The sequence below is a fragment of the Carex rostrata genome, chromosome 19 (assembly GCF_964058835.1).
Source record: "Carex rostrata chromosome 19, lpCarRost1.2, whole genome shotgun sequence".
Lineage (NCBI taxonomy): Eukaryota > Viridiplantae > Streptophyta > Magnoliopsida > Poales > Cyperaceae > Carex > Carex rostrata.
Genome location: NC_135936.1, coordinates 5,470,890 through 5,615,068, shown reverse-complemented (window position 1 = coordinate 5,615,068; position 144,179 = coordinate 5,470,890). Strand labels below are relative to the sequence as shown.

General features: G+C 33.3%; 11 protein-coding genes and 1 long non-coding RNA gene across 14 annotated transcripts; 5 read left to right on the top strand and 7 right to left on the bottom strand.

Annotated features, from left to right (window-relative positions):
- Nucleotides 1-11,690: 11,690 nt before the first annotated feature.
- On the bottom strand, nucleotides 11,691-14,707 carry LOC144571913 (cysteine-rich receptor-like protein kinase 6). The gene is made up of 7 exons (XM_078321308.1): nucleotides 14,187-14,707; nucleotides 13,836-13,973; nucleotides 13,434-13,585; nucleotides 13,151-13,361; nucleotides 12,581-12,824; nucleotides 12,278-12,425; nucleotides 11,691-12,086 (listed from the first exon to the last, which is right to left on the bottom strand). Exons 1-7 carry the CDS (start codon nucleotides 14,665-14,667, stop codon nucleotides 11,829-11,831), a joined length of 1,632 nt encoding a protein of 543 aa, XP_078177434.1. The 5' UTR covers nucleotides 14,668-14,707; the 3' UTR covers nucleotides 11,691-11,828.
- Nucleotides 14,708-23,481: 8,774 nt separating this feature from the next.
- LOC144571568 (Pentatricopeptide repeat (PPR) superfamily protein) lies at nucleotides 23,482-25,543 on the bottom strand. The gene has a single exon (XM_078320907.1). It carries the CDS (start codon nucleotides 25,442-25,444, stop codon nucleotides 23,573-23,575), a length of 1,872 nt encoding a protein of 623 aa, XP_078177033.1. The 5' UTR covers nucleotides 25,445-25,543; the 3' UTR covers nucleotides 23,482-23,572.
- A 7,685-nt stretch (nucleotides 25,544-33,228) lies between these two features.
- LOC144571624 (glucan endo-1,3-beta-glucosidase 11-like) lies at nucleotides 33,229-38,620 on the top strand. The gene is made up of 6 exons (XM_078320974.1): nucleotides 33,229-33,335; nucleotides 33,719-34,006; nucleotides 35,059-35,447; nucleotides 35,801-36,166; nucleotides 36,882-37,060; nucleotides 38,179-38,620. The coding sequence occupies exons 1-5, from the start codon at nucleotides 33,266-33,268 to the stop codon at nucleotides 36,957-36,959; spliced, it is 1,191 nt and encodes a 396-aa protein (XP_078177100.1). The 5' UTR covers nucleotides 33,229-33,265; the 3' UTR covers nucleotides 36,960-37,060; nucleotides 38,179-38,620.
- Nucleotides 38,621-40,288: 1,668 nt separating this feature from the next.
- LOC144571825 (dual specificity protein phosphatase-like protein) lies at nucleotides 40,289-43,149 on the bottom strand. The gene is made up of 3 exons (XM_078321206.1): nucleotides 43,054-43,149; nucleotides 42,598-42,802; nucleotides 40,289-40,658 (listed from the first exon to the last, which is right to left on the bottom strand). The coding sequence occupies exons 2-3, from the start codon at nucleotides 42,797-42,799 to the stop codon at nucleotides 40,504-40,506; spliced, it is 357 nt and encodes a 118-aa protein (XP_078177332.1). The 5' UTR covers nucleotides 42,800-42,802; nucleotides 43,054-43,149; the 3' UTR covers nucleotides 40,289-40,503.
- Nucleotides 43,150-44,603: 1,454 nt separating this feature from the next.
- LOC144571582 (protein transport protein SEC13 homolog A-like) lies at nucleotides 44,604-46,758 on the top strand. 3 transcript variants are annotated; one of them, XM_078320924.1, is made up of 3 exons: nucleotides 44,604-44,756; nucleotides 45,258-45,531; nucleotides 45,944-46,758. In XM_078320924.1, the coding sequence occupies exons 2-3, from the start codon at nucleotides 45,270-45,272 to the stop codon at nucleotides 46,597-46,599; spliced, it is 918 nt and encodes a 305-aa protein (XP_078177050.1). In that variant the 5' UTR covers nucleotides 44,604-44,756; nucleotides 45,258-45,269; the 3' UTR covers nucleotides 46,600-46,758. The 3 variants fall into 3 exon arrangements, with proteins under 3 accessions (XP_078177050.1, XP_078177052.1, XP_078177051.1); XM_078320926.1 differs by having other exon boundaries at nucleotides 44,605-44,756; nucleotides 45,266-45,531; XM_078320925.1 differs by lacking the exon at nucleotides 44,604-44,756 and adding an exon at nucleotides 44,786-44,927.
- An 8,077-nt stretch (nucleotides 46,759-54,835) lies between these two features.
- On the top strand, nucleotides 54,836-64,185 carry LOC144571521 (protein trichome birefringence-like 37). Its single transcript, XM_078320847.1, has 5 exons — nucleotides 54,836-55,133; nucleotides 55,559-55,736; nucleotides 61,978-62,153; nucleotides 62,714-62,869; nucleotides 63,733-64,185. The coding sequence occupies exons 1-5, from the start codon at nucleotides 54,871-54,873 to the stop codon at nucleotides 64,031-64,033; spliced, it is 1,074 nt and encodes a 357-aa protein (XP_078176973.1). The 5' UTR covers nucleotides 54,836-54,870; the 3' UTR covers nucleotides 64,034-64,185.
- A 1,611-nt stretch (nucleotides 64,186-65,796) lies between these two features.
- LOC144571519 (uncharacterized) lies at nucleotides 65,797-68,180 on the top strand. The gene is made up of 3 exons (XM_078320844.1): nucleotides 65,797-66,749; nucleotides 66,804-67,586; nucleotides 67,783-68,180. Exons 1-3 carry the CDS (start codon nucleotides 65,883-65,885, stop codon nucleotides 68,014-68,016), a joined length of 1,884 nt encoding a protein of 627 aa, XP_078176970.1. The 5' UTR covers nucleotides 65,797-65,882; the 3' UTR covers nucleotides 68,017-68,180.
- Nucleotides 68,181-68,485: 305 nt separating this feature from the next.
- LOC144571520 (GDSL esterase/lipase At5g45910-like) lies at nucleotides 68,486-72,655 on the bottom strand. The gene is made up of 5 exons (XM_078320845.1): nucleotides 72,196-72,655; nucleotides 71,430-71,645; nucleotides 71,201-71,349; nucleotides 70,807-71,092; nucleotides 68,486-69,067 (listed from the first exon to the last, which is right to left on the bottom strand). Exons 1-5 carry the CDS (start codon nucleotides 72,449-72,451, stop codon nucleotides 68,829-68,831), a joined length of 1,146 nt encoding a protein of 381 aa, XP_078176971.1. The 5' UTR covers nucleotides 72,452-72,655; the 3' UTR covers nucleotides 68,486-68,828.
- A 25,483-nt stretch (nucleotides 72,656-98,138) lies between these two features.
- Nucleotides 98,139-102,021, bottom strand: LOC144571454 (GDSL esterase/lipase At5g45910-like). The gene is made up of 5 exons (XM_078320738.1): nucleotides 101,631-102,021; nucleotides 101,029-101,244; nucleotides 100,598-100,746; nucleotides 99,833-100,109; nucleotides 98,139-98,705 (listed from the first exon to the last, which is right to left on the bottom strand). Exons 1-5 carry the CDS (start codon nucleotides 101,890-101,892, stop codon nucleotides 98,485-98,487), a joined length of 1,125 nt encoding a protein of 374 aa, XP_078176864.1. The 5' UTR covers nucleotides 101,893-102,021; the 3' UTR covers nucleotides 98,139-98,484.
- Nucleotides 102,022-105,916: 3,895 nt separating this feature from the next.
- Nucleotides 105,917-110,077, bottom strand: LOC144571518 (malate dehydrogenase, mitochondrial-like). The gene is made up of 7 exons (XM_078320843.1): nucleotides 109,605-110,077; nucleotides 108,985-109,158; nucleotides 107,923-108,091; nucleotides 107,444-107,505; nucleotides 107,066-107,190; nucleotides 106,853-106,973; nucleotides 105,917-106,241 (listed from the first exon to the last, which is right to left on the bottom strand). The coding sequence occupies exons 1-7, from the start codon at nucleotides 109,839-109,841 to the stop codon at nucleotides 106,104-106,106; spliced, it is 1,026 nt and encodes a 341-aa protein (XP_078176969.1). The 5' UTR covers nucleotides 109,842-110,077; the 3' UTR covers nucleotides 105,917-106,103.
- A 6,158-nt stretch (nucleotides 110,078-116,235) lies between these two features.
- LOC144571757 (uncharacterized) lies at nucleotides 116,236-118,943 on the top strand. The gene is made up of 3 exons (XR_013517573.1): nucleotides 116,236-116,346; nucleotides 117,330-117,419; nucleotides 118,341-118,943. It is a non-coding gene; the product is annotated as an uncharacterized LOC144571757 (long non-coding RNA).
- Nucleotides 118,944-125,887: 6,944 nt separating this feature from the next.
- Nucleotides 125,888-131,638, bottom strand: LOC144571516 (uncharacterized). Its single transcript, XM_078320842.1, has 5 exons — nucleotides 129,617-131,638; nucleotides 128,960-128,996; nucleotides 128,247-128,366; nucleotides 127,688-127,749; nucleotides 125,888-126,282 (listed from the first exon to the last, which is right to left on the bottom strand). Exons 1-4 carry the CDS (start codon nucleotides 131,381-131,383, stop codon nucleotides 127,697-127,699), a joined length of 1,977 nt encoding a protein of 658 aa, XP_078176968.1. The 5' UTR covers nucleotides 131,384-131,638; the 3' UTR covers nucleotides 125,888-126,282; nucleotides 127,688-127,696.
- Nucleotides 131,639-144,179: the final 12,541 nt, after the last annotated feature.

Genomic DNA, 144,179 nt, shown 5'->3' with positions numbered 1-144,179 from the left:
TCAGTTTAGAATTAACGAGTTCAAGTTGGGCCTAGCTTGCTCGTTAGCTCACGAACTAGCTCAGTTAGACATCAATTTGTGAATTTATATGAATTTGTGTACATTTTATACTGTCTAGCTCGGTTCAGCTTGGTTTAGCTCGATCTAAAAATTTTGTAGAATTTATTTTATTCTTAAAATAAGATCCACCCAAACTCAGCGAGCTAGCTCATCAGCTTGTGAGTTAGTTCGGACTGACTTGTTACGATTTCAAGCTAAAGTTTTAGCTCGGATACCCTAAGTCAAGCTCGCTTGGCTGTAGCTCGATCCAAAATTAACAAGCTGAGCTAGGATCTAACTTGGACCAAGCCAGCTGGTTGCCACCCTACCATCAACCATCCAAATCAGTGATGCATATTAGTGAATCCGGCAAAAGTGATATCTATCTAATTATTCAAGAGCTCTCGTGAAATTAATTTGTGTATATATATATATATGTTAACTGCACTAGCTGAAATTAATTTGTATATATATATATATGTTAACTGCACTAGCTGGATAAGCGCGCATAAACTAATAATGTTACAAACATGCATATAGTAACAGAAGGATTTTGGTTGCTTTAGATTAATATTGATACTTAATTGGTCGGCATATCTTTAATTAATTTCATCAATCATTTTCAAATATATCTGTAATTATGTTGACCATTCTGTTTGACAATGATTGACCATTAATATTTGAACACGATGTGATCAACCAATTCGATCATTGTGTTTTTGATCATAGCTGGATTTCAAAAAAAAAAGTGTTTAGAAGAATTTAATGATGGTGATGATTTATTTTAACGGCTTAGCGTTAAATGCCCGTAAAACTAGATTCTGACATTTTCTATACCATATATATTTATTTAGTTTTACAACTCCAAATAATAAATAATACATCGAGTCTACACTTAATAACATACCATATATAACACAATATAAATAAACTAACAATATAATACAACATATAAACTTGTACATAAATAAGGACTACATGCAGTTATGTTGTGATGTAAATTGTTGTCGTTGAATTCGGTGATCATTTTATTTTACATTTATTTATAGTTTGTAATATGTAAATCATTATTTAGTGATCATATTATTTGTTGTTGAATGATGATTTACATATAGTGAAATTAATGTGTAGTAATGATGATGATTGCAAATTATGGTTCAACAAAATATTCGAGTTCTCTCATGCAGTCATACATTAATAGTATTACTAAACCCCGCACAACAACAAAATAGACATTTTTCGTGAGAGAAAAAACAAATTTATAACAATACTCCGTCGCAAAAAGTACCGTTACGAATAGAAAAAACACGTTTATGACGGTATTCCGTCACGAAAAGTCACTTTTTATTTTCGTGAAAAGTGCCAGTCTTTTATAGTGGCGGTAATTAGAGGATGGAGATATATATGTCAAGGCTCTCTTTAAACAAAACTTAGTTTTTTTATTATTAATAATAGTAATATTGATACTAATACTGTTGTTATTTCTGCTAATATTTTATTATTATTATTGTCGCTACATTGTAGTAGCTGTAGTTAACTCATTATAATTTCATTATTGTTTAAAATTTCCATAGGAGAAAAATCCGTCTTCCTTGAAAAGCAAATAGGGCCATTTGAAGGGGAAAAACAACTAAAAAAGAGCCAAAGTAATAAACAGGTAAAGAAAGAACAACTTTATTATTATTTTTTTGATTAATAAGAAAGAACAATTGAGCACACGTGAAAGGAAAGCGACAGAGAAGAGAAGAGGCTCAGACAGACATAGAAGCAGGAAGTCCGTAAGAGGAACGACGCACGGGACTGGTTGCACGTGCAGAGGTGATGCAACTCTCTCACTGAGTCACTGTCCATTAGCTATTCTCTGCCTCGCTCTCAATTTCTCATTTCTCACTATCTATCTACAATTTAAAATTAGTAAGTTCATATCCTCTGCTCTCAGGTAACAGAATATTTCTGTTTAGATCCAGATCGTCCGATCAGAATTTGACCTAGGGCGCGGATCCATAATTTTAATCAGAGGAGACACAAAAATATCAAATCGGATTTAAATCCGTTAACTAATTAGATACTCGATAAAAAACAATGCTTTAACTTTTTACTTCAAGAAATTTATTTTAATTTTAACCTGAATTACAAATCAAACATTTAGAGAAAAACAATTTTTTTTTTTTCTGGAATGACAAAGTCGATCAAAACATCTAGATCTCCACTAAAACTCGAAATTCAGGGGAGCAGCTGCCCCCCTCTGGATGTACATGGGTCTGCCCCTGATCCGACCAATCCAATTCAAGATAGAATGCACAGGACCCCTTTAATATTCGTGCTGATTCTGATTGAACAGTTGAATCTAAACGGAAATATTCTGTTACCTTCGGTGATATGAATTCAAAATTAGCTCCGCTCCCTTGGTTCCTGGGTACTTGCCTCGGTCTTCTCCATGCTGGATTTAAATAATTGAACAAATTGGTATGGAGGGTTCATCCTGTTGCTATGCTATAAATTAAGTATGCTTAAGCCCACTACTCTTATGGAGTATTTTATGTCATGTATTATATTAAATAATTAAGCAATTCCCTTGTTGAAGGGATTCTCACGCTATCTTCCACCGCCCGGTCAAACACGCTGCACGCTTATTTTTAGTTTTTTTTTTTATGATTTATGATTTTTTTTTCTTGTTTTTATATAACAGGTGAAGGAATAGGGATCAGGTAGCTTTAAGTTTTTTTTTTTTTTTTTCCTCTGCATCTAGCTAGCTAGTAACTGTTACGGTTAATGTACTTCACAGGGTTTTTATCTCATCGAACGATTATGTTTGACTTGGGCATCTTACTTATAAAATTTAATTACTCTTTTCAGGATTAATTGTGTGAAGATAATTAAAAGGCTTCTATTTTTATTAATATACCAGTGATTTAATAGAAGATAATTTGCTTATCAGAGGGCGTGCGGTCTGTGCATGGTGCATGCAAGGAGTATATATGCAAATGAGGGTGTGGGTATGTGGGTGTGTGTATTCTAATGTTTGACTTAAATTGCTCAATAAAATTTTATCTTTATAATTTTTTTTAAATGACTCATTATATATGCAAATGAGGGTTATAATTAAAAAATAAAATGAGGAGGGTTTAAATGGCTCTATTTTTTTTTTATCTACATCATACACTTTTAATTTTCTAATAACAATAACAATAATTTTATATTTTAAAATAAAACTATTAGATGTAATAATCTATTACATATTCTCTACATGCACATAAACAATTATCATTGTTCTCTTTTGACTTTATAGGAATCAATAAGTTAAAAATTCAATGTCCATAATTTATCCACATCAGTGTATATTTTGCAAGCTATTAGTACTAATTGAAATAAAATTAGGGTAAATTTCGCTGTAGGTCACTAAACTTTGTTATTTGTCACGAATTGGTCACTCAAGTTTGATTTGTCCTTTTGAGTCACTTAACTTTGTTATTTGTCCCAATCCAGTCCCTCTATTTTTTCCATCCAAAATTTTTAACAGAATATGTTAATTCTGTTAGTATTTTGGATGAAATATGCTCATTCCGTTAATATTTTGGATGGAATGAGTATATTCAGTTACTTTTTTGGACAGCATAGGAATATTCCATTAAAATTTTGGATGGAAAAATATAGAGGGACTTGATTGGGACAAATAACAAAGTTAAGTGACTCAAAATGACAAATCAAACTTGAGTGACCAATTCGTGACAAATAACAAAGTTTAGTGACCTACAACGAAATTTATCCATAAAATTAAAATGTCGTGATCCTTTACACATACATAGAGAAAATGGCATTTTAATAGAATTATCACTGTTCTCTATCTAACGGTTTCATTTTGATATTTGAGTTTTAAATTTCAAATTATTGTAGTTCTAAAATTTGAGGCATGGTAGATGCAAAAAAACATGATAGGTACAAAATCACTAATTTTTCTGAAGATTCTGGACCAACCAAAATAATGATTTTGTATCTATCTAAAAAAATAGTAATTTTTTTTAATTATAAAATTTGATCTTCAAGCACATTAATACGGAGATCATGTTGAGTAGTTTGGATCGACTATTTGAACTATAAAAATAAAGATAAAGATATGATGTATTATTGGAGCATGAAAATAATCCATGAGGTATTATACAAGATTTTGATATTAATATTTTATTAAGCAGGATTGACTCACTACAATAGAAAACTCTTCCATACATGGTTGAAAAATGGGCTTATACACAGTTTTGCAACCATGTCTATGGAAGTCGTGTACAATAGGGTTGGTAAAATGTACATGGTTCTAGAACTATATATAAAAACACTAATCATACACGGTTTTTTTTTTATTATTAAAAAAACATGTATAATTCATCTTTTTTTTACCGATTATTTCGCCAAAACACATCGGTTTTTAAAGTAAAATCGTATATAAAAACATTAAACCAACATGGTTTTTTCTTATAAAAACCATGTATAATTCATATTTTTAAAAAGTTCCAATAAAACTCTAGATCTGAATTAGAGAGCCTGGGTAACATCAGTACTAGCTATTAGTCGCCAACCAGTTAATTTCCTGTATGTATATATCGTGCCTAAATAATTACCATTTTAAATATTTTAAAAGATAATAATAATTTTTGCGCGAAAAAAATATTCTTGCTAGCTAACTGCTCTTGCCTCTTGCATTGTGACCCGTTTCGCAATATTCAAATCGTCTTAATAAATAGTAAACAAATTAAAAATATATATAAAATTGGGAACGACTAACAGTACCCCCATATCAGTCCTCTAAATGTCCCCCGCACTAAAAGACAAACAACTTTCGACAGGGGACCATTAACTGACTCCAACATCTGATATGGGGGCATTTATACTCTGAGTTAATAGTCAAAACGTATAGTATTCATACCTACGAATGTATAGTATTCATACTTATTATCAGAACCATTCGTCGTATGTAAATACAAGCTGGAGGGGACCAGTAACGACCAGGGGGACCGTTGACGTCTTGTGACAGCCTGGATTGGGGACCGCAACCGTTTGAAAGCGACATTTGCCAAGATTGGGGACCACTACAGCGAATCTATATATTATTCATATCTAACTAAAGAAATATTCATATCTAAACAAATGAAGTATTCATACTGACGATTACAAAGTATTCATACATGTTTGAAATAATTTATACAATTCAAAATTCAAAATTAGACCATTCTTCTTGAACACCTCTTCTAAGAAATATTCATATCTAACTAATGAAGTATTCATATGTTGCACTCTTGACAACCTTCACTGGGCTTAGCATGGACCCCCTCCAATAGTGCACCACGCTCTCCTCGCCGGATTTGAGTTGTGTTGAATTTATTTTTATTTTTTTTCTTTCTAAGAGAAGATTGAAGAGGGTGAGTTTTGACTACGTGGGGGAACAAAAAAGAAATGTTGTTAGAGAGACAGATAGGGGATAGATTCAAGGGGGACAACATCTTTACTCTATAAAATTTGATTTCCGAGCACATTTTAATATAGAATGGAGATCTAACGGTTAATTTGGATCAAATATTTAGAATTTAAAAATCGTAAAACCGAGTTGTTTGTTCCGGAGACTAGAAAAAAAAAAAGTTTTGAACTTAGCCATTTTTACTCTCTCTCTAGATCTATATGTAGCCGCAGTTTATATGCAAATGCAACGTAGGATTTCTCCTTAATAAATAGCATAAAATAGTAAAAACTTGCTGATTTCTCTCCACGTAAACTAAGTGTGTAGTTTTTCTTGAAGCATATGCATAGAAAAACACAACGGTAGTTTTGGTTTTTCATGCATCGGAAAATTAATTTAATGTGAATCGCCAGTAAATCCAAAGACCCAGTTATGAGGATGACCTGATAATAATCTACGGACGACCGTGGGACCCGCCTTTAATAAATTAATTTAGTACCAATTAATGTAGTTTATACTGGACTTTTAGTACATGGTTAATCCGAAATTTTATTTGTACCATAATAATAATAAAAAAAAAAAACCAAAACACTAAATTTGGGGATTTCCATATTTACTCGGAGTCAAGCTGCGGCCTATTTATGGAGGTCGTAGATTGACTTAGAGGTCTCTCAAAAATACAAAAAATGCACTGCATGTAATATTGAATATATTTAAGTTTTGGGACTTCTAAACCAATCTGTGGCTTTCCATAAATGGGTCACAGATTGGTTGTACGGCTCGGGTAAATATGGAAATTCTCCAAATCTAGGATGTTTTGGGTTTTTTTTTATTATGGTATATAAAAAATTTCGGATGGTTAATTTGCTCTGATAAGCATATATTAATTTAAACCTTTTTAGTTAAATTCAATAAAAATGATTTATATAAAAGCACTTTGAACGACATAACACCAATTGTCCAACTAATATATTTTTTCAATAAAAATAAGGATCTAAGTCTTCTTTATAAAATATTTTATAAAGAAACTTTTGGTTAGATTATAAATCCGCTATGTGTTAATATTCTCTTAATCACAAAATCAAATCATGTTATATTATCATCATTTTTTAATATTTGTAGAACAAATTTGAAAACAGACAACAACACTTGTGCATGGATTTAAGATAAAAGAAAAATAAATAAATAAATAAAATTTGAAGTCTATAATGCCAACTCAAGTACCCCCATCATAATCAAGTACCTTCAACGAATTCAAACTAAAAATGTGCATTATTTTTCAACTTGTAATAAAATAGACTACTCTGACCAATCTATTGCGCTCCATTACTTGAACACCGACAGGGAACAATACTAAGCTGTCACAGAAGAACTCAATGTAAATTTGGGAGTGTGGCAAGCCTTCTTCTTCGCCTACATTTCTGTGCTGTGTCCCTTGTTAACCATTGCAAAAAATGCAATGTTATTCTGCTCAAATCAAGAAAAAAATAAAGGCATGCAATGGTAATTATTTCAGTTACCCCCTCTCCTTTCCCAATTTTGTGTATATATGTAAAAGACAAATGCAAGAAGAGGCCAAACTTTTCCTTTCCAATATTCTCTCCACCCACTGAGTATTTTTATCTGACCTTGATTGCTTGTTCAATTCTCAGTCTTGACCACCTACTACCATGTAGTGTTATGTCTGTGCTCTCCTATCTCATTTATATTGTTGTGAGCTGTGTAGACACCTTAATTTGTTACGAAGTGAAACGTACGGTATATATGCTGTAACTGTTGAAGACACAATATATTACATATTATGTGTTCTAACTTCTAAGAATACATATCAGCAAATAACTAAATTAGTTTTGATAGTGCCCTCACAGCCCCATGTATCAAATGGTAGCACCATTAATCAAACACCTTAATTTGTTACGAAGTGAAACGTACGGTATGCTGTAGTAACTGTAACTGCTGCAGACACAATATATGACATCCTAGAGGCTAGAGCACATCCTTTGCTTAGTTGAAAACCTTGAACTTGAAGCTTCTCTTTGTAATTACCTTTGATATTAATTAGTTCAAAAATGCATAAATTTAAGTATTTAACGTCGAATATAAAAAAGAAAAAAAAAGAAAGACAAATGCAGTAATCATATAGGATGAAGAATGAGGAAATTTTTCACTATGTAATACATTATTTAATTATAAAGGTTGTATTTTATTTTTAAGGAAATTCAGCAAATCCAACTGAAATATGGTACATTTTTCATAGACTAATCCTAGAGGAACGTGCGTATTATAAGAAATAAAAAGTTTCTCGCTTAATAGTTGTGTGCTTTTCTTTAACAGTTGTCAAAAATCTAACAACCAAATTTAGGGGCATTATGTTTCGCCTTGTACATATGTTATATGTACCTGTATTTACAATATAATTATATTATATATGGGACATTTTTTTTAAAAGGCAAGTAGCCTGTTTCATTTTGATAAAACAAAACATTTAAATTACATAGTCCAGAGTTTACTACTTTATACAGAAACTAAGAACCCCATATATATATATCATACCGAATACCCAGACAGGAGGAATTATGGGACATTTATATTTTGTATATTAAGAATATCTGATCCTCAATTTGTTTCCAAAAGTATAACATTTTTATACTAGATCACAAAGAGTACAATCAGGCTTCTGTATATATTTTGTTTCAGACATGATTGAAAGATACCACTAGACTGAAAAAATGAAATTTATTTGAAAACGAAGAAGCAGAAACATGAAGGGAAAAAACTTAAAAGCTTGAGTATTAGCCTCTAGATAATTATCCTTGACAAGAGGTTATTTCTTTTGTTCAATTAAAGATAATCCTTGACAATAGTTACATATATATAATTGTTGAATTTTCAAGCTGCAAGGCTGTCTAACTTCAGTCCTAATCAAGCACGGAACACGATGCATTCCGCATGTCAATGCGCATATATATTCAACAAGCTATAGCTAAATCCAATTCAATTCAAGAACGTGGCAAATAAATGGTCGCTAACTTCGCGTAAAAGCTTCAGAATGGTGGTGTCATGAGCTCCATCAATGATTGCACTGTTATTTATAAGATCTTATTGTTTAGAGAAATAGAAGTTTGTGACAATAATTAATTGTATTTTACCTTGACAACAAAGCAATGGGTAAGTATAGAATTTCTAACACATATCAAATGGAGTGTTCTTCACTCAATTTATCGATTCAAGTGAAAGCATTAAAAATGGATAATTACTCCATGATATGCATGAAAGAAACCTATATAATTTTTACTTTTTATCTGAGGTAAATGGAAGATTCAATTTTTGTAGGATCCACTCAAGATCTTTCCGCTAGATATCTAGGGTTTCATATTACAACCAGTCTTTATCAGTCTAGTCATACCAGAACTGGCTGCCTTGTACTGGTACCAGCAAGTTAGCCTCAATCTTGATACCAATATATCAAACACAAAAACACACATATCCATCCACGCCACTAATTAAGGCAATATTCATGTGCACATCAACTTCTGAAATAGCCATTCTCTGCTTCTTACAAGAACTATATATGCAGTATTGCAGAGTAGGTTTACGCAACTGATTCGAAAATTTACAATCATAATCACGGTCCATTAATTCGGCAAAAGAGATTAAAATTTGAATAGCCTTTCGTGCATTTTTAGTCTGGGCTTTTGCATGGGTTGAGGAAGAGACCATTCAAATTTGAATAGCCTTTCGTGGTCCATAACGTTTCAACAGTTTGTGAAACTGGTTTGATATATGCGATCTATCATATCCGCCCATTTTAATTAAAGCCCAAATTTAAAATATACGATATTTTCATTCAAGGCCTACACAGTTCTTACTTCTTAGTGCTACAGATGACGAATTCGTATGGATCGTATGAGTTCAGATCCAGTAAAGTAATTTAATATTTGAGTTTTAAATCGGAACCGTTCGATACGAATTCACGATAATCTATTCGAAGTGGAGCGCACACATCTAAAAACTTGATCGTATCTCCTTGAATTGAATCGGACGGTCTGCAAATGAAATTTTTAACTTGGCACGCATCTCAAAGCACAAATAATACTGCCCCTACTGCTATTCTGATCACCCACCGGCTGAAATTAAATCTTGACCGTTCATTTCAATTGTATTGAGTCAGGTACCTGGGAGGATACGGATCCACAGATGACTAGGGGAAATATATTTGTTAGCAAAATGCTGGAATAAACGGGTTATCGATTTTTTTTTTCTTTAATAATTTGATATGGTGAAATAGACATTCCATACAATTATCGGCTACTGGTGTTGTCTCTCATTTATTTACTATAATTAAAGTTGTCTCCTGGACTTATCAAAATATGATAATTTTATTAAAATTAATATTATATTACAATTTTTTTTGACAAAATAATATTTTTTTCGAACGCTAATTAAAAACGAGGAAACCCAGATTTCGAACATTTGAAAATTTATCTAACTTGTTAAAGTGCATATAATAATAATAATCTCAAAATTTCAAAAATATTTATAATCATTTATATTTTAAAATTTTGTAATTAATACCCTTCATATACATATGAATAACTAAATCAGAAAATAGTTAACTTTAACGTTCCCAACAAATGTAGATTGATAAAATTCGCAAAGTGATGAAATCAGAAATTTTGAAAATATCGTAACATATTCATATACTAGTCTTAAAGATTTTTGAATTAATCTGAATAATTATTTATAATTCATTTGCTTATGAAGTCATATAAATGGTTAGAAATATTTCATTTTACCCTGAAATATTTTAAAAATTGCAAGGGGTCAAATTTACTTTGAATACAAAAATACAAATAGGAAAGAACTTGAGGGTTAAAATATGAAATTCTACAATCAATCCAGACCGCCCCCAGAATTGGATAGAATTCATATCCTCTGCATTAACTCAAAAGGGAATTTTTTGAGTTTATGAATTTCAACTATCCGATCTGCTTTAGGATTCGTGTGGACTAGATACGCACTAATATTGAAAGACCCCCTAAGTTATAAGAAGGAGCCGGATTGGCTCCGTTTATAATCAAACGGTTTAGATTTAATAACTCAAAAGATTCTCTTTTGAGTTAATGCAGAGGAAAAGCATTCGCATTGGATATATTGGAAATAGAAAGGAGAAACCGAGGGAGAATAAAAGGAGGAAGAGAGAGGAGATACGAGGAGAGAAGAGAGGAGGTGCTGGTGGTGGTGCCGGAGGCCTTGCAACGGGGAACAACGGAGAAGTGGGAAGGTCGGCGTTGGCAGCCCTGTGCGGCCGTGAGAAGAGCGAGACGGAGGAGAAGGAAGATTCTGGTTCACTTGGTTGCTTACTGGTGCTCTTAATGGCTCGATTATGGTACTTCACCTTCTCTGTTTTTGCGGGTCTAATTAATATTTCTCTATTGCTTTATCTGTAGTGGAGCATTTCTAATTAACTGAGGTTCATAAAATGGTCACACCTATTCGAGCTAAGAAATTTTGAACTTATGATTTGAATTATTGTTAAGAAAATTGTGAAAATGGCCTTATATAATAAAAAAAATTATGAAAATTGTTCCTGTACGTTTATATTGAAGGGTTTATATATATTTTTAATTGGATGGTTATGTTATGTTTTCTATAGTTAAACGGCTAGAAAGAAACAAAAGTAATTTTGTTAAAATTCATTTTTATTAGTGAATATTTTCTTATTAATTAGAAAGTAGTCTTAAAGCAATGTGAACGTTCCATACTTGTCCTTGTTTGATTGGATGGGCAAAATTATGTACTAAATTATATCACATTTTTGTGATATATTAAAGAATAACTCAAAATTAAATATTCCATGCACGTGAAAGAAATTGAAAAAATAATTTACTGTGGATAAGATTGCGTGCGTGTAAGAATTTATATAGAGACAGGCTATATATAATGCTACTCATAGCATTAATCTTTTTGTGCTGTGATTTGAAATCTCGATTTCTGTTATCAAATGGCCAAATTGAGCTGTTCAATGTGATATTTTGTCAAGAAAATTAGAATGAACTGTAATATTGAGATTTAAATATCTGTAATGTGAATATCTGAATCTAAATAATCTTTTATTAGCTTTAAAAGAACTTCAATGACTGCATAATGTCAAAGTGGCAACCTGGGGATGAAAAATTAAGAAAAAGAAAGAAAGAAAACCATGTCCTTTAAAAACATGTAAAGCTTATAGACAATTCAACTACATGAAGACACTGATACTAAAAATCTAAATCTGATAACCCTGTTTGGAATTACAATAACTGATTGTAAAATAAATGAATATAATAAGTACATCTTTTTTCTAGCTGTTGCTTTCCTGGCTTCCAGAAATTATGGAAACCATGCTTAAGGGTAGTTGCAATGGTGGCAGAGCTGGAATAGTTGTGGAGTAACCGGAAAGCAGAACATTAACAGCTTCCATGTTTGGTCGTTTAATTGGATCCTCTTGCACACAGAGTAACCCGATTCGGATGCACTTTGTAACTTCTTCGGTGCATACATCTTCCAAGATTGGATCCTTCAATTGATCTATTTCTCCTCCTTCCACATGTTCCCATACCTAAATAGAGGTGTTAATGTTTATTTTTTGCAATATTAATAACTAAATTGATCTATTTCTCCTCCTTCCACATTGGAGTTGGAATGATTGAAAGGACAAGTCAAACTTTGAAAGTTTGATTAAAAACCTTTTGCAATATTAATAACTAAATTGACGACTTTGTATTGAAACTTGTGTCTTTTAGAACATACATAGCTAATTAGGCTGGAGGGATTGTCAGAGTTAGCAAATGAGCACATCCTTTTGCCTGTTACAATCTCTAGAAGTAGCACACCAAAGCTAAAAACATCTGACTTGGCCGAAAAACTGCAGTGTAGTAATTCAGGTGCCATGTATCCACTACATCAAACCAACTTATCATGAGTTCGGTCTTAAGTAATATATCTCCAGTTTAGAAAAAGAAGATACATTGAGATATCTGATGTTTTTCAGGCAACAATGTTCCGGACCTAATAATTGAATAAGATATAATTAAAATATAGTAATGAGCTTACATCGTTCCAGCAAGTTTAGATGTGTCTTTATGAGTCTGATCTTCTTCAAAGAGCCTCGCTAGACCAAAGTCTGATATTTTCGGAGTCATGTTTATATCAAGCAATATATTACTTGCTTTTAGATCCCGGTGAATAATTTTAACTTTAGATTCTTTATGAAGATACTGTAATCCAGAAGTAATTCCTTGTATTATCCTGTATCTTGTTTTCCAGTTAAGTTGATCACGTCTGATGGAATCATTTGCTGCAAAAAAAGAAGAAGAAGAGAAGTAATTCATACATAAGATATGAAATACTCGTACATGTATTTATTAAACCTTAGTGGCAAAGTTGCTTGATAGTAAGATATTTATATATATGTAAGCCTAACTAACTAATTTTCCGCAATAAATTAACATTTATGTTTGTTATTTAACTATTTTTGTTTTAGTTGATGTGAGTCTGGGTTTATGTGTTATTTGGATAATCATATCTAATAGAAATTTTTTTCTTTCACAAAAAAAAGTCGAAGATGTGACATTGGAAATGTTGAAAAAATATTGAACTTCAGTTCAATAGAAGTTGGTTTACCAAAAAGAAAATTATCAAGGCTTCCATTAGGCAGAAGTTCGTAGCATAACAGCTTTTCTTTCTCTTGTATGCAACATCCAACCAGTTGCATCAGGTTCCTGTGCTTAACTTTTTCAAGTAAGTTCACTTCATTCTTGAGTTCGGCAAGTCCCTGCCTCGAATATCCTGAAAGTCTTTTAACTGCCACATCTTGTCCATCTGCCAGTGTTCCCTGTCAATTTTTTTGTTAATCAGAATTTGCATCCTGGCATTTCTTTAGTGGGGAAAAAGATAAATTTGTTACCTTATAAACTGATCCGAATCCACCTTGACCGAGCTTGTTGTCATCCGAAAAATTGTTGGTGGCCAAGCTTAGTGTACCTAGCTTAAATACTTTAATCCCTGAGAAACATTTCACATCTTCCAGCGAGCAATTGGATGCTTTCTCATGGGTTGCTACGTACAGATAAAAACGGGTTTAGGATCTACTGTCTAAAGTTGCACAAAAAGAAAAGATCATGAGGCCACATCTAGCTACCTGTACTTATTCCAAATATTATAAAAATATATGGATATAAAGAGAAAGAGTAGCTAAATATATTTTCTTAATAATTAGCATATTTAATTTGGTGCATTTACTTTGCATCTTTAAGATAAAGAACAATATATCTAGTTAAATTATGAATTTGTGACAGCTGGCACTTACTTGAAGTACTTCCATTTGTTTTCCACCTCCATAGCAAAATACCAACCACAGCTAATATTGCCACTGCCATAATGCAAGCAGCAGATACTCCAGCCACTGTTGGCGACTGTCTGAAAACTACCTTCATCAGAAGCGTACCTGGTTGGATCAGATTCAAATAGAAGCAATTTACTAAATAGAGATATTCAGTCCATAATTCTATATATTAAAAAAAAAAGAGAATTACCAAATAGTTTAATAAGTGAACCTTCTTATTTTTTGAGTGAACAAGTTAAATGAGTAGATAATTATATATATGAATCTTAAATAGAACATGGGCATTTTTGTAATTTCGAAAATAGTGATACTTACCTTTACGACAGCCGTCGCCATCAGCGAACCCGTCTCCGATGAATCCCTCATCACATTTACACCAATATCCATCTTTCACTTTACTTTCAAGGCGTGTACAAGATGCATTGGCAGCGCAATGACAATTCCCTGTCATCCACCATCCAATCTCTACAATTCCTAAGGCAAGAACTGTTTGTCCGGTCACATCCGGTTCATACAACATTGATGTAAAAAGAGCTCCACACAAACTTTTATGGAACACACCATCTTCTGTCAAGTACATGCCCGTAGAATTGTAGAAGCACGTTAAGTTATCCTCTTTAGGACCGCAAGCTGTCTGATTTGACATTTGAGAAACTATCATTGACGGTACGAGACATGGCGATGTAGCAGATGGGGCACAACCTCGGAGGAACAAACTATTTCTATGTGTTAATGCGTAGTTGGTCGAGAAGAATGCGGAGACAGAAGTGACTGGACGGGTGCAATTGGCCGGCATGTTTAGCAAAAAAGTATTATAGGCAGTGATATTATGAATGGGAAAGCCGGAGAAGCTGATGCCTGAAGTGGAGTTGCAGGATAATTTGATACTGCAAGATGGGGAGAAGCCAAAGGGGTACGGGACAGTGGTTTTGCCACAGGTGCGGTTGCATGATGCCGCAGATGCAGCGATTAGAGATAGGAAAGGGATGAGTTGAAGCATTTTGAAAAATTGGTTAGCGGAAATTTCTCATGTTTTGATAAGAAACTTGAGATGGACTGAGGGAATTGGAATTAGGAATTGGGATGAGAATAGTCATACGAAAATTGAGGTCTTGTACTGATCACTTTATCTTCACTGGGAATCATAGCCCCCCATTCTCTTTCTTTATCTTACTTTTCTTCTTGAAAAGCTTGACAGTGGCTTACTTTTCTTTTTCTTGTTTTATTGAGTGCTGGTTCAAGAGTCTTCCATAAGAGAGGGAATTTCAGAGATTTGTTGAACATAATTATTGTGAAGGAGAATTATTACCGGGTTTATTTTTTATTTTTCTTATCTGTGGAGGACTGGAGGTCAAGCACTGGTGCGTGATGCATGTGATGAGTGTTGACAGGAGCCAAGCAAGAGTTCATAGTTAATGATAGTAGAGAGCGCCTTTTAAATTTGTAAATATTATGACAAAAGGACCTGCTTTTAAGTGAGGATTTTATTTATATTGTAAACACCTTTTTTCATCAATGAAAATTTGTAAGATGGCAAATTTGTAAACACCTTTATTCTGTGAATATGTTTGTATGAATTTAAAATTTTGATATATTTGTATGTATTAATTTAGCTATAAAGTTAATTTGCATAATTACAATTGAATTAAGAGTATTCCTCAGCAATTAGTCATATAAATATTATTTTGTTTTAGTCATAATTAATAAGATGTGTTATGAACATTTAAGATATAGCAGAAAAAAAAATATACAAATTTATAAATCTGCCAAGCTAGTAACAAGCTAGCTCGGCTCGCTCGGACAAGCCACAAGTCGGTCTTGAGCAATAATTTTAGCTCGAGACCTAAAATCCAAACTCGTTCGCTCAGCTTGATACACCAACAAGCCAAGTACAAGTGTGACCTAGCTTGCTCTTTAACAGCTCGTTGCCACCCCTATATGTAATAAGTTAATAATGCAATTTTTCTATTTTTTATGTAGTTTGAGGATCTCCAGTAGGAAATAATTTTTATTGTATCAGACATTTGTTTACTACCTATTAAATTTTTTTGTTTTAATAAATTAATTTTGTTGGCCACGTGACCTTCAAAACAAGATACTGATTGTTTTTTTTTTTTTATTTAATTAACCAATAACTTTAGCTGAATTTAATTACTTGTCAATTGTAATAAAATGGTTGAAGAAAGATAATAAAATTAAATAACAAGAAATATGTAAGGGGTATCTAGGTCTTTACATAATATACATATATTTTACTCATATTAAATCTTTATTCTTAGTATGAATTAAATTCAGCTAAACCTCTATCTCTTAAGGAAGACTGCCAAACACCCCCAAACCTTAAAGTGAAGGAAATCCTCTACCGTATCTGGGAGAATATGAATCCGTCATGGAGGAGCACTTGCCATCCAGCTAAAAAAAAAAAAAAAAATTCAAAAATGTACTTTAATTTATATGCTTTTCTTAACAAAAATTATCAAAATATATACTTAAAATTGAAAAATATATAAAATTATGCCTCACTGTGCATATTTTTCCCAAAAAAAAATGCTTCTTTCTATGCTTTTCTCAGAAAAAAAAAATAAACATCATATTCAAAACATGCCTAAGCCTAAAATTTTTAGTCCCACCTTACTGTTTAATTCTAGTAAAAAATGGCATATCATTATTATTTTTTATTTTTATGTTGTTCCTTACTGCTCATAAGCCTCGGTAGATAGAACTTACAATATTTCATGCCTATACATTGATTGAACTTTCAATTTGTCGCTCGTTTTTGCACTAAAACCAAAATCTGCATGATGTATATGAAGTGAGGACTTATATTTTTCAACTGATAAAAATTGCAGACAAGTTAAATAACAATTAACTTTTATTCACATTAAAGAGAAACAAAACAGAACAACTCCTCATTTTATTTCTACTTTGAGATAAAAAAAAAAAAAAAAAATTGATCGATGCTTTATCAATAAATCTACTCTTTTAATTATGAAACACTTTTTTCAAATATAGATGTGAAATAGGACGTAAATTTGGTAACAGCAAATCGCTTGCATAGAAGTTACTTTAGTTTTGTGATTCTGGTCAACCAAATAGACGGTATACCCTGATACCCTCTATGTATGTTGGTTGAGCTATTCTGAGTTCTTAACCTGGTACTAGAAAATACCAGTTCTTAGCTAGTTCTGTGTTTGACACGATTTTGACATTGGTCCCATTTGGTATCAGTGTTTTGTTATGTACTGGTATGCTGCTTACAATTTCTAAGGATATTTTGTCGATTTTTTTAAATCTAAATTGTGCTCACCGAATTTCAATAACATACCCTTGTCAGGGGGTCAAAAGTGAAAGGAGGAATTTCATATATCCCCCTCAAAAGCTCCAATATTATGTATTTCCCCCTCAAAAGTTTGAAATGTCATATTTATCCTTCAAAATTACAAAAACTCACAAATTTGTTGAAAATTAATCCAAATATATCAAAGGAATGAGTATCAGTATCGTTGCCAGTACACGTCCTGACAAACACTGACCTTCGATGACCGCTGACAATAGGTGAAATGAGCTCATGAGAGCAAGGCGATATCATTAATTAACCAACAAGTTATAAATGAACTGAGGTAGAGAGAACTAGGGAGAGATTGATAAAGAGAAGATATAAGGGTATAATGGTCCTTAGAGAATCAAATATAATATTTAATCACATTTATAAATATATAATATATTATAGAATTAATCAGTGTTGTAAATAACGGCATGCGGTCGTCGGATGGACAGGGTACCGCCTAGCAATTAATCTGGAATAATCGGGAATAATCAGCCATAATCGGTCAATTAGTCGGAAAAAATTATGACGATTTGGTCACCGCTAACAACTAATTAGCTAATTAATCGGCCTAAACGGACGTTTTTTACAACACTGGAATTAATAATGGGTAAATATGTGAGTTTTTGTAATTTTGAAGGACAAATACGATATTTCAAATTTTTGAGGAGGAAATATGTAATATTTTTGAAGGGGATACATGAAATTATTTATAGATCGTAAAATTTATCTCCTTGCTGAGCTTTGGCAGAAAAAATAAAAGAGATTGAAAGTAGGCCTTGTTGGGTTCTTAGGATTTTGAGTTCATCAAATGTAGGCAAAAAAAAAAAAAAAAATGAATTGGGCTGTGCTTTTAGGCCTATCTTGAGAAAAGGAAATTAAAAGCCTTGGTAGTTTTTAATAGAGTTCAACGCAGTTCATTGAAATCATGACCTAAATAAATACGGAGTCTGACTAGTATAGCATCAGTGTCATTTTATTTTATATAATATCAATTTCAAAACTTATCGAATTGATTTTAAATGGTGAATTCAAACCATTCAAACCGACCTACTTCATTAGTTGTGCGTTTACATGTAAAATTTATAACTTTTAGAATTTATTTGATATCAAGTCAAGCGGTCAAACGTGTGAGTTTTGAAGTTAATTTTAATACATTCATTTTTTCAATATTTTTACACCTTGATTTGATACTAAAATAACTCAAAAATATAAAAAAAAAATTTGCATGTAAACGCATCACTTATAAAGTAAATTGGTTTTAACGGTTTGAATTAGTCGTTTGAAATCTATTCAATCAATTTTAAAATTAGTGTCATGTGACACCAATGTCATACTAGCCGGACCCATGAATACGTGGCAATTACCAATATTGAGCAATTAATCCATAATCTCAGAAGAAAAAAGTAATTAGAAGACGCTCGAAACTACAAGGTCTTGTTTCCAAGAAAGCAATATATGATATATAACAGAAGAGGAGGGTTCAAATGCCTCCATGTTTTTGTGCCTCCATCATGCCTCCATCTCTCTCCATCGTTTTCAAAGTTCAAACAGTCGATTCGAACCGCTCAACCTAACCTCCATACTAAAATATGTTTGGAGACCAAATTTTATATTTTTAGGAATTTTTTTACTATTTTTTTAGATAGGTACAAAAATACTGTTTTTAGATGGTTCAGATTTACTAATTTTGTACCTATCTAAACAAATAATAAAAAAATTCCTAAAAATATAAAATTTGGTCTCCAAACATATTTTAGTATGGAGGTTAGATTGAGCGGTTCGGATCGACTGTTTGAACTTTGAAAATGATAGAAAGAGATGGAGGCACAAAAACATGGAGGCATTTGAACTCTCCTCATAACAGAATAAATGTTTGAAGAGCCTTAATTTCTCGCTTTTGTATAATGGATTCTTACACAGCAAGTCAGAAAGAAAGGACCAATTGTCTGGTGATTCATAATTTCATATCGAAGGTTTATCTTTGTTTTGAAAATGAAAGGAAAGGTAAAGAGAGGATATCTTATAGATTTTATCTGGTAAGAAAAAATCGTTCCAAGTTTTTTTTTATAGATTTTATCTAGTCAGAAAAACTCGTTCACTTTTCACCTGACAGAATATGCAATCCAATTATAACTTGTATGCTTTCCATTATGTATTGATCTCACAAAGGCATTGACCCGTCCCATTAATGTGCTTTTTTTTTACCTGAGAATTTTTATTTTTTATTTTTTATAAATTGCCCGTTGCAGAAACTGTATTGAAATTTGTGTGGTTTGCTAAAATTTGTTTATGCTGTGATGATACCAGTCGTTGGCGATGATTAAATTATTATGAATTTTTCTGATTAAGTGACCAATTATTTCCAATTATGACTGATTATTCTTGATTATTCCTGATTAATTGTTTGACGGTACCATGTCCGTCCGACAACCGCATACCGTTATTTACAACACTGGATGATACTAACAATATCCTCTAATAAAATCTTTATTATATATCTATTAAATTTTCAGCACATCTCTCAATTTTACGAATTGTACATGTAACACAATATATATTACATATTATTCATAAAATTTACAAAAGCATTTATTTATTTTGTTTGTACAAATACTAATATTTTGGTATATAATATATATTTTAAAAATAATGAACAATTTTTAAATTATATTCTTATTATATCCAAATTACAAATGAACATATGATATATGGGGTGGATTCATGAATACAAGAGAAAATATGCATGCCATTAATGTTCGACTTCAATTATTAACTTTTGTGCGTATTTCGTATTATTTTTTAAATAGTAAAAAATAACTCATAGTTATTCTTTTTAAATATTTTTTTTAAAAAATAGATATATTTTTGCTGATTTATTAGAAATTTTAAGAAAATAACATTTATTATTTTAGTAGATAACATCTACGTATGTTATGTTAAATATTATATACTTACCCCTTGATCGGAACGGGTAATTTTCTCCCAAACAAGAAATAGAATTAGAATTCATTTTCAATTTGCTGATCGGAACACAAAGAGAAAAGAAAATAGAAATGATTCGACGGGATTTCAAGAGCTGTAAATCCCGTGGAGAAATCACATGAAAAAGGAAGGTATTTCACGAGAATTGAATTCGCTGATGTGATAAGTCTCTTATACCCCTGTCTTCTCTAACCTGGGGTGAGTGCTGGAGCAGAACAGTGAAGAGGGAAAGTTTGAATGGGAGAACAATAGACTTTTTGAGAGTACTAGAAGAGTACTTGAGAGAGAGGGGGAGAGAGATCTTGAGCAGGAAAGGAGGGGAGAAGTGGAGAGGAAAAGGTACAGAGAGAGAACAGGGAAGAGATGAGTCGAATGGGAAGGAGGCAGGAAAACTACTCAATGGCATCAGTGTAAATGAGATGAACTTTATGACTATTTTAGTTTATCTTCAAATCAATTCTATTTTTTAACTGAACCATTCCAATCACAAAAATTCAATTTAAAATCGTCTCTTTTGAACTCTATTCTACTGAAATGAATTGAATTTTTATCATGCTTCCATTCCGATCACAGTGTTAATTAAATTAAAACAATTACGAACATCACGAACTATTTATTGTCAAGCTTGGATAACCCAACCAAAACAATTTAGAGGGTGGATTGGAACTCAAAATTGTAAAATCTAACTAAAGAGAAACCAACTCAGACAAAATTAATTAAATCTAACACAGAAAAATCATGAACAGTCCCTACCAAGTTTTTCAAAAAAGAAAAAGAAAAATCATGAACAAGGAATTAAATTTGCGACCCTAAGGACGTGCTCCATAATGGAGAGTAAACCCCTCATTAAAGGGAAGGAAGGCTAGGGAGACAAACGCAGACCGGAGCTGCCCTCCACGGTTACTCGCTCCAGAACAAAGAAATCGGAGAGGAGAGGAAGGGGAAACGCTACTGTTGCAGAGGTAACTCTACGTTGAAAGCTTCTGAAATTCGTACCCCCCCGATTCGGGGTGTAGACGGAGTAACACGAGCCGTGCTACCCTCCCTTCGTCTCCCGTCCCCTTCCTCTGCGCGACAGGTTCTGGAGCACACCCTAAAGAGCATCTACATCCTTGAACTGAGTTTCTAAATAACAGTTCACCATTTTTTAAAAATTAAGGTCTCTAAAGTTTATAATTCTCACATTTTTTAAATTAATTTTAGAATTTCTATAAGCCACTTCAGCAACAAATAAAAATAAATTGAGCTAATTATTTGATAATTAAGTAGTTTATAAACATTAAACTAATAAGAAACTCTCATACATCTCTAAAATTAAATTAGAAACTATCACATCAGATTAAAAATTTTAATAGCTTCTAGACGCTCAATTAAATTATACCCAAGCCCTCAATGCAGCTAAACAAATTTTGGAGCCTACTTAACTACATATATGCATGATGTGAATTTTACAAGGCGACAAGATCTCATTCGTAGATACTCTCCACGTAACATTTGCTTTGTTGCTTTTTTCAATCCACCACATGGTTGCACCAAATTCACACACGAGGGTTTGCTTCCAATTAACATTCTTTTCTTTTCCTTAGAAGTTTGAAAATGGATAGAAAAAGAAAATAGTAAAAGAATCCTTTCGGATTAGAGATAATATTCGTGTCAACCGTCGTACCGTGTTAAGTTCGGTCAGTTAAAAAAAAAAAATACACTCATGTTTTAGCAGATATATAATATAGAAGAGTGTAGCGGTGCATCTTTTTTTGTTGTTGTTAATTTAGACTTTCTTATAGATCAGTCAAACAATAATAATATTTGATTACTATTCCTTAGTGAATTGAAAAAACCCGACCGGGTCAGACCCGACCCGGCCAAACTGTGGACTGCCTTCAGACCGGCCCGATTCTAGCTAGATCCCCGGACTGGCCCGGACTAACTCTAGGGTTGAGTCTAGCAAGGGTTTGAACCGGTTTTTTGAACTAGACCTCTAAAAACCTGACCCGACTAGTCCCAACCCGGACCGGACTAAACATAAACAAACCTGTTTCGACCAGAAACAGATCTAGATCGGCCAGAAACAGTCCCCTGTTTTTTTTTTAAAATAAAATCAGACCTGGACTTGACCCACACCCGACCCGGACCGACCAGTGCTAATTTTGGACCAAGAGTCTAGCCCAGATTTAGTCCAACTCCCCCCAAATGGGACCCATCAGACCTGATCCTAACTAACCCGTAGACCCACTGGACCCGAGAACCGTGAGAACCGTGGCCCAGACGAATTTGGACCGAGGGGACCCAACCCGACCCGACCCGTTTGGTAAACACTACTATTCATCCATACAAATTCGTACATTTATTAATTTTTTTTTCTTCCTTAACGTCGTTTTTATATGAATTTTACAATGGTACAATATATATATATAATATTATTTGAACTTTTCAATTTTCTTTCCTTACAATTCTCAGTCATCGGATTCATACTAAAATCTGCGCATAATATTAATCGAATGATTAAATTTTACTTTTGGAATATCAAATTCCATTAATTTATTTTTTAAAAGACCACGGAGGCAGAAAAGTAACTCTTTTTAAGATAACAAAATGACGAGAAAAGAAAACGAAGAAACATGATCCACAACCTTTTTCTACCCAACTCTCCACCATAAGCAACCACCAAATGCACGAAGTTTCTTCTTGCTTACTTCATTTTGCATGTAGCAATAAAGGCCTATTTGTTTTAATGGGGCATTTCATGCATTTTAATTGAGCTATAGGGTTTTATTGACTGTGTTATATGACATACACACAAGGTTTTGGATAAGATGAACACGCATTACTATCTGTTCTTTTTTGGTGTACTTTTTTTTACCTTTCTCAAGGTCAAATAAATGTGCATTTCGTTGCTATTTGTGTAGATTTTTTATTTTTCTTAACAATAAAGTTTCCGTCGGATTTCAAATGTGGTGACGCAAACAATTCAACTTTATTTTGAAAAAGACTGAAAGAATTCTTTCACAGGAATGTCACTGAGAATTTCATATTTTATTTTATATATTTTATTATTTATTTTGTTGGGGTTGGGGAGGGAGCACAACCTAATTTTGGCAGACTTTGTACTGGTCAAGAGGATAATTGCTATTTGCTAGGATGCACTTGTAGGTTAAGCTAAATTAAAAGCAAGATGCCTCTTGTTTTGACTCCATTATTAATAGGCAATATAATACTGGTAGACTTTCATAATAAGAAACAATCATGGTTGGGAGATATTCATTCAACTAATACTTTGTCATTTAAAATGAAGGGAAAAAAACATTACAATAATTTACATTGTATACAGCAAAAGCATGTTTCTGTATGAAGTTTTCACAATTTTTAGTTAACAATTTGGCAAAACAAACAATCACCAATAATCAGAACAAGAACATGAGCCATTTTTGAATGAATGGAACCTATTCCTATCCCTAACAATTATCTCTCTTTCATACAAACCAGAAATCAATTTCATTACTGTGTGACAATCTGAGCATATCCTGAGGTTTTTGAAAATCCTAATTTGTGATCCCGGTTTTGTACTCAGCAAACCCAAACATACCGCAAGTCTCTCACTATGAACCGACAGCAACAATTCTCTTTCCTCCCTCTCCTCGACCCGGGATATCTGATTGGACACATCAGGAATGTACCCAGCAAAACACAACCGCCTCATCACCTCGTCCAACATCACATACAATTCTCTCGTCAGAGGATGCGACTTGTCTCCTGCTGTAAACTTATGCATGTAGCCATGAATCTCAATATAGCTAATTCCTGGTGATTTTCTAATCCCTTGTTTCTGCATTGATTTTCGGAGGAAATCAGCCTCATAATGTTTTCCTGTTGTCGTGCACAAGTTGGATAGGAGTATGTGGTACTCAGTGTTATTTGGATATAATTGCACAAGCTCATGCATCAATTGTTTGGCTAAATCTAACTTCCCATGTAGGCTACATGAGGCGATAAGGGAACCGAGAACAACCTCGTTTGGTTGTACCAGCATATCCCTCACTAGATTCTTGGCTTCATCCAAATGACCAGCACGACCCAGTAAATCAACCATGCATGCATAGTGTTCCACCTTTGCAGTTAAACCATAAATATGAGTAAGGTCATGAAAGAGTTTCCAACCATTCTTGATTAGTCCAGAGCGGCTACAAGCAGTAAGAAGACTAACAAAGGTGATATCATCTGGCTTGCATGTACCATCTGAAATCATCCTTTGAAAAACATTTAGTACTTCTCTTCCCATGCCATGCAATGACAGCCCGGATAATATAGCATTCCATACAACTATGTTTTTCTGAAATGTACTTTCGAACACCTTGAGTGCAGATTCTATCCTTCCACACTTGCTATACATGTCTATGAGAGAAGTAGAAACCATGAGGCTTTCATTCTCATCAAAATCTGATGTTTTTAACAAGTGCACATGAACCCATCGGCCAGTACACAAATCACCCGACTGAGAGCAAGCAGAAAGCAGAGAGCAGAAGCTGATGTGGTTGAGATTTCTAATAGAATTGGCTACCATATGAGCTAACAGAGACAAAGCATCACTCACAAGACCTGCTTCAATGTAGGCGCAAACCATGGTGCACCAGGAGACCTCATTTCTCAGAGGCATTTTGTCGAACACCTGACGGCCCCTATTAATCCCCTCCCACTTCAATACAGTAGTAAGTAACACAGTCCAGGACACCACAGTCTTCTCAGGGATTTCGTCGAACATCATCCACGCCTCCCGCAAGAGGCCGCATTTGCCATACACGAGCACAGCAGTGTTGCATGCAGCGACTGAGAAGGGAATACCAAGTTTTATGAAGAGAACATGGGCGGTGGCTGCAGCGTCTGGGTCGGAGAGGCGTGAGGCGGCGTAAAGGAGGGAAAGGAGGCAAACAGAATCAGGAGGGGCGGAGGAGCGGCGGCGCATGAGTCGGAAGAGGCGGAGCGAAGTAGAGGGAAGGGAGAGACGGCGGGAGAAAGAGGAGATGAGAGCGGTCCAGTCGGGGGTGGAGGGAAGGGAAAGGGAGCGGAAGGAGCGGAGGAGGTCAGAAGGGGAGCCAACGGCGGAGTAGAAGTGGAAGAGAGCTGAAGAGAGTGAGGGGAGGCGGCGGAGGAGACCAGACTTGATAAGGTGGCAGTGGAGGCCTCGGCCAAGGGAGGGAGGAGAGAGGCCGCGGCCGCATGATCGGAGCTGGATCCGGTAATGCCGGGTCAGTTCCTGGTCGGGTTCCATTCCATGTTCTAAGGTTTGGTTTGACTTCCCAGTCAGAAATCAGTGGAGCAGAGACACTGACCGTGGGTCCTACTGTTCTTTCGGAATCAAACCGTAGGACCTTGCTTTCAATCTAATATAAACTTATAAACGCATCCGATTGACTTTTGATGATTTTTGATTTGATCGGACAAATTTGGAAATAAATCTGCTGTGATTCTAAAGAATCGCAGGTCCCTGAAATTCAGGATCTCACCATTCATTTTTTGGAATATACGAATCTCAAGAGAAATTATTTTCTATGAACGAATCTTAAAGCAAATGAAAGGGTGAATGTAGAATCGCAGGATCCCTGTGATTCTTTGGAATCGCAGCAGATTTCGTGCCGACAAATTTGGGGCAAAGATTTTGACATAGTTTTGGCTTCATGCAGCGCACTGACTATAAAAATTAAAACAGGACTATACATGGTTTGTATGCTGCATGAAGCCAAAACTACTCTGTTAAAATCTTTACCCCAAATTTGGGGTTGCGACAAAGTCCAGAATAACAGCCAAAAATGGAAGGGTACTAAATTGAGTTATAGTAATCATTGTTACAATTAAGAAAATTTAACAATTTTTTTAGTGAACTTCGAAGTTTAAATCATTTAACTATTTAATATCTACAAATAATTTTTTCATGTTTTTCATGTGAATTTCGAATATGAAATTTCTCACATGGAGAACATTAACTTTGTTACTAGATCAAAAACTGGCTCTCGGAAATTTAACAAAGTTAAGAAGTAAATGTAATTTAAATTGTTTGATTATAATCCTGCATGGCAATTGTTAGTAGAACAAAGAATAAATATGTTTCTTCGAGCATCTTCATTTCAAAGCAATTATAAATACTGACATTATAATAACCAGCTTTTAGACAGTGACAAAAGGCAATATTTTATGAGTGAGAGGTCATGAGGTCGAAACTCGAAGGAAAAACAAAACATTTATTGTAATAACAATAATATGAAATTTGAAAACTTGACAGCTATCTTTATTTGAAAAACATAACTGCTATAACTTTAATTGTAAAAATATAGTGTAATTACTAAAATTAATTTTATTTGTCAAATTAACTTATAATTGACTTACAATTGCTAATTACATTATGTAAAATTAAAAATTTAAAAATTAGACACATAATTCATATTAAAATTAATTAAGGATATATATATGATTTGTAATTGATTGAGAAATTGTTTCTTGATTTGGCCAAAAAAAAAATTTAATCTGCCATAATTAACATATATAGGCCTCTATTTATTGGGTCTAAATGTTTAATTTATATATGTTTTCTTAGTGAAGTTAGAAAACATGTTGGCATGTGTTATTTGGTTGGTGAGAGCAAAAGCTCTTATCTCGTTATGTCATTAAGCAATCTATTAGAAATGGAGAATAAGATTTAAAAAAGAAAAGAAATTTAGTGCGGAGCATGTGGTCAATACTCAATAGTTTGATATACATTCTATCTGTGGGACCCTTCAACCTTGTACAGATGGATTTAGTTTATTTATAGATTTTAGGCCTACTGGATAAGATTACTAGGATCCCACAAAATAGGTGCTATATAGATAGATAGTGCAATCTTACAGCAATTAAGGCACAAGTTGCTGTAATCAATTAAGCTATATTTTTCCAATTAGCATTCCATATTTTTCTATAGGTATATTTTTTATTCCCAACAAATAATGCCCTACATTTTTGCCCTGGTGATGAACGAAGTTACAAGGGACATACAAGGGGAGATCCCTTGGTGTATGCTCTTTGCTAATGATGTGGTGCTAATCGACGAGAGTAGGATAGGAGTTGATAGGCAACTAGAGTTGTGGAGACAAACTCTAGAATCGAAGGGTTTTAGACTTAGTAGGACTAAAACCGAATATATGAGGTGCGAGTTCAGCGGTGTCCGGTCAGATGATGGAGATGTCACTTTGGCTGGACAAGTAGTGCCTAGGAAAGACACCTTTCGATATTTAGGGTCGATGTTACAGAGTGATGGTGAGATTGATGAAGATGTTAGTCATAGGATTCGAGCGGGGTGGGTCAAATGGCGACAGGCATCTGGCATTCTATGTGACAGAAAAGTCCCCCAAAAGCTCAAAGGCAAGTTCTACAGGACGGCTATCAGACCTGCGATATTATATGGTGCAGAATGTTGGGCTACTAAAAGACAATATGTTCAGAAGATAAGTGTAGCAGAGATGCGTATGTTGCATTGGAGTTGTGGGCATACAAAACGAGACCGCATCAGAAATGATGATATACGTGACAGACTTGGGGTAGCACCGATTGAAGAGAAGATCATCCAAAATTATTTGAGATGGTTTGGACATCTCCAAAGGAGGCCTCCTGAAGCACCGGTGCGTACTGAAATTATAAGGCGTATCGAAAACACAAGGAGAGGCAGAGGTCAGCCACGATTGACATGGAACGAAGCAGTAAAAAGAGACTTGAAGGAGTGGAATATAACTAAGGAATCGGCTTCGGACAGGAGCGCGTGGAAGCTAGCGATCCACGTACCAGAACCATGACCTAGTGTTGGTTAGGAAATATTTAGAGATAATATTATAGGTCTTAGGTCATAGGAGTAGGAAGTTGGAGTCTAGGATGTAAGCTTAGGACTTTGACCTCTACGATTAGGTATAATATAATTAATATTAGTATTAGTATTATTACTATCACTTTCACTTTTATTTTTATTACTTTTATTTTATGACTACTTTATTATTACTTATCTTTATTGTTTAATTGTGATTGGGTTTCATTTCTAGCCTACTCCAATTCGTTTGGGACTAAAAGCTTAGTTGTTATTGTTGTTGTTGTTGTATATTTTTTATTTCCACAGATCTGCGTTGAGAGAAAACAATCTTTTTAACCAAACTGTCCTTCTATTGAAAATGAAATAATATACTTGATTTCAAATCATATAAAAGACAAACAAACTTTCAATTCGGATATTTTACATAACATAATTGGATTCGAATAGAGGATTTGCTTGCTAGAACAACTCAGAATCTCAGATCATCCACTTGAATTGGATATCAAATAAAACATAATTGAATTCAAATAGAAGATTGGCTTACTAGAACAACTCTGATTTTCGACTTAGAATTATAAGATTTTTTTTTTTTTTAATATCCAGATAGCAACTACCGGGTGTACAATAATACATGTGTTTACAACTTCAAAAAACTAAAATTCTATAAATAAATTACAAATCCTCTTCTCTCAATTAGAAAGAAGTGAACCTCTATAACATTATTTCAACCACATTTCAGTCTCTTCCTTGATATTTTGTGCCAATAGTCACAGAGGTTTCCATTGTTGACAAAAATGCATGCATTTCGTTGTTTCCATACTCTCCAAAGCACAGCCATAATACGAGTCATCTATACCCATTTAGACTCTTTTACCAGTAGATTGTACCTGCCCCAAGATGACTCCCACAGCCTCTCAGTCGGTACATCTAACTGCACCAATTGTCCCATACAAGCCCATACTTGTCTAGCATAATTACATCGAAAAAACAGATGAAATGATGTTTCCATTAAATTCGTGGAGCACATTAGAAAGTTATTTGGACTTGCCGACAAAGTTAATTAGAATTTTTTTTTTATATTCTAAATAGATAAAATAACAATAATTACTACGTAATTTCACTAAAAATATTGAGAATCACAACTATAATACTTAAATTAAAGCATATTACTTATTTCATAGCATAAGAGATTCATGCAACAATAATATATCAACAGGTATTCATAAACATTCATATAAATTCAAACTATAAAATTAACAACTTAATTAACAAGCAGAACATAAATCTAGAAAAATAAAAATATATTGAAAAGAATGCGATTTAATTGTGCCTAATATAATACAAACATACACAAACTAATTGAGTTCAATTTTTGTGTCTGCTTAATTAAAATAAAAATTCTGTGTATTTTCTCTCTCTACAAAATTTGACTTAAATTTTTGTGTCTGTTTATCTTTTATTAGGCTCAATATTTTTTTCTCCTCAAAAAAAAAAATGAACCAAATAAAAGAAAAACAGACACAAAAATTTAAGTCAAATTTTGTAGAGAGAGAATATGTTTTAGTGTTCAATTTTTAACTTTTACGGAACCAATCAATTTTACAAACTGATTCTTTACATATAAGACATAATCAGAATATAAATTTTCTAATTATGTAATGATATAAATAGATTGAAACACAAAATATATAATACCTTCGTTTTGTAATTTAGTGCATTTTTTAATTTTATAAAGTGATATTTTATATTTATTTGTTTTGTAGTTATATATCAATTTTAATTATCCAAATTCATTCATATGTCTTTTTACCTCTAATTTTAAAAAGACAATCATCCGAGGTGTTCCTAATTTTCTCTCTCTTTCATTTAAAGGCACATCACGTATATTACGATATTGACCACCTATATCATATTATAAAACTACATATTTCACTAATATTGAATTACAAATAGATAATACGTTTCCTTTAACTGAGTAAAATGCTCTAACACTATTAAATAAATCTTTACAAGTTTTGTACTTGAAATTGAGTAATTCAAATTTTTCAATATCATGTTTGGATGAAATTGACGATTCATCAACATCCATCTAGTAAATAAAATATAAAATAATTATTTTTTATATAAGCTAAAAGCTAATATTGTAATTTTATTATTGCACTAATAAAGTCTTAAATTACCGTTGTTGAAGTAGAACTTGAGAATTTTAAATAAATCGGTCGTTTTGGATTGAAGCGAAGGAATTGAGAACTTGAGGATTCCAATTTTTTGTGTTTAACATGAAAAGCAAGAACTTGCATATATATTTTCACAAATATGGGTGGGTCCACATCAAGATAACTTGCTAATTAAGAATTATAATCCAGCTCTATTGTTTCCTTTTCATTTCCTTTTCATTTCCGTTTCATTTCCTTTTCATTTCCTTTTCAACGAAAGGATAGTTTGGTCCAAACAATTGATTGGCCCTTAGCTCACACTACAAAATCAAGGTCAAGTAACTAAATGAAGTAAAAAAAATATATATAAATATTGGTATACTACAATAATGTATGAGTATCTGTGAGGTAAAAAATAACTATTGTCGAGAGTAAACCGATCAAATATTATATTTTCGAGAGTTATTGATATTACCTGTAAGAGTATGATCGATATGCAAAGATACTGATACTGTTAATAGAGATGGAAGAATGTGGAGCCAAAATGATACTAGCTAAGCACCCTTTATTATTTGAAATTTGTTAATTTTGTCTTTTAAAAAAATACATTTTTTACAAATAAATTGTAGTATTGGCTCCTCTTCATAAAATTAAATTATACAATACTTATTTATCGAGTCCTTCTATCTCAATTTTCTAATTTTGTCTCTAACTGTTAAGTGCTTTTACCTTCACAGAACTCACATAATCTTTTTATAACATATGTTGCAGTCGAATTATATTTAGCATGATATTATCTCGATTTTAACTTGGTATGATTCTTCTTTTATAAAGTCATCGATTAAGTACATAGAAGGTAATAGGCCTAGAATATTCTCCTCCAAGAAAAAAGAAGAAGAATATCAATCATGTCAGGTCATATAAGGTAAATTCCCTTCGCGTACGTTAAGTATATATGCCATATATAGTAATAATATTCATCCTCTATATCAAGGTTCTAAATAGTGCGCGATAGCGGCGCTATAGTGCTGCTATAGCGATTTCGGACTATAAAAGCTATGGCGTTATCAGCGCTATAGCGGCGCTATATGGCCATAGCGTTATTTTTTTAACCAAACCACTATAACGCAATAAACGCTATTTAAACCTTTGCTCTAGATAATAAATCAAATAAAAAAATTAACGTTATATTATCAAAACTAACCGGAAATGTTGCGTTCAAATAAAATTTCATTCATGTCAACTGCAAATTTTTACAATTAAAAGTCAGTAGGTAATATATATCCCAAACTACTTTATTTTTTATTTGCAGATAATTAGTTAATTAGTTTGTAGACAACCAAAAGAAAATTTATAAAATATTATATATAAGGGAGAATTTCACATATACCCCTCAAAAACTTCAAAATTATGCATTCCACACTCTAAACTTCCAAAACCAAATATTTACCCATTTTATTGTGTTTTATATTAAAACTCATTCTAAATTTATAAAATACCCATTTTACCCTTTAACAAAGCATAAAAAGCCCGTCGAACTCAATTTGAATATGAAGAGTTTCTTTATCGTTCAATCTGCGCGCATGCATTAAGATCTGTGCACGTCACTTCAATATATGGTGCGTGTTTACTTCAAGATTCGTGATGATCTAGTGTGTGTGGATCTTAAAGAAATACCTATCTGCGCACATCCAATTGAGATATATGCACGTCGCTTCAATATTTATGTGTGTTCGCTCTAAAATTTGTGCTGATCTAGTGTGCACGCATCTTAAAGCAGTTCAGATGATAAAGTAACTTTTCAGATTCAAATTTAAGTCCGATGGACTTTTATACTTTTAATAAAGAGTAGAATGGATATTTTATAAATTTAGAATGCATTTTAATATAAAAGATAATAAAATGGATAAATTTGTGAGTTTTTACAGTTTAGAGGAGGAATACGTAATTTAAAGTTTTTGAGAGATATACGTGAAATTCCCCCTATATATATATAAACTTTCATTTCTCGAAAAAGTTGATTGAAATTCTAGTCCTCTAGCTAGTTTAACTTTTGACATAGGCCTAGTTTAATTTTATCTAAATTACAGTCAATCAGTTGGAAGATATCGAAGTAAAATTGAATTACTCTTTGATCTAACATGCAACCACCAAAATTGTACATGCATCATGCATGGTCTTTATTGTCATACTCATAAAGTTATCTGCTTAATTAAATATTACCACTTTTCATGTAATATTCCTCCTCCGCAAATGGTGACATGCGTGCCACTCCTCCCAATCTTCTCCAGTTGACGGAAATACCCTTACTATATCTATATATTTAATCCAATCTTTTTTTTTAAATATTAAATGGGAGTTAAGAATTATTAAATCACTTGTACTAATTGAATCTTGAACATGCGATCAAGTTCTTACACAAAGAATAATGTCCTAATTATTAAATAAACAAATTAAAATGTCATCGCTTAATGTTTAAACTTTTTTATTATATTATAATTAGTTTTGCTTTAATTAAAATCATATAGTGTGAATGTAGATTATAAAAAAAATGTCAACAATATTTTTTTTAATTCCAAAATTGGCTCCAAAAATCTGATCATTCCATCATTACAATTTACATCATACCATAAAAAAAAGTTCAATCATATAATACAAAACTGAGAAGACAATGGAGATCTCCATTTTAATAAAAAGGAGAGGTTTGTAAGTACCGATTAACTAATTAAAGGGGTTAATTGGGTCATAATTTGGGGAAATAGGGGCAGAACGGGGTGTCGTTGTAAAAAAATAACGAACACTAACTATAAATGTGGGCCCATGGCACAAATCCCCAGCCCACTAAACATATTTTATTAATTTATTAATATTTTTTTCATACAAAAATTGAAAATAATTGTGACAAAAAAACATTACCCCCTTATAAACACTTAATACTTTCCAAGGCAAAGCTAACCTCTCTCCTAAACTTCTCTCTTCTCCTGTCACAGTCTCATCCAAGTAAAGCAAGGAATTCTCAAGAGGTTATACATTATATATAGACCTACCCCTTCTCTCTGTCAGCTCCCCCTCTCTCTCTTTCTCTCTGTTTCACACTCTCTCTAAAATGGATGCTTCATTAGGATTCAGAACAAGGATGATACCTATTATTCTTGTATATATTCTTTTCCCCTCAGGTGCATTTCCTTTTCATCTAAGTAGCGTTTGTATGCGTAGCGTACGTAGAGCATATATAGACATTTTTTTCTCAACCAAGCCAACTATTGCCTCTGATCTCTCCATTGGCAAGTGAAAATGGAGATATGTCATGTAGAAGCACTTGTGCACTGAATCTTAACTAGCAAGCTTTCAACAAAATATGCATGCGGAATATAAGAAAACAATGATCAGAAAAAAAAATGCCTTCATTTTTATACTGAAGAAAATTAATTCTCCATTCTGCATGCATGCATGCTCAAAAAATTTCCTTCGTTAGTTAAGCTATATTTTGTAGATATACATTATTTACCAATTATATTTTTTTTCTTGAACTCATGATATGTTCCCCTTGGCATTTTAGAGTTTGGATTGCTTCAATTTGGTTCAAGCCTTGGGATAAACTATGGACAAGTAGCAAATAACCTGCCATCACCAACAGAAGTGGTATCAATTTTATGCTCCCTTCAAGTTACCAAGACAAGGATTTACGATACGAATCCGCAAGTTCTCACCGCCTTCGCCAACTCTAGCATTGAACTCATCGTGACTGTACCAAACGACCAGGTCGCTTCGATGATGAATCCATCTCAGTCTCTACAATGGATCTCGACTAATGTAAAACCCTACTTGCCGGCTACACGCATTACCGGTAATTAAGTACTATATATGCCTTAATTAAGATGTTCTTTAGGCCAGTGACACACACATTTTTCTGCAAGAATTATTTTGCATGATTTAAATGTTTTATTATTCCTCTATATATAACAGTAGTCCATTACATGAATTTTCATAAATAAACTATTTTAGATATTACTTAATATTATCAGAGAAAAGTTGCAAAAAGCTGAGAGGTTATAGCAGTAACATGCAGCCTTTTCCAGGACAAGAAATGTGATCCATGTAATTAAAATAGCATATCAAGCACAATCTAAAATTTATGTCTTTTTATTTATTTATTTTATCCTCAAAAACATTTTGTTCCATACCAAAGGCAATTGACTTTGCAAAACGGTCCCCCTCTCAAAAGATGTACAGTAGACTTGTATATTGAAGATATGGTGCGCTTTCACAAATTTAGAAGGGAGTTATTCTTCATAAGCATTTCATTCTATTTCTTAGCTTTGCAAATAGTATCTTTTTTATGATGCATGCATTTACAGAACTAATATGACGTGTGTATATATATATGCTATGTAACATACATATAGATCAATCTTCTATAATTTTTGCCATGCATTTTTCCATGTGCTGGGTGCTCCAAATTAATAAAGTAACTTGACACAAAGCGCATGCATGTGTAAATTTATTTTCATTCAATTTCTTGATGCATCATATATAAGTGGAGCCTATTATAAATCATAGTCACAAGATTCACGAATTAAACTCGAATAATTTGTTTTTTCTGGTGATACCAAACTGAAAGCCAAATTATTTAGTTGACCGAATTAAACCCGAATAATTTGCGAATTTTATAAATTGTTCCCGAATTTTACGAATTATTCGCGAAATTTTTCCCAAAACTTTTTTTTTCCTCTCTTGCAGGACTGAAATCTCTGATCCAAATGATTTTGAATCATTTCCGAATTATACCCAAATTATTTCTGAATCACGAATTTTTTACCTCGCCGAACCGAACCCGAATAATTCATTTGTCACTGTGTTACAAATCAACAAATAACCAGAAATTTGAATCTGTTACAGGCATTGCAGTAGGAAATGAGGTTTACACAACAGATGACGATACCCTGAAAGCAAACCTCGTACCGGCCATGGTTAGCATGCATTCAACACTGGTACAACTAGGGTTAGACTCCTACATCCACATTACCACTGCTGCCTCCTTGGCAGTGCTAGAGACCTCATTTCCTCCCTCTATGGGTTCATTTAAAACAGAGCTTGCACCACAGATGTCCCAATTTCTCAGTTTCCTAGCCCAAACCAAGGCACCCTTTTGGATCAATGCATACCCTTATTTTGCCTACAAAGACGACCCGGCTCGAGTCGAGCTCGACTATGTGTTGTTCAACCAAAACAACGGCATGGTCGACCCGTACACACATTTGCACTATGACAACATGCTCTATGCTCAGGTATCGTCATCAATTAGTTGCATTTGGAATCATTAATTAATAATCATTCATAAATCAATTATTTATTTAAGCTTATTGAGCATGTTGCACTATGGCATGGTTAATTAAGCTTATTGAATACTTTAAATTAATGATTCTGTTGACAAAAAAATGTGCATTTTTTTCCATGTTTCATATTATAATATTTTTTGTCATGAGATTGGTCAACAAGATATAGAGATCCAATAAAAATAGAAATACAAATCTGCACTGTAATATATTACATTTACGAGGGTGGATCTGTAATTGTAACATCAATCTTAATTAACGACTTACCTTTTCCTGTATTCAAATCATGTACAATTTACAAACAGGTTGATGCTGTAACATTTGCAATAGCAAGGCTCGGATATGGCAATATACCAGTACAAGTGTCAGAAACTGGTTGGCCGTCGAAAGGGGACACGAATGAAATAGGTGCATCACTTGAAAATGCTAGGGCTTACAACAGGAACCTGCTAGTGAGACAGCTGAAATCTGAAGGAACTCCGGTGAGACCGAATCAAAAATTGGAGGTGTACCTTTTTGCTCTGTTTAACGAGAACCTGAAACCGGGACCCACGTCTGAGAGAAACTACGGGTTATACCGACCTGATGGTACCGTGGCTTACAATTTGGGGCTGACATCTCTAAGTAGTACATCTACTGCTTCAATTTCTCTCACCTCCTCTGCTTCTCCGGTATGTCATAATATACTTGTCCGTTTAGTCCCGGTTATTTTTACAAAAAATTACTTGTTACTGAAAAATGAAAACATGTCAGTTAATGAATAAAACATCAAAATATCAATCAGTGATAACAGCAGTAAGCCTTTAATGAATTATAATTGACTAAGTATAAATACTGAATTCCTCTGTTCATTCTCAGTCTTTTGTGTACAAAGGAGAAACAGAGAGAATAATGACCGTTAGATTGGAGAATTATGACCGTTGACAATGGACATTTAAAATATAATTTTTGGGGTGTTTTACAATTCTTAGCATAATGAAGAATATCTTTTAACAAAGTAAGAGATTTCATTGCTTAAACAATATGACAAGAGTATATTCGAAACTTCTTGAAAAAGATATACGGTTAATCATGTAATCATGATATTGATTTTTAGTCTAATCACAGTCCCATTGAAAGAGATCTACGATAGCATACTTAGATGTCAAAGGACAGTATCTAAATCAAATATGCTTTGCTTTTCGAGTCAATAAATCACATCTTTAGTGCACTAAGTACGTCGTTAGAGGCCTAGTGAGGGATAAAAAAGGCCAATAGCATTTAAAAAGTATATCAAACCAATCCTGCTTGGGACCTCATAAATCATAATTGAATAGTTGATTCCATAGGAGTTAGTTGTTAAACATGATTTTAATGTTAAAATTCTTCGATTATATATAAATACAGGCAAACAAGATGGCATTTGAAAGCTTGAGGAACTTGATCATAGTATGTGTAGTAGTAATTCATGCTCTAATGAGATAACCAAAAGAGTTTAATTTCCGGTTTGGCTTCCTTGGTGAAGGACAGAATATCAAAAATTTCTTAGCTAATTTCCAAGACCAAAGGAGGTGTACCAAATCCAGGTATGGACCCCTTATCCAGTTACCTTTTCTCTTTCCTTTTGTGAAAATATATTTACCTTATCTTATAGTACAATTTCCCTTTATATCTTATACGCCATCGGAGGAAAAAGGCACCTTTGTTTCTTTCTGAAGTGCGTTATGACTTATGATGTCTTCAGTTTGCGCCTATTGTAGCTTCTCTTCTATTAATAGTCCAAATCAAAAATGGTTTACCACAAAGTGAATTTATCTTTAGTATAAGCAAACCTAGATAATTTGAGGTATATATAACTAGGGGCGGAATTAGACTTCCAAACTATAGGGGTCAGATCAATCATATAAAATTTTCGTGTATAGAATGGGAGTCAATTTTATAAAATCATGTATAAATACAAAAAAAAATTAATATGAATGGGATCAATTGACCCCATTAGTTCTTCTTACCTCTGTCCCTTTATATAACATAAATTGAACACATAACACGGAAAATTTAACAGCAACTTGTCTTCATTTTTTTTTTTTTGTACCACAAAAGATAATGTTGTTTTCAACTACAGATTCTTCATAGAGTTAGCTAGATATTGTAGTGTTTGCTCTTTATATGTACTCCCAACATTTTCTTCCCTTTTATGAAATAGCACTACCTACCTACATATATTTTAAATTTTAGTATACTGCATATCATAGTGTTTGATATCATTTTATACTTGTATCATGATTTAATATTATTTGTTTAATAAAGAGATCTACACATCTCTGCACTCCACATAGCTTACCTAAGCAACCATGTTATGGGGCCAATGTGACAAAGGAAAAAAGGGAAACACTTTGAGAGGATATTCTTAACACATGCATGCATGGTTGTTGTTTAAGATTTTTTTTTTTTTGTTTTTGTTTTGAATTTTTGTATATCAACCAAGTTCAGAGTGCAATTAATTTTCCATACAGAAGCTGGGAACAAGTGCACCTGGGTATCATATGCCATTGATAGGGATTGACAAACTAATTAAAATCATAGCAAGAGATTCCCATAAACACAAGTTATTTCATTCAAGATGTGTACAACTTGCCACACTTTAGCAGTTTAGCATGCCATCCAGACTTGTTTGTCTAAACCTTTTCCCTTTTTGCAATTGTAGGAAAAGCAAAGGTGTTAAAAGGGATAGATGGCCCCTTTGGCTACGTGGATCACACTACAATCTCTACCTCTAGAATTCTCTCTCTCTCTCTCCTTTACTTTATTCTTTGATTTCTTTTAAGGGCTCTTATCACACGCCAATTAATTAACCAACCGGCTCAAATGGCGTATTATTATATTAATTAGAGGGGAATAAGTAGAGACCTAATGGAGGATTATTGGAACTTGCGGTGCTTTCTGCGGAATAACTTTATTCTCTGACCAAAACCGTAGGAATTGTTTACATGTCTGTTATTGGGGACATGTGGATGTGTAAAGAATGCTTTTGAGGTGTGTACATATATGAGGGTTTACTTCTTTAGCTCAATGTATTCTTTGGAATTACTTGATTGATTTGACAACTGATTCTTTATTTATTATCAAGAAATTTGGATCTTGCTTTAATTGCTAGTGCCATTTCCGTCATGTTATCTAGGGGTGTCAATGGGTACAATACGGGTAGGATGGAACCATTTTCACACCCGTACTCACTAAGAATTGATCTTATTCATATCTTACTTATATCCGTTAAGAATTTGTCTTATTCTACTCTATACATATCCATTAAGATTAGTGGATAACAAAATAGTAGTGGACGAATAACGAATAATACAAATATAATAATTTTATTAATTTTTCAAATAAACCATCAAAATTTATCATATCATACATATGCAATCACAATTACTAAAATAAAATTAAAATATAAATATGCAATTAATTCTAAGTAATAGTTTTTTATTAAGAAAAAAAAATCAAAATCACAAATATCTCTTCTAACAAATTCAATTCCTTAACTAAATAATAAAACATTCAAATAAAAAAGTAAAATGTCCTTATGATATAATTTATTTTATATAATTACTCATTACCCAACAGGTACGAAATAACCTTTATCCGTACTCATACATATTTATCTAACAAAAAAAAAATTCTTACTCATACTCATATCCAATAAATTAGCAAAAAAAAAAAAAAAAAAATTACCCATACCCATCTTATTGAATACGACACGGGTAGAGTAAACGGGTGTCATTGACACCCCTAATGTTATCTTTCTAAGTGTAAATAGTTGGGGAATATTAATTTATAATTGTGTATTTATTTATGTATGAAAGTTTCAGCTCTCACCTCACATTAACCAAATCTTTTAGTACATTAAATTGTTCAGTCTCTTAAATTTTCCCTTGATTGAAAGCTATGGAGATGCCAAATTTATGTATTTATTCCGATATTATGTAGTGAAGCAAACGCAAAATCAAAACCAAAATATTTATTCATGTAAAAAGAAGCCATACAATGTATACACATGATCAAAATTATATATTGAATTAGAAGGACAGAGATAACAGAAAAGAAGTAAACGCATGTCAAAACTACTTATAAACAGTGCCTCTTTGTTTTCTTGATTTCTTCTCTCTCTCTCTCTCTCTCTCTCTCTCTCTCTCTCTCTCTCTCTCTCTCTATGTTGTGCTGCCATAAGCAAGGCCCAACTCAGCAACACTACTTTCTTCTCTTTCCAATCAAAGATCAACCTGGAATCTCTAAAACATGACTAAGGATATGCACTGCATGAAGCTTTGCATTGTCATAAATTGGCACTTTTCAGTCTGAAAAGGGACAGGCTCAAAGCACGATTGGCCGAATGTTTGGTTCATAGGACATCCCTTTTCCTAAGATTGCAAAGTCACCTGCTTTTTTTTTTGCTTGTTTTTCCTTTTCTTTACCTCAGCTTCTTTAGAAAGCATGATATTCCATGCCTATAAAAAAGATTCCAAAGGTCTATCAGATTATACAGACAACAGGTTATAGCTAGACTGTACTGCTTATCCATGCAGACATAGCATTTTGTTGCATATAAAGTATAAATATACGAAATAATTCAACTTTACCACTGACCACAGGAGGTGTCAAAACAACTTAGCATTAACATGTCCTTTTATTTTCTTCCCCTTGAATATTTTCAAGCTGAAGGGACCATGGAAGACTTGACTATGCATTATTCTAACAAAAAGAACAAAATCTTGAATGCGTCGACATATTTCTCAGGTCAAACAACTAAACAAATAGAATGGATAAAAAACTAATGCATATATTAAAAAGGAAGCACTTGTGCAATGGAAATAACAAGAAAACAAAAAGGCACACAAAGTTCCTAAGATTTATTTTCCTGTTTTACTAGCTTATACCACTCATTGTCCAATCCCAATTAAACATGACAGCATCATACCTCTGCCAAACTATGCAAGTTAAAATCATGTACAAACATAAGTCTAAAGAAGCTGTACTATGTAGTGGATTCATCAACTTTACTCTTGACAATCTGAAAAGCCGGGTTCACCCAGGTGCCACAGCTACACTGCATCCCAGCCCAATTAAATGAGCCCAATCGGGCCTCACAGCCGATGCACAACAACTTGTCAGCCGAATTTCCTTCTTCCACTGCACAGTTTTCACAATAGAAGTGAGATTTTAAATTGTGTTGCTGCAAATACCAATTTCTCAGAAAATGGGAAGCATGTTAATATATAGTAGATCAACCCAAATAGAAACACCATGATATAATAATTTTATTATTTGCTTATTATTACCAATTTTTCTGGGTATAAGGTGGTTGGATCAAAGACTGCATAATTTATACAAGCAATTCAGTCTCAGATTTCAGGACAGGAGTTCTGCAAACAGTGGAACCAGACAGGAAGGGGATGAAATGTATCAATGAGTGAGGCTAAGGTACAATAAATAGCGTGGATTGGTCAGTACTATGGATCAATATCTTCGTTTTCAAAGTTCAAATAGTCGATCTGAACCGTTCAACACGATCTCCATGTGAAAATGTACCAGCACACTAAATTTTACATTTTTAGAATTTTTTTACTATTTTTTAGATAGGTAGAAAATCACTACTTTTGAATGGTCTATAATTTTTAGAACTAGTGATATTATACCTATCTAAAAAAATAGTACAAAGATTCTGAAAGATATAAAATTTTATCTACAAGTACATTTTCATATGAAGATCACATCAAACGGTTTAGATCAACTGTTTGGACTTTGAAAACTGAGATATTGATTCATAGTACGGACCAATCCACGCTATGCATAGCACCATAGCCTCGCTCTGTATCAACCACTATTAATTAACATTTTACATCACATTATTGCAAATAAAACTATATTACATTCAATGCTTAATGGGATAAATGCATTATTAGACCTTGTACTTTTTAGCCATTGGCAATTTCTTTCCAGAACAATGGATTTAAGCATCCTTGTACTTTACAAGAATGTGCGCTGCAAAACCGTTGATCAAATGAGAAGACAGACGCTGTTGTCAAGTTATAATAATATTCAGTTTCCTAACTTTAACCAAGAAGTGGAATATATGTATCTAAATCCAACCATAGCCTTCAATGAAATGATATGCTTGCATATTCATATGAGTATAAGACATAGATGCTATTGATTGAAAGTATGCCTGAAATAGCAATGACTAGAAAGAAGCTTTACAAATAAGAAAAAAAAAAAAAAAAAATAGTTACGCACAATGTTAATTTTAACTGTATTCTTTTGAAAAAAGAAGGTAATACATTTCCAAAACATACAATACTCCACAAATAATTATTGTAGGAACTGAAACTAAAATATTTCAAAACAAGTTCACTACAATATCCTAACCATTCAACTTGTTTATGTGCAAAAGGCTTAAAAGATTAAAACAGAAATAGCAAACAATGGACCAACACAAATTAAGGATGTGTAGATATCATTGTTTGAATAGAAGAGAAGTAAAACCAGTGTCCTAATTATATGTTAAAGGAGTGAGGCTGTCAGCCTTCTCCATTTACCAATGGATTGACAGTGGCATATAGCATACAAGAAAGCTCAAATGTACAAAGCCTAACAATGGAGTCATACAAGAAAGTATATATTGGGCCCAAAGCAAGCTGCAAACAATCTGATTTATGTATTATTTTTGTTATCATCTCTTTTGGTTTTTCCTTAGTTCTTGTTGGTCTGGTTTTATAGTTATTTATTTTGCAGAGAAAATGACAGGGGCTCAGCAGAATTGTATAAGAACCATACCAGTAAGTACCAGTCAATTACTTGTCAAGACTCGAGACAAATTTCTCGTGCAGTTAACATTATTTGTGTGCAAACCTAAAGCTATTAATCTACACAGGAAAGTATTTCTCTGATTTTGATAAAAAAACAGTCAAATTCAAACCAATTAATATAGTGCTTCTTCTAAGCAAAACAAAGCACTGAGCTTACAAGAGTGATTATGATATCTCGAAAATAGCATGCACGGCAAAGTCGGGTAGGGGGCAAAGTAAAAAAAAAAAAAAAAAAAAAGGGAACAGATTAGTGAGGTTGGTACCGGCTCGCATCCACTTCATGGGCTCAACAAAAATGGCAGTACACTGTGGTTTCTTCTCAGACCAGTTGCTATCACGATCCTTCCACTTAAAGCACTTTTCACCTTCTCCTTGTTCGTGTGGTATTACACTTTCCTCTGAGGCTACTATTCTCCGGCATTTTTTGCAGCGGTATATTACCTTTGGTTTTTCAGCTGTCTCCATATCCTGATATGCACAAGTGAAATACAAATTATCTAAAAATAAAGTCTGAGACTTCCTAAGTGAATCTAGGATGTAATCATTTCAGGATAAATTCACAACATATACCACTTAACTAGTTCAAAAACCAAAAATAACAGAAATATTTGACCTAATTTGAGAGCAGTAGATTCTTCGTATAATAAACTCTCCCTAGATTAAATTACAAGTACGACGAAAAAATAGAGATTTCGTAGAGAGTAGAGGTAGCAACGAACCGGTGTCAGGAGCTTCCCTCGGAGCTTCAAGATTCGTCGGAGGTAGCTCAGGGAAAGCCGAGACTGAGAGAAAAAGATATTGATGGATCTCCTCCCAATTCAGTAGAGAAATGGCGAGTTTACTATGGCCCAGCAAATTGAAAAGCCTCTTTAATAAATGGCCGGCCCATAAAAGCCTAATGATCCAATACAAGGAAGCACTACTCCAAAGACTCATCGCAATAAGTTCCACACTTTGGGCCTTTCGTTTTATACTACTCTCGCAGATACAAATATACTGAAATTGTAACTACAAATTCTTGTTTTTGAGGGGCACATACGCAATTTTGAAGTTTTTGAGGGATATACGTGAAATTCCCCCTATATTTTAAAACACAATCAATATCACTAAAAGGATATCAATGTAGTCAAAGACATGATTCTGAAATTCGGATTAGGAATCAAAACCAGCGTGGTGCCTGTGAGATCAAAATCTTACCACTTAATAAGAATTGGTCCAGTTTTTTGTTTCCAAAATAACTTTGTTGCGTAACTTGTGTTAAGAAAGAAAGAAATTATAAAGATAAGTTTGTTTAAAATTATGTTAAAAAATATGTAAGATTTCATTCAATAAAGCATTAGTTTAGTACATTGCAAGCATTAAACAAAATTGTAAGAAAAAAAACCTTGATACAATTAGTTGGAAATTTCAAAGACAAACAGCAATGAGAGGAGGGGTCTACTTACACTCTTTTTTAATGACATCGAATTACACTTTACATTTTCAAAAAATTTAAAGTCTAAACAGTTAATTTAAACCGTTCAACATTATGAATATATTAAAATGTGCTTGCAAATCAAATTTTACATTTTTTTTTAAAGTTGTTTACTATTTATTAAGTATTTTACAAAATCATTGTTTTCAAACTATTAAATTTTTGTACTAATAGTAATAAATAGTAAAAAAAAAAAAATTAAAAATGTAAATTTGATTTGCAAGCACATTTTAATACATCTATCATGTTAAACGGTTTGGACTTTAAAAATGTAAAATGTAATCCGGTGTCACCAAAAAAGAGTGTAAGTGGATCCTCCTCTAGAAACGAAATATCACATATATACTTATAAACAATATCTTACTATTAGTTCCCGTTAGTATAGCTAAATTAAAATTATAAGAAGTAGATAAAATAGTATTTTTTTTTTCAATATTCATTGTTCGTTATAAAGTAAATTTGTTTGTGGAATATCAAACACGACTTATGAATTATCATAAATTTATGCAAGTTTCCGATTTTTTTTTTCTCAGTTAATTTTGTATACATTCTGACAGTAAATAATTAAGAACAAAAAATTGGTTTTTTCCTCAACAGCCCATTTCATAGAATTCACATCCTCTCAGGTTACCGGACTGAGTACAATTGAATCGGATGGTTCAAAATTATTCTTTTTTACTTGCCACGAATCTCAAAGCACAAATAATACTGTTATCCGAACAAGAACCGGATGAAATTAAATCTGAACCGTCCTTTTCAATTGTGTTTGAGTCAGGTACCTGGGAGGATACGGATCCCATTTATTAACCATCGGATCCCAGACCCACCTTCTTCCCCCTTTGAAAGAAACCTACTTCGCGCTGCCCCAAATCTCTCTTCCGATCATCATCCGCCATTGAAGAATTAAATCCGAAGAAATTAGAAGGAAGAATCGGCGTAATTCGGACGGTGAGCCTCTCTTTCGAATTTTACCTTTTTTTTGTTTTTAACCAATACGCGGCCAGTAGGTTTGGAAAATCGCCCAATAATCGGATCGTGCGCTGTCGATAGATTTACCAAACCATGGTTGCACAAATGCATTATTGCTTGCTGTGGTAGCTGGTCCTAATTTTAAGTAAGGTACTTCACAAACAAACAATCCGTTGGCCTAGGCATATTTTGTGTTTTTCCTTGAGGCTGGTAGTAGGAGGAGGTTTTAGAGTATAATTAGACAAATGGTAGGCATAATCACTGAAAATTAGATATCATACATTGCATAGAGTCTTTGTGTGGATTTGTTTTGTTTCATGGAATTGCTAGGCCCTTCAAAGCTGAAATACAGCTTCTTACAGTATCTGGTGCTCATAATATCAAATGATTTACATACTGGTACTGCAAGAGCCAAGTACTGTACCAAGATTTGAGATTGAATTCCTTTGGGTTTTTAATTTTGAAATTTGAAATGCCTAGGATTACAGATAGATGGCACCATTGAAAATTGAGACAGGTCACCAGGATGTGGTCCATGACGTGGCCATGGACTACTATGGCAAGCGGCTGGCAACCGCCTCGTCAGATGCTACCATTAAGATTGTCGGTGTGAGTGGCACAGCACACCAGCATCTGGCAACCTTGACCGGTCACACAGGTCCCGTCTGGCAGGTTGCATGGGCCCATCCGAAATTTGGCCCGTCACTTCTTGCTTCTTGCAGTTATGATGGCCATGTCATCATCTGGAAAGAAGGTATTTTCATAAGACAATAGAATAAAGAAAAAGTGGTACCAGGTCAGTTTTTGGCGGTATGTTAGAGTTAGTATATTGATATAGAATTAGTGAAGTGTTATCTCATAGCAATATCAGACTTCAGACCACCCCAGTCATGTCTTAGTGGCTTTCTCTTGTTACTTTACATGGTTTCATTTTATAAATAGGCTATCGATCCGTTTGGTTGCTTTACTTGTTTAGTTTTTGGTACTACTAATACCAATAACAGCATTCAAAATATTTTTCCTATTGGTCAAATTAGTACCAATTTTGGCCTCATCTTGTGGCCAGAAGCCGCTAATGGGGTTGCACTGTGATCATTAGGTGCAGTACCAGTATGCATTAGCTGATATTTGCCAGTACCATAATTAATTGTTTCTTTACTCAACAGGCGCAAAGGCCGATGAGTGGTCCCAGGTGTATGATTTTGCTGAGCACAAGTCCTCAGTCAACTCCATTGCTTGGGCCCCACATGAGCTAGGTCTTTGCTTGGCATGTGGATCTTCTGATGGTAACATCTCCATCTTCACAGCCAGGCCAGATGGTGGATGGGACACAGCCCGCATTGACCAGGCCCACCCTGTTGGGGTTACCTCGGTCTCATGGGCCCCTTCCATGGCCCCCGGCGCTCTTATTGGGTCAGGTTCCAACATGTCTGACCTTGTCCAGAAACTTGCCTCTGGCGGGTGTGACAACACCGTCAAAATCTGGAAATTGTATAATGGTCAGTGGAAGATGGATTGCTTTCCAGCTTTGCAAATGCATGCTGATTGGGTAAGGGATGTGGCGTGGGCCCCAAATCTGGGCCTACCAAAATCAACTGTGGCAAGCGCATCTCAGGATGGGACTGTGGTGATCTGGACAATGGGGAAGGAGGGAGACCAATGGGCAGGACGTGTTTTGAATGATTTTAAGACGCCAGTATGGAGACTTTCTTGGTCACTTACGGGAAACATACTTGCTGTGGCTGATGGGAGTAATAATGTGACATTATGGAAGGAGGCGGTCGATGGGGAGTGGCAGCAGGTCACAACTGTTGATCCGTAGGTTTTAAACTCTGAATAGTAATGAGGGTACTAATGCTTCTTGTGATATGAATTTGTTATATTTTATTTCCCTTTCTTTTTATATGTTTGATTAGTATTTGACGATTTTATAGTACTGGCCTTTCTGCAGTGGTCCAATATATTGCATCTTCTGTTGTTAGTTTTGGGTTGCAGCTCTTTTTTTTTACATGAAAGTTTCCCATTATGTGGCACAAAATCATGTAAAGAGTAGACCTTGTTTATCCTTGGCATACTTGCATCTTTCTATTTATTTTAGTTGTCATTAACATTTTTTTTCCTAAGAAATTGCTGATCTATGATGGGTTTGTGATCTTCCTTTGTTTAGTAGTTGGTGCGCTTGCATCATTTGTGCATACATATTTAGTGTATATTTTTGCTGCATATGTTTTCTTTCGGATGCTTTTATCTTGTTGTAGTTGTACCCATTGTATCGTTGTTTTCTTGTCAAATTATTTTTTGAACAGTGCCAGAACTTGCTGTATTGTCCAGGATAGTATATTCATGTGTTTTAGAATTTACTTTGCCTTTTCCCTGATGTCATTAAAGCATTATATGGTGTTATTGTTCCAACTTTTCCATTAATTTTGTGCAGATTGCCATAGTTTGATGAACTCCAGCAAAGAGAACATTTCTATCAACTTCTATTTCATATTTCTAATCATCGTCAAATTTCTCGTGTAGCCTAGTTCCCTATCCTGGTGTGAACTATCCTCCAGTTCCTCACACAGATCTGAACCCTTCATCATGCTTTTGAAATGTGCAATTTTCTAATTGGTACTTCCAAGCATAGTCACAAGATTTGTGAATTATTTGTGAATTAAACCCGAATAATTCATTTTTTTTGGTGATGTCGAACTGAATGTTGAATTATTTCAGTTGATTGAACTTTGACCGAATTAAACCCGAATAATTCACGAATTTTATGAATTTTTCATGAATTTCTTGAATTATTAGCGAATTTTTTCCACATCATTTATTTTTATTTATTTTTTGCTCTCTTGTAGGATTGAAATCTCTAGTCCGGATAATTCCGAATCATTTTTGAATTATACCTAAATTATTCTCGAATCACGAATTTTTGATCTTGCCAAACCGAAGCCGAATAATTCATCTATCACTATGCTTCCAAGCAAAACATAATTTATAGCAACAGAGGTGGTTGAGGGGTTGCAGGAAAGAAAAATAGGGAGGCTTATTTTCTCAGTCAGCATATGCTCAAAATTCTGAAGAGCAAAAATGTAAAAATGTAGGGCTTTGGGCGTGGTAGAGACGTCAACATTTATTTGTTTTATTTGTTAGAGAGACACAGGTCCTCTGTTTATTAAAATAAAAAAAATAAAAAAAAAAAAAAAACAGAGCTGTAATCCAAAACCAACAGCAGAAAATGCCGGGAAAGGAACGCTTGTCTGTGATTTCTTCAGCCAACTTGTATGCATTCTTTATTTATTTCAGAGGCGACCACCAAAAACAAAAACAAAAATTAAGAAATATTAGCTACGAAACACAGTGCAGGACAACCCTTTCACCAATGATTGAAACCGTGTTGAGAGCGGGGCATTAGAGTGAGAAAAATGACTCGGTGGAGTCGGTTATGTTATCGAACGGCATGGTTATGGAACAAAACAACACAGCACGTTTGTTCGATACATGCCGTGATTCGTGTGTCCCGTGTTGTGATCATTCCTTAATATTTTAGTCACTGCACGACACGTAGTCACGCGAGTCACGTATAATTAAGACCATTAGATATTGATTAAATGGTGAATAAACTAACTTCAATTATGAGTAAATAGTTACGCGAGTCACGTGAGACACGTTTGGTCATGGCACGTTTAGGCACGGCGTGATTCACGTGTCATGATCATTCGCGTGCCGTGACCATCCCTTAATATTTTAGTCACGGCATGGCACGGTACGAGACTAAAATCACGATGTGTTAATCACAGCACGACATGACACGTCACATTTTTTCCACTCTATAGGGCATATTAACACAGGACAAAAATCAATTTTTCAGTTTATGGATAAAAATGTTAATTATGGTATCCGGTGTGCAGTAAGAAATAGGAATATCTCCATTTTTATATTAACCACCTAAATCTCCTCATCCACCAACAACTTTAATTAAAAGATAAAATTTTAGATTGAATATCAGTTCTTCGATTAATGTTTTAATTCTATACTTTTATTTATTTATTTTTACATGTAGAAATCTAAATTTATTTAAACATGTGCTCATCACACACTTTCTACATGCAAATTATATTATCTGTCTAATTGGTCATTTGATTCGAATTAAAATATGCACCAAAAATTCGTAGTTCGTGATTCGATTCGAGTTTGATTCGAAAAGATTCGTCAAAAATTCGATTCGAAATAGTTCAAAATTAATTCAAACCAAATTCAAACTGGACCTGGTCCGTTCGAAATAGGTTCGCGAACTATTCTAGTTCGAATCTCAAAGTAACGTGAACCGTTGATTTTCGCTGATGACTTAAAAGTTAAAACATAAGGCCACCCAGCCATAAGTCATATAACTCATGAGTCATAACTCTCGCTCTCAGTTCTAAAATCTTAGACGACTTTCACCTCTCGCTTTTGGCAACTATGATCACTCTTTCTTGTTGTAAAAAAGTTCGTAAAAGATTTGAAATTGAGTTCATAAAAAATTCGATTCATAGTTAATTCAAATCAAACTTAGTTCAAAATTAATTCAAACCAAATTCAAACTAGGGTAAGTTCGATTCGATTCTTTTGCAGCCCTAGTCATGGCTTCATTTCTTTCTATTTTTTATATCATTTAAGGAATGTTATTTGTCATTTTGCTTGAGATTTTTTTATGAAAATATGTTAAAAAAATTAAAAAAAATATATGTCATTTAAAGAATGTTATTTACATGTATCATTTAAGAAATGTTATTTGTCATTTAGTTTAAATTATTTATAAAGTTATGTTATTTTGTATGAGATTTTTTTTTAATTTTTATAATGTCCTCGTTGTAAGGTACGGTATTAGTATATAAACGAAGTACATTGCTCCGTTTCAATTTGCATGAGAAGGTATCGCATACTCACATGTAATTTTTCTAATTTTGCATCAGAGTCTAAATTTTAGAGCATCTGCATTCTTGAAACTGAGTTTCTAAATAACTTTTAACTACTTTTTAAAAACTAAAGTATCTAAAGTTTCTAACTCTCACATCTTTGAAATTAATTTTAGAATTTTTCTTAAGCTACAAGAACAACAAATTAAGTAACTCTCACATCTTTGAAACTGAATTAAAAACTACACATCAGATTTACAATGCGCGTACATAATAACGAGTTTGGCTAGTATAACATCAGTGTCATTTCAACCTATATAACACCAACTCTAAAACCTATCAAATCGACTTCAAACAGTGAATCCAAACCGATCTACTTCATTAGTTGTGCATTTACATGCAAAATTTATAACTTTTCGAATTTATTTAGTATTAAGTCAAGCGGTCAAATGTGTGAGTTTTAAGTTAATTTTAATACATTCATTTTTCAATATTTTTACCGCTTGATTTGATACTAAAATAACTCGAAAATATAAAAAAAAATTGTATGTAAATGCATCACTCATAATGTAAATCGGTTTGAACGGTTTGGATTACTCGTTCAAAGTCAATTTGATAGATTTAGAGTTAGTGTTATATAGGCTAAAATGACACCGATATTATATTGAGAAAGGAGAGGTAGCACAATTGGCTAAAAAAATATTATAGAGTTGTTATATCTAAAAGTCGAGAGTTTGATTCTCCCTCACGAACTTAATTTAGTAGCTACTACTAAGTTTTCAAAAAAAGACACTGATATTATATTAGCCAAACTTTTAAGATGAATATTCATGCAGTATATAATGTTAAGCCAATTAGCTACAATGATTAATTCCCTTTTAAAATTCATCATCATGTGGAGGTTATGCACGGGTTTGGGACGATTTAAATTAATTATTAAAAATCACAGTAGCCGAATGCAGACAGAAGTCACAAGACAACGCTTAGACTTGATTAATAATTTAATACTGAATTGTGACAAAGTCCAGCAAAGCCAGGGAGAAATGCATCTTCTATAAAGTACGCCAAAAATTCCTCTAGGTTGACCAATGATTGGATGTTTCTAACAAGTAACAAGAAGAGGGTTCCAATTAATATCATATGTCAGAAATCATGAATTTGTATTTTTAAAATTTGAACCCTCAAATGCTGAATACATTAATAAGTGATCTCCTTCATTTACAAGAGGGATGTGTGCAAGACGGGTCCGGATCCCCTAAAGTAACTCACTCTTTGGGTTTTGGATCGAGACCGTCCGATTCGAATCTGTCGTTCAAGATTACTTCTCGATTAGAATTCATCTCTCGCGATGTGTGCGCTCCACTTCAGATAAATTATCACAAATTCGAATCGGACGGTCCAAATTTAAAACCCAAAGATTGAGTTACTTCACTGGATCTGAACCCGTGCAAGACTTGCCTCTGTCATGTATATTTAAAAAAGATGTGTGCAAGACTGAAAGTAAAATTTTATGAATTTTTAAATTTATTTTATACTAATTCAAATAATTAAAAAAATAAAAAAATATAATTAACTATTGATTGATTAATTTTAATGCATTCATTTTTTTTTATGTCCGTATAGAATAAACTCAAAATATTTCAAAATTTTACGTGAACTTTCATTAAAATAAGTACATTTAACGGTTAAAATTTAGGATTTAACTTTTAAATCTTGAAATATAAATAAATGAAAAAAAAATTGTAACATTTTGTGGCACCAAAAACTTATAACATAAAAATCCTTCTAACAATATGCAGTGGATTCAAACTTATAATCTATCATACGCAAGTAATCAATACCTTAACCATAATATTCGAGATGATCCTTTACAATCCAAAATGCTAAGCCTATCGTTATGGTCCTTCAATCTATCAATATACAGGGACGGATCCAGCATGTAACAGAGGGGGGGAACCACCTCCTCCTGGATTTTGAGTTTTAGTAGTGGTCTGTTAATACTGATCGTTTTTGTCGTTCTCTGGAAAAAAAAAAAATTACCTTTCTGGATATTTGATTTGTAATTCGGGTTAAATTTAGTGTTAAAATCAAAATAAATTTTTTGAATTATGATTTGTAATTATAATTATAAGTTAAAGCATAAGAAATTACAAGTCAAAGTATTAGAAAATATAAATCAAATTATTATTTTTTTATTGAGTACCTAATTAGTTAATAAATTTAAATCTGATTAGTTATTAAAACCTTATTCGATATTTTCTTGCTTCTCTCTGACAAAAATTATGAATCTGCCCCTGCGAATACATCTATCTGTCTAACTGCTAAACGAACGGATATAGCTAGAATAATGCATGGAGATTATTTCTTAATTGACTTATAAGTTATAACAAACCAATACAAACTAATTAATTTCCTCCAAAAAGCAAATTAATCGTACCATGTGTTGTTGGAGCTTTTCCAACTTGTGGCTATGGCATTAAGTGACGTGAAAGATGTAATGGCTCCAAACTTCAATAATACCAGTGCACGTGTTAAGTTGGTATTATCTGCGCAGCTATATATAAAATTTATTTTGTTTTACATATGTATTCTTTTTGTCGGCCAGTTATTTAATTATACTTTTTGTTGGAATTATTACTATCTACCAGCAAGATATATACACGAAATATTTAAGTTTCAGTGAAGGGTTGGTTTTGCATCTGAACAGATTGATGCAATGACAATATTTTTTGCCACGAGGAATGAAACAATTACAAATAAGAAGTACCCTCTGGTTTTTATCACAGTTCTGCTACAATGATTGTGGATGAATATATAGTATTTTATTTATGTATTAATTAATTATGGCCGGGTTTTATTATTAAATTTATTTTTTACATTGACAAGTAAATGGAGCTTTACATGTTGGATAGCAAATTAATGTTATGTAATATTTAGTAATTAATTGTTCATACAACAAAAGTTTGACAATTAATTCCAATAATTTTGTAAAAAAATAAAAACTTAAAATTAAAAACAGTTCAACATAACATTCAAAATGGCGTTGGACAGAAATGGGTCAGTTCACATGTGCATCAGCATATCAATATCTTCATAACCCGGACATCTAGTGTCCGACGCAGAAGGACCTGTGGAGGATGAAGATATCAATGAAAGTTAAATCTTTCATCTGGCTAATGTTGGAAGGGAAAATCCTAACACAAGATATTCTTATTTATTGAGGATGTCAAGTGCAGCAGGGATGCACATTATGTGGCTCAAAAAGAGTAGAAACAAAGGACCACATCTTGTGGAACTGCGCTTATGCGATCAGGTTCTGGTTTGACCTAATGGCACATTTTAGAATCTCTTTCAGGGGGGGGGGGGGGAGAGAACATCAGGGGTGTCTGGATCAAGGGACAAGTGGGTCTACAGAAGAACCAGAAAATAGGATGGAGCACCATCTGGGCGGCAGGGGTGTGGGAACTATGGAGGAAAATAAATAGAAGAGTATTATCTGGAATTAGGAGACTGGAGCACGTGCTAGTTTCACAAACAGCACAAAAAATCCAACTTTAGACAGTGGGTCATTAGGGAGAAGCAATTTATTTAATTCATAGGCGGTGTAAATATTTTATTCAATTAATCTAGACAAATTTTATGTAAATATAACTTTCTATTATTAAAATTTGTTGACGCAACTTGCCACCAACCATAAAAAAAACATTCAAAATCAGTGGTTGAACCATAGCGTTACCGCCATTTGCATTTATTGTATATGAATGTGCTCATATTAAAAGCTCCTTAATTTCTTGCATGGTTAATCCAATTTATGACTACCCACAAATACAACGCTAATTTAAGAGGGTGTTATTCAGATTTTTTATAGTGGATTTTAGATAAAATTCCAGTAGAGATGATTGAAATTTAGAAAATAAAATTGTGTTCTCGAATTTGTAATTTGTTTTTAGGATCTTAATTAATTTAGTGTGCAAGCACTTAGTACGTCACTGACCTAAATTTTTTTTTTTTTTACAGTGAATATTCATATTCAAATTCTAGTGGGAACTGGATTAAAAATTTAAAAATAGAATAAATTCTACAGATTTATAATTAAATAAAACAAACAAGTACTTTGCGGATTTAAAATATAATAAATTCTACAGATTTATAATAATAATAATAATAATAATAACAACAACAATAATAAATAGCATATCTTTTTGGTACAATATATATATATTAAACATAATTCAACTATTTATTGTTAGTACTTAGTACCACATTTAATTTAGTCTCCAATGCAAATTGTAGTATATTATATATAGGTGGAATTTGGAAATTACAACATCACAATTTGCAAATATGCAGATGACTCTGTTTATCCTTAACTTGAGAAAAGCATAACATCCTGCTCTAAATTACTTATTTTCTTATTATTTTGTTTCAATTTATTTATTTATTTTGTTGTGTCACACAATGGGTGCATTCTGGTCATGTATGCAGACATATTGCCAATATACACCACATTGAACCATAACCGGATACGGAAAAAATCTATTATCATAAATGGAGACTAATTAAGGTGCTAAATATATATTGACAATTAGGTTTTACTTATATGGGAACAATCTTTGATTTCTAAAACACAACAGATAGGAGATAGCTGAACCAAATCTGCTAATTTTCTTAAGAAAAGGTTCATCTGAACCGTTCAAAATTGATCACACGGCTTCAATTACATCTGAATTGTTTCAATATATTAGATTGATATAAAAGAAAAAAGTAATTGAAGTCGTGTGATGAATTTTAAACGGTTCAGATGGAAGAAAAAATGAGCATATTTGGTTCCCAAGATAGCAGACTGTGAAGAACAAAGTAATTAATGAGTACAATTTTTATTTTTTATTTTTTATTTTTTGCAAAGAATGAGTACAATTTTTTATATTTTAATAAAGAGTGAGTGCTAATTAATTATTCATAAAATCAGTACATTGTGTTCCTCAATTGCTAATTAAGACTCACCACAGTTTCTCTGTTAGACTGGTTACTCCTGAGGGAAACATATCTTCTCTTAATTCAATTCTATAGAACAAGTCTATATAATATTCTTAATTTCTACTTTTGTCTCCTATATAAATGCTAATGCTCTATACAATGCATGCTACAAGAATTAACATTACGCCTCACCTTCCTTCCTTCCTTCCTCCCCCAACGCTCTCCCCCAAATGGCTACCAAACTAACAAGAACCACCTCAGAATCCATGTTATCCTCTATTGCCATCTTTCTCCTTCTAGCTCTTACGTCAGGCGAAAAAGCGTTCGGCTGCAATTTATTCAGAGGAAGTTGGGTGTCTGACGACTCGTACCCGATGTACAAGCCGGCAGGGTGTCCCTTCATTCGCAAGGAATTCGACTGCATCAAGTTCGGCCGACGTGATTGGCTTTACCTCAAATATAGATGGAAGCCTGAGTCATGTGATTTACAAAGGTTTTCTTTTTAGTTTTTGTATATCTTGTTTCATCAAAATTATTTATTTCTACTAGCGATAGATATATATATATATATATATATATATATATATATATATATATTGCATCAATGTCATGGTAAAATTGTTGTGTCATGTGAGTGTTACATAGAAGTTTCAGATTGCAAAATCGGAGGATTTAATTTTTAATATATGTGCATTTTTGTAAGTGCGGCTTTTATATATATATATATATATATATATATATATACTCCATCATGACTCTCTTGTTGATTTAGGTTACATCATCAGCACCAGTTTTACTTGTGCCCTGTATATATTAATTTCAGTTTTGTCACCATTATTGCATGTCTTTAATTATAATTAAATGCATGCTCCTTAAATATATATATTTTACACCATAGTTTTTGAACTCCTAATGCAGATTTGATGGCATGGATTTGCTGAGAAGGTGGAGAGGAAAGAGAATAATGCTCGTCGGAGACTCGCTCAGCCTGAATCAATACGAGTCTCTTCTCTGCCTGATTCACGCATCAGCACCGAATGTTTCGACGAGTGAAGTAGGAGTGCGACAGGGCCCTTTCACAGGGATTCGATTTGAGGTATGACTTTTCATTTGATGAGGAGATTTTATTCTACTTACTTTGTTTGATTCAACGACACATCTGACATGAAATTCCGAAGACAAAGTATTCATATGTTATGTCGACACTGATATATATATACAAAGTTAATTACTACAAGATGATACATTTATGATAAATGTTATTATACAGTTGCAATATATCCTTATATTGTGACAGCTTATATATAAAACAAACTTTTGAGCCAGACAGTATGTTTAGCGGTTGATATATATATATTTTTTAAAAGAGGCATAAGCCCATTTCATTGACTGAAATTGGTTTTTAATTACAAAATTTGTCGATTTGTATGATTTTCCAGCATGGAAACCATATCGACTAAAGGATCAGAAGTACTTAAGCTACAAAAACCGAAAATAGTTCATACAATAGTCACATCATAACTAAAACTAAGGACCAAAAGTATATCAGGTTAGAGAGTACTAAGCCACTCATTAGGAGGCTAAGGCTAACTATATGGTAAAAGCAAAAAGTGTCATCTGTCTTAGAATCTTCAAGGCGACTCCATGTCTGCCACTAGAGGCTCATACACCACCAGGGTTGATATATATATATAGTTCATGTGAAATTATATATATTATGATTATAGAGTTAGGCTATTGCACAAAAAATTATCTTTCATTCAAAATATAACTAATTTAAATTATGCTTTTTCGTATTTGAACAATTGATCCAAATCACTTCATGGGTTCTACATTAAAAATATTGTACAACACCAAATTTTATTATTTAAAAAAAAATACCACTTTTAAATTTTTTTAAAATGACCCTGATATAAAAACATTTTTATTTTCTTGATAATTTTTGTTCATCTTTTAAATTTTTTAAAAATAATATAAAATCCTAATAATATTTTTAAAAAAACTACTTAATTGTACCTATTGTATTAATTTTGTAATATTTTTATTATTAACAATATTATATATTCTCAAAACATAACGGGTATGTAATTATTTTTGACAAATAATCAACACTTAGTGCGAACGGTAAGTGGTGGACACTTCATGATATATATAAGCAATTGTCAAAAGCCTATTCTATTGTTGGTTAATCATTTTTCAAACCACTACATATTTTGGGGCTATATGTTTATAAACGGATCACATACTTTAGAAAGATGCTCCACTAGTTCTGTTCTTTTCCATCACCAGGAATTATTAATTTACTCCATCACCTTCTCTTTTTTGTTTTTTATTTATTTATATGCGATGGCAAGAAAATAAAACCTAATTAATAACATGATATACTATCATATAAATAGATGATTAATTGGTCATTTATAATAATAACTTAACTAGTTACAAATAGATATTCTTATCTCACTATTGATGTCATTATTAGTATCACAATTAATTTGACGGTCATAAATTCATTGTAGGGTTACCTCTCAAAATCCTACTCAGACTCTGTAATCAATTGTGGTTAATAAAAATAGAAGCTAGACTACTATTCTTACTCAAAAGATAATTAAAAGTAGGATTAAAATCATAGTTTTCATGCTCCAATTATGCCTTACATTTTTATCTCAGTTTTTAAAATATAAACAGTCAACTAGAACCACTCTACATGATCTTCATACTAAAATATGCGCGCATGGAGACCAAATTTTAAATATTTTTGGAAATATTTTACTTATTTGATTACATAATCATTATTTTTGGATGGTCCAGAATCTTCTGAAAAATATTGATTTTGTGCCTATCTAAATAAATTGTTAAAAAGTTCCAAAAAATATATAATTTGGTCTCCAAGAACATTGTAATATGGAGATCATGTTGATTAGTTCTCATCGATTGTTTGAACTTTAAAATTGGTGATAAAAATGTGAGGCATAATTAGGGCACGAAAACAATGAGCAAGTTAACAATATTATTTTTTAAATTATTCAATCCTTTCAATAACCAAAAAATCAACATCTAATATTAATAATATGAATTGTAAATGTAATCAAAGTGAATAACAAATAACTTCAAATAAATAATAGCCTCTAGTGGTGCTCAGGCAAAGTTTCAGTCAAGTAATGCTAATAAATAATCAATATGAATAATAAAACAATGCAATTAAAGTCAATAATAATGAAAATGAATAATAACTTTTGGAGGTGAACGTCTGGCAAAGATATTTGACGTGAATAATAAAACATACAAATTAAATAATAAAATAATCAACATGAATTAAAAGCAATCAAAATGGTTAATAAATAACAAAAAGAAGTAATGAGGAGGGATCCAATTACACTCTCTTTTGGTGACACCAGATTACACCCTATGTTTTCAAAGTCCAAATAGTCGATCGAAACCGCTCAACATGATAGATATGTTAAAATGTAACTGCAGATTAAATTTTACATTTTTCTGAATTTTTTTTACTATTTATTAAGATGGGTAAAAAAAATCCAATGGTCTGAAAACAACAATTTTGCAAAATACTTAATAAATAGTAAAAAAATTCAAAAAAATATAAAATTTATCTGCAAATACATTTTAATATATTCATCATGTTGAACGGTTTAGATCGACTGTTTGAAATTTGAAAATTTTGAAAATAGAGAGTGTAATTCGGTGTCACCAAAAAATATGTAATTGGATCCCTCCTCATTTATAATTCATGCTGAGTGTTTCATCATTCTATGTTAAGTGTTTTGTATTGATTGATTGTTTATTTATTATGATCATGTTGAACATGTTATTATTGTATTGTTTGCTTTGTTATTTATATTAAGATGAGGGTTGAAATGTCTCCGTCAGAAGTTGGAATAGTATCCTCTGCGGAGTTTTTCCGTGCGGAGCTTTTAATCTGATCCGTTCATTTTGGATCGGACGGAACAAATCAAATCTTGTCTGAATTGAAAAAAAATCAAAATTTGCAGAGCTTTTAATCGGATCCATCCAATCCGAAATGGACGGACCAGATTAAAAGCTCCGCACATAAAAACTCCACAGATGATACACTTCCTCAGAAGTTTCGGTGGTCTCCCAGAAATTTGGGAGAGGTAGGAAGTTGATTATTTAATTAAAAGGTTGACTAGTAATAATATTATTGCTTAGTAAAAATATAACCCGGTTAAATTAATTATGTTATCGATCCCGATATTTACGGTGAAATCCGAACAACTTAATTGTCGTACGATGGTGGGAAAGGAATCAAATTATCAGAGCAGAAAATCTTTGCAATAAAACAATAATTATATAAGAAAAAAAGTTTCTCTAGATCTGCAGCTCATCGTAGTCAGATTACACGCTGTCTCAAATTGGACTTTTGCATCAGTGGCATATTCTGTTAGAGAGGGTTAAAATGAACTTTTCCTTTTGTGCTTCTATAATACATTCTTCTTTCATGTTTTCATTTTCAAAGTTCAAATAGTCGATTTGAACCTTCTAATGTGTTCTTCATATTAAAATGTACTTGGAGATCAAATTTTACATTTTTTGGAAATTTTTTACTATGTTTTCAGAATTTTTTATTAAACTAAATAATAATAAAAAATTCAACAAAGTGATGATTTTCAAACATTTTGAAAAAATAGTAAAAAAATTTCAAAAAATGTAAAATTTGGTCTCCAAGTACATTTTAATATGAAGAACATGTTGGAAAGTTCGAATATACTATTTTAACTTTAAAAATGAAGATATGAGGGGAGGGTGCACGTTAGGAGCACAAAAGGGAGGATGCATTTTAACCCTCCTTATTCTGTTATGCTATTGCAATTCTAGCAATTTGCATTCCGATCAATTGCAGATAGGGGTGTTCAAACGGTTCGGTTTGTTCGGTTTTTAACCGAACCGGAAAATTTTGGTTTAAATGGATCGGTTCAGTTGAAATTTTGAATAATTTTGATTTAAATGGTTCGGTTATGAGAAGAACTGACTAAACCGAACCGACTAGTTTTTATTGGTTCGACTCTAATTTTATTAGTATTATAATGATTTCATTAAACCAAACCGAACTTCAACTGTTGTGTATGACAATGTTTCAAACGGTTCGACTCTAATTTTATTAGTATTATAAGGGTGTTCAAACGGTTCGATTCTTAATCGGTTGATAAGTTTAATTGGTTCGGTTCTATTTTTGAAAACCAAAAAAAATTAATTTGATCATTTTACTTCGATTTGAACCGAACCGAGTGTTTGAACACCCCTAATTGCAGACCAATTCCTTGCTCCATAGCTTAAATTAAATTCCAATTCTATTCGTTTAATTCTTGTGGATTCTGCCTAACTCCAAAGCAAGCTCCTTATGCCCAACTCTAGACCTAATTGCGAGATCCACATGATATATATATATATATATATATATATCTTACATATTGTCATTTCAACACAACATATGCCTATTTTTTCTTGTAATGATCCATACATACAAGTGATCGATCAAACTATTCTTAAATTATCACAAGCAAAAGGATCCGAACCTGTTCCTATCAGCAACAGCAACTAGCTGGTTAGTCGGTGTTCTGAGAAAAAATTAAAAAGAAAATCCGACAGGGAGGCCCCACACTTTCTCTGTCATTCTTTCTATTTTTTTTTTCTCACGGAAGAGGCTGAATTTTTTTTTTCTTTTGAAGAAAAATGTGAAAGTCTAGTTTTCATATTTCATTAAAAGACATTAATAATATTTTTGTTCCGAAAATTTATAAAAAAAAATCTGTAGGAACGAAATTAAAAAATTAAAAAAAAAGAAATACTAAACAAATTGTTGTAATATAATTTTATATCATAAAAAAACTCGTAAAAATTATAAAATATAAAGAACAATTAATAATTCTTTTGTATTTATAAAAGAAAACTCATCCGTCCAACAGTCTATCATATGATCTCAAATTTCAGCATCGCAAGTTAATTATTATATTATTATTATTTGCTATTTATCCACTATCGTTTTATTATTCAATAATATTAACAAGTAAGAATAAGATAGAATAAAATTAAAGTATAGATAAAATCAATTTTCAATAAATTATTATAATATAATTCTAATGTAGCCGTATCATAATCATTGACACCCCTAACCACAAGTCCACCACCAGGGGCGGAACTAAGGGGATGCGAGCAGGGGCTAGGCACCCCCCATAAAATCTGATTTTCTTACTGAATCTACTGTGCACGTTCCACCTCTGTCCACCACCTCTGTTCATAAGCATTGACACCCCTAACCACAATCTCTACGTCAAGGCCCAGCCCCCACTAGAGAAATGTCCGTCATTCTCTCCATGAACGGTGGTGAAATTGTGTAGTTCCAGTGCATGATGAGCTTCTACACCGAGTCTCTATGGAGGACCACAAGATATAAAGTTAAATTCAAGCCAAAGTGCTTAGAGCATCTACATCCCTAAAACTCTTGGAGTTTCTAATCTGATGTGACAGTTTCTAAACCAGTTTCAGGGATGCAGATGGGTTTCTTATTTAGCAACTTTGCTCCAAAGTTTATTAATAAGAAACCGTTTATAAACTCTGACGTGGCCAAATAATTCGCTGAAATTCTTCTCTCTTGTAATTTATTTGCTGATGTGGCAATTAAGAAACTCTAATTTTAGTTTCAGGGATGTGGGGGTTTAGAAACTTTCAGAGACAAAATTTCTAAAAATTAATTAACAGTTATTTAGAAACTCCAAGAGTTTCATGGATGTAGATGCTCTTAGCTGATATTGGGCCCGCGACATAGTTTACGTTTTTCTTTCAACAGTTAATGCCATAACATTTTAATACAGACGTTTATCTTTCACATTGTTCTTTTTTTTTAGTACAAAACTGTTTCATAGATGTAAGATAAAAGGCACACATGCATAGTACAAATCTATTTCTAATTGCACAGATAGATACCAGCAGGGGCGGACCCAGTATAGAACTAGAGGGGACAGCTGCTCCTTCCTGCATTTCGAGTTTTAGTGGTGATCTATTAGTACCGATCGACTTTGTTCCTCTTTGAAATATTTTTTTGCTCTCCTCTAGATATTTGATTTGCAATTCGGGTTAAATTTTGTGTTAAAATCAAAATAAATTTCTTGAATTATGATTGGTAATTAGAATTACAAGTTAAAGCATTGTTTTTTTATTGAGTACCCAATTAGTTAATGAGTTTAAATCTAATAAGCTATTTAAACCCGATTCGATATTTTGACGAAAATTCTGGGTCCGCCCCTGAATACCAACAAGCGATATCTCATCTGGATTTTTTTTTTTCAATTTTCTTTCTGTTGCAGGGTTACAATGTGACTGTTGAGTACTTGTCTTCTCACTACCTAGTAGACATAAATGCCAGATCGATTGGTCGTGTGCTGAATCTTGATTCCATAAGTGCTGGTCACATATGGCAAGGTGCCGACGTGCTCATTTTCAACACCGGTCACTGGTGGCCCCGCAGTGGCCCCACACAACCGTAAATCTTCCACCTCTCTGTAACACTTAGTAGAAAGTTTACAAAACAGTCGGTTAATTTTCAATCTTTCAAGAAATCAGGTTATCAAAAGCCAAAGCACCCCTCCCAGGCTAAATTTTTTTTTTAAAACCATAAATAAAAATAATAATATTTATGAAACCAACTTGATTGCTTTGGTTTTTACATAAATCATAAGAACGTCTGAATTTTTTTTTTCCAGGACCAAAATGTCATTTCGGTCTTTTGTTATTAGAAAAAAGTGTAACTGATTATATTTAATTTTTCTCCACTAAAATTATATGATTAAAATTAATTTTAATTTTTCTTCATTATATAGTGTATTTAAGCAAAAAGAAAATTTCTTTATCATTCAAGCATACAAGAAGAGGAGCATGTTCATAATAAGCCTTTGCATCAATTAATTATTGCACATTGCATAGATACCTAGGATAGAAAGCCCTTGCTTTGAATAACAAGAGTGCAAATTAAGTATTACAACCTTTTTATCATTATTGCATCTTGGCATTGAAATAGTGTACTAATTATGTTTATGTATGCAGGTGGGACTTTATTCAAGATGGAGGGAAAATATTGAAAGATATGGACCGGACATTAGCTTTCACAAAGGCATTGCAAACATGGGCTAAATGGGTTGATCAAAATATAGGCCCTTCTACCAAAGTCTTTTACCAAGGCTACTCACCTGACCATTACAAGTAAGTCCAACTACAAGAGTTTCAGTTTCTTTTCTTTTTCTTCATTTTTATAGTTGGGCTCACTATAGTGAATTAAAAACGGGTTGGGACGGGTCGGTCCGGTCCTGACCCAGCCGGTCCACGGTCCGGGGGTCGCACGGGTTTACGGGTTAGGTCCTGCGGGTCTAATTTGGAAGAGTTGGCCCAAATTCGTACTAGACCTATGGTCCAAACTAACACGGGTCGGGTTCGGATTTGTTTTTTTTTTTTTTTTTTAAAAAGGATTGTTTCTGTTTAGTCCGGTGCGGTCCGGGTCTAGGCGGGTCTCAAGTTAGTGCGGGACGAGTTTGGACTGGTTTAGTGGAAAAATCCGATCCAAACCATTGCTAGACCCGTCCCTTGGATTAGTCCAGTCCGGTCCGGGATCTAGTAAGAGTTGGATCGGTCTGAGTCCGGTCCACGGTTCGGATCTATGAGCCTCACTATCATGGATGTTAGATAATGATTTTGGATTATACTATTTTATTTCTTTTTTCTTTTTCTTTTTTTTTAGCCAAGTTTTGGTTTCTAACATTGATGGTTGCCAGACTTAGACATGTTCCCCTTCTTCTTTTGTAGTTATACTTGTTTCTGAACTATATATCATCTTTTAAGATAACATTTGCAATTGATTTCAATGTATACATACACTCCTAAACATTTTTAACTTTTTAAGTTTTTCTTTTATTGGACTTGGTGATGAAGTTGTTGTTCAAATTCTCATGTTAATTACTTTATTTCAAAGGTAATAATTAAATGAGCACCATAATAATTTAGTACCAAAATTCAGAAAAATCACAAGGACATGCTTACATTTATACATACATTTTCTGTGAACTTTTCAGTGGCCAAGATTGGGGTGCAACAAAGCAAGACGGTTGCATGAAAGAAACACAACCCATCTTGGACTCATCAAAATATTTAGCTGGTGCATTGCCACAGGAAGCAATAGTAAGAAACATAATTAGCACCATGTCTAAGCCTGTGTACCTGCTAGATATAACTTTTCTCTCTCAGCTGAGAAAAGATGCGCATCCATCGAAGTATAATGGCATTAATTTCAGGAATGATTGCAGTCACTGGTGCGTACCAGGTTTACCTGACACATGGAACCAGCTCTTCTATGCTGCTCTTATACAGTCTTAAAACAGAGATATACTGATATACTGATGTATATTTAGGAGAAATTCAGGGAATTATAGTTTATTTTTTTGGTGAATCTTTGAATAAAATTCTCATAGAAGCCAAGCTAAAATGATTACATTTATTGGTGTTTTGGAACAAATTCAACCTTCTGTTGCAAACTTGCAATCTAATGAACTTATAAACAGCACAAACATATATACAAATGGTGTGTACTATACATTTGACAAATTTTCCATCAAGAGCTAATGAAAGATTAGATTAGGAAAAAATTTCCATTTAAACCAAATTTTATATTTTTTTATAATTTTTTTACTATGTATTAAGTCAGCTTGAAAATCGCTGATCCAACAGTGCCTTTTGATTTTACTGTTACCATTGGATCAATGATTTTCAAAGTGGCTTAATAAATAATAAAAAAATTCCAAAAAATATCAAAATTTGGTCTCCAAGCACATAATAATATGGAGAACAAGATGAACAGTTTAGATCGGTTATTTGAACTTTGAATTCGATAATTTATAGTCCACAAAAATAACTATACATTGCAATGTATAATGAGGAGAGTTCAAATGCCTCCATTTTTTGTGTCTCCACCATGCCTCTATTTTTTAAAACTTTAATAATTCAAAATTTAAAACTTAAAAGTTAAAATAAAACCGTTGGATATGATCTACATCATTTTATTTATGCACGTGCAAAAAAGTATGGCATTTCAATTTTATTTTGATTGCCATCAAGAGCTTGTAAAAAATGCACTAATGTGGATGATTTCTAGGCGTTGATTTTTAAACTTGTTGATTCACATAAAAACAAAATTGAAATGTGATAATTTTTTATGAGCACATAGAGAAAATAATATAGATCACATCTAACGGTTTTATTTTGACTTTTAAGTTTTAAATTTTGAGTTATTAAAGTTTTAAAAAATAGAGACATGATGGAGACACAAAAAATAGAGGCATTTGAACCCTCCTCATGTATAATAGCCTTACTCAATTGGTTTCACTACTTCACTTCACTACTCGGCGCAATATTCGAATTGCCATATGGGCTTAATTGGTTCATTGCTGGACTGAAATTAGTAATATTGTGTTACTAACTATGGACCATAAATCATAATTACCAGAATCTCACAAGATCACGAATTGATTTACTTTTTCTTTTCTTTTTTTGGAGCTGGCGTTGGATTACAAAACTGAGAAAATATGACATAAAATCCAGCTGAGAAAAGACGACAAAACGACATCCTTATAAAAATAAAATTCTAAATATTTTATGTGAGATTTATACATGCAACAGTATATATTTCACTAGTTGATCGACCAGTCTTAAATCATGAATGAAAAATGTTAATTCTCAAATCAAATTATTACAAAATACTGGAAGATTATTTTTCAGTCGAGGCCTGGTTCTTGAGCTTTTGCTGTAATTTAATTTTCTTCTAAGCTGAATTGTCGTGTCAACCGACGATGACGAGAATAATACAAAATTATATACACTGGTAACTATCCGTATCTATAGCCGAAAAGATTTCGTATCAAACATGGAAAATTGTGTATACGGCACTAGGCTGCTTATGATACTAACAAGTTCAACCTCTTGCGTGCGGTGTGAGATATACAAAGCATTTTGCTATTCTCCATCTGCACCGCTAAATATGTCATATTATTGACACGTTTCCATGAATCCAACACGTGTCAATTCAAATCTCGATCCCATCCATCCCAAACCGCCATTTTCCCCTCCTCAAAACTCTCCTCAAATCTCGCTTCTCTCACTCTTCATTCATCTATCCATCAAAAGTTCAAAACTTGATCACAAACCCTTCAAATTAAGCTATATATTGCCCATGGCTTCCGAGCAAGAATCAAAGAAAACAACCATGTCACAAGAGCAAGAACAAACCCAAACTGGAACACATGCACCACAACCCATGTCAAATGAGGAGATCGGTCAGTACCGTGCGCAAGCGCAACAGAACTCAATTGAAGCCATTTGTTTAGCTGAAGAGCACTACAACAAGGCGAAAGAATCTAGTGCTGCCACACTACATGATTCGAAAGAAACTCTAGCACATGCGGCAGGGGCCACAACCGCGTACTTGTCGGGCAAAGGTACAGAGGCCAAGGTATCAATCGTGCATGGGGCCACAGTGGCAGGAAAATATGCAACTGAGAAAGCCACACAGGCGAAGGATGTAACATTGCAGACAGGGAAACATGGTCTGGAGGCGACAAAAGATACAGCGGTGAGTGCTGGTGGAACTGCAGCTGACTATGCAAAACAAGCTGTGGTGAAATCAAAAGATGTAACTCTGAGTACTGGTGAAACAGTGGCAGATTATGTGAAAAAAGGTGCTGTAACAGCAAAGGATGTAACTGTCAGTACCGGAGGAACTGCAGCTGGGTATGCAAAACAAGCTGCAGTGAAAGCAAAAGATACAACTCTGAGCTCTGGTGAAACAGTGGCAGATTATGTGAAAAAAGGTGCTGTAACGGCGAAGGATGCAACTGTCAGTACCGGAGGAACTGCAGCTGGGTATGCAAAACAAGCTGCAGTGAAGGCTAAAGATGCTACTATAACTACTGGAGAGACAGTAGGAGAGTATGTAAAAGGGGGTGCGGTTAAAGCAAAGGATGCGACGGTAACTACTGGTGAGACGGCAGCTGATTACGCAATGAAAGCGGCTGAAAAGGCGAAGGAAGCAACCATGACAGCCGCGGATTACAGTAAACAGGCTGCAATTAGAGCAAAAGACGCCGCACTGACAACTGGAGGAATGGCAGTTGAGTACACTAAAGAGGCAGCTGTCAAAGCCAAGGATGCAACACTAACAACTGGAGAAAAGGCCGCAGAGTATGCCAGAGATAAACTGGCAGCCGCAAAGGAGACGACAGGAGAGAAAGCTGGTGAGGCAACTGAGACAGCGAAAGAGAGTGCAAGAAAGGCGATGGAGTATTCTAGAGAGAAAGCCGGGGAGGCAACTGAGGCGGCTATGGTGAGTAGTCGTAAAGCAATGGAGTATAGTGGGGAAAAGGCGGGGCAAGCAAAGGAAATGACAGCTGAAGCAGCTCAGGGAGCGAAAGATTATGCTTCACAGAAAGCCCAGGAGGCAAGCAAGGCGACGCAAGAGGCTGGAGTGCAAGCTAAGGTTAAGGCATTTGAGACAGCTCAGAAAGCAAGAGAGTACACAGCGCAGAAGGCCCAGGAAGCTATGGAAGCAGCAAAAGGGACTGGAGATGAAGCCATTGAAGCAAAGGAAGCAGCAATGGAGACAGGAGAGGGGATGAAGGAGACTACGGGTGGGGCAGCTCAGAAAGCAAGAGAGTATGCTTCCCAGAAAGCCGAAAAGGCCAAGGAGGCAATCATGGAGACGGAGGAGAAGGCCAAAGAGAGAACCAAAGAAGGTAAGGAGAAAATGGAGGAGGCAGGAGGAAAAGCAAAAGAAAAGCCCGAGGAAGGTAAAGAGGCAGTTCAAGGTAAGGGATACGGAAAATCAAAAGCCGGTCAAGCAACAGAGGATATTGGAAAAGAATCCGGAGAACTGGTGAAGGTAAAAGCCATTGCCATACTTTCCTGTATATGAACATATGAGCTTGATTTGTAAGATGTGTATGTAAAAAAGTTATCTAATTAAAATAGCAAAATCTAAACTAAGGCATGATCATTGGATGCATACTGGTAACCTTACTGATGAATAATCATTTCCCAGATGGGTTTTTATAAATTGTTCAGATTTTGAAATGTAGGAAAAGATTGAAGGAGGTAGAGGAGAGAAAACAAAGACAAAAGATCAAAGAGCTGTTGTAGAGCAGGAACCAGGGGAAGAGAGCCCCGGAACCACAGTTCCAGGAGATGTGTGTGAGGCAGTTGGAGCAACTGTAATTGGTATAGTTCAAACAGGGAAGGGGATGGTGACTGGAGAGGATCCAGTAATTAAGTCTACCGAGGAAAAGGTGTCTGAAGGGAAGAAACAGATTTGATTAGACAAAGAAATGGTTGGTTTGTCAACTTTTTGAAATAGTAGCTTCTTTGGTGTCCTTCAGTTCTTATTTTGTGTTTTGTGGGCTGTATGGATCAATAATGTATGTGTAAAAACAAAAATGTGATGTATTATTATTGAGTTTTTAAGTTTTGTGTGGAGAAACGCGTATTCGTGTACTGTACTACCATGTGATCATGTTGTTCTTGGATTCATCAGGTTATATCTATCTTGAATTTAAGCTATTTTTAACAAATGGACCACGTGGGGAGCAAGAATCTTAGGCCCACAACATTGCCCTTTAAACCGGTTGTAGCAAAATTTGGCATTCAACTTTGAACATTCTCCAAGTACCTCTTTTTGGCTCTTTCAATGAAAGAGGTGAAAATTTGGAAGCTTCAGGAATCACCAGACTATTCATATCCTCAATTTGTCTATGCTCTCAAAACCAAAACATGCATATCATGAAATTTTCTTTACAAAAATTTGAACTTTACCATTTTATTAATTAATCTAGTCAAAAGAACACAAGAATTTAATGTCTCCTTTAGATACATCTATGCATTAAGTACAGCTGTACCCCCCACCCAAACAATATAATAAAGAAGAAAAAGAAAAAAGAAAAAAAATAACAAAGAAAATAGGTGTGATTCTAACGCCTACCCACTTCGAACCAAACCCAACAAAACAAATTAATGGAGGTAGAGAAAAAAAAAATTATACCTTTCTTCTTTTTACAACAACAGTAGTTGCTGGTATAATGGTACACAAACAGTGAAGAGATGAAATTACAATGGTGTAGATGGTACCAACTCATCGGGAGGAGCTATCCGTCGGGATTATAGCTGGGTCAGCAAAGGAGCCGTTCAACCAACCTCTGGCAATGTGGCCGTACGCAGCTTCCGTCAAGTGAATTCCGTCCCAGCTCCAGTGGGTCGATGGATCGGGACATGAGGTGGCACCTGGCTCGCCGCATTTTGCTGTCATGTTGAAGTTGTACACACCTTCGCCTGGTGCACCACAACATGCTCTGGGAATTTTCTTTTCAAATCCTGCACATAAGTTAAAAGGATATTAAATATATGATAAAAGTATGATTTCCTAGTTTTTGGCTGAAGTTTGGTCAATGGTTTATAGGTACCCATCCTAGTAATTTCAGGAAAGGAAAAGGCTACTTTGTGTTTAGTTGCTACCTACAAATGAAAGAGACAACAAAGGTCTTGCATTTATTAATTATACATGTTATCATTTTGTAAACTTCTCAAATATAAATGCGCTATGAGTTGGTAGTAGTTGCTCTGACTTGCTTCAAATGAAGAATTGAGTAAAAAATTATGGTATCTCAGAATTCTAGAAGCAGGAATCTTGCAATGTGTTTGTCAATGGCTAATAGAAATGGGTGTTACATAACTTGAGAGTAATAAAGCATGCATATGGTTATATCTTATAATAGTATAAAATATGGTCTTATATGATATACGACACCAGTGCTCATGTGCAACATATCTACTATTGATATAATATGTTAGCAATCGTGTTTGGTAGGGACAAGCTGTTAACAGAGACTTTCTTACAATTATATGTTCTAAGAGAGAGAGTCTGAAAGAGAGATTCTAACATCTACCTATCTCTACCACATGCATACTCCATAATTCTTTATATTTCTATTTTCAAAGCATGTGACACTTTGATATTTCAAAGTCGTTCTATTTAGTTATCTTTTCTTGTCTGAGAGTTGTACTCAGGTAAAAATTGCAAAATTTAACAAATTATGATCACTGTAATAATTATTCTTTCCATCTTAACTGAAAATATAAATGAATAAACAAATTTGACATAGCTGCATATTTATCAACAAACTAAAGGATTTCAAGTGCCACATTCTTCAGTTTCAAATGTTTTAAGTTGTTTCTTCAATGTACTAATTAGTGGGTATGGGCTGGACCCATGCCCCATAAAACACATGTATAGATAATGATGAGATGCATACAAAAAATACCAGTATCCTCCCAGAACAAAAGATTTAACTAAGTCAATGCTTCATGTTCCAGTTATATTTTGATCTCGTATTTCTGAACTACATGATCCATTTTCCTGTTTTAACGATAACAAATTTTTCTCTTAAACAAAATCAGAATCACCTGACAGTAACATAATTAGTATTATGATGTTCTTCAATATATGATGCCCAAAAACCTATTTGAACAGTAACTGAGAACTATCTCTAATAAATTAATGAGTAATGTTAGCAACCTTGAAATTTCAATTTCAGGAAAATAGTCTCTCTTTTTTTATATAAAATTGTGTTGCTAGCCAAAAACAACAAGGAAATGAACCTCAAGTTGAAACTTGAAGCTAATAAATTCCCAACTATTGAGGTATTCCATCCTACTAAATTACTGAAACTAAACTGTACCAATTAGCCCTATTGATGCTTGTTGTATGCAGACTAAAAGATACCTCCTACTTGTTATGTAGCAACAATACCATATCAAAATCACCAATTCATCTAAAAGGAATTTTAGCAAAACCATTGACATGCAGCCACCAAGGACAGCATTGATTTCCCTCCCCTTCCCCCTCTCCACCTCAAACCACCAAAAGAAGAAAAAAGAAAAGGAAAGGAAAAGATGCCAACTTCACCATCCCCAATTGATGCATATCTTATGCCAGAAAAAGAAAAAAGTTTTCTAGTTCCTAAGTTGCAATGATAACTTCCTAAAATTATCAGATAACTTTAAAATGTAGGTCATGCGATAATGCAATAAATTAAAAAAAAAAATCAACTGACCGAATTTCTCAGGATGAAGAATAAACTGAATGGCAGCACTGTAATAATCAGCATAAATGATCCGCGCCCCTGGGTACTTGACCCTAAGTTGAGTAATAGTTTGTCTGAGCAATGAATTGTGCACCCAGGCAAGCGTGTTAAATTTCTTCATACAACCACTCCTTGAACCAAATCCTTCTTTCTTTATTTTAAACATGGAAACTGAGAGAGACAGATAGACTGGGAAGCAACCAACCGGTAACACACCTGGTACAACAATGTCTACAGCCCCCTCGGCAATTAATTTCTGAAAATTTCCCAATTCCAAAAATTAGTTCAATTATTCAACAATGAGCTGAATTGAGAGTGAGTTATTATAAAGCACAAAAAGTAAAATCAAAAGAAATAAAACTACCTCGATACCATCAGAGATGGATTTCATTACATGGGGCATCATTCCATACACCTCCTTGAATTTTCTCGCAGCGAACAAAGGAGCATTATAGTCATTTCCTCCAAACTCACCCAAGATAAATAGGGATCTACTGAACAGGTCCTTGCATTCTACAAACAATTCACCAAACAAATTAACTAAACATCTTTAATAACTTAGTGCTGTAAATGTCTATGATTTGTAAAATTACCTTTCGGGGTACCACAAATTGAAGGCTTCAAATCTTGAAACCATTTGATTTGGGTGTGTAAATCGCCCGAATTCCAGACAACAGCACCCAGACCCAGTTTCTCAAAAAATTCAGTCGTAAGGGCTGTTGCGCCAGTAATTGCAAAATTAGCACCTTGCTTAAAGGTTGCATTCTGTGCTTTAGAGGGAGGTAGTAATGGTAAGCCGAATTCTTGACCTGCACAAACAGTTGGTGCATTCAATATTCAATTAGGGAATAAACATAAATTTCTAAGAAATGAGAGTTAAATTTGTTCAACAATGATCCCAAATTTGGGAAGGAAAAATAATGAATAGCATTAAGATAACCCTTGTTGAATCCCCCTTTTTCTCAATTCTTCAATAAAGACTGATACAACGAAAAATCTTCCAGTTTTCCAGAATTAAAAGGGGAGAATGGGAGTTAGCATACTTTCGATTCCAATTAGACGGGGAAAGTTGCCCCTTGTTTTCTTTTTCCATCCCAAATAATAATATAAAAAAATAATCCTCCTAAAAAGAAAAAGGAAGTTCAAAGCAACAAGCTTTCCAGTAATTCGATTCTCTGGTTCCGATCAAACCCAACTCAGAAAGGAGAGACACAAAAACTTCAATTAAAAGATTGAGCTTTAGAGAACTCCCCCAATTGTTCCCAATCCCTCACAATCAAAAACCAAACAAATCTCAATCGGAACCCCACAAAAAAAGAAAAGAAAAAAGATTACTCTTCCAAAGAAAGGGGGACTTACATATGAAATCAATGACGAGACGACCATCGGAGCAGCGGCCGGTGGGCTTGCCAAAGTAGGTCATGCCATAGGGGTACTTGGCAGTGGCAAGGAAGTCCGGGGTGCCATTTTGAATCAAATTTCCGGCGTCGACCAAAGAGTCTCCAAAGTTGAAGATGGCGGCGTATCGCTGGTTTTGCTCAGCGGCTAGGTGGGAAGGGAGGAGAGAGTAGACCAGGAAGAGGAGGCAGAGCAAGGTCGGAGCTTTACCTCTCATGTTGTAGAGAGAGAGAGAGAAGGGAGACAGATGGGAAGAGAAGGAGAGGTTTGACGAAGTAAAGTTCGGTTTGGACTTTAGTACAAGTAGAGGGAAGAGGTGGAAGGAAGGTCTATCTCGCCTTCTCTCGCTTTGAATCTTTCTCTCTCTGTCTCTCTCTGTCTCTCTCGTCTACTTGTAATGTAGCTTGTTCGCTTGGTCAGTCTTCGCTTTCATTTTTCTTTTCTTTTCTTTTTCTTTACTCAGCAATCCAAAACTAATTCCCTTTTTCAGCCGAAGCCCAAGGACATTCCAACTAGATCTGCCAAACCTGACCTGACCCAAACAAGGCCTACAGCAAAAAAACAGCCGAATTTGGTCTCATGCTAGATCACAGCCGTTCTATTAAGTGTGCACGAATCTTAATGCTCATCTAATGGGTTACAATCTCATCTATATTTATTAGAGATGATTCGAAATTTAAGACGATATAAATCTAATTTTCCAATTCGACACAAATAGGGGTGTTCATTGGGTGCGGTTTATTCGGTTTTGAACCGAACCGAATTAGTTCGGATCAAACGGTTCGGTTTGCTTTTTAAAACTGAATTATAACTTTGGTTCGGTTCGGTTTGAAAATTTTCAAAACTAAAATAACCGAACCGACTGAACTTTTATATATTATGAATTTGATCCGGACCGCCCTAGTTTATTACTTAATCAATTGCTTTAAATACTTCGGTTTATTTCTTAATATCTTAGTTTATTTAATAATACCTTGTTTATATCTTAATATACTTCGGTTTATTATAAATCAATTGTTTTAAATAAAAAATTAATATATTTCGGTTTGAATCAAATAAATCGAAATAAAACTTTGGTTCGGTTTGGTTAGGTTGCAATACTAATTTGGTTCGGTTCTATTTTTAAAACCAAATTATAACTTTGATTTGTCTAGTTCGGTTCAACTGAACCGAACCGATGAACAGCCCTAGACACAAACGATCTAAAACAACGGATGATCCAAAATCTGAACTTTTAATGATCGGAAGCTCTAGATGATATAAAACCAGACAACCTAAAATTTAACCTCGCTCTGAATATAAAAAGATTTGAAATCAAACGAATTTTAAAACGATATTAAATTGGATGGTCCGAACTCGTCTAGACCAATTTTGCACACGACTTGAAACCCAACATCCCCAACACAAATAAGCTGAAATTTGATTATGATACAAAGCGTGCGTGGTAATCGTAAATGGTGTTCTTAACTGAATATTTATAAAGCGCTCTCTAAATAAAAAAATTTGTAAGAAACTATTAACAACATAAAAATTGTGTAATAGTGATGATAATGTGTAAAACATGATTCATAATATAGAGATTTTATTAATATCGTTGACTTAGTAATCAATAAGTAATTTATAACCTATGTTATCTAGATACGCATTTGATTATAAATGGACTATTTAACAGATGATTTGTGGTATTCTCATATTAGATAAGTGATTTATAATCTATGTTGTTTTTATCTCTGTATAGTTTATGATATTTTCTAATAAAAAATAGTTGATCCACCATATTCTTTTTCTTTACAATGAAGATGGTGATGGTTTCATGCATGGCATTTGGTTCATTTTAAATTTATAAATTATTAATTTTTGTATTTATTAAAGAATAATAAAACATATGAATCGTGTTTAAAAGAAATGTTCGGCTTTTTAATCGACCAGGTGTGAGAACAAATGATTCATTTTTATACATGTGATGTGCTCTCAAGCATATCATATGTGTTATTTGTAAAGAAATGATAAATTTATCCTCAAAAACTGATCAATTATAAGACTGGACAATTTTCTTACACAAACTACACATTTTTATTATTTAAATAAAGCACAAGTGAGAACTTTACAAGTTCAAATTGAGTTTTAATTAAAAAAAAACAATAAATTGAGTTAAGTTATGTGTTTTATAATTTAGAAAGATCAATTTGATATTATATATTTTAAAGGAAGAAATATGTAATTTTAAAACTTCTAAGGGATGCATGAAATTATTCCAACAATGTATGATAAAAAAAAAAATACTACAACTTAACAAATAGTCCCTTCCAACCAAATCCATGTGAAGCTAAATTATTATAATCGAATTATTGCTATTTAAATTGGCCATGGGATTACGATTGTCGTCTAGGTTTAAACATTGAGTTTAATATGTGTACTTAAAATTTAGAGTGTCTAGTTTTGTGATCTTTCACTTGGACTTGAAGTTTCAAAAGAAGGCAATAATGTTAGTTTAAATGTCACTATTAGAAAAATGTATTTGTTACAAATTGTTGGGGGGGGGGGGGGGGGGGGGGGGGGGGGGGCAATAAGCTCAGAAGCCCTTTTAATATTCAACTAATTAAGCAATATTTTTGGCATTTGGTTTGAATCATTTATTAGGTGATATTTGGTTAGTCATTAGTCACTTGTCGTTGTCCATTTAAACAAAAAATGACTTAATCTGTATCTTTTGAGTATTATTAAAATGTAAAAACATGTTTGAACTACCATCAGGGTAGGTGATCCAACAAATTTTCCATTAACTTTTATATGTAGGAAGAAGAAACTTTAAGAAAATGTATGGCGTAGACTTACAACAACAAAAAATGTTTACTTGCAAATTGCAATTAAATAAGAATTTATGTAAATATTTGACTTGCATAGCAAACTGTTGGAGAGCAAGTCCTGGAGAACTAATATTAAAATAAGGCAAAGGCTTATATGGACATAAGGACTTATTTGTAAAATGAACATATTTTTATTTTCAAAGTTCAAAGAGTCGATCCGAACCGTTCATCTTGTTCTCCATATTAATATGTGCTTGGAGACCAAATTTTACATTTTTCTGAATTTTTTTACTATTTATTAAGATGGGTACAAAATTCAATGGTCTGAATTTGATATTTTTTGTACCCATCTTAATAAATAGTAAAAAAATTTAGAAAAATGTAAAATTTGGTCTCCAAGCACATATTAATATGCAGAACAAGATGAACGGTTCGGATTGACTGTTTGAACTTTGAAAATAAAAATATCTTTATTTTACAAATAGGTCCTTATATCCATAGAAGCATCACTCTTAAAATAAAATAAATAATTCTAGTCTTGTTACACAATTTTATTTTCTTATTTTCTAACAATTTTGCTAACAAACACACAAATCATTCCATATATACTCTCCCAAGTCCCAACTAGGGGTGTGAACGAGCTGGCTCGGTTCGAGTTAGATCCTAGCTCAGCTTATTAATTCTGGACTAAACTACAGTCGAGCAAGCTGGACCTAGAGCTAAAACCTTAGCTTGAAATCATGACAAACTAGCCCGAGCTGGCTTGCTGGATTTGACTGAATCTTGTTTTAAAAAGAAAATAAATTCTACAAACTTTTTTGATCGAGCTGAACCGAGCTAGATCGAGTTAGACAGTATAAAATGCACACAAATTCATACAAATTGACAAATTGATGCCTAGCCGAGTTAGGCCTCAGCTTAAACTCGTTAATTCTGGACCAAGCTAGTGGCGAGCTGGCTCGTTAACAACTCGGTCCAGTAACAAACGAGATATTAGTGAAACGAGTCAAGTGCGAGTCACGATTGAACCACGAACTACGAGCTTGTTTGTCACCCCTACTCCCAACAACAGAGCGTTATAACGCTTCTGATCCTAAATAAATTATTGAGAAGATTGTTAATTATAGTAATTTTTTTCCCGACGAAATTTAGGAACAAAGTGTGGTAAAAAAAAATTATATGAAATATAATTTATAACTATTTTGACCAACAAGTATATATTTTTTGGTTCACAAAATTTATAATTTTCTGAATATTTTCTACATGCTTGACCACACCTTGCCTAAAACGGAAAAAATTATTTATCATTTTCAGAATTAGATACATAATATATGTAATTGTCTCATGACCTAATACTTTGGTTGGATCTTTGTAAGCATTTTTTTTAACACAAATTAGCATTATTGTCTAATTCTATAAAAAATATATATATATATATTCCTAATTCTGAGATTATTAATATGTCTACAACAACAAAAAAGTTCTAAAATATATTTTGAGAAAGGACTAAATATTGTCAATTTTCATTAATTTATTTGTAAACCGTTGAAGTTACCGAAATTTTTATTAATAGCATAATAAAAACAATAAACCAAAACACTCTCATTTTGGGAAAATTCCATCAATATCCAGACCGCACAGTCAATCTGTAGCCTCATTTAATGGGGACCGCATAGCCAGCCCACGGTTCCAGACTGGAGTCCGCATATTGATTCTGCGGCCCCAGTTTTACTTTTTTCTTTTTTTTTAAACTTAAAATTCATGTCGCGAACGCATGGTCTGTAAACAAAAAAAAAATGTTGGGCAGCAAATTGAATCTGCGGATTCAAGTCTGAGGTACAGATTGGCTGTGCGGACTCTATTAATTGAGTCCGCGAATTGGCTCTGCGGTTTGAATAATTTTTTAATTTTTATCAAACGAGGGTGTTTTGTTTTTTTTTTTTTATTATGCTATTAATAAAAAATTTGGTTGAAGTTATCATGCACGTTTTCTCGCTGAAATACAGTATTTGTACCGCTCGTTATGAACTTTAATTTCTTGGTTTCAACAAATCCATCGACCCGTCATTAAACAGTTCAAAAGTAGAAACTTGAAATTGTATCAACCGATCACTTTACATTATAAAATGTCACGTGATTTGTCACACATAACAGAAAATGTCAATTGTCAAATCAGGTCATGGTCTAAGCTTTTTATTAAAAATGAAAATCTAATTTGTGACCTTTGAACTCCACAACATGATCAGCTTAACCACCAAAACCTTTGTTAAAATATAGAATAAGATTATGTATTTATGTGTGCCTCACTTTTCCGATTTAATTGTATCGGATTAAGATTAATCCTAGACCCATCAAGGTCAATTCAACCCGTACGATAACAATTATAAAACATCCCGATCCAAAACACGTTGAAAATGATACAACTTTGGTAGCATCTACCAAGTTCTCAAAACAAACAAAAAGAGAGAGAGAGAGAGACATCTCTATCGCCCAAGTGCCAAGAGTCCAAGCTAATAATAAAATGTATATGTGTGTCATGTATCTTGATCAGTGTTGTAAATAATGGTATGCGGTCGTTAGATAGACAGGATACCGTCAAGCGATTAATCAAAAATAATCGGGAATAATTGGCCATAATCAGAAATAATCGGTCGATTAATCGAAAAAAATCCATGACGATTTGGTTACCGCCAACGATTAATCGGCTTAAACGGACGTTTTTTACAACACTGATCTTGATCAGCTCAACCAAATTTTATTGAATTAGTTTATAGAGAATGGCTAAGTTCAAAATCTTTTTTTCTAGTCTCCGAAACAAAAGATTCGGTTTTCAAAGTCTAAATAGTCGATCCAAAACCGTTAGATGTTCAATCTATATTAAAATGTGCTTGGAGACCAAATTTTACATTTTTTTTATTTTTTTATTAATAATAAGATGGTTTGAAAATCGTTATTTTTCAATGATGCAGAATTAATTTTTTTAATCATAATCATTAATTTTTTAAATCTGAAATCTAATCTGAGCTTCGGCCTTTCTACTAAAAAAAAATGAATAATCTGAAATCTAAAACTTCAATTTGAAAATGAGCAAAATTTGAACCACAAAATATATATATATATATATATATATATATATTTTTAACAAGGGAAAGGGTTTTGTCTGATCTACTTTATGATACGTGTGTGTCTAGGGGTGGCAAAAAAGCTCGTAGCTCGTGGATCAATCGTGACTCGCATCTGGCTCGCTCGCTAACAACCTGTTCGTTAGTGGACCGAGCTATTAACGAGCCACCTCATCACTAGCTCGACTCAAAATTAACAAGTTTGAGCTAAGGCCTAGCTCGCTCGCGAGCTGGCGAGCCAGCTCGGTCCAAGTATGAATTTGTACATTGGTATAAATTTGTGTGAATTTAGTATGCATTAATTTATTTTGTGAACTGTGTTTGTATGAATTTGAAGATTTAGTAATTTAATATGTATGTAGTTACAAACTTAATTTATGACAGTTGACTTTATAATATATTATCTAAAACATTTGGGCTTTTGGCCCACGAGCTTTCACGAGCTGGCTCGGCTCGCTCGTTGTCAAAACAAGCGAGTCATGAGCCACTATTTCAGCTCGGATCCAAATGTTGGCTTGTTCATGACTCGCTCGTTGCTAAAACGAGCGAGCCATGAATTTGGTCTAGCTCGGACCAAGCCGGCTCGTTGCCAGCCCTATGTGTGTCAGTTCAATATATGTGCGCATTTTGCTTCAAAATTTAATTTTTTTTATTTTTTTTGAAGTTTTAAATAGTATAGCTCCCCTCATAAAATAACAAATTTGTGCTTATAGTCTAGTGGTTAGAGTTCTATTTGATATTTATAATGTCATGAATTCAATTCTCACTAAACACACTTTTTTTTTTTCTCTTTCACATATTACATTTTATAGATTAACCTTTCTATTCAAATTTTCTAATTTTGCTCCTATCCATATTTTTTTGAATTAGTTTATAATGTTCATCTTCATCATAAACATTAATTTTTAAATCAGAAATCTAATCTGGGCTTCGGCCTTTATACTAAAAAAAATAATGAAAAATCTGAAATCTAAAATTTTAATTTGAAAATGAGCAAAATTTCAACCACAAATGAATATTTTTCGCAAGGGAAAGGGTTCTGTTCGATCTATTTATGATACGTGCGTGTCAGTTCAATATATGTGCGCATTTTGTTTCAAAATTTGTGCCGATTTAGTGTGTACGGATCTGACGGCAAAGAAACCCATCTAAATCAAATTTGAATCTGATGGACGTTGGATACAAATTTTTTTCATGAAAAAAGTCATTTTTGTATTGTATTGTTTTTGTAGGTTCCTTTATCAGATATCTTCATGCAGTATTTGTGACTTTAATAAAATTAGGTAGATTTTTCCAATATATATATATATATAGAGAGAGAGTTGGGCTACGGTGAGTTGCGAAGTAAAGCGACTATTTTACTTCACGCTCATATTTTGCGATTGTAAAGTTTAAAATGTCTATCCGAACCGCTCAACATGATCTCCATATTGAAATGTGCTTGGAGACCAAATTTTATATTTTTTGGAATTTTTTTACTATTTATTAAGCCACTTTGAAAATCTCCGATCCAGCGGTCCAGGAATTTTTACTGTTTTTACTGTTCACTAAGATTTTCAAAGTGACTTAATAAATAATAAAACAATTCCAAAAAAAATGTAAAATTTAGTTTCCAAGCATATTTTAATATAGATTAAACATCTAACGGTTTGGATCGGCTATTTGAACTTTGAAAATGAAAATATTGCGTGAAGTAAAAACGTGTTTTACTTCGCAACTCACCGTAGCCTTACTCTATATATATATATATATATTACAACCATACAACCATGGTCAATAACTCATCTAAACCAAAATTAAACTTATAGAAGTGTATTTATTATTTAAATAGATAGTGTTTGAGTTTTTTGTAATTTGAAAATCGTTTGATAACTAATTAATTGCTGATAAAAATGAATTGTTATTATTTTTTTCAGTGACTCAATAGACAACAATATTTACTAACTTTTACATAAGACTTATCTAATCACTGAAAAAGTAATTATAACCAGAGACATACTTCTGAACTATGGGAATCTAACACATATAGAGGGTCAATTATAATATAAAATTTCATACTGAGAATAAGGTCAATTTAAAGTATACGTGACATTTTACTTTAAATTATATATAAATTAAAAAAAAAATCATGCATTAATAAATAAATTAATTAAAAAAATGAGATCAATTACCTCCATTCATATTACTTAAATATGTCTCTGATTATAACCTTTTTGTTTCTTCATCTTAATCAATAGTTTATTGGTTATCATGATTATCAAATATCTTTATAACAATAACAATGTAGTAAAAAAAATTAAATGAAAGCCATCGTGACTCAAACATTCACTTCCCTTTTTTTTAAAAGAAGTTTAGGATCAAGCTCTCAAATTTAATTAATTTTGATAAAATTACAACAACACAAACAATGATAGAAGCAAAGGTTTAAATAGCGTGTTACGTGTATTACGTCATAACATAATAGTTAAATAAATGGTTTAATGTCCATATAGCGCTGTTATAGTGCACTATAGCACCGATAGCACTATATTTTTTATGGTCCAAAAACGCTATAGCACCGCTATTTAGAAACTTGATTAGAAATTCAAAAAAAAAAAAAAGTTGCAACTTTAATAAACTAAAAGAGACATTCATTTTAGCTATTCTTTTTATGAAAATGGATGATTATTGTCAGATTAAAACGGGCGATGCAAATCCCATTCTACTAATCTAGTACTGTTATCTACTAATCTAGTATTGCTTCATAAAAATAAATAAATAAATAAATCTTGTCTACTCCATGGTGTGTTTTTAATTATTTATATATTCTAATTGCGCACAAGAGTGACCACATTCATTTGAATCCCTTCAACACAGAAAAATCTTGCTAAAATCACGTGTCCTACAGCTCAGGAAAAAAAGAAAATATAATAATAAAAAATAAAAATGCTTTCACGTTTAGAACAGACCGCTTCTATTCCTCTTCAATTAATGCAGGATATGGGAGATGTCCTGTTTGGCTGTTTCTATTGAACGGAACTAATAATTACAATTAAGATCATAATTTATTAAATATATATGGACATGACTCCTGTTTTTCTTTAAAAAAAAAAACTGAAATTTCGAAATTATAATGATTAATTTGTGTTTCGCAACATTATCAACATTTGGTATATTATTGAAAATCAAATTTATATTTTAATGTATTTTAATATTTTCTAAATAGGGTGATTTTTTTATTAATCCAATTTCCTTTATAGATTATGCTGCTTAATTGAAGGTAAGTATTTACAAGAATTTTAAAAGCAAGAACGGAGTCAAATAAAAGCATACACCAACTCCAAAAAACCTATCCAATCAACTTCAAACGGTGAATCCAAATCGTTCAAACCAATCTACTTCATTAGTAGTGTGTTTACATGCAAAATTTATAATTTTTCGAATTTATTTAGTATCAAGTCAAGCGGCCAAAGTTAATTTCTTTTATTATGCTTAATTGTCTAATTGACGGTAGTTCTACTATTTATTTTATAATTTTTTTTTAATTTTTCTGACTCATGCATAGAAGGACGAATTATCATTATGATATCTCTCCATTTCAGTCTTAATGGAGGGAATGTTACAGCAGCCGTTAGATGATTCCTTTCATGATTCCAAATCAATTGGTTTGGTTGACGCTGAGAGAAAGAAAATGGCATAACACATCATGTTTCATCATGTACTGTTCTTTGTATAGTTGTATTTTTAAAATTGGTCCACCGTCCTTTTAAAGGTCCAGAAGACCACAATTATCTCTTACTGTTTTGTTACAAAAAAATAGGATCAGATCCCTTGCTGCTACACAATCATTTGATTCCCTCTTCTTCCATGGAATTCGAATTTTTTTTATAAACCATAATTAAAAAAAAAAATTATGAAACCAACATGATTACTTTTTCTTTTTTACAAAAATTATAAGAACCGAAATGTTATTTCGGTCTAAAATTTTTTTTTTGAATCAAAATGGCAATTTGGTCCCAGGTACTTTCACAATTTTTTAATGTATTTTTTACTCGAAACATATGAAAACGGCTGGGACCGAAATGACAATTCGGTAAAAAAAAAAAAAGATTGAAATGACATCTCGATTCTTATGATTTTTGTAAAAAAAACAAAGCAATCTAGTTAGTTTGATAAAAATTTTTTTATTTATGTATGGTTTCTAAAAAAAATCATGGAATTCGGATCAATCCCGGTATCGTCAAAAATAATTTATTATAATAACTGGATCCGGACCAATTTTTTAACCTAACACGATCCAGATTCAAGTCAGATTTATTACCAATGGCATAATCAAGTCCGAAAAATTATTAAATAAAAATTAATTTGATATGCTATTTGCCTTATATATTAAGGTTTAATCAATTTTCAATCAAATTAAATTATACTAGAACTCCCTATCAAACTCAAAAATTGAGTTACCTCAGATAATATGAATTGGTGAAAGAACTCCCTCTCAATAAACTACATCATGGGTTCCACGAGATGTTAAGGTTTCTTTTGTTATGTATCGCAAGCATAGCTTGCTTTATTTAGCAAGGACCACAAATTTTAACTAACCATGCTTTGGACTCCTCTTTTGCACAAGTCTATTTCATTAATTAGTTCCTACTTATCCCATAAAGATATTTATCTACTTTGCTTTTAAATGCACTTGTCCCAATAATTTTATGAAGTTGCTACAACAGAGTAAAGTTGTGCCGTTCTTATCTTATCAAGATCTTGTTCGACGGACACATGGAATTGGGAACAGATTTAAAATATAGACTAAATTGAACTGTTTGTTATTGTGCGCGTGGATCAGCTAAATTTTTTTTCTCATGCACACAATAACTGCAATGAACAGCCCAAGAGTTTAGTATAATTCTAAAATGTATGAGGTTAATTTTAAACGGCCAATTGAAATTGTTAAAAAGGTCTAGGGTGTTCCATTTGATTAGGTTCATGTCGGAATTTTTATCAATCTAGCAGCGTAAAAGGTAAGGGAATCTTGAGCTGGCCCATAATTCATCAGTGTGAATTCATAAAAGGTAAAAAAAAACCGTGTGAATTTTTTTCCGTGTGGAGAAAATAAATGCATAAACTATTTGTATAACTAGGACTGCCGAAAAATTTTGTAATTTGTAATTCGATTTACTTCGATTCGAAAAATTTGTAGTTCGCAATTAATTCGATTTGAAATTAGTTCGTTTTGAAATAAATCAAGCTAGTTCGGTTCAAATCATATTCAACCTCAAACTCAAACTGAAGTAAGTTGAATTTGGTTCGATTCGTTTGCAGCCCAAGTTGGTATGTACTTGAAAAGAATAGTACATGTCAATTTGGAAACTCTTTCGTACTATTTTAAATTTTTTTTTTTTATCTAGTTCAAAGCATCCATCCATAATCTGGCATGATAAACAGATCTGTCAGAACTCTTAAATTGTTTAAGTCAAATTGGTGATATGTTTAAAGCCGCCCCCCAACCCCCAAATAACTCGTATAACGAGCTATTTTATTTTTTGAGAAAGCCTGGCAGCAGCTACCAGAAAACGAGCTATGTTATTAGCGTAATATATTGTAAGATCACAAGACATTTGACTTAATGTAGTCCAAAATTGTTATTATTATTATTTGCAATTTCCTTCGTCACATGGATAGCGTGGAACAAGGAGCCGGTTTATGATTTCCTATCTGAGCCTATGATAACAAAATGATGAAGATAACAAAATGATGAAACTATACAAGTAGAACTTGGGTGAACGCCCTGTTCGGCAGTAATCCTGAAAGTACTGTTTATGTGAGAAAAAAAAAATTTCATTCAGACTGAATTTTTTTTTTCAAGTAAACAGTAAAATTCAGTTCGAAATTTTCAATTCCTATACCCATTCCTATTCCCCACTGGGCTGCTGAACACGCCCGAACTCAAATCTAAAATCCGTTAAATTGGTTTCAATTGACGAATTCGAACTGTTGAAACTTGTCTACCTTACGAGTGATGCGTCTATATGTGAAAGTTTTTAACATTCAAATTAATTTAGTATAGGGATCGAATCTCCTGCCCCCAGAGTCACTGTTAGTGGGCCCCACCCACCCCAAACCCTAAACCCGGCCCCACCCACCCTAAACCCGACCCCACCCCACAGTGACTGAGGGGGCAGGAAAATCCTGCACCCCGGGGGGCAGGTGATCTGCTCCCTTTAGTATAAAGTCAAGCGGTCAAAATTAGAAGGTTAGTAAATTAATTTTAATGCATTCATTTTTTGAACGTTTTTTAACTACTTGATGCTATGCAAAATTAATTTTTTTTATATGTAGACGCATCACTTCTAGAGTAGGCGGATTTCAACGGTTCAGATTCGTCGTTTAAAACTAATTCGATGGGTTTTAAACTTGAGTTCACTAAGAAACTTGATGAACCTAAGAACACCCTAGTTGTACTCAAATTGTACATCTCAGCTAAATAAAATTAGAGAACTTTTACTTTTATTGTTTTTTTGTAATTAAAGAAAACTCTTAACGCCTTGGAATGACCGACTAATTTAAATAGCATTATTCAATAAGATGAAGTAAATGATAAATTAACTGCACCATCAAGTTTTAAAAATTTTAGTTTCAACTTTCATATTTTACTGCAGGAAGTGAGCAGAGTAAAGCTAGAATAATTTGTAGTGTTGGGAGAAAAATTTAGGTGAGGCATAATTTTGTAATTATTTTGAATAGTAAGTATATTTGTATAATTTTTCTAAGAAAAACGTAGAATAGAAGTATATTTTGAAGAAAAGACATTCCGGAGTAGAAATAATTCACAAGTATGATTTTATAGTTTTTTTTAACAAGACATAATAAAATATATATTTTTGAGAAAAAAAAATAGTCATCGGAGACATGCAACAACAAATATTAATTTTCTAACAATAAGGGCTCAGTTTCTGACTCCACTTAGCTCTGCTGCTGGAGGCAGGGGCGCCAGGAGACAGTTGCCTACCTCCTAGATTTTGAAACTTTACGAAGATCAATAGATCCGGACTAACTTTGTTCCTTCCTAAAATCATTTTGTCCCATCTGGAATTCTGATATGTAATTTAAGTTAAATTTAGGATCAAAATCAGAATAAATTATTTGAATTCAGATTGATAATTAGAATTAAAACTTAGAGTCAGAGCATTAAAAATTATAAGTTACATCATTGTTTTTTTAGCTAGTACCCTATTAGCTAATGAATTTGAATTCGATTCGCCCTTGATTGGAGTGGCTTTTTGTATCTTTTTAATTTGGTTTCATTGGACTGATATATATATAATAATGATTGAGGGGTGAAATAAAAAATAACTTTAGAGTGAGTGAAAATAAGAAAATTTGTGCAATACTTTTCGTGTGGGAGGTCACATATTCAAAATCTAGACAGATAATTATTTGTAGATATTAATAGCTTTTGGTAGATTGACCTCCAACTTTACTAAAAAAAAAAAAAAAAAAAAAACTGAAGCAATAATTTTGTAGATGTGGAGCATAAGTTTGCAATAATTTTTACTACAAGCACATTTCTTTTTATTTTTTATTTTTTAAAACGATCCTGTTGCAAAAAAAAAAAAAAAAAAAATACTAGCTACTTTTTGGTAGCCAAAAAGGCGCCTCAATATGATACAATGTAGCATCGCTTTTTTATATTGGAGAAGAGCTTGATCCCATATAAAAAATGGCCTAACTCAAAGTAAATAGTACTCGAGCCGAGTTCTTTTTATAATTTTCAATAAACACTTTTGCCCGGATATTAACACAAATCGCTTTAAAATGCTTTAAAATCCTACCGTGCAAAATATTAGTTAGCCGGTATCAGGCCGTACCAGATGATCCAAACTCAAAAGTGCAAAATGCATTGATTTGGCACACTTTTAGGCTACATTGCTTTAAAAAATTAAAAGCCTTTTTGCTGTCAGCGCCTTTTGGGATCTTTTATACAGGATAGCATTCCGCAGCCATCTATAAAATAATAGCAAATATTACAACTTTATGCATATTGATTAATTTAAAATTAGGTGGTTCAGAATGATTGTAGTTTTGAATCTGTCTTTAAAATTGGTACATAATTTCTAGTCTGTTTGGGCTTTTCAGGAGACCAGGACCAATTGGATGGTTCGAAAAAAATGTTTATTTATTCATGTATGTAAATTGCATTCATCCCAACGGTAAATTAATTAATTATTTATTTATTATGTGCTAATGAAATTAAATAAGGGCTTGACCCTTATTTTTTTCCCAAAAAATAATAATATAGGAGGTCTTTAATATTAGTGCGGATTTAGTATGCACGAATCTTAAAACAGATCGGATGATCAAGATTCATTAACTCAAAATATTCCCTTTTGAGTTAATGCAGAGGATACGAATTCCCATTCCAAAAGCACCGCAATGCGGTCAAGTTAATTTTACGGAATTGCTTTCGAATGAGCAACTTTTTGCTAACAATTAGTCTGTTCGACAACAAAATATTAAGCCTATTTGAGGTTTAATCTGCTTTAGCTTTCTTAACCGCTTAATCTTACTGAATACCAGTTCTTTAGTGTGAATTAAGAACACCTTATTTAGCTTCCTTTTGTCCAGATCTTAATCCTCTGCTCAGACTTTAAGACACTCATACTCCTTCCTTTAGCCTCCTTAGCTTTTACTCACGGATTAAGACAATCGAACATCGATTTCTTAGCGTTCTTTAAGGCCATATTTGGTTGTGGAGTAAGAGGTGGAGTAAACCCCTTACTCCACGCTTAAAGAGCCAAACGAGAAGTAACATAGGCGGTTTAAGATAGAGTAAGATTTGAGCTAAACCGGAGTAACTTACACCACCTAGAGAGGTGGTTTAGCTTACTACTTCACCAAACATGATTAACTTACTCCGGTTTAGCTTGGAGTAAGAAATTTAATCCAGTTTAACTTTACTCCACAACCAAACATAACCTAAGCTCTTAATCCTTTGTTGCCAAACGAGCTCTTAATAGGACTTATACTTTTCTCACCCGTTACAGTAATGTTATTGGTTCGGATTTAGTTGACTTCAAATTATTGTTGGGTTGAGTTCAGTACTTCAGTTTGAACTTTGAAGTCCTCTAATTTGAAATGGTTTTTGTGTTTAACATCGTCTCAGGTAGGGTTAGGATTTGGTTTGTTTGATCTTCTATCATCTCAAACTTTGATTCCTCTTTGAATTATTCCATGTTCAGATCCATTTGACTTTTCAAATTTTCCATATCGGATCGAATTCGGATCCATTTCAGGCTTGACGCTTAAAAGTTTTTCCTTTATAAAGCTGCGCGAGTCAGCTTGACTTCGGTTCCATTGCTAAATTCGAATCATTTCGAATCAGGTTACAAATCGTCTGGTTTTGAATCATCTCGAATTTTGAATATTTTCAAGTCAGGTTCAATACCTTTGAATAATTATTAAATCAAGTTGATTTTGAGTCCGGATAAGATCGGACGAGTTCTCTGCAGTCAGATCAGACTTTGTCGTTATACAAGTTCTCTGCGTTCACCCAAAATAGAATATTTTCAGTTAGGGCCTGTTCGGCCGACAAATGGGAATGAGCGGGGGTACGGAATTTGAACTGAAAAACACTGTTTTCATGGGAAAAAAAAAATTCAGTTGAACTGAATTTTTTTTCCCCACATGAATAGTGATTCGGCCGAACAGGCCCTTAATGTATCTGAACCATCCGATTTGTTTTAAAATTCGTGCGGATCAGATCTTCAATAATATTAAAGAGCTCTTAATATCAGACGGTTCCATTTAAAATTAAACGGTCGCATCAACTCAAAAGTCCTATTCCAGAATGAGGGAGCTGTAGCAATTTTTCCCTTTTGCATTCAAATATTTAAAAAAGAAAATTTTCGGTATTTTCCTATTATAGGTCACTACTTCAATAAATATTTGTTTTCTAAAAATACTATAAATAATAATTTTTCTGTAGTTATTGGTCTATGTTTTTATTGTATTAATTAATATAAATAATTATATTAGCATTTTATCGGGTCGGATTTCAATTGTGAGCCAGATAATTAAATAGAATTTATATCATATTCATTACAATATTAGTTTATGTTCAGATCCGAATAAAATATTAAAATATTAATTTTGTAATCGTACGTATTCATAATTCAATCGGTTATATTTTCTAAACCATATACTATTAAAATTAATTAGATCTAAATCGGTTTTGATTCGGTACCGAATTAGAATCAGATAATCAATCGGATAAAAATAACACCTCTACGGTCGAGATCAGCTCATTGGCATCAGTTGCTTCAAAAATCCCGGTGACACGAATGAATTTGTAGATATGGATGGAGCCAAAATGGAGCTCCGATTCTGCGGTCCTCGTTTTTTGTCTCCAAGCCCATTAATTTTTGTTGCCTTTAGGAAGCTACCGTTCTCCTGCGCAGGCTGTCAGTGGCTCTGATTTCAGTTGGATTAGTAGCATCTGGCATGCATGGTACAAATTTATCTTTACTAAAAAATAGAAAATGTAAGTACAAGTTCGTTTTCAGTTAAAATTTGAGTAGTCATGTACACAGTGACATGTACAGGTGAATTATTTGGGTTCGGTTCGGCGAAGTCAAAAATTCGTGATTCGGAAATAATTCGGATATATCGAGAATAATTTGGAATTATCCGGATCAGTGATCTCAGTCCTGGAAGAAAGCAAGAAAAAAACAAAAAAATTATTATAGGAAAAATTTAGTAAAAATTCGCGAATAATTCGTAAAATTAGGAAAAAGTTCATAAAATCCGTAAATTATTCGGGTTTAATTCGGTCAAAGTTTGGTCAAACGAATAATTCGACGTTCGATTCAGCATCACCAAAGAAACAAATTAAGTGAGGCGGACTGGTTGCCTTTGATTGAAAAAATAGAAAAAAGATTACAAACTTGGAAAGGTAAATTAATGTTATGGGAGGGAATGTAACTTTGTTAAATGGTGTTGTTTCAACTATGCCCCTATATTGTCTTTCCCTATATATAATGCCAAGTAAAATTAGGTATAAAATCGATAGAATTCGACGTAAATTTTTGTGGTTTGGTGAGAATACACTTAGGAAAAAGTCATCACTAATTGTTTGGGATAAGGTTTGTAAGAGCAAGAGTCAAAGAGGACTTGGAGTGTTAGACCTTCATTGTATGAATTAGGGGTGATTAATGAATGAGCATGAGCGAGTTAGGGTATGCTCATGCTTGTCTCATTAAGTAAATGAGCGAGTTTAAGCGAGTTACTAAATGAGTGAGTTTTTAATGAGCGAGTTATGAGTGACTCACGAGTTATGAGTACCAAAATTTAACAAATTTTCATAATTCATTTAAATAAAATAGAATAAAAATCCAACAAAAATTAACAAAAATAGAATCAACATATTACATTCTCCACAGTAGCATCAACAATCAACATATTACAAAAATAGAACAAAAATTCAACAAAAACTAACAAAAATAGAATAATAACAAAAATAGAAAAGGTTGCCGTGGGTGATTTGGTTTAGGTATTGGGTGATGGCGGAGAGGTTTTAGGTTTGGGTTTTGGGTCAGCTGCTATCGACTTTGTTTTGCCAACTTTACAAAAATATGAATGTACGAATATGACATAGGAATTTAATGAGATAAGGCCGTAAGGATAATTTAATGTTGAATAAATTTAGTTCATTGATTTAATACTACAGAAATTTAGTGCTGCAGAAATTTATTTGGGATTGAATGTGGTAGGGATTAGATGTGGCAAATTCTTAATGAGCGAGTTATGAGCGAATTGGGGCATGTTCATGCTCGCTCATTAAGTAAATGAGCGAGTTTAAGCGAGTTGATAAATGAGCGAGTTTTTTAATGAGCGAGTTATGAGCAATTTACTCATCCCTAGTATGAATTCCTCTTTTGGCTAAATGACTATTTAGGTTTTATGATAATAGAATAGTTGGTACATGGAAAGATCTTATAATTGAGAAATATTCCTATACAGGTGATAAAAGAGTGAAGTCGTTTTTATGGAATGATATTTTAAAAGTTAGATGTATTGTGCAAGTTCTGCTTGGTAGATTAGTAATAGGGAATCTGTGAGGTTTTGGTTAGATAAATGGTGTGGAGATTCTTTGTTGTGTGTTGATTTTCCTAATTTGTTTGTCATGCTTACGATAAGGATATTGTTGTAGCTCATGCATTTCATAATAATAGCTTAAATATTCAATTAGCTAGACAACTAATAGATACTTACCTTACTGAATGGATAACTTTAATTAAACTATTAGCCTATGTTAGGTTAAGTCTTAATGTAGATCAAATATTATGGAGATGGACTCCCCGTGGTAACTTCACTGTTAATTCCCTTTATAAATTTTTAAAATCTGATGGAGTCACTGATAATACCTATAATAGTATTTGGAAGACTAGCACACCTTTAAAAATTAATTCTTTTATGGTTAGTTAGACATAAATGAGTATTAACCAAAGATAGATTGAGTAAACATGGATGGCAAGGTGATACTCAGTGTGTTTATTGTTCTCATACGAAAACAATTGATCACTTATTTGTGAATTGTCATTTTGCTAGAACAATATGGAATTGGATTGCTTAGTACAATAATTTATATTTTATGTATGATAATATTGCTGCTATGGGAGATGGATTACTGTATTCCATTAAAAAAACCCAAATATTAGGGGTTCAATTCTATGGAACTTATGGCTTGATGGAAATAATAATTATTTTTAATGGGGGTCAAGTGCAATAGGTACAAGTATTAGGGTCAAAATTTTATCCGTTGCAAGATTTTGGGCTTTAAATAAAAAAAGAGATCTTATTTGTCAATTGAATCTAGGTTTTCCTTGTGACTTGAAGGATCTGATAGGATCGACACTGGTCACTTCCATGGGGACTACGGCTTTAACCCCTTTGCTTGGAACAGAGATCAGTTCAAATGGTGGTAAGGACACTTCAAGCAATGATTTTGAAAGCGGATGCAGCCCCACTCCGACTGTTGCAGTTTCTTAAAATTCTAGGGGTTTTTATGCTTATTTTCATTGTTCTGTTATAAACTTGCTGCAGCTCAACCTTACTACATGTTGTAATTTCTTAAATTTCAAGGGTTTTTATGCTTACTTTCTAGTGTTGTCATATATCTAGCCCTAGCAGAAAATTTAGGTATTAGTTCCAGGGAGGAAGCTGGGGATATAATCCCTATGCATAGGATAAAGACAGGTTCTAGAATTGAAGATTGAAGCTGGTTTGTCCCTCAGCAGCTTCATAGTGTCTTGGAATTTCTGTTTTGTTAGGGACCTTTATGCATTTTACTATAGGTTTTTGGATATTCTGTTTTGTTAGGGTCCTTGATGCTTACTTTTATATGCTTGTCAGGACAGGTTTTACTATCTGGAGATACTATGTTTCGGTTGCTTATTTTCAGCTAGGTATTTGGTTTGTAATACCAAAGTAGGTTTACTTTTGTTTGTTTTGTCTATTCGGTATCAGATGGGTGGTACAAATACTGATCTTTGTAATAGTTTCTAGTTTTAATGGAAATCGGTGGAGGTTATCCACTTCTTTCAAAAAAATTCGCGAATCTTGTGACTATGATATGTATAAACATTACTCATGAACATTTATGCGTTATTCTAGTATATTTTACATGGAGTTTATTGTTATTCTGGTTGAATCTAATTTGATAATTTTGAAAAAATAGTAATAAATACTAAAAATTGTAAAAATAGCGATGTTAAGAATTAATCAATACACATTGTTCAATATGCAAAAAGAAAAAAGAAAAGAAATTCAAAGATATACAAGTTTAAGATTTTTCTTTTTAATTTTCAGGCTGAATTGATTTCCTGATTTTCCTATAAATAGGTTGCAGTTAGGGACAAGTTCTAATTTTTATCTTAAGGATTTCTAATAATAGAATATATCCGTGAGATGAAATGAACATGTTATATTTTACATTATAAAAATATAAATTAAGAATATTATCCTGATCAAACTAGCTTATATGATTAATTATGATTGTAGCACGTATTTTTTTTTATATATATATAGTTCTCCCAATTCTCATAATGGATTCTTCATATTAGAACTATTATAAATATTATTCCTCGATTATATATTGTGTTTTATTAAAGTTTATCGTCTTTCAATATTTATGTGCAAATTCAATAGCTTAGAAGTCTTTTAGGATCCAAAGGTGTGCCTACTCATATGAACTATATTAGATTATTATATTAGATTTTGATTTCTATTGACAACTCTAATTCTCTGTCATCCAGAGAGAGAGAAAAATGAAAAAAAAAAAGAACACATTTAAAGAAATTAATATTTCCAATTTTTTTTTATTGTTTCGAGTTAATAAAAATCTGTTATTTTTATATTTAAGTTTTGCAGGTATAAGTAATTTAAAGGTGGGATCATAAATATCAATTTATAAAATAACGAGTTATAACATTAGATATTTAGATCATACAATATGAAGAAAAGTCTACTAATCTCATATATTATCTCACAAAAATGGTTCATGTCGAACAAATGCCAAAAAATCTTATTTAGTTAGTTCATGCTGATTATGATCGGAGATATTTATTGAAAAATGATTGAAGAAGTTATTTGTGGTTGAATTATTGTCTACTAGCGAAAAGTTAAAAAACATGGGGACAATTTAGTTGCGTTTTTTATTTTTTTTAATTGGAATTTGATCAATAATATTTCTAAACTGCTGTAAAATATCTAAAATATTAATGAACATGTTGCTGTAAATTGCTGTAAAAAATTACGGAACAATTATTCATATTTCGTTGAGTTTCCACTTATTTCATGATTTAATAAATAAATAACAATTAAATAAGCTTACATATCTACACTAAATAAAACGCCTCGATCAAAGTTGATGCAAACAATTCATATATACTAACTGGTAATTTATCTCGTACAACAATAAAACAATTTAAAATTATTAAAAAAATGAGGGAATTTCATGCATACCCCTCAAAAACTTCAAAATTATGTATTTTCCTATCTAAAGTTCCAAAACTCACAAATTTATCTAATTTATTGTCTTTTATATTAAAACTTATTTCAAATTTATAAAATATCCATTTTACTCTTTATTAAAAAACATTAAAAATATATAATTTGATTAAGGAATAGTTTAATAAACCCTCGAAAAAAATTTATATATAAATTGAAGGTCTCCAATGAATGGAAATTTTTTTTGAAAGAATCACGAAAATTGGCCAATCCGGTTACTGAGTAACCAGATATTCAATTTCTTTCCTCTCACTGGGTAAGCGGAAAAGGGAAAAACGTCCGCTTACTGGGTAAGCGGAAATATTAGGAATTTCCGGTTATTCAATAATTTTGATAATTTCAAAACGGTTTAGATTATTGTCGAAATAATTTTGATAATTTCCAAATGGTTTAGATTAGTTTAGAAAATTTCAAAATGGTTTACATTAGTTTAGAAAATTTTAAAATCGTTTAGAGTAATTTAGAAAATTCCAAAATAGTATAGAATAATTTAGAAAAATTTAAAATGGTGCCCGAATAATTTAGAAAGTTTCAAAATAGTGTAGAATAATTTAGAAAATTTTAAAATAGTGTAAAAAAATTTAGAAAATTCTAAAATTGTGCCCGAAAAATTTAGAAATTTCCAAAACGGTCTAGAGTAAATTATAAAATTCAAAAATGGTGTAGAATAATTTAGAAAATTTGAAAATGGTGCCCGAATAATTTAGAAAGTTCCAAAATGGTATAGAATAATTTAGAAAATTTCAAATTGGTGCCCAAATAATTTAGAAAATTTCAAAATGGTGTAAAATAGTTTAAATTGCAAATTTAGAAAATTACAAATTGGTTCCGAAACGGTTTAGAATAATTTAGGTAATATAAAATGGTTTATAAAAAATTATAATTTTTTTTAAACAGTTTAGATTAGTCTTAAAAAAATAATAAGTAACATAATTTCATAAATTAAATTATTTACAAATTAATTATAAAAAAAAATCCTTTTTTTCCCTTTCTCTCTTCCTTTCTCTTTTGATATTCTTTATTTTTATCTAATTTCCTATTTAGTAGCATATATAATTTAATTAAAAAATATATCAAATAAATATATACATAAAATAGTCATGTATCTAATATCACTAAATATGAAAAATATTGTATAAATATATACATAAAATATTAAAAACTATGAAAATATATACATAAAATATACCCATTAATTTCAAAACATAAATATATACATAAAATATTGTATAAATCAATATTATCATATATTATTAATAATAAACTATGTAAAATATTAAAAAATTAATTTTATCATAAAAATATAAAATATAAAATAAATCAAAATTATAATAATAATTTTTTTCTCTCTCTCTCTTTCTCTCTCTCTTCCTTTCTCTGTCTAAGTGTTTCTTCCCGTCTGAGTGTGATACAAGATGTTGCGAATTTATAGATAGATTATAAAATCGGCTACCAAATAACCAAACCAAAACCGGTTATTAAATAACCAGAAAATTGTCAACTGTTCGGTTACTAAATAATCGGACTAAAACTGGTTATTGAATAATCGAAAATTCCCAATAATTCCGCTTACCCAGTAAGCGGACATTTTTCCCATTTCTACTTACCCAGTGAGCGGAAAGAAATTGAATATCCGGTTACTGAGTAACCGGATTGAGCAATTTTCAAGATTCTTTCAAAAATTGAGTAGATTTGATAATTTCATTTTGTTTTTGGATATTTATAAAAATTTTGGAAAAAAATATCAACATTATCAAAGAACATCGAGATGGCGATGCCACATTTTATGCATTTTAGCCTCAAATCAATCACACATTCACACCACATTTATTCCATGGCGCCTTCACATCAGCTGCCAACCCCACTTTTTTTGTGCATTTGGCCACAACCAAATTCCTACAAAATTCCATGGTGAATGGAGTGGTAACTTAACCTTTCTCTTAATTTTTTCAATTTTGAAGATAACGACCGCCTTTCTACCAAATTCCTTGGTGAATGGTGACTTAACCTTTTCTATTCATTTTTTTTTTTTTGAAGATAACGACTGCCTTAATGCTTTTCTACCAACTCTCCGAATAATAATTTCCAGGCAAGCATAAATTTATGCCTGAATGATTGCCATTGCCTATTGTATGCAAATTATTGCTTCTTGGAGTCGTAGGATATAATTTGTGTTTAATTCGCGTATTAAACGTCTTTTTTGACATTTTTGAATCAAACTCCGAATAAAACACAAAAAACGTATAATATGTTTTATTTGCGAATAAAATGCAAGTCACGTATTATTCGCGAAAAAAAGTAAAATAAAAAACGCCAATTTTTTTTTTTTTTGCTGGGTTTTTTTTGGGGATTTTTTTTTTTGTTTCTTTATTGTACTGAATAATTTTCGAATTATACCGGAATCACGATTTTTTGAACTCGTCGAACCGAATCCGAATTTTTCGTTTGTCACTATGCTTGGAGGTATACATAATATTGGTTTTTTTTTTTTTTTTCTGTGTATTCGGTACACCGTACGCCAAATGCAGATTTAGTGCCTACATAATTCCGGTCTTCCAGATAAAAAAAAATTGAACAGGAAATCTCCAGTCTGTACTAAATTGAGATGAACGCAAGCCTTTTTGTGGTTAGTGGTGGGTATCATGACACGGCATTGATTTTCTCGTTAATTTTGTCCAGACACAATTTCAATTTTAGGGGCATTTTGTTGATCTTATTCATTCTATTTTACTTTTTATTTAACAGCTCAAGTATAAAGTAAATAATTTGCTCCACCTCTCAACAACTAAATATGATTTTAAACCTTTGTCATGAGCACAAAGCAAATAATTTGTTTAGGTTCTCTACTTGTTATATCTTATAATTGTGTGGGCTTGTCAATTTTGTCTAGACGCTCTTTGAATCTTGCTTGCATGAATGGCAAAGCTCTTCTTCTTTGTACTCTTCCTCAAAGCATTATTGGATCTGTGTTTTTTTTTATAGTGGCAATGAATGTCTTTGAGATTTTGCAAACTCAAATTGATAACGACATTTGAAGGAATAGGGCCCACATGCCAGAAAAAAGTACGGTACTCACAAATGTCATGCCAGAAAACCAACTATAAAGGAATAGGGAAGGGAAGCAACCGGTGATCAGCAATAAAAGAATAATTGGAGTTGCCAATAGTAAATAAAAGAAAATTGTAGAACAATTTGGTGGACCCGGTTCAATTTATTAGCTAACTAGGTTTTCATCTGGGTTTTGAGTTCCAGACCATAGTCACAAGATTCGTGAATTACACTCGAATAATTTGTTTTTTGGGTGATACCGAATCAAACGTTGAATAATTTTCTGTTGATCGAACTTTGACCAAATTAAATCTGAATAATTAGCGAATTTTACGAATTTTTCCTGAATTTTACAAATTATTTGTGAATTTTTCCTGAATTTTTCCCATAACATATATTTCTTTTTCCTCTCTTGTAGACTGAGATGTATTGTCCGGATAATTCTGAATCATTCCCGAATTATATCCGAATTATATCCGAATTATTTCCGAATTATTTTCGAATCACAAATTTTTGACATCACCGAACAGAACCCGAATAATTCATTTGTTACTGTATTCCAGACAGGTGCATAATTAACAATACCATCAGGCTAGAGATTTTCACCCAAGCAGGCCATGCTGATATTTCAGCCATTATTATTTCTTCTTTTGCAAAAAATTGAAGGCCCAACAAAAATTGGGCCTAGTTTTAGTCACCCAAAAACTAGGATTAAAGAAATGTAATTTAATATGAAGCAGCCCACAATCAACAGTCATGAGTGTTAAATTTGGTATGTGACCTGTCGGATTGACCTGACCAAAATTTTAACGCCTAGGATTGGGCCAGATATGACCCAAATCATGATTGAAAAAGCTAAATATTAACACTCAAAAAGCTATTTCTAATTTTTTATTCCTCCTCTCCGTTGTCAAAATTTGTAGATTCTAATGCCTTTTTGAGTTTTTTTTAGTAACGAAATTTTTACTTTTCTCCTCTCTCTGCTTCTCACATCTCCATTATTTTGGAATCTAATCAATTCTCTTTATTCCGTGAGTGATTGAACAAGTGAAAGTAGCAACGAATTTCAGGCTTAATGGGTTTTCCAAAAAGCAATGAAGATAAATGGGGACCAAAATTTAGATGTTTGTTTAGCTTGTTCCACAAAATTAACTGAGATGAATTGATTTGATTGGACAAAAAATAAATTTTGAATTTTTTTTTTTTAGGATAATTTCAAATTACAGTTACCTTGATTCCATTTTGGAGGCAACAAGCTGAGCAAGAGTTAGCTGTGGTTCCAGTGGCTTCTGGATGGATATACCTAGCGTAGATTTTCATGTTTTTTTTTTGTTGAATGAGTTTAATTTATGTAGTGTGTTGTTACTGCTATGTGGTATGACTTGATACAGATACTAAACTGAGAAGTTGCCAGTTGTCAGCACAGACTGTTATAGTTAGGGGTAGGCTGATAAGAGATCAATGAGCAAAAATGTCTGAGATGCTGATGTTCTAGGTCTCTTGTAGCATATATTAGTGGTACATAGTGACAAAGGTTAAAAAAAAAAATGAAAAGAAGGAACTTGTGTGAAATCTATGAAGCAGGGCAAGTCGAGACCAAACAATTTGCCATGTTTTTTTTCTTCTTTGGGCTAATTTTTCTATGTTTTGTGTTGTAGAGTCAGTATAGGAGAGTTTGTAACTTGTTTCAATTTTTAATTGAAACGGGCAATTTTGCCTTTCTTCAAAAAAAGAAAAAAGAAAAACAGAAAAGAGAAGAGCTACTATTTTGTGATTTGGGATACACTGAAGAAATGTAGAAATTTATCCAATTATCCATGGTATCCACAGTACCAGGCTAGCGCCCACATTTTTGTGGGAAAATTACATGAAACACAAAAAACCCAAAAAAATTTATAAATCCCTTATTAAGAACACTATACATAGTTCAACAAATTATCCTAATGACAATCAATAATAGAAAAAACAAATCAATATCCCAAATTCCCAATTTCATTTTCAGCTACTTGTGGAAATCATTGATATATATGACAACACCAAAGCCTATTAATTACAACAATTTGAAACACACTATCATGCACTCTGCTTCCAATGCAATTATATATGTGATGCCTATATACTCCATTGCCTTAACAAGACCAAAAGAAAAAAATGGCTACCAATTCTTGATTATGAAACAATTTTGCATTAAATCAATGTAGAAATTTACGGTCTATTTTTACAGTCAGTCTCTAATGAAGAATTGGTGGATTTGCATAGGGACCTTTGAGCCAGCCATCAGCGATAGTTTTGTATGCGGCTTCGGTCATGTGAATTCCATCCCAACTCACGTATGTTGAAGGATCCTGGCACGGGTTTGCGCCTTGTTCACCACATTTTTCATTCAGATTGAAGTTGTAAGATCCCTGGCCTGGGGCACCGCAACAAGCCTTTAAAGCACCGTTACTAAACCCTGTTCGCACAGAAAAACCATGCTTAGTAATATTCATCACTTATTCATTCAGTAATTTTATAAAATGAAATAATAATTCTTTTATAGAGGGAAGTTAAATAAGATAATTAACTTGGTTTATCGCAAATAATATGAACTTATCCTAATTTTTTTTTTCACAATATCTATTGATTAAAATAAGATCGCCTGAGAAATAAGCCACAACTACTAGAAAACATAATATAAATTTGTGGGGTTATTGATCATGGTTTTCATATTTTTGGGCATGGTGGGGTTGCAAGTGTTAGTTGCCATGTCAATGCAATCTTGGAGTCAGGTTAACAAGGTAGGTGATAAACTCCTATCATGTGCATGTGCATGTGCATTGTGCCAACGGTTGACAAACTAGTGGACCTTAACATAGACTTATGTAATGGGGCTGGTTTGTCTGTGTAACTAACGTTATGAGACGGATCACGGATCATCTGATACTTTTCCGTAGGGAACCGCTCCCGCAAAATTAATGGAGAATAAGTTTTGACATTATCATTAATTCTTTCAATATGAAAACTTGTTGAACATGTCCTTATTTGAGCACGTTCATAAACTTTGCTAGACGGATCACGTTGATATGAAAAAAAATTTAAATGTAAATATCGATAATTAAGAACAATATTTCTCTCCATCTTTATAAAAAACTTAATCTCTATGGATCTTAATTAACCAAACATAAACATTTTTTAAATGTACTGACAATGCCGGATACCCTGAAACGAATAGGTCACACTGGAAATTCACAGAAGAACTGGACATATAATTGGTGTTTACTTTATCAAACAGTTGTATTCCCAACTCCTACCAAAAAAGGACTTCACATGCAGTGCATTTACTAGCTACATATTTTTGGCACCGTGAAGCAGCCCTCAAGTTGAAATAGGTTGGACCCTTCCAGAATCCCCTAGATAGAGACACAACTAGGGATATTTTTTGGGTAACAAAAGTATTTTTTGCACCAAGAATTCTACACAATCTGGACCAAAAAAAGAAGTGGTTCTAAACACTGGTACCTAAGAAACACCTGATATATTTTAGCTCATGTTAGTATTGATTTTTGAACTGATGCCATTGTATATGCAACAAAGGCTTACCGAAATCCGCCGGGTTGGTGACAAATTGCATTGTGGGTGTGAAATAATCGCCATACATGATCCTTGTTTTGGGGTGTTTCTCTTGTATCTTTACCAAGTGACGCTTTAGCAACTCGTTGTGGCTAGACGCAAGTGAATTGAACTTTCTCAGGCATCCTGTTCTTGAATTGTAATCCGCTTGTGAACTGCTGTTGTAAAGTGTCAGGTACAGAGGGAAGCATCCAATTGGAAGCACTCCTGGTACCACTATATCCCTGGCCCCTAGCTTGATCAATCTCTGTAAAAACCAGAACCAATAAATGTGGGGACAAACTTACAGATAATGCATGGGGAAGGTGAGAAATCAATATGGAGTTGAAGTGTACAAAGGGGTCCATTTCAAACAAGTAATGCACAAAAAGAAACAAGTCCCTATCAAAATGATTATGCTGATGATAATTAAATTAAATCATAACACTCGCATTTTAAAAGTTTTGGTTGCCATACCCAATTGGAACTGTAATAATGTAATAACTTTATTATGATATTGGGAAGATGAGATGTTTGTCTTAAAAGAGCAATGATAATACTGGGACCTTGGTGAGTACCCAATTAGCACCCAGTATTATCATATCAATGTGGTTCATATTTGCTATTAAAAACCTCATTAATGGCATTTAAATGTTTAACCAAAAGATGCCAACTTTTTCACTCATTATTGGCCCATCAAGTAAAAACAGAATTGTTATTGTACGTGTGATGGAATTGTGATAGAACCACACGTACATTAATTCCTCTTCCTATGGCTTGAACTACTTCGTGCACATAGGTCTTGACTTGATCTAGAGCTATGCCTGAGAATATTGGGGCATTATAGTCATTTCCTCCAAATTCACCCACTACAAAAAGAGCCTTGCTCAGATACTCCTCGCACTCTGCATTTAATTTTGGTAAGTGGAGATCAGTAAGTTGCGTTGAATAATGCATTATTTAATGTTCTGCTAAAGTGCTTGTAGAAGCATATATGCTCTTTGATTGCATAAACATGAAAGTTTATTCTTGTAAATAAATCTTTTAAACATTACCAAAACAAATAATGTAATAGTCATATATATTTTTCTCTAGTTATTTTGGTTGTCAAAATTTCATACAAGCCATGGGATAATTTTTTTATTTTAACAAAATCCTCTACCAAAGAAAAGGGAGAAAATAAGTACCTTCTTCTGAGCTACAAAGAGAAGGTTTCAAATCTTCAAACCACTGAATTTGGGTCTGTATGGAACCAGTGTTCCAAATCCTTTGATCCACACCTATCTGTTTGAAGAAAGAATACTCCTGGGCAGTGGCGCCGGTTATTGCGAAATTAGCCCCATTTTTGAAATCTGCATCTTTTGACTTAGATGGAGGTGGCATTGGCAACCCAAATTTCTGAGCTGTATAAATAATTAAGAAAAAAAGGGTAATGTTAATTTCTCTGTTTACTTGCGGTAGGTGGCAAGGATTGTGTTGCATGTCACAAGCACAGTCATGTAATACTTTAATTTTAAAATGATGCTTTGGAAACTATCATTTTAAGTTAGAAATTAAAAAAATGTCTATTTTGCATGTCAAATCATTTGGCCTTTTATGTAGCCACCTTTATTAGAGTAGATAATTCATTCTTTTATCTTTCCCCAAAATTGCTAATTTTCACATAGAAGTCATTTTCAAGAGGAGACAATTTGAAGCCACATCATCATTCATCAAGTCATTATCAAAACAAATATAGTCAAGTCCAAGTAACAGTTTCATATATACAAATATATAAATTGTGTGATACCTAGAAAATCAACGACTAGCCGGCCATCGGAACACCGACCGGTCGGCTTGCGGAAATAGGTCATGCCATAGGGGCTTCTAGCTGTGGTGAGTTCTTTAGGCACACCATTGACTACAAGGTTTCCAGCATCAGAGAGAGAATCTCCAAAGCTAAAGATTGCATTGTAATCCTGACAATGTGAAATGGTGAAGAAGTAGAAGGAGAAGAAAAGAACAGAGAAGAGAGAGGCAAGAGGAGAAGAGGCCATTTGTTTCTGGCACATGCAATGGTGTCAGTTTTGGGTTTGCACTTTGTGTATCTTGTGACACTTTGTGGTGTGCACTTTGTGCTATGCTTGAAAGTAGAGATAATGAGATAGTCCCTTTATACTGATTCTAGTGTTGAATTGGATGCCTCTTTGATTGCTTGGATGGGTTAATAATAAAAAAAAAGTAAGGCTTAATAATAGAATAAGAAGTTGAGCTGCTCTGCTTTGACACCCCATACTATTGCCCCACTTGAATCCTCTAATTGCTTTTGAATAACATAACATGAAATTAATGAAGCACAGTAATATCTCTATTTAAATCATTTTTAGTTGTTATACCTTAAAGGAAATTTGTACACTAACGGGTGTTCTTTAATAAGTGAAAATGACTTTACAAAATTTTATACATTATTTATATCTTATAAGCAAAAATGATCTAATTATTATTATAAATAGCGTCAAAGTTATAATTAATGCAAAATAATTTACAGGTCATGAATAGAAAAATAATGAAGAAGAAAATTATGTTTTAATGTTTAGGGCCTTAGGCAGATATGTTTTTTTTTTTTTAAATAGAACTGCTTTTAAAATTTTTAACCGAACAAGCACTATATGTGGAAAAGCTATAAAAAAAGACTTCACCGATGAGGCAAAAACCATTTTCTCCACCGATCTCTATGATCAGTGGAACAAAAAACTTCACATTTATTACTATCGATAGTTCGAAAATGGTCCACCAATCTTAACGATAGATGGAGAAAATATTTTTTTGCCTCCACCGATCGATCTCAAGGATAGGTGGAGAAAATATTTTTTTGCCTCCACCGATCGATCTCAAGGATAGGTGGAGAAAGTATTTTTTTGCCTCCACCGATCGGTGGAGTTTTTTTTTATAATTTTACTGCAAACAGTGTTTGTTTCATTAAAAACTTAAAAACAGTTCTATTTAAAAAAAAAAAAAAATCGATTGCAATAACATGGGTGGAACTTGGAGAAATGAAACACAGAAGGCGGTGGCATCGCGATCTCTATCAGGTTTGCTAAACGATGGAACGCGTTGTCGGCTGCTAATCTTTTTAGTTGGAGCTCTCTCTTTCTGGTGATCCATAAATTAAGTGGTCAATATGTAGGCTAAGGCGCTTTTATTTTATTTCAATTTCCTCTCTCAAGTCACCTCTAGATCCACGGCACCCAAAATCCAGTACTTGGAAATTGGGCCCGATAAGTCGGACTTTTTAATATCGGATCAAATTTCGAACCCATAGCCAATTAGATCCGCTAATATTTTTGTCCGTGTACAGGTGTTCTTGAATCGTGCATGCATGAATTGATGATATAGACAAATAGACAATGTATCTCTGAAATTCACAATAATAAAATTTATAAAGGTTTGTGACAATCAACAAAAAGTTCGTTCGTGATTCAGGTATAATTCGGAAATGATTCGGTACAATAAGAAAGCAAAAAAAAAAAAAAATCCAAAACAAACCCCAACAAAAAAAATGACGTTTTTTTCACGTTTTTCTCGTGAATAATTCGTGATTCGCGTTTTATACATGTTTTATTTGCGAAAAAAACATATTATATGTTTATTTTTGTTTTATTCGGAGTTCAGTTCGGAAACATAAAAAAAAAACTAATTAAATACAAATAAATCGTGAATCTTGTTACTATAGTGACAACTAGTCTTTTATTTCGAGTTTCTCTCAATATGAGGGTCGTATTATTTTCGTTACACTCATATGAGTTAAAATTGTGATATCTCATACAATGGTACAATTAATAATATTAACACGTCATATAAATGCTAGTTTATTTCACTAAGCTACATTATTTTGGTATAATTCAATAGTATATATTATAAGGTTTTTAATAAATGTGATTAAACTAAATAATCTTGTCACCTCTATTCTAATTAAACAAGTTTTGTGTGGAGTGTAAGATACTTTTCTCTTGGTACTATATTTAGGATCTGTTCGGCCATTTACTGTGTGTGTGGAAAAAAAATTCACTCAGACTTCGCGAAAATCAACCCACGCGTACAATATTTCGACCATTCAAAAATTTTCATTCTCGTTGCCTTTAGACAATAAATTTTTGAGGAAATAATAGCCCCTATATAACATGTGAATATATATATTGCATGTAAATTTAAGCAATAAATTATGGACTACAGAAATCTACAATTAATTTTCCTCAGAATTTCAACTTGTTACATATACATCATTTGGGTCGGGTTGGAGAAACCATTGGGGCATAATGTAACCCGATCCGCCAGTCCGTTTCAAACATGCGTTATTAGTTATTAGGTCCGGCTGGCATCCTATCCGAAAGCACTTATTTCTATCGCTCTCATTTTCTTCGTTAGTTCCGATAACAAACGATCGAGCACATTGATGAATCCTAACAAATTAAATTATAAAGGTTGGTTGCGAGCATTGAAGTGCCATTAGGTCATTAGGTGGAGGCTCGCAATCCGCCAAGAGCACTGGGACATGGTATGCATGGTAGGTTTCATTTCAAGGCGCTATGCCATTTCTGGTGAAGTGGAGAGTGATGACTAAAAAATAAAAAATAAAAAATAAAAATCACTCGCTCTCTCTCTCTCTCTCTCTCTCACTGCTTTTGCTGACATGGAGAGAGAAAGGGGTCAATGCGCAATCAAATTGGACACTTGCTCTTTAAGTTGGTCATCGTTCAAAGAAAATATTGATGATACTTCTCAGAATTAACCACTATTATGGACTGACATGTAAAGAACCAAGGAATTGAATTAACAAATGCAACTGATATACACTCATGGCCTCATAGTATAATTTTATTCTTTTAGCAAAGGAATCTGGCTTCTTCAAAAAATTTATCTAACTCTAAAAATATTATTTTAGCCAAATGTGCGGAATGCTCTTTTTGTATTTATATTTATTTACATAAAGCACTCTCTAAGATAACCACTACTAACAACAATATCCTCTAATCATTTGAACCTATTATGTGTACCACATAAATAATACGCACTTGAGGAAAAGTATTGGTGTGTGCACCAGCACGTCCAATAGAAACGGAGTTAAACAAAGTATATATAGAGTGTACAATTATGCATTTTAAATGGCACGTAATACCATTTTTATTTGCTACTGTTATGTGCTCATAATTGTGCCATTACCTAGCTGGGTGCTATTACAAAGAATTGTGCTCCAGTTGCTATTTTATCCTTGTTGAATGGGCTACTGTGGCTTTATTTTAGTTAGTTGTTGAATTGAAGTTGAAAATAAATTTTTCTGTAACTGTTTTTCGTTAAATTTTCAAGTATATATTTTCATAACTGGCCATAGCAGCTGCCTGCTATGCAGTATGCTTTCAAGAACTATACCTGACGCTATACTGCTCTAGCAGTAAAATACACACACAAACACATTCTTTGTAGCATGAAAAAAACATTCTTTGTAGCTATTTTATCCTTGTTGAAAACGTTTTTTTTATCTCGGCCTTTGAAGTATGAAATTTCTATGAACTCCGCTACAGCCTGTTATTCATACAACTAAAATTAAAAATATAATGATTCCCAGAAAACCTTTCACAACTGAAATGACAACTCATTAATAGATAAAAACAAGCAACACACTGTTATGAAAAATAAAGTTGATCCTTATCAACATTCATTATTGCCATATAAATACCACGTCATACCTCCGTTCGGTACTGATCAGACAGACTGGTCCCGTGCACAATGTATAGACATAGGTTTGGTGAATTGGCAGCAGTTAGGAACACTTTTGATCTGCTACCTTTATTCTGTAAAATATTCGGCAAAAAATGGCATGAAGTCACATCACTTTTCAAAAGGCAGCACAAGAACATTCCAAGTCATACAACATAAAAAAAGAATCAGAAAAGCCAGAGCAAACGAGAATAAAATTGTAGCAAAATGGACCCCAGAAAGGTGTTAGAAATGCGGTTCAACTTGTACAAATAATAATATACTAACTAATGATTTGTTTATTGTTTGTCCACAAAGAGCGGTAAATGAGGAGATCCAACATGCAGCTCAGTGATTTGTGTATTGTTTTTCTCCTCAAAGAGTGGTAAAAGATTCAATAGACCAAACATGTTGCATTGTAAAGTGCAAAATTTATTACAACAGATACACAATTAAACAGCCGTCACAAGAGTATAACCCTCTCAAAAACACTTTCCAAAAAAATTACTGAAATCTACCATTTGAAAACCTAACTCGTTGCAAATTTGATTCCCTTCTCAATAGAAACCTTGAGCTCTGGCTTCAGTGCCTCTAGTCCTTCCTTCTCAAAGTCAGAAAGTGGGCCCAATCCAAGGATCTCCTCAACACCGTTCTTTCCTAGCCTTACCTGGAAAGGAAGAATACACATATTAGACAGTCAAATTTAATTTACAAAACTGAGATCAAGATTGTCAGATCCATCCTGGAAGCCAAAAGAGGTTTTACCTGCCCAAATGGCATGCTACACATTCCAGTGTACTCTTCTGTTCACTTCTGGAACTTATCACTCACATAACGTATAGGTGATATACATAAAGTACTAATATTTTACAAAAGCAATTTAGGACAGTTGATGAAGGTAGTCAATTCCAATCAAGAGAAGAAAGGTTCCAAACTCATTCCTTGTTAATTTCATAGCTACTTTGGATATAAAACTGGAACAATAAGTTTTGGAATGAGAAGGCTTGATATCAGATTACTCATTTTGTTTGGCTAGAAATGACCAGAATTTGACCTGGTGCATAATACTAGAGTCTAATATGGAACAGAACAAAACCAGAATTCCGGCTAAAACAGAATGAATCTGAAATACTCGACTGAGATGCTTATAATGCCAAAAATACATGTCTAAGCAACCTCCGGATGGCTACAAGGAAATCTACAGTTCGTATCGGTACATGTCCTCTGATCCATTTATTCTGTATCCTCATGCTCAATTAGTTAAAAAAAAAAAAAAACCTTGGAGGCAAAGAAAGGAAGCCCGGGGACGACCGTTGATTGCACAAAGGAGCACTCAACAACATCTGGAACACCGTTCAACCCCTTTAAGCATGCATCAGCAAACACAGCACCAGCATACCTGATGCAAATGCAGCCCACAATCTTCCAATTAGATTGTTCGAGGATGTGCATTTTAACTATTAGTGTGGTGTTAAAAAAAGGAACACTTACGCCATAGAAAGTGTGGCAGAGCCTTTCCCAGCCTTGGCTTCAACAACCTCTGTGCCTCCGTCTTGTGTTCTCTTGGTCAAGGCCTTAATTTCCTCCGCTCCAAGTGCATTTGTAGCTGGTGTAGCCTGGAATTCAAATTTTTTATGTTGTTACTACCATGTTTCTGGTTGGAAATTTAGATGAAATCAACCAAACAAGTTGTTGGTTGGAAATTTAGACGAAGAATATATCAAACAAATGTTTACTTCACAATTAGCTAAGTTCAGATATGCTAGCATAGTGGTAAACATCAAATGCTAAATAAATAAATAAAATACTCCGTTGGCAGTTGTACATACCTGATATAAAAAAAATGAAGGACAAGTAAGAAGGATGTACCTGGGAAAAGAGTGGAAGAATTGTAATACCGGCATGACCACCAACAACTGGCACATTAACACCTGAAATAACATAGGATATACATGTAAGCTCCCACTAAAGTTCTTCAATTCTGTGCTCTATATGCTATAAATTTACATATGTTAATTAAATAAATCTCACATGGTAATTAAATTTGAAATTAGAATAATTACAGGAAAATAAAATTGCAATATAAAGCTTAAACTACATTTTTCCATGCATTTATTTATGCACTAGTAACTCAAACACAGATATCTATTAGAAATTTGAGAAGCTAAACCAAAATGACACAATCTAGCATGTAGCCTGAGATATTAAGAACAGAAGGTTAAAACACAAAATTAAAGAGACTTGGGCCAACGCTTATAAAAATGATATCCTACCAGCACTTGCAGGGCTACTTAAAAAGATATTTCATTGGAGAAAACAAAAGAAAGTAATGAAAGAGAAAAAGTTACCTTCTACAGGAACCTTAGCCTTGCCAGCATAAAATGTCTTGGCCCTCACCACATCAAGGGTGGTTACACCAAATAGCTTCTTCTCGTCATATGTACCGGCCTTTTTGAACACCTCAGCCGCAATTGGTACAGTTGAGTTCACTGGATTGCTAATCATGTTTACAATTGCCTATTTCCCAATAATAAACCACAAAATCAATCAGAATTGTTATTGCAAGTAATACATCTGCCGCAATATTAACAAAAGGGCTGTCTACAAATAACACCAAGTTTTGTGCAGATAACCCACAGACTCAATCAGAACTGTTATTGCAAGCAAAACATCGGCGGCCACAATTGGAAATGACCCAAATTTGCTATACCTGAGCCACAACAAGGTCAATTCACAGAGATGATACCAATGTGTAATAGCACTGACAACAAAGAATACTTATTCTCAGTAACAACAAAGAATACAGATGTTTAACTGAAACCTAATTTGTGCAGATATGCACATGGAAATAACACCGAAGAATTATGTTTGCACCCAATGCTAGATATTCTTATGCTGAAGTTCACACCTAAGAATTTTGAGACCAGAAGGTATATATATTGACAACCAAACTTACTTAACTGTGACAAGCCCATCAAAATTTGTTGAAATAGACAAACGAAATTATGGATGTGTTCTTTGTCTTTTAGATATACTGTGCATCCAATTTGGTGCACCTTGAGAATCATTTGGTCACCCATTGAATGCCAATAATATTGAAAATTAAAATTTCAAATCAATTGAGAAATGACAATTTATTTCCAAATTGTTTAATAAATTTGCCTGTATAAGAGCATATCTACAATTTTCATTATTTAGTTTTGATAATTATAGGATCAGATATCACAGTTGCCAATATAACCTATCCCTTTTGAATTCATGGCAAGTGCAATAACATTTTTCCCTAAACAAAATTGAAGGAGAAACATGATGAAACTAGTTCCAAGTAGTTGTTGAATGTTGAATGATTATTGCAAATATGCAAGTACCTAAAACCACACATTGATGTAATTATAGGGCATGATGCTCACCTCAGGGCAGTACTTGGCAATGGCGGTGCAAAGGCCTTTGACAATGCCAGCATTGATGTTGAACAGGTCATCTCTGGTCATGCCTGGTTTGCGGGGTACACCAGCAGGGATTATGACCACATCAGCACCCTTCAAGGCTTCGCCAAGCTCCGCTTCTCCCATGAACCCAGCCACCTAACAAAGAAAATAACATGTTATAACAAAACAATGACAGGTAAGAACAAAGAGTGAATGAAATTGGTTCAGTTGGACAATCATACATTATAGCCTACCTCACTCCAAGAGAAAACTACCCTCTCGTTCTGACCAAATATAACGCATGCCTAGTTTGCAGCATTAACCAATGCAAGCGAGGATTGCATTCAATTAAAGTATTTGAAGTTCCATTTCGTACTTGTGCAGTAATTTGAACAAAACGCATCACAGATCTACAGTTTAAGCCAGTAATCATAACCCGAAAACAGGGACAGAACCAATTAATTTATATTGACAGAATCAGTAAAGAGTAGAGGATCAGCTCAAATGCTCAAAATTTTATGTTTTACATGATCACATTCAACAGATCTAACACAACGTAGGACAGATCAGGGTTTTTTTATTTAAAAAAAAAAAATTGGTACCACAGCACGAGTGTTGATGTGGCCGACGTCAGCGGCAACACCAGGCGTGCCCGCAATATCGTAAAGAGAGAGTGATGAAACAAGAGGGTTGAGCTTCATGAGGAGTGCGAGCGGCTGGCCGATACCGCCGGCAGCGCCGAGAACTGCCACCTTCCTCTCTGGCGTCGACTCCGACGAGAAGGACCTGATCGCCCTCCCGGCGCCTCTCTTAGCAGATCTGAGAAGGATCGAAGTCATGTTTGGCTATGTGCAAGAGGACAGAGGAGTAGTCTCAGAAAGGGATGCGGCGGACGGAGACAAGCGACTGGAGAACAGATCAGAGCAGATTGTAGGGATGGCGAGAACCGAGGAGTTTATAGGGGTGAAGTACAAAGATTGTGGTGCACCGGTCATTGAATGTGTCACTGACACGTGGGCGAGGAAACCCAGAAGAAACAGAGTGGTTCCCACATTTCAGTATTCCATTGTTGTAACACATTGATTTAGACCCAGTTCTTTCCGTAATTGATGCGACCGAGGTTATAGTTTTGGATTTGGGTGGATATGGTCCATATGGATTCGGATCGCCGTATTCTCGTGTCACCGTAAGCGTGCTCACATAAACGGTAAACCGGATGGCTGAATCGGCAGTGTGTCGCCCGCTCTGTTGAGATCGATCATTAGCCGTCAAGTCCCAAACGAACGGTCTTAGATCCGTCTACATTTCTCAATGATTTTTAGCAATTGGGTAGGAGCCGAAACCACAGTTGACTGACAGGCCCATAGAATTTCAATATGAGGAGGGTTCAAATGCACTCAATTTTTTGTGCACTCAAATGTACTATATTTTTTAAATTCTTTTTCTCTATTTTCAAAGTCCGAATAGTCAATCCGAATTGTTAGATGCGATCTATATATTAAGATGTGCTTGGAGACCAAATTTTACATTTTTTAAATTTTTTTACTATTTATTAAGCCACTTTGAAAATCGCTGATTTTACATTTTCTGAACCACTGGATCAGCTATTTTCAAAGTGGCTTAATAAATAGTAAAAAAATTCTCAAAAAATGTAAAATTTGGTCTCCAGGCACATTTTAATATGTAGATCGCATCTAACAGTTCGGATTGACTATTCGGACTTTGAAAACAGAGAAAAAAGATAGAGTGCATTTGGGTGCACAAAAATTTGAATGCATTTGAACCCTGCTCTTTCAGAGGAATATATATCTACTATATATTTTGGAATTAAGTTGAACCTATATAATATATAGTCCTCTTTTTTATTTCTAAGTCAAAATAAAATAAAATTTTGTACTTCAGAACATAAGATATACTATTTTTAATATATTCTCTGGTCAATTAAAGTTTGTCAAAAAGTCTGAGTTCTAAAAAATATTTCCAGTCGCTTTTTCATGTTTTTATGTTTCGTCGTGATTCGACTTTTGCCATTTTCTTTATGAATATTGAGATTTGGCTTTGATTTTTAAAAGAAGTTGGTTGGAACAAGCAATTTGAAACGAATCTTAACAGGATAAAGTGGACCCTGTTCCCCAATTTTTTTTAAACTAAACTTCATATTTCTCTGTAATTTTTAGTTTAATTGGAACGCAAGTCTCATGATTTTTAAAATTTTAATATTGGAGATTGATTGATTTTTTATATGCCAGACTTCTTATTTCATTATAGTTTATAACAAGAAGAAAATTAATATATTATTATGATCTATTGTTATCATCTTAATATAATTGGAACAAAACAATACTAAAGGAAAATAATATAACATGAATTTTTTTTTTTTTTTTTTGAAAATCTTCGCAGAAGCTGCGAAGTCGTGAGAGGAAATCGAACTCTCGATCTTTGAATATAACAACATAAAATATTTTTTAAGCATGATATTTAGCTTTATTTCATATTCAAATCCGAATGATGTTTTTTGCTCAGCATTTTGACACGATCCACCATTATTTTATTTTTTTAAAATGGCTATCAACAGCCCATATCTATATTACCAAAACGAACACCAATTTTCGCAATAAATAGTAAAAAAAATATTGGTCCTTCTAGTGGCGGACCCATAATTTCTGTAAGAGGATAAAAAAAATATTGAATCGGGTTTAAATAACTTATCAGATTTAAACCCATTAACTAATTGAGTACTCGATGAAAAATAATACTTTGACTTATATTTTTTAATACCCTGACTTATAATTTCGGATGCTTTAATTTATAATTCTAATTACCAATCATAATTCAATAAATTTATTTTGATTTTAATACTAAATTTAACCTAAATTACAAATTAAACATTCAGAAGAGGACAAAATTTTTTTTCAAGAGAAGTCAAAACTGATAGATTACTACTAAAATTCAAAATTCAAAAAGATAGTTGACCTCCTGTTCTACTGTGGGTTCGCTCTGCCCTCTGGGTCCTTGAATCTTCATTTAAAAAAAAAAAAAAACGCGCACAATACTCACACGATTCATGTTTGCACCCACGTGCCTCAGCGGCTCAGCATCAACGACTCAACGTTAATGCCCATGCTTTGATATTTGCTAGATGTCTATATTTTTTGAATATTCGAAAAACCGCAAAGCCACTCATAGTGCCATGCACTTTATGCGTGCTTCATACGCATCTCATGCCGTATCTATTTTCTCAGCTATAGTCGAGTTAAAATCAAGGGTAACCGTAAGGCTAAGGTGCTATGTCCTACGGCTCAATATTAGAGTTTTTAAAATTCAAACGGTCGATTCGAACCGTTCATTTTGTTCTCTATATTAATATGTGTTTGGAGATCAAATTTTATATTTTTTAAAAAATTTTTACTATTTTTTTAGATAGGTAGAAAATCAAATATCTGAATGGTGAAGAATTTTTTAGATCAACTGATTTTCTATCTATCTAAAAAAATAGTAAAAAAATTTCAAACAATATAAAATTTGGTCTCCAAACACATATTAATATGGAGAACAAGATGAATAGTTCGGATTGACCGTTTGGATTTTGAAAACTCAAATATTGAACCGTAGCACTGTAGGTCTTTATGCAACCCATAACACCTTAGCCTTACCCTAAAATCAATTGATATTTAATATAAGGGTTTGTTTTAAAATTCGTCACAGATTGAAATGGATAATCACTAGTGCAGAAAACATAACCATTCACGAGTAAAATTAGGGTGTTCTTAAAGCTCACTAAGATGTTTGGTGAACTTAACTTCAAAATATATTATATTAGTTTCGGATGACAAATATAAGCTTATGAAATCCATCTACTTCACAAGTGATTAATTTACATGCAAATATTTTAAGTTTTTGAATTATTTTAGTATAAAGGTCAAAATTAGAAAATTTGTAAATTAATTTTAGTGCATTCATTTTTTAACACTTTTTGACCACTTGACTTTATATAAAATTAATTTGAAATCCTAAAAACTTTACATGTAAATTTATCACTCATGAAGTAAATTAGTTTCAACGGTTTTGATTTATTATTTGAAGCTAATTTAATAGATTTTGGAGTTAAGCTCACAAAACATCTTGGTGAGCATAAGAACACCCTAGTTGTACTCATCATTCACTATATATTGTACATATTTGTTCAAAATTTTCTCTAAATTCGTGTTCAAAGCAAGAAAATATTGTTTTGAAAATTTGCTTCAAAAATATAATCAAATTGTACACAATTTTACTTTTTACAACCGTGTATAAATATAATATACTCCAACATTCATACACAGTAAAACCATATATAATTTGATCATACTGTATGCAGTTTTTAGTAGAAAAAACTGTGTATAAATATCATTGTTCTAAATAGCTAGCTATAGCGGCGCTATAGTTTTTCCAGACCATAAATACTAAGCTATGAGATAAAAGTGCGCTAAATCATCTACGACCACTATAGCTATAATAGCTGACCGCTATTACCGCTATATGCCACTCGCTATAGCTACCGCTATGCTACATGGGCCTTTTTTTGCAATTTATACGAGCTTCTATACTTATATTCTTATTTCTAATGTTACATAGTCTTCTACGATAAGTATGCTAAACCAAACTGTCACACCCCTGATCCGGAGGCGCGACGATTACTACCGCGTCTATTTACCATTCAATATACGTAACATAAGGCATGGATCTTTTTATGCATTGCCAATAGCATCCATTATTTTTGTCACATCCCAATTTATTTACAATAATTATCTGACATTTTTATAATGGATGATGCTAGAGATATATTCTCTGCACCCTGTCAGATATAATAAACCCAAATCCCATACCTTTAGGTGGCCCTGCTGTCAAATATTATCCGGAAGCGCTCTATATCTTCGTATAATAAACCTGTAACCCACAAGGGGAAACGAGTGAGAAATAATAAATTATTTCTCAGTGCTGATTGCCACTCAGATTATTGGATTCGAAGGAAATCCATATTCATAATGAAATCACCGCACGAGAAACAACAAGTTTATTTCAAAATGACGAATGCAAATGCTCAATAACAGTATCCAATTGAATAACAAATATTTAACAATTAAATCAGAACTCTAAGAATCTTATCAGAATAAATGGTTTGGGTCAAAACCTTTTTAAACCATAAAGTCAGGTAATGTTTGGAACCTAATCTTTAGAACCATTAAGTCTGGTATCGTATGGTTTCTTAACTTTACAATATCTAGTCTGGTAGCACTGAAAGATATCATACATGTATCTGTCGTGTCAGGGCTTATACCATTCTAAATATCCTGACACCTGATTAACGGAAATAATACGAAATCAATATCACAATACTGTCATTATCGGAAAGAAAATCAATGATAAGACAGTTACCACAATTCATTAGTCTTACAGTCACAATTCACATTTATTCAATATCCCCTATCCAACCGGTACTGGATTCAGTTGGGGCAATTCACCATATGCGCATAAAGGTCCTGGAGTAAACTCTAGTAGCTAACTAGACTTTACAATATATTAATCATTTTTCTCCACTATATGGAGGTTCAAGGATTACAGTATTTCATATTCATTCAATTCACTCACTGTAGTTTCAATCAATCATTTACAATAAGAATCAAGCAATCGATAAACAATATCAACATGACAGTCAACGGACTTACCTGTAATTCAGTTTCAGTTGTATTGGGCTATGCATATGATGCAACAGTTCAATCAATGCAGTCAATCAAATATTTAAAATGCACAGCGAGTTACAATTTAATTCCTAGTTATGAATCTCAGACTAATCCAATAACCTCGCACCTGATATAGTAGAGCAAATGGAGGCGATCAATCATTGCATATTAATTATTCTTGACAGTCCATTCAAGTCTTGCTTCACATTATCAAATAAAAGAAGAGTGCTACAGAAAGAGAATCCCTATATTACTTGGTGAAAAGATAAACATGAATGTTCCAGGGAAGAGGTGAAAAAGAGGCACGTAGACGGTGAAAAATATCATAAAAAGATAGGAAACCAAATTGAGTCGGTGGGTCCCACTTGCCAAATAAATAATGCATTTTACCTATTTAACATTTAACCTTTCAATTTCATGAATCAATCCAAAATTTTTAATTAGGGAGTATCAATATTTTCCAAATGTTAATTAACTTTATTTTATATCCAACTATCATATAAATTATGACTTTAACATATTCATTTCTTATAATATTTCAAACCTTTCAAATTAATAGCATACACTTATATGTGATTTATTTAATAACAATACAAAGTAACTTAGTTATCCTACGAATCATTCAAAAATATAACATTTGTTCAGAGAAGAAAAGAAAAATAAAATGTTTTACTTGAAGATTTTGCTCATACATTTCGTATTTTATTTTCAGTTATAAATTTCATATATGTATTTTGCATAATGTTACATTCTTCCCCCCTAAAAAAAAAAATTTCGCCCACAAAATTCAAATTACTATACATCTTTTAGATAATACAATCATTAGTTGAAAATTATCATGCTTCCGCTGCGCTACTCTGATATTCTTACTTGATTAGTAAAACTTTCATTTAGCATCCTCTACTTGTACATTATACCAAATAAACAAAAATCAAGTTTCCTAATTAAAAATTCTCTTTCAACATCGTACAACGAGTATCATAATTTGTAACATTATGCAAAATACATATATGAAATTTATAACTGAAAATAAAATACGAAATGTATGAGCAAAATCTTCAAGTAAAACATTTTATTTTTCTTTTCTTCTCTGAACAAATGTTATATTTTTGAATGATTCGTAGGATAACTAAGTTACTTTGTATTGTTATTAAATAAATCACATATAAGTGTATGCTATTAATTTGAAAGGTTTGAAATATTATAAGAAATGAATATGTTAAAGTCATAATTTATATGATAGTTGGATATAAAATAAAGTTAATTAACATTTGGAAAATATTGATACTCCCTAATTAAAAATTTTGGATTGATTCATGAAATTGAAAGGTTAAATGTTAAATAGGTAAAATGAATTATTTATTTGGCAAGTGGGACCCACCGACTCAATTTCGTTTCCTATATTTTTTATGATATTTTTCACCGTCTACGTGCCTCTTTTTCACCTCTTCCCTGGAACATTCATGTTTATCTTTTCACCAAGTAATATAGGGATTCTCTTTCTGTAGCACTCTTCTTTTATTTGCTTAAAGAATCCATGAGGATTAAGAATTTGTGTCCGCTACATACTAGAAGACAGTTATGGTCTGGCCATGGCACTCTTTCTGAGATGCATGGTTATTAGGTAATCTCCTCTTTTATAATTGGTCATGATTTTCTCTCTTAATTGATCTAGGGTTCGGGTAAATGATTGAATAAATTCAAGTGCAAGTTTAATCTTGTAGCAACTTAATTGAAACCGTTAATCTTGTGTGTGTTAAAGAATTTGCTTGAGGTCTCTCTTTATCCTTGTCTTTAAAATTGAAACTTATATAATAGTTTTATTTGATTGTGTGAATCATTGTTTCTTGCTTTTGCTAGCCGAACTGAAAGTGTTATAGGGAGTTCATGAAATGGATTGAATTACCAAGTTTGAAGTTTGAGCTTAAACCCTAGCTAGCTATATATACCTTTTGGTCTATAGCTGAAATGGATTGTAGCTGGAATATTTATAATATTTTTCTTTATTATTTGAGATTATTTTGGGGTTGATATGTGATTTGAGGGTGATTGATGAAATCTGAATATTGGTACCTATCGGTACCAATTTACCTTGGTTATTGGTACACTTATTTTAAAATACCATGGGCTTGTTTATAAAAGAAATATAAAGTAGAAGGTTAAATTTAGAAAATTACTAGGGGTTGGTAAATAAAACATGTCAGAGGAGCCTTGGTGCAAATTTATATGTTTATATTAGATGGGATTTAAATGTGGAATGTGAATTGCAATTATAAGTTTGGACTTGAATATTTAGACTGGTCAGGTTTGGGATTTTGGACTTTAATTATTGATTGGATTTGAACTTGAACCTTGTTTATTGAACTCAAGAGGACTGTTGGACTGAAATCCTAATAGAACTTAAATGAGAATGATTAAGGAAATAATAAACTAAAAATATAAAGTCGTTGATTTAATGAATAAGGAACAATGAAATAAATAACAAATGATGGCATTGACCAATAATGAATAAAAATGCATATGAGTTAATTAATTACTGTTATATGTAAATTATTTTATAATTATAATTTTGTAAGCAATAATAAAGTAACTATTATTTTGTTATAGGAATTGATAATGTGAAGCAAGACTTGAATGGACTGTCAAGAATAATTAATATGCAATGATTGATCGCCTCCATTTGCTCTACTATATCAGGTGCGAGGTTATTTGATTAGTCTGAGATTCATAACTAGGAATTAAATCGTAACTCGCTGTGCATTTTGAATATTTGATTGACTGCATTGATTGAACTGTTGCATCATATGCATAGCCCAATACAACTGAAACTGAATTACAGGTAAGTCCGTTGATTGTCATGTTGATATTGTTTATCGATTGCTTGATTCTTATTGTAAATGATTGATTGAAACTACAGTGAGTGAATTGAATGAATATGAAATACTGTAATCCTTGAACCTCCATATAGTGGAGAAAAATGATTAATATATTGTAAAGTCTAGCTAGCTACTAGAGTTTACTCCAGGACCTTTATGCGCATATGGTGAATTGCCCCAACTGAATCCAGTACCGGTTGGATAGGGGATATTGAATAAATGTGAATTGTGACTGTAAGACTAATGAACTGTGGTAACTGTCTTATCATTGATTTTCTTTCCGATAATGACAGTATTGTGATATTGATTTCGTATTGTTTCCGTTAATCAGGTGTCAGGATATTTAGAATGGTATAAGCCCTGACACGACAGATACATGTATGATATCTTTCAGTGCTACCAGACTAGATATTGTAAAGTTAAGAAACCATACGATACCAGACTTAATGGTTCTAAAGATTAGGTTCCAAACATTACCTGACTTTATGGTTTAAAAAGGTTTTGACCCAAACCATTTATTCTGATAAGATTCTTAGAGTTCTGATTTAATTGTTAAATATTTGTTATTCAATTGGATACTGTTATTGAGCATTTGCATTCGTCATTATGAAATAAACTTGTTGTTTCTCGTGCGGTGATTTCATTCTGAATATGGATTTCCTTCGAATCCAATAATCTGAGTGGCAATCAGCACTGAGAAATAATTTATTATCTCTCACTCGTTTCCCCTTGTGGGTTACAGGTTTATTATACGAAGATATAGAGCGCTTCCGGATAATATTTGACAGCAGGGCCATCTAAAGGTATGGGATTTGAGTTTATTATATCTGACAGGGTGCAGAGAATATATCTCTAGCATCATCCATTATAAAAATGTCAGATAATTATTGTAAATAAATTGGGATGTGGCAAAAATAATGGATGCTATTGGCAATGCATAAAAAGATCCATGCCTTATGTTACGTATATTGAATGGTAAATAGATGCGGTAGTAATCGTCGCGCCTCCGGATCGGGGGTGTGACAAAGTTGTTATCAGAGCATGGTTATGCAGTGCCAATAATCCATTAGCTGTCGAGTGAACGTTAGTGAGATCGTATTGAGCTATTAGTATTATTACGAACTTCTTTCTTGTCTATTAACGTTATCTCTGATATGGAAAAAAAACTGATATGGAAAATGAATCGATATAGAAAATGTACTGAAGACTGTAAAGGTTTACTAATAGTAAATAATATAATGATGGGTACATATGGTAAATATAAACTATAATAGATATGAGACTATTGTTAATGAACTAGTGACATGAATGTGAAAATTTAGTTCTGACGAGTGATTATAAGAATTCATGATATAAGTACATTTATATGAAAATATATTATGGGCTAGATCGTATTATGGTTAGTCTTATTAAATATAAACTATAAGGAATCTATAGATTGCTATATGCACATGAAATAATTGATTGTCAAATTATATTAATTGAATATACAAGTACACTAGAATAAACTGAACATTGTATATATTGTGAATGATTTTTCAAGAGTTAAACTGAATTATCAAAGTAATCACTTTGGTACAGACTTCTGATTTTCTGAAATCTATCTCAGAATTCTATTTAGATTTATTTTGAGACTGTATACTTTATTCCTGATTATAGTATTCTTTCTTGACACCGAGATCAGTCAGTATTGATATTATTTTATTTTTCTGATGTGAATTGCAATTTATTAGGATAAAGTTGTGAAGTTAAAATCTAGTGAGGTCATTCTTATAGGTTCCTGTGATTATATCTTGTCAGGACAACTGAACTGGAAAATTTTAGTTAAGAGCCTTGTAAAAAAAAAAAAAAAAAATTAAGGTTCTGTGTATAGTTAGATTCAAAGGATTACTATAATTTAATTGCATTATTATTTAAGTCAATGATACTTATAATATTTGATGTTTATATGACACTGTTACCGGGCTTATGGGCTTGAAATTTTAAGATTTATACTGAAACTCTAATTTTCTACATGTATCGGTTGTTACTTGTTGAGATATATTTTGATATTGAATATTATTTTGAGAAACTTATTAGTTAAAGAATATATATAAAAAAAAAATGGCATTGTGTGTGTATATATATATATATATATAATATATATATATATAGGTTGTGGCTAATTTGCTGCCGGCAGCATTTCTGCCGACGGTGCTGCCACTGTTTTTTCTATTTTTTGATGTTCAAACGACAAATCTAAACCGTTAGATGTTTAATCTATATTATAATCTACTTGGAGACCAAATTTTACATTTTTTGGAATTTTTTTACTATATATTAAGCTGGTTTGAAAACCGCTGATTTCAATGCTGCAGAAATTTACTGAAATCAGCGGTTTTCAAACCAGCTTAATATATAGTAAAAAAATTCCAAAAAATGTAAAATTTGGTCTCCAAGTAGATTATAATATAGATTAAACATCTAACGGTTTGGATTTGTTGTTTGGACATCACACGGCTAAATATAGCCCCGGCAGCACCTCTGCCGAAATGCTGCCAGCAGCAATTTAGACAGACCCTATATATATATAATATATATATATATATATAATATATATATATATATATATATATAGAGATGGGCTATGGTGCATTGCAATGCATAGGCCATGGTGTGCATTGGACCATAAATCACCGATTCAAAGTCCAAATGACCGATCCAAACCGTTCATCTTGTTCTCCATATTAATATGTGCTTGGAGACCAAATTTTACATTTTTTGGAATTTTTTTACTATTTATTAAGCCACTTTGAAAATCGCTAATCCAACGGTGACTGTTTGGAACAGTAAAATCAGAAGCCACCGTTGGATCAGCGATTTTCAAAGTGGCTTAATAAATAGTAAAAAAATTCCAAAAAATGTAAAATTTGGTCTCCAAGCACATATTAATATGGAGAACAAGATGAACGGTTTGGATCGGTCATTTGGACTTTGAATCGGTAATTTATGGTCCAATGCACACCATGGCCTATGCATTGCAATGCACCATAGCCCATCTCTATATATATATATATATATCTTACGCTTATAAAAATTGGAATGTTATTATAAATTGTGGTAGAGTTTTCTCGAAACTCTAAACTTTTCATAGATTAATTATTGTTAATTAAAATGCATATAACTATAAATAAAGAAGGATTATAAGTGTTTTGAAAAAGTATAATGGGTTGCTTCAGGCATCCAATATAACTTATAAGGATGTTAGAAATTGATTTAAAAGACTAGGAATAATTGTTTTCAAAATTCTGAAAATAATGATCCATGAATTGTTTAATTTAAAAAGTTGATAAATTGAAAGGGCGATATTAATTGTTGTCCTGATGAGTCATGTTTTTGACCAATCTGTAAGAGATCGTAGTTCTTTCTAAATGTGAGATAAGTTTTCTGAAATGATATAGTTCTATTGTGCTCTTTTTATTCAAGTGTTTCTTCATGTACTGATTATTGTTATCTGACACTGATATCAGTTAATGCTGATGCATTCCTGCCTTATAACATGAATCAAAGAAAATGAGAAATAAAGTAATATAGTAACTTATATGGTACTCGTTAATTTTGAAATAATGAAAAGAAAATGTACTAATGTCTTACGTGATATTGATTAACTATTGGATTAACTATATATGCTTGTATGTGTAATATGATTAAACGAATTATATTTCACTGATATATAACATTATTATAATAAATAAATTGTTACTTTTCAGAAAATGTACGGAGATTGGGAAATAAAACTGACTAGTCATCAGTTTTGATTACTAATCTTAAGTAATGCAAGGTGTATTCTTTCTCTTTGATTGACTACCAAAGATGTAAAGAATAACCTTGATAATTATGTCACGCCCCGGCGGCCGAGCCGGGCACGCAACGCGACAGAACGACATCCTCGCATCCATCCGCCGTCCTGTCAACCTACGTCGCAATAGAAATAAACAGAAACAATACAAAGTCAGCTACAAAGCCGAGTATTGACCCTATGTATAATACTAAAAAATTGAAAATGCTAAAAAGATATTGACCCTATGTATAATACTAAAAAATTGAAAGGTTTAAATTACAAATATTCAAGCTTTAAAAACAGAAAAGAAAATGCTACCGTGGCATTTTGGCCGCGTGGCTCTCATGCATACCTCCAAAATATTTTGACCCTGACCCTTAAAAGGTTGTCATCTCTTTCTTTTGATGTAAGAGATGAAATAAAAATGAAAACCGAAAATGAAAAAGAAAGAGAAAATCCAAGGAAAAATAAAAGAAATATTATGATAAATATATTGATATTTGATTTCATATCCGAATGGAATTCCTACTACGTTGCGTTGATTCCGAACAAGTGTTGCATTTCGAATTGGATTTTTGAACTGATCGCTAACAGGTAACCAGACTTCTCTATAATATGTGGTTTCGATTTGTATGGTTTATTTGTTATTGAATTGGGTAATCGGATTATAATAGCATATTTAACTGGAATATGGGGTCTAGATACTGAAATTGTTTTTAATGGACTGAAAATAATGGAAATCGCCTGTTTCAGGGATTCCAACTGGAATGGGAACTGATTTTACTGAAAACCTAGACCCAACTGATATTACCGGTTAAATTTGCATACATAATTTGATTTTTAATTGTGTGGATTAATCCAATCCTATTGAAATGGTTGTTTACTGTTATTAAGCCAATTATAGAGAAGCTGTGTCGTTAAATAACTGGTTACTCGGCTTTGTAGCTGACTTCGTATTGTTTCTGTTTATTTCTATTGCGACGTAGGTTGACAGGACGGCGGATGGATGCGAGGATGTCGTTCTGTCGCGTTGCGTGCCCGGCTCGGCCGCCGGGGCGTGACATAATTATCAAGGTTATTCTTTACATCTTTGGTAGTCAGTCAAAGAGGAAAGAATACACCTTGCATTACTTAAGATTAGTAATCAAAACTGATGACTAGTCAGTTTTGTTTCCCAATCTCCGTACATTTTCTGAAAAGTAACAATTTATTTATTATAATAATGTTATATATCAGTGAAATATAATTCGTTTAATCATATTACACATACAAGCATATATAGTTAATCCAATAGTTAATCAATATCACGTAAGACATTAGTACATTTTCTTTTCATTATTTCAAAATTAACGAGTACCATATAAGTTACTATATTACTTTATTTCTCATTTTTTTTTATTCATGTTATAAGGCAGGAATGCATCAGCATTAACTGATATCAGTGTCAGATAACAATAATCAGTACATGAAGAAACACTTGAATAAAAAGAGCACAATAGAACTATATCATTTCAGAAAACTTATCTCACATTTAGAAAGAACTACGATCTCTTACAGATTGATCAAAAGCATGACTCATCAGGACAACAATTAATATCGCCCTTTCAATTTATCAACTTTTTAAATTAAACAATTCATGGATCATTATTTTCAGAATTTTGAAAACAATTATTCCTAGTCTTTTAAATCAATTTCTAACATCCTTATAAGTTATATTGGATGCCTGAAGCAACCCATTATACTTTTTCAAAACACTTATAATCCTTCTTTATTTATAGTTATATGCATTTTAATTAAAAATAATGGATGCTATTGGCAATGCATAAAAAGATCCATGCCTTATGTTACGTATATTGAATGGTAAATAGACGCGGTAGTAATCATCACGCCTCCGGATCGGGGGTGTGACACAAACTATGTGCTTCTGTTTATTTGTGATTTATTTTCTCATTCTATATCAAGAAATATTCAAATATTAATTCTTCATTTTGATTACTCTTCGCATAGTATTCATTTGTAAAATTATTATCGTTCGTTTCAATTGAAAGTTGATTTTGATTATTATTACAATATATAAAATGTTTAAATATGTATATTTGACTTCATTTACCTTATAAAATTAATTGCTCTTTGTCTATAATATGTAATACTATGAAGTATGAACTATTAAATAATATTACTTTTTAGATTTTTTTTTTCCTTCTTATTTGCGTAATTGATAAATAGTATAGATTTAGATTAGTTGTTATTTAGTTGTTACATCAATTCTCTAATATTAATTATGTTGATAATTAGTAGAAATATAGAATATAAAATTTGAAAAGGGAAAATCGCTATGTATGATAGTTTTCGCTATAGCTACGCTATTCGCCATATTTTTTTTTTCTCTCCCCACTATGCCGCTATAATCGCTATTTAGAACCTTGATAAATATTGGAGGGCATTTTTTGACAGGCCCTCCATCAATTCTACACGGTTTTACTGTATATCCCGTGTGTGATGAAAGAAATTAAATTTTTTTCCACGTCATTGATCTGTGCCTCCCTGTTATAATGCATCTCGCTCCCTCACTATTTTGTCTAAGTCATTTCTCAAGCATCTCTTCCCAATAGACTGTACATGGCCGTTCTTTGAGTCAAGTAGATCTAAACAGGAGAGGGTAGGGCGAGGGATCAGGCAAAAGAGACAATATCTTCACCAAAAAGACAATTTTCGACGATGAAACTTCAATCGACCATAAAACGGTGCTTGATTGCAATTTTCAGTCCCAAAAAACAAAGGAACGAGTCTCAAAACTTGAGTTGAAGTTTTATATTAAGTTTTTTCTTTCTAATTTTTTATTTTTGTTTCCTTTACCAAACTTTTCCTTAGACATTGTACGTATAAATGTAAGAAGTCTCAAATTTAGGGTTTTTTTTGTTATATTTTCATGTTTTTGTTTATGTAATATGTGATTTAATTATCTAAGTAGTTTCTTTGAAATTTAGCTTAGTTTTGGTATTTAGATCTAGGGTTCAATTTGAATTCAGATCTAGGATTTCATTTGATTTTTTTTTTTTTTTGAATTATACACGGTTCATTTTAGAAACCGTGTATGATATGTTTTGGTGAAAAAAAATTGAAAAATTGTACATCGTTTTTGTAGGATTAGTATTTTTGGACACGGTTTGAAAAGCATTTAAAACTTAGCGACCTATTGTACACAACTTCCATAGACATGATTGAAATTAACATAATAAATTAACCTAATATGCTGATTTCACGGCACAGGCAAACAGAGACCATTATGTTGCTTTGCTAATTTATTAATTTATGCGTCTCACCCTTTTTTTTTATTTAAACCTTGACAGTAGCTATCAAGTATATTATGCGTCTCTCTTCTCTTAGACTATGCTCCACAAACCGAGAGTAAAACCTCATTAAAGGGAAGGGAAGGGAGGAGACATGGTGAAAGTTCCCTTTCAAGCAGTAATATGTACACCCTGATTTGGGAGGTGAACACAGAGTTCACCTCTGAACAGTGTTTTCTCCCCTCCGCTCTCTCTCCGATTCTGTCCTTCTGGAGCAAGTAAACTCGCCCGGTCAGATCCGGTCTGGTGTGCATTCACCTCCGCACAGTAATTTCGCCCTTCCCCTCCCTCCGTGTACCCCCGTCTGGAGCACGCCCTTAATATAATTTCTTATTTTCTTTCCTCTTTATAATTGTCTATTTGTCTTCAATTTGAGCCATCTGTTATGGACATTTTTTTCCCATCAGTTCTTTTCTCTTATTGATTGCAGATTAGTCTGACGAATTTCTTCAGTACCATTCTTTGTTTTCTTGATAATAATGCATTTTTCTCTCTTTAATAATATTGACCGATCAGGGTTTAGCACCAAAATAGCCTACAACGGATTTATTAACAATATAATTAAATGATTAAATAAACAGAATGGCAACAAAGGAGAGAGTAAAGATGCTGACCCCACGAGTGCTCACCAAACAAATCATCATTCTAGTGTAACTACATGATAAACAATGATTTTAATCAGATGTGCATACATGCATCAGGCCCTCAAGTTCCTTATTTCCCTGATATTTGAATTTGCACAGATCACAATTCTTTGAACCTTTCTACAACCATATTAAAACATAATGATGCTTATACAGCTATTATGTTAATTCTGATTCCAAATACAACAAACTGTTCAGCTGGTAAGATCCCACCAAAAATCAACAAAGTAGCATCAAGTATTGCCAGTCTTTCAAATTCTACATTACACCCAATTGATTGAACCCAGATAACAAACGAATTATAAGCATGGTAGTACCTCTCACTGCAAAAAGCTATGCTGAGAAAAGAATATGAAAACTTGAACTATAAAATTAACCTGATTCCTATGAAGATTGCTAAATAAATATCTACAGCATACCTCTGAGAAACAGCAACACACCACACTGCTAGTTTTGGATGCAGACAACATTACACGCTAGCCAATTTAAAGACACACAAATCCACATACACAAACAATACGCATTAGAGCTACAATTAGACTTTGAAATTAAATGCAAACACTACAATACATACAGAATCGTTATGATCCAAAATGAACTTTAAATAGTTGAGAAGTACTCGGACTTCTTTCATAATTTATGCCTACCCCTTCCATTTGGGTTTCTCCATTCTACCAGCTACTTTACAAGGTCACTTGGTTTAGTTTACTCCTAAAACCCTAAAAACACAGAATGAGTCTAGTTCTACTGTGAAACAGAAACAAATATACAGTCTTTTCTAATAGGGTCGATACAACAGCCCATCACCATCAACAGCCATCAACAGCCAAGTTGGTGCAAGCCTCTGGAATCTATATCTGCCTTTCCAGCCTGTAATAATTAACCAGAGTTATATATATATCCTAAAATTCCAATATATACAGGAAATCACTGCCAAAACCATAATAATGAAGAGTGCGGGGTGCTCATATAGACACACTTGTAGCAATATGTATTAGTTGGTCAATTGGTCAAGTTTTTACATTAGCAATCTGGTCCAAGATAAGGATGCTGAAATCGACATTGACACAAATCTACAACCACTTTAAACAAAAAAAAAAATTGTCCATCTTAACGTCCATATCACAAAAGCAGCATGCTAATGCCCTAGTGTGCATTTTCACTCTTTTTTAAAAATATTGATAACATAACTGACATAGTAAAAATTTAGAACATGATATTCCAAAAAAGGAGCCCCTGAAACTTTATGGAAAAAAGATGATACTTGGACTGTATATGTAATTTACTCTTAGAAGTAAATTATAAATTATTCTTTTTTTTTTTCTTCTTCTTCTTCTTCTTCAAAACATTATTCTCAAACAAGTTGGGGTAGGCTAGAAATGAAACCCAACCAGAATCAACAACACAGGGACTTCCTAGGAGGTCACCCATCCTAGTACTACACCTGCCCAATTCGTAAGGGTTTCATTTCCATAAAGATGCTTTTTTTTACCGCTGGCTCGCCAAGCCTATCACAAACCCTCCTTTTTCCTGGCCTGGGACAGGCTGTGTAGAATTTATATTATTATAAATTATAAATTCTTATTTCAGTAAATACTAGAAGAGTTTATATATATATATATATATTTGGAAGGATTTCTGAAGCTTGAATCAAACAACAAATTTTCGTATAATTTGAAGAGCATCACAACGTTATACATATTTGACTACTTTGTTCTTATGTATATGTAAATATTATGGCATTGCCAAAGTAATAATACTTATGTTGCACCCAATATTTCAAAAATCACACCAGTACGTATAAAAAATAAAGCCCCATTTTTATCCTGAAGTTCCAGAGTTACTAGTCTAGTTGCCAAACTCCTCACTAGTCCACTTTGATCCTTACCTCACTTTTAAGGAAAAGGGAAAAGACACAGACAGAAATTCTGATAGATGATGATATGAAATTCTAAAAGATATCCCAAAAACATCTCATTAAATGTCAATACCAGTGTCAATTTCATCTCTTGCATTGGGTAAGACTTTTCATCTATAAATTACTACACAAAATGGTAGTATGGATTACAGTGGTACAAATCATAAAGTGCAATTACCAGGGACCAAATGTGAGTGGGCATTACACACATGCAATTTAAAACAAAAGAGGGAACAGAAAAAACAGAACTAAAGTACGCAAGAAAACTGAGCTATGCAAAAAGAATAAGAAGATCATCTAATAATTAAAAAATACCTGTTAGTGAACCATAAATGAAAATACTTGCTAAAAGTTTACCTTAACTAACTATTGTGCACCACCATCAGATCCATATGCAGATGAGCTGTCGCTGTCAGAGTCTGCCATATGCAAATCCCACGATAGAAAGAACATTAACAAAAAATATTGGTTTAGAGTCGGTTGGTTTCGCACAGGTGGAAGCTATAAGTTTCCATGATTTGTTTTCAATTTTTATTTTCAAAATTTAAATTTATATCCCTTATTTAAGCTCCAATGGAGCCATACAAGCAAACTAAATATACGAATCTAGCAGAGGAGACACTTTCTACAGTACAGTACATATTTCCAAAATGTCATGGATCGCAAGAGCCCACCCCATACTTTTTCTTTTTCTTTTGTTGACTCATTTTAAAAAAAATTATGGGCAGGGACTGCAATACCTTATTAAATACAGTGTATTTTTCGTTAAATATCAGAGACTTGAAAGTTTTATGGTGCTTCACATATATCAAGATTCAAACAAGGTAGAATGAAACGTACAAAAAGATCTTTATAGAGATTCAACCCTGCTGTAATTATTTGAATGTCAAACAAGGTAAACAGTACAAGAAGTTACCACTAGATGAGGAGCCAGAATCACTGCTAGAGCTACTAGAACTGCTTGATCTACTTGGATTTTCTCCCTTATTTTCTACTTGAGCTGGTGCATCAGATGTAGCCATATAATTTTCATCAGCTACACACCAAGAAATTAAAAAAAAGAGAAAAAGATGACATTGAGCGCAAGATACCAAATGGCAATTCCAAAAACCATCAATAGTATACAATATAATTTAATTTTCATAAGAATTTTGAAGCTAAGCTTAGTTCACCACTGGATATCGTGAGATTAGCCTAAAAAATCGTTGATTGGCTTGAAACCATGAAGAACCATCGATCTTGATCTCATACTACCAAAGCATTTATGTTCCAAAACAAACTTGAACAACAAAAATACGGAACATAAATGCTTGGCTTGTCAAGTATATCAAGTTCAATAGTATGAATTATTTTTTTCAAGCCGATCAGATGGTTGGAGTTAAGCTCACAAGCCCACTTAGTGAGCTTAAGTTCATACTAGCCTACCCAGAAATTGTTGATAAGAGATCCTTTTTCTTTCTTGAGTTCTTCCCTTGAATAGTTAAAATGGGTTACCAAACTGTATCACCACAGTTATGCTGGGCGAGACAGGTTCATTGGCAGATACCACCAAAAATAGTACATAATTTATCACATGGCAAATAATTTAATTATAGATCTTTGCAAATAACTACTTAATAACCATCTTACCTCTGTTTGGTGCTTCTCCAGGTGCACGCTCTTCAACCTTCAAAAATAAACTCACATAAACAAAACTCATTGAACATTCCAAAATATAATAAGATAAATACCTTGCACAAAACTGAGTTACTTTTAAAGTATACATAAACCTAGTCCAACTAATTATCCCAAAACAAACAGATATCAATCGATACAGGGTCATAGTAACCACTATCTTCTTTCAGCTATTAAGAAAAGTTTCGTGCAACGGTGTGTCAAAATTTTTCATTAGTTCAGTGTAAAACGAGTGATAATATCCTAAAATTTCTTGCAATAACCTGAATTACTTTACATTTTAAAATAAACCTATTCCTATTAGTTGGCCCAAAAACAGATATCAGCAGATACAGTGTCAAAGTTAGTAACCACTATCTTCTTTCAGCTATTAAGAAAAGCTTTGTTCAATGCTGTGCCGAAATTTTTCAGTACTTCAGTGTTAAACAATGGATAGTATCCTAAAACCCTCTAAATCATCACTGCCATGCGTTCATCATGTACTACTACCATACAGATAGTGCACCTACAGAAATTATTGAACAGGTATGCAGACTCTCATCTCTATTTACTCCTACATCCCTGCTGCAATCAATTAAAAAACAAAAAAATGAAGAGCTTTTGGTTACATACCCTTTCTTGGACAGTTTGTAGGGCATTTTGGCCATTATCCCTCCTAGCAAGCATTGCCAGCTCAGCCTTCCTCTTATTCTTGCTCAAATTCTTCTTATAATTAGTGACAAACCTATCAAGCTCCCACAAAGTCTCAGCATCCATGCTATCAATATCCACCTCTATCTCATCATCATGCTGACTCAATGATAAATTCTTCCTTTTTATTATTTGCACTATAACATCCAACTTTTCAGGGGGTAAATTTTGCAAGTTGTTACTCAACTTTCTCTTCTCTTCAAATGTCATGTCTCTCTTATTTGGGTCTTTCGCCTTAGGTTTCTTCAATGCTGGTGGCCGGCCCACAGGTGGTAACGGTACTGGAACCTGCACCTGTGTGTAATTACCTGGATGAGAGTGCAGCGTTGAGTCAGACCTCTCCAGCACAGATGCCAGTGGTGCTGATACAGTAGGTTTCTTTGGTGGTACTGGGGGCGGTGAGTGATACGAGCGGTGGTATGACATCTCAGCCTCAATCGCCGACCAACCCTCATCAAAAATTTGACAAAGTTGCTCAGCCATGAAATGCACATCCTGTCCTTTTGGGTTATATGTCATGGCATTATGAAAGGTGAGTCTGACATCCTCTGCAAACTCTCTAGGGGACTTGTACCAATTCATACTCAAACGGGTTTTGATTGTACCCAAATCCATTGGGTGTTTTATAATAGTTAAGTAATCATGCAAGCCGAGAGACACTGGATCAACTGGTTTATTGAAAACCCAGCCAAACTTGTGCTTCATCAATCTGGAAAGCAAAGCCGAGCACTTTTTGAATGCGTTTGAATAGAGTTTCTTTTCAGCCGAATTGTAATCGGCCTCTCCTGATAGAGCATGCTTCTTACTTCCACTTTTTGACTTTTTGTTAGACTCAGGTGGGGGAATCCTATCCTTAGCCAACAGAAACTCAGAATTGCGGTACAGCTGATTAGCTTTAGGTGTACGCTTCTCCTTTTCAAAAGATTCAGTCAGAAAGTTTTCGTTGCCAGAAACTGCAACACTTAACTGGCGGCGGAATGGAACCGATGCAGGAGGCGGGAATGTTGGGGTCATGGCAGGAGCTGGAGTTGGTGCTGCCATGGGAAGAGCCGAGGCAGGAGTGGTCACAAAATCTGGTCCCCGCTTAGACAATGGTTGCCTTGCTGCTGGGGTATCAGGGTCCGTAGCTGAAAATTGGGATTGGGTATAGCCTGCCTCGGGCACAGCCAGTGGTGGGGCTGCTGCAATGGCAGCATCAGCGGCCACAGCCTCGAGCCGTTTTGAGATAGTGCGTACCTGTTCAAGTTCGCTGGCAAGTTTTCGTTTTAATTCACGCAGCTCCTGTCGGGACTGGGAAGAGAGGTTTATCGTGACACTTCTTGAGTCGTTCTGGCCTGACCCGTGGGTCCCTCTATTCAGACTGGAGGCCTCATCGTCAGAGACTTGAACAGGTTCGTTCGGTGGATTGTTGACTGGATGCGGCTCGACAGGCTCGGCTGGGGCATCACGATGTGTTGAGCTGACGTCATCCGTGACAGGAACAGGAGGGGGATCGGGAAGCGGCTCCTTGGTTTGAGTCGGCTTTTGGTTTTGGGTTTGTTCAAGCGGGGGTTGGTGTGGGGTTTGCTGTGGCGGGGCGTTGGTAGATGGGGGCTGTTTGTGGTTCTTGCCATGGGATTTGCGTGTGTATACCTTGCTCTCGGCGTATCGCTGGTGCTGCACGGAGCCATCACCGGGCCCCGACGCCATTCATGTACGGCCCAAGAAACAAGAAACCCTAGATGTGGAGCGGACCAATTTTGGGAGAAACCCTAGATGGGGGCGAAGAGAGCGAAGAGGGCGAAAATACAGAGGAAATTTAGTCGATTGGGGTTTTTAGGGTTTTGCAGAAGGGAAAGGGAAACCCTGGAAGACGATCGATCTAGAGAGAGAGACAGCGCAGGAGAGAGATTCGAAGAACGGAGGAGAGAGAGGAAGTCGCAGAAGGGATTTTCAGAACTGCTTGCATAGCGCTTAACTGGATTTCCTGTATCCGATAGATTAAGAATTACGTGTAGCGGGTCAGATTAACATATGAATTTTGTACTAGAAACAACAATAACTTCTCTTGATAAACAAATCTTTAATTCACATATTTTATATTTCAAATGCTTTCATTTTTTGTGTTTCCACTATACCTCTATTTTTTTTAAAAACTTTAATAGTTCAAAATTTAAAACATAAATGTCAAAATAAAACTGTTAATATAATCTACATCAGTTTATCTATGCACAAGTAAAATATTATGATATTTCAACTTTATTGTATTTGTAAAACATCTATGCACAAGTAAAACATTTTTGAATTACTAGTTATATGAAAATTCATTTCGATATGATCAAAGCCGCATAATATTGTCTGCTGGCTTCATTTAGAATTTTAAATAATAAGTCCCAGGGACACCCAATAAAATTGTGTCCTGACCCGTTACATATAACATACTGTCAAATTTGACTACGACGAATTGGTTTCTCTGTGACACCGCGAGTAGATTCGGTTGAACTCGGGTCAAGTCCTTTTTATCCGGGTCGGTGGCTCCGTGCGCACCTGGTATGTGGTATCTTTAATAATTGTATGGTTCTTCTGTAACTTTGACGATGCTTCTTTGGTGTAGCACTTCATGGAAAACAATTCTATGCGGGCGATATTATTACGGAAAAATATATGCTCAAGGGAAACACAAAACGAATAGATAAACCTCCTCTTGATTCCCTCTGCCAATTTTGATTTCTCAGACAAACTTGGATTATAATCAAATTTCCAGTAAGTAGTCCCATGGATGGCAGATTGATACCTGTATATAGCTCATCAAGTCATCATATCGGTATATTCCCCAGTTTCAGCGCTTAGCTATTCTAATATTCTTGTTATATATTATTTTTATAAGAAAATGTAACGTCCTCCGGGCTATAGTCCTTCGAAAATCTCCGCATATAAAAACCTTTCCTTTTTAGCTTAGTTCTGATGCGCTTTTAACTGCCATAATTTCAAGTACAATATGTATGTTTACATGATAATATGTGTATGTTCACAGGATAATATGTGTATGTTCACATGATACTATGTGTATGTTCATAGAAGGTGGTCTCCAACAGCTGTCATGCGCTTTCAGCAGCTGTCATGTGTTTTCAACAGTTGTCACGCGTTTTCAACAGCTTTCACGCGTTTTCATCTGGGACCACGCGGTTTCATCTGCAGAACATCCATTAAACTTGTTTATAGGATTGTTTTCATAGTATTACAGGATTTAATGAACTTGTTTTATAGAATTAGTGTAAAAAGTCCAAAGATTTTCGAGGGACTGAGGGCCGGAGACTATTAGCTGCTTTCTATTTTTATAACTAACCTGTCGGTTGCCTCCGTTTATTAAAATTTTAAAAGTGATATGAAAAACTTAACTAAACTAAATTGATAGCAAAAGTTGGGGATTTTTTAGATCAATCGACAAAGATTACAAAAGATTTTTGTTGACCATTTGATAATTTTTGTACAATTAGTTTCAGTGTCCTTTAAATTCAGAAAACAAAAGGAATTAGGAAAAAAGTATCCTTTAAATTTTTGTACAATTAGGAAAAAAGGAATGGCAGATGCCTACCACTGTTGTACCAGGGTTGTGGACAGCTTGTGGCCAGCAGGAAGAATTGATTCGGCACTTCCTTTTTTTATTGCAACCTTGCCATGTCAGAACTTCATAAATCATAATGTTGTTAACTTGAACAGATTGGGTTATAGCCCAGTTTGAGAGGTAATACCATGGCAATTATTGGTCAAGTAAAAAAAAAAAAAAAAACCATGTCAATGCATGGCAGTTAATTCTGGTAATAAACTTCTGGAAAACATTTGATTTTGGCTAGGATATCAACTTTGGAAGGTGTGTTAGGGCCTATGGCATATGCTAGCATCTAATTGATCCTGTACCAGTACTGACACATCATTTTGCTTGGACTGTATGGGTTTGCAAGTTCTGGTACTGCTGGCATCGTTAGACCTAGAATAAATTGGAAACTACTAAAGTTCTGGTACGGACCACATTTGGGTTTCAATTTTTCCTTCCTATTATTAGATTTCTTTTACTTATCATCAGTCAGTTTGCATTACATATCTTGGTGTAATTTGTGTATAATTCTTAATTTCTTGCATGTCACTGCATGCTGCATGTTCTTTCATATTATAATTCCTAGTTTTCTCTTATCTCTGCGATTATAACTTGTTCCTTTCCTTTCTTTATCTAATATCCACATTCATAGGCCAGAGAAACGCAGCAGCTTTCCTAGCTACTTCTATCAACAGATGAAAAGTAAAAGAAAGCAGAGAAGCTGAGAAAGTGTTATCCAAAATAGTAAATAAAAAAAAAATAGTAAAAATTGGTATTCTACAAGTTTAATATATAACCAATTTACTAAGCTACTTAGTTTGAAGTTTCGAATTGGGTTTTTTGAATTTGGATCAGTAGCACTTCGGCCGAAGTGCTACCGAAAGCATATTAGTCAATCTCTCTTCTTTATTTTTTTTGAAAATCTAGCAGTGGCTGCCTAGGTGCAATTTTATTGATTAACTAATTAAACGTCTTACACAATGAGATCCTGAGTTAACTTAGTAAATTAAACAGCACATTGAACAACAAAAATTAAAAAAAGAAACACAACTTGCAGGGGTCTGCCAATAACACGCTAGTAGAACAATGGTAGACCCTTCCTGCACGCACTGAAAAGGCACTAGTCAGGTTCCTTCAAAAGACTTCTGTTCACCTGCTTTGCCTTTCCACAATTCTTCATCCATAGTACCGACTCTCCCAAGATCCGATACACTACAATCTGCGGCTGTTGCAACTTACCTGACAAGATTAGCTCATTCCTCTGCCGCCAAATCATCCAACACGTGCACCAAAATAGAGAATCCCATAGCTTGCATTGCGCTCCCCCTTCCATCTGTGCTTGATCCCTTGATTTGGCATATTTATCCTCCACTGTCATTCTTGGTATCATAATTTGAAAACCGAACTGCAATGAGATCCCAAACTAGATTTGCACCGCATTGGGACACAAAAATAGTAGGTGTAAAACCGATTCGGAAGGACAGTTTCGGCACATATGGCAAGATCCATCATTCCCCATTTTCCGCCTAACCCTCACATCCCTCGTCAAGATCTTCCCCCTGATCATAAAGTATGCAAAAATACATACCGTTGGTAGTCAATCTCTCTCTCTCTATATATATATGACAAACTAAATATAATTAAAAAAAATTGACCTATAACACAAACTTCAATCTGAATTTGCAAATTTTAATAAACAATCAATACAGAATGAAACCACTAAATATTAAGAAAATTCAATAAATTGAATCAAACATACATAACCAAACCAACCTATTTAATTAGTGTACTTTCAATCATCAAACATAGAATCGTAGTAACCTAAACATTTAAGGGATGCGATCCAATGACAATGAAACAAACTGACAATTTTGATATTTTTTTTTTTGAAATCAACTTAGAAAAACTCTAAAAGAAAACGGTAACTTCTTAGGTGCATATATATAGATAATTCACATATTAAATTTGATAACTTAAGTAGCATTTTACAAATGCACCATGTTCATTTAGTTCAAGCTATTGAAATGTTCAAACCATTCCATACATGAACATAATGAGAAATGCACCAAAATCCTCTCATTTCTAATATGCATGCATGTTGTGTGTGTTTATATATATATATAGAGAGAGAGACTAATGTGCATTCGAATGTATATGGGCCGAAATATATACATACGGTTCAAATTCGACTTTTCAAAATCCAAACGGTCGATCCAAACCGTTCATCTTGTTCTCCATATTAATATGTGTTTGGAGACCAAATTTTACATTTTTCTGAAGTTTTTTTACTATTTATCAAGTATTTTATAAAATTGTTGATCCAACAGTGGCTGCTGATTTTACTGTTTTGTTAAGCCACCATTGGATCAACAATTTTGTAAAATACTTAATAAATAGTAAAAGAATTCAGAAAAATATAAAATTTGGTCTCCAAGCACATATTAATATGGAGAACAAGATGAACGGTTTGGATCGACCGTTTGAATTTTGAAAAGTCAAATTTAGATCGTATGTATTTTGACCCATATACATTTGAATGCACATTAGTCACACACACTCTCTCTATATATATATGCATTATTTGAATCGTAAGCGTTAAATGCTATATTCAAACCTTAATATTAATTATTTATAAAATGATCAAAATTGTCAAGATAAATAGTTTTCAATGGATCTTGACCCAACATCATTAAAGAAACTAGTGCATTAAACATATTCCTCTTTTAATTTGCTGGCTTTCTTTCTCTGTTTACAATAATATAGGTAGGTGGTTTGCTCTGATAGTGCTGAGGATCCGGCCCTCCGGGCACTTCTCGCTGGTTCGTATCACCTCCTCTTATATGGGGTGCAAAGACTGCATTTTTGATTGAAACATAGGCATAGCTTTGTGTAGTAAACCTTAACAAGTGGATTTCTCCATGCATCTCTCTGTGCACCCGTGCTTGTGGCATCACTAGTGGATTAACAATACCCGGGTCGGGTATACCCGACCATACCCGCCCGTGCCCGCCGCCAGAGGTACCCGTGCCCGAGCCCGAGCCCGGGCATGGGTCGGGTACTCGGGTACGCGGGTACGGGCATAAACCGGACCGGACCCGTTTTTTTGGACCAATACCCGACCATACCCTACCCGAGTTTACCCGTACCCGAGTATTGTTCATCCGGATTCAAAATTCTGTTTTTCCCTCCAAAATAAAAACAAAAAAAACCAACAAAAAACCAGAAAAAAAACAGCAAAAAAAAAAAAAAAACAGAAAAAAAAAATCAGAAAAAAAAAAAGCAAAAAAAAAAAAAAAAAAAATACCCGTACCCGCCCTACCCGTCAAGGGTACACGGATACGGGTATAGGACGGATAGAGTATGGTTTTTGAAAAATATACCCGAGATACCCTTACCCTTATACCCGTCCTACCCGTACCCGAGACGTACCCGTACCCTACCCGGGTATACCCGGGGTACCCGTACCCACCCCAGTATTAATACCCTAGGCATCACCATCAACCCTAATGTAATTAGAAAGAAGTAGAAGTTTCATTTTCGTTCGTGCAATGATTGCAAAGTTAAGTATTAATTATAATTGTGTACGAGCAAGTTACCTGTAGTGGCAGTACGAAATTGTGTACGAGCAAGTATTATATATCTCCTTTGCCATAAAAGGTACTTATAGCAAGTTATGGCAGTACGAAATTAATAAATAATAGTACAAGATATGAGAGAAGATTGAATTTTTTTCATAAACCATAATTAATAAAAGGTTTTTTAGGGAACCAATATGATTGATTTTTTTTTTTCAAAAACCATAAGGACCGTGGGAACCCCACGGTCTCAAATTGATTTTTTTATTTTTTATTTTTTTTTTTTAAAAACAGATTTTTTTTTCAGACCGTGGGGTTCCCACGGTCTTAATTTTTTTTTTTTTTTTTATAAAACAGAATTTTTTTTAATTTTTTAATTTTTGTATTAAAATATTAGAAATGTTGAATATATTTCTTTGAAAATAGATGAAATACAATATAATTTGATTTATTAGAAATATTGCAATAAATAACCCGGATCAATATTTTTCAGGTCGGGTTTTTCGCGGCTGTAAGAAAAATTAATATATTTCTTTATGTGTTATTAGAAAAAAATAAAAATGCTTAGATTCTGAGTTATTGATCCCGGTTCAAAAGTCACTTCTAGATAATCCAGAAAATATTGTGATCCTTCTAGGACATTTAATTTATAAAAAGTTATATCTATTTTGAGAATTCTTTTTTAATAACAATTATTGAATAACTTAAAAGTTATTGTTTTTTTCAAAAATAGATACAACTTTTCATAAATTAAATTTACTAGAAAGATCACAATATTTTTTGGATTACCTAGGAGTGACTTTTGAACCGGGATCAATAACTCAGAATCTAAGCATTTTTATTTTTTTCTAATAACACATAAAGAAATATATTAATTTTTCTTACAGCCGCGAAAAACCCGACCTGAAAAATATTGATCCGGGTTATTTATTGCAATATTTCTAATAAATCAAATTATATTGTATTTCATCTATTTTTCAAAGAAATATATTCAACATTTCTAATATTTTAATACAAAAATTAAAAAAAATTCTGCTTTATAAAAAAAAAAAAAAAAAATTAAGACCGTGGGAACCCCACGGTCTGAAAAAAAAAATCTGTTTTAAAAAAAAAAAAAAAAAAAAAAAAATCAATTTGAGACCGTGGGGTTCCCACGGTCCTTATGGTTTTTGAAAAAAAAATCAATCATATTGATTCCCTAAAAAACCTTTTATTAATTATGGTTTATGAAAAAAGTCCGAGAAGATTGGGAATACCCAATTTTTTATTAATAACCTAAAAAAAATGATTTTAATGAATATGTCCTCCTGTAGCGGGCTAGTGGCAGTACGAAATTAATAAATAATAGTACAAGATATGAGGAGTTAGGCTAATATGACACTAGTGTTATATCAAACTAAATAACACCACATCTTAAATCCTTAGATCTGCTTTAAGATTCGTACTATCCGCTTTTACTGTTCAAGCACTTCATTTTGTACGAATCTTAAAGCAGATCTAAGGATTTAAGATGTGGTGTTATTTAGTTTGATATAACACTAGTGTCATATTAGCCTAACTCAGATATGAGAGAAGATTGGGAATACCGAATTTTTTATTAATAACCTAAAAAAAATGATTTTAATGAATATCTCCTTGATTTTTTTTTTTTAAATGCCCTAACCGCCTCTGTGCGGGGCAGCCCACTCTGACCACCAGATCAGCCCCCACAGGGACGGTCACCTAGAAAAATCTGACCGCCCCCTAATTGAGCGGTTAGCTATAGAACCACTATAAAATGATTTTTTTCTCTCTCCTGCCTACTCCAAATTCATTCCAACATCAGAGCAAAGGCAAAGAGAAAGAGCAAAGTTTTCGGAATTATTATTAAATAAAAATAAAAAAATTAAAGTTATAAAAATTTACGACATCACTTCGTAAATATATCAAATATTTTATTTTTTGGCATACACTCTAAATAAGAAAACTTTTTTTTCACAAAATTATTCAAATCAAAATACTAAAAAAAAAAAAGAAAAAAAAGGGCCATGGGGCGCCCCGCTAGTTACCATGGAGCGCCCCAGCCACGGGCGCTCCGCTTGTGTTTTGGGCCGCTCGTAATTCTGGCGGTAAGGGCATTTTTAAAAAAAAAATGAGAGACAGGGGCATTTTTAAAATTTTGATTTTTTTTAGGGATATTAATAAAAATGGCCGATATATCCTTTGTCTTGGTTAAAGTAATGAAGTAAATAAGGACTATTCAAACGGGCTGAACCAAGCCCAATTAACCTCAATCTTTGTACAATTATCATGTAAATGGACTTCGAATCATATATATGTTATAACGGCGAATATGTCCACACAATATAAGAGGTTACGGCTTAATTAATCATGGCCCTGCTACATATATTGTCCCCGCACCGGACCTAAAAATTATTTGAGACATGCCCGTGTCATCCTATTGCATGGCAATAGTGAATTGAAAAAACCTGACCGGGTCCCTTCGAACAGTAAATCCTATAACTTAAATCGGAGGTAATAGATTTCATAAAAAATACAAGTTGTGTCCCTCTTTTCTCCTCTCCGAACAGTAAATCTCTCCCTCCGCTCCCTCTCCATTTCTCCTCTTATGAAGCAGGTAATACTACTACAAAAAAACCCTTTTATATCGGTTAGAATCACATTCCGCCATCGGGGTCCGATCTGACGCATATCGCCCCGATAGAAAATGTAGACGTCTATGCTATCGGATCAAAACAAATGACGTTAATCAATATACCATCGGCAGCGCACCTTTGGCCATCGGGTTTGATGAACCCAACACCATAGCTTTTGTTTCTCCAACCGACGACGAATGTGATTAACGTTGTCCACTAAATTTCAATAGCCGATTGCAATAGTGTCTTGCACCATCTGTTTTGTCTGTGTTGGTGTTGGCAAATCCTAGAATTCTAGCGGATCATTAATTTCTGAGCCGATGGTGATGTATATATAATAATAATTATTTTTTACTATTAATTCTAGTATTACATGCTATCCTAGCCATTTTTAAAACACAGCTAGCAAAGCAAAGATAAACATGCATGCGCTCATTCCATCATACCCATCTCTCAACCAACAATTAAAATATACATACACAAATACTCTAACATATAATATATATCAATCCATGTCACAAGCAATATCTAAAAATAGTTTACAACAATTATTAAACATACAGAAAACTAAATGTTCATTATACCATAAAACTAAAAAGAGTTTACAACAATTATTAAACATACAACCAATAAACACAACAATAGTTCATTATACCAGAGAACTAAATGTTCTTACCACAATTATTAAAAGCAACAACAACAAATTAATTAAGTGTTTGAACATAAGAACCTGACAACAATAATTGTTTCAAATCACAGACAACTTGTCAAATCCTCCCACCGCCAAGTACCTGCACGACAATTAAACTGATGATAATTCCAAGAAGAACTTACACCATTTTACACCATTGCATACGGATGTCATGTAATTCGTGTTCTTTGTATGACATTTTGGACAGACGACATTTCATGAATAAATTAAAACATATGAATAACATGTATAATTAAGAACTTAAATATGAAAGGATGATAGAAACATGTGATTGACAAACCTTTGAAAAAGAACGTGCATAATTTCTGATGAGCGTCTCCATGTTCTTCATTACATAATACCCGGACTCTCGTAAATTACTTTGTGTGGGGCTCTGATCAAATGTGTATTGTTTAAAACAAGATCTAATTAGTAGTACAATTGCAACTTCAAATAAGTTGCAAGGAAATACTCGATTAAAATATTTCTTACTTGAAACATTCTAATCTCCAATGCTCTTCTCCCTGGCGTGTGCCGACCTCCCCGGGAGATGTATGACTTAAAATTCCTAGAATTATTAAATGCCAGTATTCGGGACGTACCTAGAAGTAGGCAATGGGAAGTACTTTGTATTTTAAATTATATGTATTTTGCTTACTGCTGTAATACATGAACAATGTAAAACTCCCGGTCATTGTTATTTGGCACCGGGTCCAGCAAGTAGGCAGCATTCTGTCTTGGGATAATAACAAGAAGCCTCCAACGTTCCCTACAATTTAAGTAATAAAATAAGATTCTTATGCTGTTAAGAATAAATAATAAACATAAGTATAATTAACAGCTTAATCATCTTTGTGACACGGTAAAAATACAAGATTCTTATCCTACAACTTTAGCAAGGAATTGGTCAAGTACGAAAGGGAATGTTCACCAGCATATTTAATAGCTGTGTCGCTAAGCTGATTGGGGTCCAGGAAACCAATAGTTTCATTATTTTGGGCACCATTAGGAATTAGTTTCGTGCAATACCTGAAAATAGTCAGTGTTAGAATGAAATAAATGAGTTGATTGCAAAAATAGTAAATTGATATCTTGCAAACTTATCTATATTCCGACCTGTATTTTGTACCAAAACCTGTGTCTAAACCATTAAATCGATCGTATTTCATTGAAATATATATAGAATGTGGGACTGTTGCAAGTTTGTTCTTATTTTGCAGGATTTAGGCGAAATCGAGGAAGAATCTGGATTTCAAAAATTTTTACACGGTCCATGTAACATCCTGTGTGGACCGTATCGACCTCGACTCGACCATAGACACGACTGCTGACTCAACCACAGAAGGAACACATGCACATGGTTTATATAGGATTTCACACGGGCCGTGTCAGGCAAATCCAGAAATAGATCAAGAATATGAAAACAAGGCCTATTAAAGGAAGGTTGGCCAGAAAAGCATATAAGTGGAATTTCTTGCACCAGAGAGCTCATTCTGGAGTAGAGAAACATTTTCTAGGGTTTGGATTGGCGACTATTGCTTGGAGGCAAAGTTGAGAAGCAAACAACGCGAGTTTTGTTGTAGATCTTCTTCTTCTTTGGGTTTTATCATAATTTCTCATTACCTTGTTTTATTTGCTTTAGAATCATGTTTGAGTAGATTCCTTAGTTTCTAGGGTTTTGATGTAATCGAATGTTTTGTTTTGCATCTTAGTTATTAGATTTTTGTGTTGAAATTTATGTTTGATTTTAATTGCTTAGATTAAATTGTCTGATTTTTATTGGTTTGCCACTAGATGCACGATCACATCTAAAGTGCATTTTAACCCTTATAATCTCTTAACCAAACTAAGTACATGAGATAGGTTTACTGATCTGAAAGGTGAAACCAAATAGTAGCCTTAAGGTGAACATATCCTCTTATCGATGGATAAGATGTTACCTTTAGAATACCAAACAAGCAACTAGGTAATTCGGATCAATATACGCAAGTTGAGGTCTAGAACTCGACGAGGGCAAATATTGCAATTCCACACCAAGTTAATGAACCAATATACGATAGTTGAGGTTTAGGAACATTAGGTCTGGTCAGTAGAACCCTACACAAAGGAACAACACATATGAATAGTAACTGGTGCATTAACTCGAGGCCCACACGGACTGTGTACGATAGTATCTGGCCCATGTAACTTGACACGGCTCGTGTAGGAAACTATACGGATGGGGTGCCTCGAGGCATAACTGAGATGAAGTCTTAACCCTGGAAATGCCTTTTTATTATTGATTTAAACCAAGTTAATTTATTTTCTTACTTTTAATTATTGTTATTGAACTAATTAGGAACTTAAACACTAGAAACCAACTTTTTCTCACTTCTAGTCGTTTATTAATTTAAGTAGAATCTGGTTAATACTTGAACCGTCCTTTAGATCGATACCTGAATATACTGCTCGATAGGATTGTGCACCTGTAAATCTGACTCGAAAGGTGTAACCAAGGTTTAAAAGGTACAGTTTACAGTGCTGAAACTTTGTGCATACGCTTTTGTGTGAACATAGATCTGTTTATAATAATAAATACCCACATCGTCTAGACTTGGATAATAGAGACGTCAATGTCATTGAAAGTCATAAAATCACGGAGATCTTTGAAATCCACTGTTATATGAAAGCTCTCATCTCCTAAAGCTCCTGGTCCGATAGAGAGGTGGAAGGTTCCTCTTTTGGATGGTGGCATCGCAAGATATATGTCATGCAGCAGTTGCAATTCCAGGTCCAATTCGTCCAATGCCTCTTGATTTACAAGCGGGACCCGACTCCATATTCCTTGTACAGGTACTGGCTGCCTTGGTAGCACCAATTTAGTAATACTCTTACTAGCAGCCTCATTAATCCCATCAGCAGGCCCTTTTCATGTATGATAGAATAGAGACATAGAGAGATGGAATAGAATGAATCAATTGTATTTCATCATGAATTAGTCTGAATCGATCACACTTGAGCTGTTTATATAGCCATCAGCTTTACATCATAACAACATATAAATAACTCTATGGTTACAGCTGTAACTAACTACCCTAACAACTATTACCAACAACCATATATGTCTTGTAATAGAAACAACTATAGACTAGTCCTGACAATGTAGATATGATTGTATCACTTTCGTATACATGTAGCAACTTATTTAAAAAAAACCACTAATTTATTCAGTTAGGTGCCTTACCTTAGTATAGTTCGAGGAATCATCTTCTTGGTTGGCATTTGGCTTTGCTCTAGCCAATATCCAATCCTTTGTTCTTCTTGCATTCCTCCTAACAGGTCTTGAATGGATGCAAATCTTCAAAAAAATAAAATCTATGTGATTGGATGTCAAGGCAAGGTTGTTCTTGCATATTTCATGCTATTAAAGAATTAAAAATCAATAAAATACCAAATTAGAGAATTTTGCCCACACATCCATGTTGGGTTTTGACGGTTCAAACCCATTGATTAAGTACGTTGGAGTTTTGACGGTTCAAACCCATTTATTTGCTTAAGGTACGGAAAGAGTAAAACAAAAAATTTTACATCTACCTTAAGCTACAGATTAAATGAATCAAGAAGATCTGTTTAATCCTATTTACAGATCTACTCCATAATTGATTTCTAAAACATTAAATCTATTTATCAATTAAATAGATTAATATAACATGTTTATACCTTGTTTCCAAATCACAGTTGGAATGCAGACCGAGCGAGTAGAGCTACACCAGGGAAGGAATCGACTCGGAGTATCACACGTGTGATACCTCTATTGGTTATCCACCAGGACTAACCAGAGAGCGGTTTATTTCTTTTGCCAGAAATACTATAAACCGCAGAATTCTACAAAAACACTGTTCACCGAACTTTCAGTCAATCAGATTCACTGATTATCAAAATCTGAAATACCGCTAAATTCGGTAAAACACTATTCACCAATCCAAAAAACCGTAAACAGAGAAAGAGAGAATTCCAATTAACAAAGTAA

Excerpts from the sequence above, each read along its gene's own strand:
- LOC144571521 (XM_078320847.1), top strand. The coding sequence starts at position 54,871 with ATGGCTACCAAACTAACAAGAACCACCTCAGAATCCATGTTATCCTCT. Across the intron at positions 55,134-55,558 it reads GAGTCATGTGATTTACAAAG|ATTTGATGGCATGGATTTGC; the intron begins GTTTTCTTTTTA and ends CTCCTAATGCAG. Across the intron at positions 55,737-61,977 it reads TCACAGGGATTCGATTTGAG|GGTTACAATGTGACTGTTGA; the intron begins GTATGACTTTTC and ends TTTCTGTTGCAG.
- LOC144571454 (XM_078320738.1), bottom strand. The coding sequence starts at position 101,892 with ATGTGCCAGAAACAAATGGCCTCTTCTCCTCTTGCCTCTCTCTTCTCT. Across the intron at positions 101,245-101,630 it reads GCTAGTCGTTGATTTTCTAG|CTCAGAAATTTGGGTTGCCA; the intron begins GTATCACACAAT and ends TTATTTATACAG. Across the intron at positions 100,110-100,597 it reads CCATAGGAAGAGGAATTAAT|AGATTGATCAAGCTAGGGGC; the intron begins GTACGTGTGGTT and ends TGGTTTTTACAG.
- LOC144571519 (XM_078320844.1), top strand. The coding sequence starts at position 65,883 with ATGGCTTCCGAGCAAGAATCAAAGAAAACAACCATGTCACAAGAGCAA. Across the intron at positions 66,750-66,803 it reads CGAAGGAAGCAACCATGACA|ACTGGAGGAATGGCAGTTGA; the intron begins GCCGCGGATTAC and ends GCCGCACTGACA. Across the intron at positions 67,587-67,782 it reads AATCCGGAGAACTGGTGAAG|GAAAAGATTGAAGGAGGTAG; the intron begins GTAAAAGCCATT and ends TTTGAAATGTAG.
- LOC144571825 (XM_078321206.1), bottom strand. The coding sequence starts at position 42,799 with ATGGAGACAGCTGAAAAACCAAAGGTAATATACCGCTGCAAAAAATGC. Across the intron at positions 40,659-42,597 it reads CATGAAGTGGATGCGAGCCG|TGGAAGAAGGAAATTCGGCT; the intron begins GTACCAACCTCA and ends AAAACTGTGCAG.
- LOC144571520 (XM_078320845.1), bottom strand. The coding sequence starts at position 72,451 with ATGAGAGGTAAAGCTCCGACCTTGCTCTGCCTCCTCTTCCTGGTCTAC. Across the intron at positions 71,646-72,195 it reads TCTCGTCATTGATTTCATAT|GTCAAGAATTCGGCTTACCA; the intron begins GTAAGTCCCCCT and ends CTGTTTGTGCAG. Across the intron at positions 71,093-71,200 it reads CCATCTCTGATGGTATCGAG|AAATTAATTGCCGAGGGGGC; the intron begins GTAGTTTTATTT and ends GGAAATTTTCAG.
- LOC144571582 (XM_078320924.1), top strand. The coding sequence starts at position 45,270 with ATGGCACCATTGAAAATTGAGACAGGTCACCAGGATGTGGTCCATGAC. Across the intron at positions 45,532-45,943 it reads TGTCATCATCTGGAAAGAAG|GCGCAAAGGCCGATGAGTGG; the intron begins GTATTTTCATAA and ends TTTACTCAACAG.
- LOC144571518 (XM_078320843.1), bottom strand. The coding sequence starts at position 109,841 with ATGACTTCGATCCTTCTCAGATCTGCTAAGAGAGGCGCCGGGAGGGCG. Across the intron at positions 108,092-108,984 it reads TTGCCAAGTACTGCCCTGAG|GCAATTGTAAACATGATTAG; the intron begins GTGAGCATCATG and ends ATTGGGAAATAG. Across the intron at positions 106,974-107,065 it reads TCTGCCACACTTTCTATGGC|GTATGCTGGTGCTGTGTTTG; the intron begins GTAAGTGTTCCT and ends CATTTGCATCAG.
- LOC144571913 (XM_078321308.1), bottom strand. The coding sequence starts at position 14,667 with ATGCCGGCCAATTGCACCCGTCCAGTCACTTCTGTCTCCGCATTCTTC. Across the intron at positions 13,974-14,186 it reads TGGCGACGGCTGTCGTAAAG|GTACGCTTCTGATGAAGGTA; the intron begins GTAAGTATCACT and ends TGATCCAACCAG. Across the intron at positions 13,362-13,433 it reads GATTCGGATCAGTTTATAAG|GGAACACTGGCAGATGGACA; the intron begins GTAACAAATTTA and ends AAAAATTGACAG.
- LOC144571624 (XM_078320974.1), top strand. The coding sequence starts at position 33,266 with ATGGATGCTTCATTAGGATTCAGAACAAGGATGATACCTATTATTCTT. Across the intron at positions 34,007-35,058 it reads GCCGGCTACACGCATTACCG|GCATTGCAGTAGGAAATGAG; the intron begins GTAATTAAGTAC and ends AATCTGTTACAG. Across the intron at positions 35,448-35,800 it reads ACAACATGCTCTATGCTCAG|GTTGATGCTGTAACATTTGC; the intron begins GTATCGTCATCA and ends ATTTACAAACAG.
- LOC144571568 (XM_078320907.1), bottom strand. The coding sequence starts at position 25,444 with ATGGAACCCGACCAGGAACTGACCCGGCATTACCGGATCCAGCTCCGA.
- LOC144571516 (XM_078320842.1), bottom strand. The coding sequence starts at position 131,383 with ATGGCGTCGGGGCCCGGTGATGGCTCCGTGCAGCACCAGCGATACGCC. Across the intron at positions 128,997-129,616 it reads TACAAACTGTCCAAGAAAGG|GTTGAAGAGCGTGCACCTGG; the intron begins GTATGTAACCAA and ends TTATTTTTGAAG. Across the intron at positions 128,367-128,959 it reads TGGAGAAGCACCAAACAGAG|CTGATGAAAATTATATGGCT; the intron begins GTAAGATGGTTA and ends CTTGGTGTGTAG.